Consider the following 122,945-nt stretch of genomic DNA (forward strand, 5'->3'; position numbering starts at 1 on the left):
AACTTGCGTCCATTAGACCCCACTTGTAAATCCATCCTATCTAGTGGAGTACCAATTACAATAAACTAGAGGGATCTATCTTCATTAGGTGGGTGGCCACTGAAAATTTGGCCCTCCCAAGTAGTGTATGACATTTGGTATAGCCAGCGGTTGACGTGCTAAGTTTTACTCCATTCCCCACGACAAGTAATTGTATAATACTCGTCTCATAATACAAAGGGATACATCATAGTTAGGTAAAATTTCTCGATCGACCTACCAAAATCTAATATTATACGAAAAGAGAAGAGTTATGTCAACTTTTATCATCTCTATCTCGTTTATATGCACTGTTAGCACCGGAAAAGTCAAAAAAAAAAAAAATTGTTTGTAGACATTTAGTTTCAATCTCTTTATGAATATTTTTTGTCGAATAAATCAATAATTCCTTAAACTTGCCACTAAATTTTATTTACACTCTCGAATTACAACTTATTTTGATTGAGCACTTGAATCACACGATAAATTATGTGATCTTATACGGATTAACTTCAATAAGCCGTGAAACCTCAAAATATGTTTGCGAGCATGTTTGCAAGCACCGATTACATAAATAAGTTAATCACTTAAAATATGTCACCTTCTTTAATTATACAGATTAACCTTCACTTAAAATATGTCACCTTCTTTAATTATACAGATTAACCTTCGTAAGCCGTAAAACCTCAAACTTATTCCAATTTAGGCTGATATGTATAATTAATGATATAACATATTTTAAGTGATTAACTTATCTATATAATAAGCGATTCATAACACGCGCAGAAACGTTTACAATATTTGAGTCGGAAGTGTCTAATATAAACATTTTATCAGCAGTTCAAGTGCTCAATTGGATAATGTCGACATCAAATTCACTGAAAAAGTTTAAAAGATTGTCGTATATTCCACCTTTTTTTTTTGTCATATAAGATATCATAAATTTTTAAAACTTTTTATGTAATTTTGAATATGTAAACTTTATTTCGACAAATGCGGACTATAATATACTACTAATTCCATAATTTTTACGTTCACTTTAAAATATACGGACTCTCTGTAGATAAGCTAAATTGCTGAGATAATAGTTGAATGTAAATGGAGTTGGACGCTAGTAAAATCCCCCACTCTTTGCGCAATCTCTGAATCATTTTTCTTAAAAGAAATTGTCAGCCGCCCCCTCTTAATTTTTTTCCCTTTGTTTTCTCGCCTACCACATTGGAATTAGCTGTCTTCAACGTTGAAAACACGTTTGTCCAACAACCCACTTGCTTAATCAAACGCCAGGAAGTTTTCTCCATACGGCAGTTACCCTTAACCTAAAAACATGCATCCACTGACAGTAAACCTTTCCCAACGTCAATTCAAGTTTAAACACAAAAACAGATTTAGTCCCAGAAAAAAACAGATAAGAGCATAAAAGAAAAAACTTGATATGAGAGCATGGATGATTACTTCAAAGAACGGATAAGAGCATAAAAGTAATAACTTGATCTGACAGCAGGGATGACAACTTCTCAGTGAACCCCATAAACCATTTTTATACATCATTGACATACTATAAGAAGAGTAGAGACATATATCAACCACCATAAGACAACTATATGGCCACGACAAACAACCTTGATTACAACAATTACTATATATTGCATTCTTTAGCAGTACATCATACTTAACCAGAAAGCACAAAACTCCACATTGACACCCGCACCCGCACCCATGTGTATACACAAAAGATATTTTATTTCCTAACTTTCACTTCACCATTTGTTTATGTACATTGTTGTTTGGTTGCACTGGTTTAATGACTGCACTACCAATTCTAAGGTTACAAAGCAAAGCATCACGTCCGGTTAGAAGGATTTGAAAGAACTTATCTGCCTCCTTTGCTAGGAGATCTAGTCCTTCCGAAAGTTTTTCTGTTTTTGCAGTCAGATCTGAAGTTAGAAGTTCCAATTGTTCTGTGTCAATAGGATCTATTCCATCCTGTATGATTGGGTATAAGTTCTTCACGCTAACATCCACCGCTTCAAGCTCCTTCAGTGCTGTGAACTTTCCTCCAGAATATATGCTCCTAATCTCTCCACTAATAAAATCGCGAAGATCAACAAAAGCATCTGTCCACAAGCAAGTCTCACGAACCTGCAGATCCTTCAATTTCGCCGCAGAACCTGAAAATGCGACAGCGAAGATGCTACATATGAAAACAGTTACAACCCTAACCCCATACATTCCGTGCATCAGAACCTTCCCTTTCGCAGAATTCTTGATCTTGGGTAGGTCCAGTGATTCAGTGAGGCTGTCCAAGATGGCAAAGCAATTCTCCAGTCTCTGGTTCTTCGAATTAATATGCTGCTTCCATCCATCCAACGAAGAACGAGCCTTCATGAACTGTGTTGAGGAGCCATCCAGGTTGTGCAAGCTGCACTTAAGATAGAGGTGGCCTTGGCTAACCCTCGAAATCTCAGAGCTGTAGGCAACGCACATATCCAGCATTTTCAAACTATTGTCCAAGTAGACAGCAATCCACTTCTCATCCCAGTCAGATACAGGAAGCTCGAGATCAGTAATAAGAGTTTTCACATCTGTATGAATTGCACAAAGCGTGCTTATTGCTTGTTTCATCCATGATAGGCTAAGGATATCTTCCTTGTCTCCAGGCTTAAGACTCTTAAGCCTCCCTGCTAGTGTCTCCTCGAATGAATTCAACAGAGCAAGAAGCTTGGGAGACAAGTATGAGCCCTTGGGTAATATCATTTTGAAAGGATTTCCAAATCGGAGATAAGGGCGGTGTGGTTCCTGTGGTAGACTCATCTTAATATAGATAAACTGCAGAGAAACAGAGGAAAAGACACTATCAGTAAAATGTAACTTCAGCATACAAAGTTTTAGTTTTCCCCGCAGAAACCACCCATACACTTAAGGAAGCTTCCCCATGTATGCAATTCACTCATGACAACGGCATGCAAACTATGCAATTACCAATATACACCAAACGGTAAATACTACTTGACAATCAAGCTTGAAAGAACCAAAAAGATGCATGCCGCAACTCGAAAAGAAAAACGATTGCTAAACAAGAGAGAAGCTGCATACCACAGCCACACCAAGCATATCCACTGGATGTGTCTGGTAGTAACAGGTAAAGCCCGAAGGCTGTTCCTGTCCCTGTTAGGGGAGGAGATGCCAACCACCTCTCCTCTTTACGAACACGGGCCACACCCAGCAGATCCACTCAACCATGATAATAAAACCACGTTATTCTGTCTTCTTGGCAATCTACTTTAAAAAATTAAAGGGAAAACAAGTACAACCAGCTTAATACCTTAGCACTTGTAACTGGATAGCAACCAAATCAAACATTTACACCAAGTCATAGAAGTTGGAGAGTTTATAATGAAACAAAAAAAAGGGTCAACTCATGCATGGTCACCTCTCCAATCTTGGTAAAGAAACTCAAATTCATACACCTCCAAAAGAAAATAACATATATCCTATCAAGCACCCACTTATTAAAGAACAATAAATTCCATTCATCAAAATTTATTACAATCCTCACAAAACAGAAAAATCAAAATAATCTAGTCAAAATCAAATCTTTAAGCTTGAGATCTCCCCATATCTTACATTAGAATCCAAACTTTTTTAAGCACAAAACAAGAAAAATCACAACAATCTAGTCAAAATCAAATCTTTCACCACAGATCTCCCCATAGATCTAAAACCAACTCAAAATCCAAACTTTTTTAAGCACACAAATATAAAAATCAAAATAATCTTGTCAAAATCAAAGCTTTTATCACAGATCTATCCATAGATCTAAAACCAACTCATAATCCAAGCTTTTTAGCACACAAATATACACAGATCTATAAAAAAAAAGATTGAAACTCATGCTTCTAGCTCAGGTACATCAATAAATCTGAAGCAACTAAAAATACATTCTCTTCACAAAAAAAAAAATGCATAGATCTAACCCAGATAAAACTAAATTAAAGCAAATAAACCATCAATTACATGGTAAACACATACCTGATAGTCGGATTAATTCAAACCCGGAGATAATCCAAAACGGTCAACGCCTATAAAGCTGCACCGATTATCTCAAAGCTGTATCAAAAATTTGAGTCAAACCCTAAAAGTTGTTTACACACAAATATGATTTGTGAGAGATTATAATTGTGGTACCTGTGATGATATAATAATAAGAGTAGAGAGACGAAACGGTAAAGAGAAGATGCCGTGGAAAGTTCGCGATACGCGTCGTATATTATGGGGGTAGTAACGTCATTTACGTAATTGGCCGTTGGATTTTCCATTATCCCCACGTGTGCACAATCCAGTGGCCAATTTCTTTTCTTTTATTTCGGGGGAAACTTAATTGGAGTGTAGACTCACGGTGCCCTCCACCTTCAATGCGGTCCCAGGTAGAAAAAGAACAAACAAGGAAAACTCCTAGATAAGTTTAAAAAGAATAAAACAGCACAAGAAATATTATTTTTTATTATTAATTAAATAAATCATAATAATAAGTTTTATGTGAAAAAATCATGCTATACATATATTCAGACGATAACAATTGATTTTCTCTATTCTAAAAAATATCAAAGGTTATTATTCCACCACTTGTCACTCTCAAAACACTTACAAAAAAAAAAAAATATGCATAAAATTTACCTAGTCAAACGATCTTCTCAAATATTTATCATTACATTTATCCGAAAATCATTTTTACCTTTGTTGGAAGACCAATGTCCACCTGCGTTGAGCCGTTAATCACTATAATTTCATATTAGCTGTTATAGTATTCTTGTAATTAAATTAAAAGGCAGTTTTTTTTTTTGTAAAATTAGATTATTTTAGCTTTGGAACATCAATGTAGGAGATTGCTATTGACGCTCTGAGAAAGATTGGTGATGAAGTTGCATCGATAAAGTTCTAAACGATGTGGAAATTCAACTTGTTGGTACAACTGATCATGTTTGAGTTTTATTTAGGCTGATTTCAAGGTTAAGAAGGTTATTGAGCTTCGGGGATAGAGACTTGGTTGTTGGAGGTTCTGAGTGTTAAAGAAGATGGTGATGCCGCCACCAGTATAGTAACCTTGTTCTCAAAGTTGAGGGACAAATCTAGATCATTTCTCACAGTTCAAGAGCATATATTATTAATGACCATAATTTATGAGTACACGTTATCACGTCACTTTATTACGATAAATACTTACTCACACCGGGTGTTTACACCAAATAAATGTAACTTATTGTGGTTAAGTGAATACATACATTAATTAATCATGGTTAAGTGATCCATTAGTTTGGTATAAACGCTCATAAATTTGTATCATTTATTACATCAATTGATTACTTGAGTTTATCAATTATAAATTGATATGATTTGAGGCAAACGTCAAATACAAGTAAATCTACCAATCTAAGATATTTGAGATATTCACTTATATAAAACTGAGATATTTTGTTGGTACATAAACTAGGCTTGTTGGTACAGTTGATCATTAAACTTACCATTCTAAAGTATCTCAACTTTGCTTGGTATAGAATTCAACAAAATATCTCAAATTTTAATTGCGAAATTGTGAGAAAGCGTATAGAAGATTGGAGACGACAAGAATCGCACGGTTAATATTTTGCTGATTTCAGCCGACAGCCCATTCTTAATTTGTTGAGATCGTCATTTCATCACATTACTCTCCAGTTGGCTTTTACTTCTCTGTACGGATTTTTCTATACATGCTCCACTTATTTTATTTTTTGGCAATCTTTGTAAAATTTTCTAATTTCTAATCTTATTAAAGGCTCTAATTGGTGCTGCTTTTAAGGTTTTGCACTTTTAGTATTTTAAGGCAGCAAGCAATGGATGAGGTTTTGACCAAATGGTCACAAGTAAAGTACGCGTAACAACTTTGCTTAATTTTGTTAAGAATTCAAAGGGAGCAAGATGTCTTGCAGATTAAGTGAAAGTGATGGTAGTGTGTTTGAAAATTAATTTATGTCTATTTAAAATATAAATCAATTAGTACAACTTTCTATTGCTCTATGATCCATCCATCTACTAAGGAACCTTTCCATTCATGTTATTCTTTTTTTTAAAATTACACTTTTTGTATGTCATACTATACTATTTGCATGTACAGACGAGGTTGGGAGATTACAAATCAAATGAAGTAATTTTAAATTTACAAAGTAGAAGATGACTATAAGTTGTCAACAGAAAAGGAGAAAAATACAAAGATATGTAACCCTACTTTTTTTTTCAACCAAAATCCAAAATCTCGATGACATTGGAAACTTAAAATAACCGCTTTAGCAAATATAATGGTAAGACTTACATTGTTAGGAGAACTTGTATATATTATAGCAATGTATATATCAGTTGTGAAAAAGAAAAAAAACCTTAATTTTGATTAATTAATATGTCTCGCTTCATTTTATCACTTAACCATAGTAAAGTAGTATATTAGTATAATTGGGCAAGCTGCACATTTGGCCAGTCGATCTAGAAACAATTACATTTGCTAGCCAACTATACAAAAAAATATATACTATTATGTATAAAATATGTATATTTCATATATACGTTATACATAGTATACAAAATATACATTTGCTAGTAAGCAGGCCAATTTCGGTTACGTGCTTGAACACGTCAAATCTTTTGACACGGCAATATTTTTCTGTGGGCTAAATTAGCATCGCATTTAATCTTGAATAGTCTCAGTTGTCAAGTATGATTCGGCCAAAAAGGGACAGTTGGGCCTCCAACCTTATATTGGGCCAGATTGCACCATCAGATTTGGCAATCTGGTCCTTACTTGCCAAATTAACGAAGGGTGTGTTTGTTATGAAGAAAATTATACCACCTTTTTCATGTTCAGCTGATCAAAAACGTTTTTTACAGGAAAAAAATTAATAAAAATGAAAAAAATTTTTGTAAAAAGTAGGGAAAACATGTAAGTGGCATTCCCATTGATTGAATCGACCAGGCGGAGCCGAAACTTATAAGGGGTTAAATGCACTGCACGAAAAATTATAGTGTATTTTCAAACTTCAAATTATTTTATTTTGTATATATAGTAGGTGTTCTCCCCCCCGTATACCCTGAACATCACCTTATCTTCACCCCACCCCACCCCCCATCCCCACCACCCCACACCCCTATCCCCCCCCAACCTTCCATACCATTTGACTAGATTATATACAAGTGTTTTTAGGATAATATCTTTTGCTTACACATAACGAACACAAAAAAATAAGTACGAAACTCACTTATTTTTCTGAAAAACATTTTCCTCCGTACTGAACACACGCGCCATATGTACTGAGATTGTTCGGGAGACATGGTCCAAACTTTCTTTCCGTCTTCTTTTCTGCCAGGGGTAGATGCCTTAGATTATACTCTGAGCCTAATATAATGTTTCCAAAGAAACAAGTAACCAAAGAAATCACAAAAACAATAAATATAAACAGATGCAGCATAAAATGGGAGGAAGTGAGGAACAAAAGGCCCCTCAAATTTATCTATCAAAACATCGTAGTAGAATAGCGTAATAAAAGCATCACATGAATGCACACTAACTTCCAACAGCAAGAAGCAATCTTGCTGCAAATTCATAAATGTCTCTTCCCCAGCCCAGACCTGCTCCATTCATTACTCTATTCTTGCTCTAACAAGCAACCAACCCCATAGGACAAAAATATGTCTTAAATAATCACCAGAAAGTATTAAAAGCCAATCTCAATTTGCAATAACAATATAGTAGCAAAAATCTGACATGCAGATTCCATTCCATAATGTCCCTCCCATACCACCATACTTAATTCTCGCATACAATAACATTTCACAAGAATAAAGAGACAAGCCTATTATCCATCGAGTTTCAAACACATGCCTCATCGGAGATTTCTCGGTTATAGAAAATGGGTTACAATAGAGCCAAGATAGATAACACTTGAACATGTCAAGAAAACACATGGACTTTGCAAATGGTAAAAGCTGTATCATCAACTAATGATAGTGAGCATGTTAGCCCTAATGATTCCTAGTTGCCAGCTCTACACCACCAAATCACTTCAACATGCCATTTTCTAATACTGTGAATTGACATGTTCATGCACTGAAATCAAGAACAAACAAATGGCCCCATTCCCTATATAGAACATGCCAAGACACGGATCAAAGCAATTAAAAAGAGTAACTAGAAGCCAATAAGGGGTTCCCAAATGAGCTTTGATCCAGCAAAATTAGCTGTCAAAGGAAAAAACAGGGTCCACTAGTTATAAAAGTACACTGAAGGAATCCTTATCCTTAAGAATAGTAATGGCTGGCCAGTGGGCCTCTGGTATACACCTGTTTAGCAATCAGACCAGAGTTTTATTAAATGGACAGAGACAACCAAACAGAAAAATACTCGAGGGGAAATTGAAATATGTGACTTCTATTAAAGAAAAATTAAATAATGAGGATGAAAATTACAAGTGCACCTCAGTATGTGAACAACAAACCCTAAATGACCTAAACAAGAAAATTGCAAGGGGAAAAAAGAATAGTATAGAAAAAGCAATACGCAGGTTAGTGAAAAAGAATTACACAAAGTACAGAAAAGAATTGCATAAGCATTTAAATACATAAATATTGATCATATATTTCAATTATAATTTTATCTCCAACTAGCCGGCAAATTATGGTTTCTACTACTGTCTCCTTCACTAGTTTCCAATGCTCCATCACCATATTGTTTTCTGGATAACTTGGGACCAGCTTGGTTGTCTTGCTTGGAGTCATGGTGGGAGTTAGACGATTCTCTTTCTCTCCCAACACGACGTTCCTACAGATTGTAGAAAGGGACAGATTAACAAACGAACAATAAGATAGACTTAAGGAATGCCAACGCAACAAAATCCTGATTGTTAATTTTTTTTGAAAAAATGAACTTGGTACATACATCACGAACCAGCAGGTCATCTGCCTCTAGCATGTGGATAATGTGTCCCATTTTAGGCCTCTTTTGAGCATCAGGATCAACACACCGAAGAGCAACCAAAAGGGCACGCTTGAGTGCTTTTGAAGAAGGCATTTCAGGCAACTTAGGATCAACCACTTCCTCAGATTTTCGATTCCCAACCATCATTTTTAACCACTCCACCAAATTAGTCTGCCATTTTATTCCAAATGTTAGTTGTATGAAACAGCAGTTACTCAGTGATATAATGATATTCATAAATTGATAAAAGGATGGGAAAAACTTGCCTCGCCTTGTGGTCTACCATAATCAACAGGAGTCCTCCCAGTAATTATCTCCATGATAAGTATTCCAAAGCTATAAACGTCACTCTTCTCATTAAGCATGCCAGTACAAGCATATTCTGGTGCAACATAGCTGGTACAGAAATAATGGGTTAACTAATAGCTTCACTTAACGACAATCACTAGATTGATCCTATAGAAGAATCCCAATTCACAGTTCAAAAAGGATCAAAAGCAACAAAGGAGGAACTCACTGACCCAAATGTTCCCATTACACGAGTTGTTACATAACTCCTCTCTGCATTGAGGAGTTTAGCAAGCCCAAAGTCTGACAGCTTTGTATGCCATTGGCGGTCGAGGAGTATGTTGCTGGATTTTACATCGCGATGAACAACTTTAGGTTCCAGACCTTCATGAAGATAGGCTAAACTGCAGCATACATAGAAAACTAGCAGTTAAGTTATGTTTTAAAACCTTGGTATGTACAAGAAGTTTCTGAGTACAGTACGTACGCCTTCGCTGTTCCCACTATTACAGTCATTCTGATATCCCATGTCAAAGGACTAACATCCCCAACATCTCCGTGAAGCCATTGCTCCAAAGTTCCGTTATCTACATACTCATAGACAAGCATCCTAAAGAGCAGAAAGACACTCTCAGTCTGTTGACCCTTCAAAGCAAACTACAATTCAGAATTCAAATTATAGAGTTGAAATCAGTACCTGTAAGCTCCTTCAACACAGTAACCAAGCAGCCTCACGAGATTCTTGTGTCTTACACGCCCAATAGCTTCCACCTCCACTTTAAACTCTTTCTCTGCTTGACCCCTGAGATTGTTGATTCCATTTAAACTTTCACTAAATTATTTATCCAGATAAGTACTCCTATCATGAGCTAAAGACTAGAAAGATGTGACAATGCTGTTGACAAATAAGATTAGTAGCTTCAGTTTTAGTTGGAAGGCTCAAAAGTTCTCCAAACACACAAAAAAAAGGGAAGGTTCCTCCTGTCAAAGAGAATGTGGTAAAAGCATTAAACGAGAACGTTGCGTTCAACTATAATCTGTTTCTTCCTGAATTTAACAATGTTAATTCAGAAGAACCAAGAAAAGAATAAGTACTTTCGTTTACAATGGTAGGGGGATTGAGTACACATGAAGAAAACACAATTGTTAACAGGATCAACAATCTAAGTGCCATTAATGGCATGTAAGTTGAAGACACTATTTAGAATTTTAGCAAAGCCAAATGGGAAACAAGCAAATCAAAAAAAGAAAGTCAGCAAAGACTGAAAGAGATCTTTGTATAATAAAAACGGGCATTAATGGTTTTTACCTGTTATTCAAGAGATTTTTTACAGCTACTCTAATACCATCAGCCAATACACCTTGATACACAATCCCATACCCACCTTCTCCTATCACATTCTCATCAGACAAGCAATTAGTGGCAGCCTCGAGCTCTCTTAATGTATACCACCTTCCCCACCCTAAATGTGACACTTCTGGCAATTGCCCACTATTCCCTAACGAACCTGTTTCAGCCCCACTAGTCGCCCTACTCTCACCACTTGATGCCCCAGGCATCTTGTCTGAATACACCACTCTGTGCTCCACTTTCCCCATATCTATCTGTATTTCTGGCACTGCCTGATACATAAAGATAATACCAATCAAGTTTCAGTTTTTAACAAAACTTAAGATTCCTTATTGAAGATAATCTAAAATAACAAAATTTTCATCCTTTTTCCATAAAATGCAAAATTCCCAATTCAGAAAATCTCAAAAGCTGTCAAAGATTACATTTTTTTCTACATACCACAAAACTCCCAATTCCAAAAAGATTTTAGTTATCAATTAATTACTATAATTTTTCAAAGAAAATGTAAATTTAACCATATATCAGTCTTAAAAACAAGCTAAAAGACCTCATTGAAATAGTAAATAAATAAGAAAACCACTGTAACTGAACATTCAAAGTAAAAAATTTGGGATCATAATAAAAAGAAAATTCAAAATTCCCAGTTGAAAACAATCTAAGGAACCAAAGTTTACATCTTTTCATTAAAAAGAAAAATTCTCAGTTCAAAGAATCCCTAATTTATAACATTAGTTTCAGCATAAAGCAAAAATCTCAATTTGAAAAATCTCGAAACTATCAAAGATCAAATTTATGTCCATAAATAAAGCAAAACTACCAATTCAGAAAAGCTCTAAGCTATCAAAAGATGACATTTTTCCAATGATAACAACCTAAAAACCAGCTAAAAGACCTTATTGAAACATTAATCAATATGAATGATAACTTGTTTTTTGAATTCACCTGAGGGACAATGGGCCTGTGATCTTGGGCTGGATCATGATGAACAATCTCTTGAATTTCCTTAGAAACAACAGGTGTCATCTCACCATTGACATGGCGGTGGAGTTTGCCTTTTCCGGTGGTATTACGGCGACGAGTGGCGGTGATACACAATGATAGTAGAAAGAGTATGAGAACAAATACAGCTCCACAAAAGATCCCAATTACTACCCCAAGTTTCAATCCAAAAATAGAAGTTGTTTTCGATAACTCATTGTTCACAAACACTGCATCGTATATAGACATCTTAGTCAGTAATCAAAATCACTATACTGCATGTGTATTGTATTCCAATCACTTCACATTCACACAAGTATTTAAATATTTTACTCTGTGATGAGTAAGAGTAAGAAAAGGGAAGATTGAATGAGTATAGTTTTTGAATATTCAGACACAATGGGGTTTCTCCGGCGAAGTAAAGTCGGATTCTTGATTTTCCGAAGAGATAGACTGTCGGATTCTTGATTTTCCGGCGAGATAGACTGTCGGATTCTTGGTTTTCCGGTAAGTGTAGAGAAAGAGAAGTGAGAGTGCGTGAGAATCTCTCCCTTTTCTCTTTTGTTTTTTCAGCCAGCCTAGCAACTAGTAATATTGTGTGTTTTTCTTGGGTAGCAAAAATATGGTTGATTGTTATATTAAACCCCCTTAGGTTTAAGAAACCTCTAATTAAGTGTGTTACTTTTTGAAAAATGTCATTTTCTCCCCACCCCTTTTCAAGAAAAAAGTATTCCATCTGGGTTTTTTGCCAAACTCTCTGAATCAGTCTCTTTGAAAGTATAAGTCACTCACCTAAAGTGATCCTTCAAAATGAAGTTAGGGAAATTTTGGTATAAGTACAAGTTATACATGAATTAGTTATGTATGTAATGTATAATGTAGATATTAGTTAGGGAAAAGGGTTAAAAATGCCCCTTTACTTTGGGAAAAAGGCTCAAAATATCTTCCGTTACAACTAAATAAAAAATGATATTATAAAAATGCGTATAGAATGATGTTACTTTATACCATTGTTAATTCTCTTTCCATAGCCAACCAAAGTGTGTTCTTTAACTTTTTAACTCGCATGTATATAGAATGATGTTGAATTTTATACCATGGTTAATTTATCCTTTCTTAGCCAGAATAGTTAAATGTAAATTTAAAAAATAATTTAGCACTAATAAATAACAATTGAAATTGTTAGACAAAGACATGTCATAGATTTAACTTCAAATTTAGAACTCGAGCTTAACCTCAATAGAAGCATCCGTGCAATTTTTGAGTTAAAATGGATGTATCAAATTGAACTACATTTTGAAACTAAGATTGCAGGTTGGTTTGCCAGTTATTATTTTCAAAACATAAGTAAAATTGACAGTTCTAATGAAACTACCACTAATAGTTTAAGTGAGTGTAAAACATATTTACAAAATTTATAAGAAGGGTCCAAATACAATATCTAAAAGTCAAGGGGTCATATAATTGCTGAGACAAAATATAGGCAGCTCATGACGAGAAATGACGTATGTGTCCCGATTTGGAATTCTTAAAATTATGTGCCGTATCAGTTACTTGAGTTTAAAAAGTAGTAATATGAAGAAAGAAAAAAAGTATTTGTGCAATCAATCACTTAAAATGTTATTTTTTGATTTATTAATTGATTATTAGAAAAGTAATAAAACTCGTTCCATCTTAATATTTGATGAACTTTTATTTTTAATTTGTCCAAAAAAATAAACTTACTTTTGTATTTAGAAATAAGTTGATTTTATATTCCCATTTTATTCTTAATGAGAAATTTATCGCTTTTAAACTACACATTTCAATTTTTTTTTTGTTTGATTGTTTAGACAAAGATCCAATTAGATCAAAAATTACTTATCAAGTTCAAATTTAAAAAATCTCTATTTTCCCACCGAAAAAAATTTAGTGGCTATTTAACCTGGGGAAAATAGAATAATCTTTCACCGGAAAAAGTGGAATTTTTCAATGAGAAGTTAAAATGGATGTATCAAATTTTAAAACTACTATTTTTAAAACACTTACTTCCTAGGTCCTAACGGTTGGATATAAGTAGGAGTAGTAGGATTTTGACACGTTTCAAGTATTTTGACATCAAACGGCTTAAATGATTCAGATTTTTTTTATTAAAAAAATCGATATCAAGACACTGTTGATTGTTGAAGGAGAATGACAGTTCACGAGAGCGTGTACTAACCACTACATTGACTAGAAAATCTTGATTTATCAATTCAGAATCTGTGGAGCATTGTTAATTTATTTTTGTTTTTAACTAACCTTTCCCTGCCAAAAGAAAATGATGAACTCAAAATCAAGGGGTCATTTAATTGCTGAGAAAAATTTTGGCTTTCCTAATACATCATGACGAGAAATGACAATGTTCCTTTTAAATTTCAAATTTGTTAAAATTAATTTGCCGTCCAAGTATCTCTTTTACTTTGGACATGAAAGTTAAGACGAAAATAAAATTCAGAATGCATTAACTAAACTACAAAAGAGAAGAAGAAAAAAAAGGCAAAAAGACTTTAAAGGAAAAAAAGGAGCATAGTTTGTAAGGAAAGAGGATAATAAATCCTATAGCTAGATACTAGAAACTCTTTTCGAATGCGTAACTAAACTACTCAAATTGCTTATATTTTTGATTTTATTTAATTGATTATTATTTCATAAATATTTTATATGATAAGGAACCGTTAGTTATAACTTTTGTGTTGTTTTTTATTATGCAAATATTATATCAAAGATTTAATTTTTAAGATGTTTGTCCATCAAAAAATAAACTACTTTTATATTTAAAAAATAAGTTAATTGTCTTTTTCGATTGATGGGACACTGATTCTTTTTCTAAAATAGGCCAACTTGTTAAAATTTAGTGTTAACATTAACAAATTAGGGTTTCTTGTTACCATCGATAAATTACTCATGAATGCGATGCTTGTTATTTGTTTGAAATAAAATAAGGGCCTTTTTCCGGATAAACCCATTTGGCTTTTTTGTTTCAAGTAATTCTGAATTGGGTGTAAGAGATTTATTGTAATTACAAGGTTACTTTTTAGTTTATTTCTTTTTAATTTTATTTTAATTTCTTTTCTTTTTTAATTCATTTTATTTCTAGCATATTTAATTTCTATTTTATTTTATTTTAATATCTTTTCTTTCCTAATTTATTTTATTTCTATTATTTAATTATTTTTTATTTTTTACTTTTCAATTATTTTATTTTTTAAAATATATTTTCTTTTTATAGTATTTATATTTAATTCTCATTCCCAAATGTGTAATTTATCATATTTTTTAGTTTTTTATTTTTTATTCATTTAACCGTGTTAATATTCTAATTTGAAACTACATCTCTTAATAAAAAGAAGTTCCTTATATAAGTTTCGTTATTAAAGTAGATTTGATTGAGGTTATAGACTTATATTTTAACTCTTTGAATTCCAGGAGTATTTTTTAATTACGTTGACTTATGTAGCGTTGGAAATGTAAGAGTATTATGTTAATTTTTTTTTTTCTTTTGGAGATTGAATTTAGGTTATATTCGATTTTAAAAATAAAATTTCAAAAAATGCGTTTATTTTTTAATTGATAGAATTATTGTCAAACATTCAATCCCATGATGTTCTCACAAAAAAAGGAATGCTTTTAAGTTTTATAATCAATTAAAATTAAAATATTATTATTTTGAAATTATATATCAAATTTTTTTTTTACAATATTAGTTACAAATATATGATTATTAATTAACATATTTTCAAGAAAACAATGTATTATTAAATAACATCAAACATTTATATATTAAATGATTCAGATTTTTTTTATTTTTAAAAAATTTCGATATCAAAATATTTTGTAATTGATGAAGGAATGACAGTTCACGACTAGGCACTTTGTGTATAATTAACCACTATATTATATAGAAAATGCGGCCACATGATTTAAGTTAAACACTGATAGATGTTCAGAATCTCTATAGATGTTAACGCTTTTGTTAATGTGCTATCTTTGAATTTTTTAAAAGAAAATGAAGACTTTTATGATGATACTTTACCTTTTTGTTTGAATCCTATTGGTTTTTTTTTTAAAGCTAGATATCGATGGATGAGAAATAACACTAACATGATTGTAGCACTCTGTTTCTTCCTCCTTAAGCATCCTTTTTAGCCAACTTTAGTAAAGACAAGTGAATGATTCGTGGAGATGTTTCATTTCTATGTTTGCACTTTTTTTCTATTTACAAAAGCAATTAAAAGGGCTTTCATGAATGGATATGTTATAAATCTCTAGACATATAATAATAAATAACAATGCCCATCATGGATAAGAAGCTTCATGACTTATTTTCAACTTGAAGAATATTTGTTTTAGGACAAGCCACTTAAGCAACAGCATCTGATAAAGAGCAATTGCATATCTAAATTACTAGACAAAAATCTCAGTGCCGACAGACTGGCCTTTAAAATCCTCATGAATACATATAAGAAGCAGATCCATCATTTAAGTTTGATGAATTCTTAAATTTTTGGCATTGTACTTCTAATACTGGTTCAAAATTTAATATTTGGAAATTTTAGTAAAAACATATTTAAACTATGTATCAAAATAAGACTCTAAGGAAAGAGGATAATAAATCCGAAACATCCTATTTTTTATCAAAATAATGGATCTAGTCAAACTCGAAACACAAAAGTTTCGAATTTAGTCTTAAACTAGAGATCGATTGACTTCTTTCCCCAGAAGCTGTGACAATACTTATTATTATTATGATTAAGAATTTAAGTTGTTTTCAATTTTATTTCATAAATATTTTATATGATAAGGAACCGTTAGTTATGATACTTTTGTGTTGTTTTTTATTATGCAAATATTATATCAAAGATTTATTTTGATTGAATTTGGTAACTTTTACGATTTTATTTTTGATTCGTTTTATAAATATATCTTTTAAAACGAAGGAAGTAATTGTCTTTTTCGATTGATGGGACACTGATTCTTTTTCTAAAATAGGCCAACTTGTTAAAATATAGTGTTAACATTAACAAATTTTAGGCTTACTTGTTACCTATTGTTGGAACGATTAATTAAAGTCAAATATGTTGTAATATGTTAAAAAATACCATAGTTTTAATTTAGTATTAATAATAATAAGTGTCTTATTTTTCGCGTGTAGGAGTAAAGATGGCCAATTTTGAACATAATGTGATGGTTGCTTTGTATTGGGGTGGCGAAATAATTGAAATAATCTTTAGAAGGTGCCAAAATGATTGTTAGCATGTTTATTTCATCTATCTTAATTGGTTGAACTATTGCATGAGAAGATGGGGACAAATAGTGAAAATATTCAAATTGATATTTATATCTCTTTAATTTTAGGTAACAATAAGGTTCATTGAGTTTAAAATTTTTAATTTTTTTATTTCTATTATTTAATTTCTCGATATAAATATTTTATTTTATTTAATTTCAAAATTCTATTTCAAATGAGTAATTTATTTTATTTCTATTATTTAATTTATTTTTTATTTTACCTCATTTTGCAGAATTTTCAATTATTTTAGCACGACAATATTTTTAATCAATTTCAAATATATTTATTCTTGGTTTAAGTCAATCATTTATTTCACGCATGGTCATCGATCATTTGATGAAGGCTCGAGTAGTCAAAGACGTACTAGTAGTAGCCACGGAGAATATGAGGCCGGAGTAAGCAAAAATTATATTTTTCGATAGCTTGGGTTTATATATTTTCAACAAATAAATTAGTCAAATTTATGTTAATTTTCTATTGTTGCATTTTTACATGTTTTTAACTACATTATTTAGTGCTAGAATAGGTTTATTAGAAACCTCAAAATTGTTGCATTTTTTAACTTTTAAATGTGTTCGTACTCGTATAAATTTTTGCTAGAGAAAAAAACTTGCTTATATATCCTACAATCTTACTACAATTTATTAATATGGTTTTTCCTTTTCTCAGGTTATGCCGGCGTTGATATGTATAATGATCAAATCTTTGAAATTAGCTACTGAAAATTCGAGAGGATGACGACCTGTTCGGGAGAGGATGAAGAGAGTGAAAGAAAGTACTTTATGAATATATTGATAGTTTCTTTACTTCAAAATAATATTGGTGTAAATTAATCAATTTGGTCATGGTATTTAACTTCCGTGTCATGAATATATACTTTATGAATGGAGAACGAGGAAAGATATTTTCATTTCTACACAAGAACGAGATGGGATGTTGTTCGGCTTTAGATTACAAAATATATGTATTTTCAAAGCATGACGATTTTTCAAAAAAAAATGAGGTGATAACGTCAAAAAAAGTCTAATGTGAATAAGTTTTATAATTTATATATGGTTTCTTGGTAGGAAGGTTGGAAATAACCTTTGGAAGATAGGAAAGTATGTTGATAATCATAGATGTGATAAATTTTGTATCAACCTAGATACCAATTTGATTGCATCCTTTTTCTAAACCAAAAAGTTGTTAGTAGTAGATGTCGTGGCTAGGGTTCACGAGAAATTTGGTCATCAAGTCTTAGAATTAAAATATTATTAAATATATGGTTAGTATATCACAAGTTGTAATATACAAATATATGAATATTTTTAACAAACTAAACTTCAAGAACCACTAGATTATTTATACATGATCGGTTATTTGGTAGGATCTTTTAAGAAACAACAAAGACAAAGGAAGTTATTAATATCATTTATATATGTAGACATCGATGCATTTTAAATATACAAGAAACAATTTTGAACGAAAATAAATATTTTAGCACGTAATTAAATTTATTTTTAATTTAACAAGGCGTAGTAATGCGTACGAACCAAACAAGGTAGGGGTCGTAATCAAGTGGTTCATGATTGACGGTGCATTAATAACGTATCGAAGTCGTTGGTGCCAAAATGGCAACCATTGTGCATATCGATTAATTTGTATTTGGCCTTAAACATCGTGGTTAAAAACAATCAACTGGTGGTATCTTTATAAAATTGCCTCTTGACTAAAATTTCTACTATTTACGATCTATAAAATATTGTGTGCACTCTTATAATATATATTTCAACCCGACAATAATCGGGAAGGCTCTCGTCGAATATGGTTCCCGAATAAACTAAATGAAACCGAATGAGTCCTTACAATTACAATATACATGAAAATTAAAACAAAACTAATACAACTTAGTTGAAGATTTATTAAAATAATTTATCAAAAATGCGTCCCTTTGCCACATGTAATTCTCTAAGTTAAACACTGATAGATAATTTGAATTAATGCAACTCTAATAAACAATCAACATCATTTTTTTCATGTGAAGGAAATAAAAAATCTTATCGTTTTAGAAAGAAAATAAAGAGAATTTTTCTGCGGGAAAGAAATGTGAAGGTTAGAAAAATCTAATTAGAAGAAAGAGAACTATCGTTTAGGAATTGAACAAGTTTTTTATAAATACTATTGGTTAATACTTTTTATTAATATTTTTAGGTTTTTAGTGGTAGGAATCCGCTATCTCATATCGATGGAGGCCTTACAAAGATAGTGATACAAGCACGCTAACATGATTGTAGCACTCTGTTTGACTTCCTACTTAAGCATACTTTTTAGCCAACTTTAGTCCAAAACATATAACAAGCCTTGATTGATCTTGTGTGGAGTCAAGTAATTTTGGATGACGTAGCATGTGTTGATTAAGTGCGCACTTGAGGCTATTTTTTTAAAGTCTCTAAGTGGGTAAAACCTAATAATCTTTGACAAAAAGCACTCATTCCCAATCTTGGATCACCATTCACGGGTAAAAGTACAACACCCTCTACGTCCAGGTGACATGTCTAAAGTGGAACGTATGAGTTTCGGGACGCCATCTTTCAACTAATGAAGTAATCAAACTACGATCAATAGTAGGTCGATGAGATCTATAAACAGTACAATAGTCTAATGACTTATCGTGTATCATTGGATGTTCCTTTACGAAGAAAATTTCCATTTCTCCTTGTATTCAAAATCACATTATCCTTTCCATCCCATATATAAGACCTATGGGTGAGTTGTTCATTCAATCTGATAGTCGAGTGGAGGATCCATTTGATATGCATTAAATTATAAAACAAAAATACCTACACAAGTGAATATTTTCTATGAAACTTCTATGCTTTTTTGCCTAAAAAATGTGAACATCACATCTTCTTAAGAAAGTACAAAAAAGAAGAAAAAACTCGTAACCCAAACGAAAAACACAAACAAGAATACTACCATTTTTTGAAGATAAAGGGGGAAATTCGTCATACCATTATCTTAACCGAAATTGAAAGTTTGAAACGTAATCCGAAATTCTTCCACTATACTAGTGTGTGAAAAAACACATACCTTAATATTTGTTAAAGCTTCTTGATCGATTTTTGCAAGCAAAATCGCACAAAATCTTGAGCTTTGAAAGTTTCACATTTAAAACTTGCGGCAAAAAATCGAATAAACGTCACAATCTATATCATCGGAACAAAATCAATTTGTAGAGATAGATAAAATAATATATGGATCGAGTAAATTTGTTGTTCTCCTGGTGATAGTGATGCTAGGGTTTTAGGTTGAAAAGGAAAATTTGTTCAATGAGCTTCTCAGTTGTATATCTATTCACATTTATTAGAAAACATTTAACGACGTCGTTATTTTAAATGAAGGGATAACTAATAGTCGTGGCCTTGGGATACATAATAGGCATAAAAATCGACTTTTATTTAACGCCGTGTTATTAAGAATTTTTGAATAAAATAATGCTAATACGTTACTCAGGAATACGTTTATACTAGTTCTGTAAAAAAAATTAAAAACGTATTATTTTGGTGAATTGGGTTAAATAATAGCTTATTTTGGTCAAAAATTCCAATACCTACAACTGCTCTGACACTGTAAAGTCATGTGAGACTAAAGAAAATACCTACACCACTATAGCCTACCATGGCAATTCTTGAAAAAATTCAAACCCTTCAGAAGAGTTGGTGAACTTGCATTCGCTTATTTATAAAACAGACTATACTACCTCGCTCTTTAAGACCATTTTCATAATCAAACAAAATGCGGACTATAAAGTGTCAAAACGATGAAAAGATAGTCACCAAAACTGAAATATGCCACACCATTAACTGTTGCACAAGTGAAATTGCTATTTGAGCTACAAGTATGATCCTCCTGAGTTCTTTCAAGCTGTGGCTGCATCTCTCAGAAGAGCTAGAATTCCCACCATGTGATTAGGAGCACTGAACGTTTTCGACCAAGTCCGGTGGCAAACACCAAGCAAAAATTTTCGACCTTGTAAACCACATGGCCACTCTTCATGTGACCTCTCAAACAGTATTCTAAACTAAGCCCTATATTGTGAATATGACATGAACAATATCAAGATACATGACATTGCAAGTATATAATAGCTATCCTTGCAGATGTGCAGTGTACAGTATAGAGTGAACTCTACATCGAACGCTGAAACTCCCATGTATGTATCACTCTGTCTTCTTCTCAGATTCATCAATGGCAGCCAATCTCTCAACTAGGGGAGGGTGAGAATAATGATAGGCTGAATACCAAGGATCTGTGTTCATAGCTGACAAGTTCTCTTCCTGCAAGACACCGGACAAATGGTTATTACAGACTTAGTACCATGCAAATACTTCCAAAGTAGAGGACAACATGCACATTCCAATAATCTCAAGTTCTATAAAATATAGTGAAAATGATACATGAAAACAGTTTACAAATGTTAAAGTAGAGATGTTCCAGAAAGTATAGAAAGTTAACCTGCAGTTTCACAAGACCAGCTCGAAGAGGTGCTGCATAACCCAGCTTCTTTGCAAATGCATCAGCCTTGAGAGAGAAGCAACATTAAGTTCAAGTAAAAGCTTTTCGGGTGCAAAAAAATGATTCAAAATCTGAAGACAAGTGATGGAGAGGTATCACAAAATTTACCTGGAACTCAAAGGCACGGCTGACAAGATTAAGGCCAAAGCTCACAAGATGCTGGAGAGGTATCACAGTGTGCTGCAAAAATAAAATTAAATGAATAAATAAGACAAAAAAGTATTTGATTTTTTATTGAAAACATTAATCCTTGTGTTGCAGTGTTTCAGACAACATAATAGAGAAGTTCCACCTGGTTGCATACACAAAATTGACTGTCACAAAGAAAAACAACCTTGAGGGGTACAACAATGATCAACTAAATCACAGACTCACGACTTATGCCAGGATTTGACTTTATAAGTAAAAAGACCGTTTCAAATTAAAGATCTTGATTCAACTCTAAATGAATTTAAGATGTGAGTACAAAATATGAATTGACTTGTTATATAAGCAAAACAAAAGGGTTCTAAAAGATAGCTGGTTGATCTTTTATGATAGAATGGAGAAAAGTTGTATTGAGAAGAGTAAATGCGGGCCCCATTGATCTACGAGACAAGTTCAAAAGTTCCCTCTTTAGAAAAGTCACCATTATTTTGATCTGAGTTAGAAAGGAAAATGGAGATTCAATTCAGAGAGAGGAGTAAAAAGCTCAGTCATCTCTTTCCAACTATTGAAGGGCACTTGAAAATCTCAATTAATTGTACATTCAAACTTGCTTCTAAATTGGTAAGTGGAATCCAAAAGATGGACTTGAATGGGATTTGCATATTTTGAAATAATCATATTTAACCCTTCCTAGTCGCCACGCCTCCTGACCAGATGTCCAGTATTACCTGAAATATGATGAGTCCAATGAGAACTGGTTGTGTATCAAACCCAAAACTCTGAAACAAATCCTTTGAATTCCTAACAAGAGCGTATCCTCCAAACTGCAAGAACGTGAGAATCTGCAGAGATATACATGTGTCAGAAAAAGATAAACATAAATATAAAATAAAGTTTGTCTGAAAAACAGCAATCATAAAGGTACATATGTATGCACCACATAGATAAGTATATATGTGTGCACAAGGCATGCCTATCAGGTAAAGAAGAAAGAAGCAAGATACTTTTGGCAACGTTAGCACCAAAAGTTGGGCAAACCATGCACCTGAAACAAAACAATGTAGTCTGTCCAATTGAATGCCATTTAGGGAAGTCAATTAATTTTACCAGAACTTTATTTTCAAAAGGTTACAGCAGTGATGTCCCTAAACAATAACTCCCCACATCTTACAACTTGATTCCAAAGGCAAATCCCACAGTCAAACATCTATAGCTCGAGGGCAATCATCGACGTAAATACAGACCAAAACCTTTTACCACAATGTGATAAACCTAATGTCAAAAGTCCTGAAACCACATTGCAATGGCCACAGGTTATTTTTCCTCCAAGTACAAGTGGTTTTTCAACTGAGCCTAGCACCAAAAAGATCACCCTTTGTATTGTTTGGCCTCATAAAAAATATGCTCAAGTGATCACAATCCGAAATTGAGAATAGGGGAAAAAAAAAAAAAGAGTTGCTGACAGTGACGATCCAAAGGCAATACAAAGGTGGTGATCATACCGGTGGCGTGTGCAAACCCACACATCACAAGCTACACTCTTACCACTAGACTCAAGCCCTGGGGCATTCAACCACTTCAAGTTACTCCAATGTATATGTGGGAAATATATTGTGACAAACAAAGAAACTAGGGCAGGATCTTGCAAGTCGATGTGTTGTATTAGGAGCACATAGGGAGAATGCAAGGAATTCTGACTCATAAATCCAGAGAAGACGGGAAAGAAGTGACAAAATAAGCAAGATGAGGAAAGGGAAACCCAAAACATGCAACAGGGTTTATCCATCTAGAATGTTGCATACAAATCAATCGATCAACTATGCCGTACACCCAAATTAACTGAAGTTAGCTATGTAAGTCATGTGTACTCATTCTGCTCTATCAGGCCCGTTTTGATCCCAATACTAACTAATTTGTCTTCTGGATCTCACACTTATACCTACCTGACATTAGTTCCTAACCCGACTATGAAAAGCTTTGCTGGATAATGGACCAAGTACAAGTGTTACAATAGATAAGCTTTATCCTGACGTATCTCTCATCTAGATTGATTCCGAGCAATTGTAAGTCTTTTCTTACAAGTTTCCTCTATGTGATTTTACATCTACCTAACTAGTCACTCCTTTTAGCACCTTCAAGAATCACATAATCAACTCTCCTATAAACGGGTGCATACAGGTTTACTTAGGACATGACCAAACTATCTAACTTGATCTTCCCTCATTTATAAGTTCTAACACTCTTGCATTCTCTGTCAAATGTGATCATTATTAATCGTGCCCAATATAGTGTGATTGCATAGCTTCTATTTATTTTTTTTGAGAATGAAAAAAAAATTGCATTTATATGGGTCTTGGATACCCAACATTCACTTCTATAATATTGTTGGCCTTACAATTGTTCTATAAAACATGCCTTTTACTTTGTTAGGCGTCTTCCCCTTTTGCATAGCTATCACTCTTGTAATATTCATCCATTTAAATCATTCTATTTAATTCTATCTGTCACATCTAAATATGTCATCACATCGAGGACAGACACCTAAATGTCTGAATTGTGTGCATTTACACAATAAAATCTTTTCTAATATCACTTCACCAGCATTCTTCTTATGGGGGCTAACTTGTAATATTAATTTGTTGTATATTATACTTACCCTAAAACTCTTACTCTCCAAAGTGATTTGTCAATAGGTCATTTTGCGACTCTCACTGGATTCATTTAATTAATACAATATCACATGCAAATAGCATATAATATAAAACTTCATCACGTATATTATTGGTTCACTTATCCATACCTAGGATAAACAAACCCAAAGTTATGAGAACTCCTCTGCATATTCACTCACACTTCTGAACGTTCATTTGTGCATATCCTTACTTTATAGCATTTACATATTTGCTATAAATTCTTCCTTTCTTCTCAAGCACCCATCAAATAACTTTTCTTTGACCCTTATCCTATCTTTTCACTAGATCAATGAATATCACGTGAATTTATAATTTCCTCCTTTTCCTCCTCATAAATTTCACCCACTTTCATAGTTTCTTCATCAATAATACCTTACCATTGCCCCAAAAAAGGTAATTTTGTATACCTCATTGTAAGTTTTTGTAAGACCACATAACGTGTAAAACAAAGACTCCGGCCTTTCTAGCAAAATCTATCATCCAAAATCATAAAACTAAAACGACTCAGACTAAGTTCAGTTTCCCAAAGAGCTGAATGCAATGCAAATCACAAGGAGTTTGTGCTCATTGGCGTCTTAGATGTGTGAGCCAGTTCTCAGAAGTCAGAACATTTCATGTCACTAGCAGTTGCAACTAAAAAATGGGACCCAAAAGATAAGACATATGTTTGAAATCTAAACTACATCGTAAGAACTGAAGACGTGCTAAAAGACCCCAACTAATTAAAAACTAATGTCCTTGAATACTTCACTGATCAAACCACACGAGATCTAAAAATAAAATGCTTCTTTTATCGTGATCAGTGTCCAATAAATACAAAACTTATTTCAACTCCATATGCAACTTCTCTTTAGTGCTTAAATCCCATGTTCTAACAATTTTCTTACAGCCCATCTCAGTAACAATTGGGCATGAGTTTTTGACACTTTTCTGCGAACAATAATGACAACAATAGGTATGCCGTTCCGCGTTCACATGTTTCAAGAGTTACACCAGAATTTAGCATTGTCTTCTTCCATAAAAGAAGCTTGTTTATTTCTTTATTTTTTTAATTATAATCTTCTGCCATAAAATCTAAGATGTAAAACGAACTAACCCCTAGAGTCTCCGTGCTAACACAAATTAAATCACATAAAAAGGGATGAAGCAAAAATATGCTTAATCTAAGGCAGAAAGCACAATACATTAAAGTGAGACCAAATGTGGAAAAACTATTGATCCGAGTGAGAAGTCTCTGACTTCAGTATAGCAGCGACTTCATTAACCTTCTTGGCCAGCTACAGCTAACACATGGGAATCCCTCCTGCTTCCCTACCCAGCCTAAACAACTGCTAACAGACTTGACATATGAATGAGAGAGACAGCATGGGCTTCAGGAATTAATTAACCTACCTGGACGGCGATGAAGGAGTACATGGTGTGATTAAGTTTCCAGTGACCAAGCTCATGTGCAATAACAGCAACTATTTCCTCATCATTCTTGCACTACAGAGCACCAGCAAGTAAAATTAATGGACTCCCAAAATACAAAGTAAGCATTTTAAAGGCTTTTAAAAGCCAGAAAAAATTATAATCGGAGAAGAAGAAAGAAACCATGGGGGAGAAAAAAGAGTTTAATGGCTAATATTTTGGACATGTATCCTGGTATATGTATCTTCATGAAGTCCAGCTACAAGGATACCACATATAAGAAGTGACACTATCATAATGATCCATGCAGTAAAGACATCTTTCTAACATCCAACCAGTTCAAGGAAATAGGAATATTATTTTTAGTTGGTTAGAAAAGTAAATGTAGAGCGCCAACATATAATGGCAATGGACCTATATAGTCATTCCTCAAGATACCCCTCCATCTTAAGCTCGGCTACAGCTCTCAATGTTCTCAAATAACGGTTATATCTCCTTGAGGACATTCAATACATAAGCAATGAAATAGCAGAAACTGTTTTCAGTAAACTAGCAGTCATTAGCATACTCTCCACCCAAAAAAGCAACATAAAACTGGTTTTCAAAAATCATCACAGTAATATATTTTACCATCTTCAATTTTCTCAGTATCTAAGGCATAAACTCCTGCCATCAAGCAGATATCTGTTACGGTGAACCGTCTAGGGGTGGGCGTTCGGGCCATCGGATTGGATATGAAATTTTCGGTTTGGATATTCGGTTTTCGGATTGAAGAAATTACAATCCAAATCCAATCCAAATAAGTTTGGATTGGATTGGATATTTTAAGTTCGGTTTTGGATTATTCGGTTTGGATATTTTGGATTTTCGGATTTGACTCTTGAGACTTAAGGAAAACTTATTATGAACGAAATTCATGTGTTAGTTCCACAGAGGTAAATCTAAATCTTAATTGCTCAGTAAAAAAAGCCTTCCCGTTCAAATTAGGATTAACAAATCCAAGTCATGTCCAACATAGTAAATTCATATCAAACAAAAGCATTCTGGAAAAGTGGAAATGAACAAAATAAAATCTATGGAAATGAACAAAATAAAATCTAAGTAGTCATCTGGAAAAATAACAACGAACTTTGACGTGGGTTACACTAACGTGAGACTTTTGAGACATGAGAAGTAAGAAAACCCTATATTATATTTGATTTAGTAGAGAATTGTATATTGGACTTAATAGTTTAATAGGTAGGACCTTAGGTACTAATCCATTGGACCTTTAGAAACTAGACTTATTAGTACCGGGCACATATGATATAGGTAGGGCTCTAGATATAAGGTATAAAATTTCGAATTTTTGGATATCCAAATATCCGTAGTACTAAATCCATATCCAATCCGAAATCCATAAATTTTAAAAATAAAATCCGAAATCCAAAAATTTTAAAAATAAAATCCGAAATCCAATCCATAATCCAAATATCCAAACCAAATATTTAAAAAGTTTGGATTTCAGTTTGGATTTCGGGGTGGCCCAAACTGTGCCCACCCCTAGACCCGTCTTGGAAGGAACCAGCAAAGTTATAGTTCAATTATTATGCAATAGTAAAATGGTAGCATCTGCATGAGAACTCATTACCCTTATTCTTTGCTATTTCACTCAAATCAAGAACATATTAGAACAACCTTTTACCAACAAAACAGTCTATAGGAGTTCATTAAATGTTTATAACTTCATCAACAACTAATAGCAATGAACAGAGGACCAGAGAAAAAAACCAGGTTTTATAGGCACCGCACCTGCTGGATGAGTGTATCATAGAGGACAATGCGCTTGTTCTTGAAGAACCCATACATGTATGCCTAGCAAAAGGTTACAGATACAAGATCAGTCATGGAGTAAGAGGGGGGATAATAGAAAAAATAGTTAACTAGCTATACAACAGATAAGACAGAAATAGGTAACTAGGGAAAAACATCAGGATAATATTATGCCCTGTGACATATAATAGAGAAAATAGGTCACCAGGTATACAAGAGATAAGACAGAAATAGGTAATAAGGGAGAAACATGAGGATAATATTACACCCTCTGTGACAATTAATATTTCACTGTCATAGACGGCATAACTCCAATAAATGTGTGAGCAGAGATATTTCTAATATTCCTTTTGCCACCAGAAGGCTACAATATCCCAAATCTAATATGATAAGAATGGCTCAGCTTTCAATATGAAGCAAGAATTAGTTGGTCACAACAAGCTGGAACCTGAACCATAAATGCTTCTTTAAATCCACAAAACATGCACCACGGAAGTGCAGACACACTTCTATACACACCTGTGTAAGAATCCTATACAACAATGCATCCGGTAATGTAATGTGGCTAATGTAGAAGGGGATAAGGACTAGAAAGCTATCGTGTATACGATTATTGTATCCATTGAACTTAATAATGAAAGTGAGGGAGAAAATTCTTTTGAATGACTTTTACTTCCGAACCAGGAGGTCACGGGTTCAAGCCGTGGAAACAGCCTCTTGCAGAAATGTAGGGTAAGGCTGCGTACAATAGACCCTTGTGGTCCGGCCCTTCCCCGGACCCCGTGCATAGAGGGAGCTTAGTGCACCGGGCTGACCCCTTTTTTTTTTATTATTTCCGAAAAGCACAAATGAGTTGCAACTAATTTGTACAACTTAATTTATCAATAGCTTCGGCATAGGACATAGTTGTATTATTTAATTACATTCACCAGATATAAATGCAAGAACAATGAAGACTTGATCAGCCATTGTCTACTGTTGCAAGTGCACTAGCCATATGAAATTGAACACAATTTTCCAGCTGAAAGATAACTAACTACGAATGACTAGACAGATCTAATATGCAGCCCAGTACTGTGATAGAGAAGATGACAACTAAATCCCCTCTAAGCTCTTTCCAATGTAGCAAAAAACTTTTAACCGAAAAAACAGAAAGCAGACAAAGATTTTGTTTAATATATTTGTTTTCTATGTAAAATATAGTTCTAAAAAGAACAAAAGAACTTGGGCTCATACACATTTTGATATGTTCATTGAAATATTCTTGTTCTCAATTGCAGTCTGAAAGACTATATATTTGTTCCTTTATCTTTAACTTTATATAAAATATTCGAGTCCCGCCGTCAAAAAAATTGGCTCCACCCTTCTGTAAATAGGTAGGCAGATGACAAAAGAGCATCGGTATCACATGCCCATTTGTCACTCAGCACAAGTGCAAATACTCCATATCTTGTTAAAACGAAGAGATCGAAGAGGACTTCTCATACTAAGTCCATAACAGAAAAGAAGAGACACCTCTACAGACACCGAGTTGGTTGCCGTACATCCTGAGCTCTTTATTATATTTGATTTGCTCAAAAAGTAAGTGAATGCCTATAGTTTACTCTTTTGCAAACCATAGACAGCAAAAGGAATACACACCTCTCATCTCCAAAATATATGACAAAATAGAAAGATACTCAATTACAAAACAAAATAAAGCAAATAAGAGATAGAGGGTATTGCAAATCTGCGTTAGTTAAAGCTAAGATATTGAAGCAAAACAAGATATCTGAGGAGCAACTCTAACACAACCATATAAACTCCGGTTGCCTGTTACCACAAAAAGCTATCACAGACTACTGAGAGGATTTTAAAAAAATCAAACTGGAAACCAAATAAAACTAGCCCAATTTAAAAATCTAAATTATCATCTCAAACTCTACTAGCATGGCTTGCACCACCCACCAACCTATGAAATTTAGAACACAACATGAACTTGCGACGAGTAAAATTCAACCAACATACATGTATAACTACTAGGCAAAGATCACTATAGTAGACAAAGTACTCACATTGCTATGGCTTGACCTTGTGGACCCATCAACAACGAACAATTTCTTTAGGGGAAATTTGAGTGAGGATGCAAGATTTTCAATCTTCAACCTAAGCTCTCCCTGTGGAAGCTACTCATCGAAAGAAAACCTAATCACCACATAGGGGCTGCAGGAAATATGTACTACTTACCGGAGTTTATGTACTACTTACCGGAGTGAACTTGTTGAAAAGTGGAGCAATTAGTACTGGGTAGATAGTCATCATAACTAGAGACAAAATCAGCATAAATCCCCATAAGTATATTGCCAAGTAAGGACCTCCTTTCTGTAAATTGAGAATTGATTTATACTGTTAATGGAATGCACAAATGATATTTTCCAGCCTCCAAAATGCACGTGCAAGGAGCATGCACAGACCCCCAGCCACCCCAAATTCAAAAGTAAATTTTATGGAGACCCAACAAAGATCATGTTAAGACTTTGAATTTAACATAGCCGCAATAAATAGTACTCCCTCCAGATCAAAAAAAGAGTCCACTTAGTCATTTGCACACCTCTTAAGAAAACACTAACTCCTAGACAAAAATAGGTAATTTGACTAAATTACCCCTAATTAAATAAGCATTGGGATTTGATCATATAACACTTAATAGGGGCAAATATGGAAAAACAGGGTTAATTCTTTCTTGATTTGATAAGTGGACTCTTTTTTTGATCCAAGAAAAAAAGGCTAAGTGGACTCTTTTTTTGATCCGGAGGGAGTATCCTTTAATTCGTAGCATGTGACAGTACCTGTACTATAACAATGATGGCAGCAACAATGGGAGGACCAAGCATAATAGCTAAAGCAATTCCTTTTATCATGTCCCTGAAGAATAACCACATTGTTTGCTGCATCACGAAGACAATTCAAATTCCAAATAGACATGTTAACCACAAAGAATCGACAGTTGCATGAAACTCTTTAAAGTGGAAGAAAGAATGACATTAATTCCATGATACCTTGTTGAAACCATGGCGGGCCTCAATCACAAAGGTTGAATACAATGAAAATGGCAAATCAGTGATCTGCGGAAGCAACCGAAAATTAGACTTGATACCAAATTATGAAGATTAGGACAGAAATATCATTTTGAAGCAATACTGGAAGACGTCATTGGTCCAGTATACCACCACACTAAACACTAGTATAGCAAAGTAGCTGCAGTAACCAACATGCTTCTTGATATAAGTTTGTATCATTTCAGAAGAGGAACCAACAGCAAATTCACCACAAGAAAGCAGTCTCGGCCAAACAGAAGTATTTTCCAATACTTTCCTAACTGAGATCTTAACTTATGAAAAGATGCATTGACCTCTGAAAAACCAAAAACTGAAAACTACTGATCAAAGTTGCTTGTCATTGCGAGTGCAAAAACTAAATAATATGTCAGGTCAGACACTAAGGAGCCGTTTGGACATGATTTGAAACCATGAGATGAAACCATGTTTGGACATGCAATTTGGATTTCTAAAGTTGTATTTTTTCTTATAGACATAAGAACCCCACAAGTTGTGAAAACTATCAAAATATTCTCAATTCTTATACAATCTTACCAAATGAGCAAGTCATGGTTCATAACAAAATTAATACGCTACTAGAAGGCCTTTCTAAAAAATACAACATCAATTGGTCAAACTTTAGTTCAATAAAAAAGAAAATTTAACAAGAATAGTAATGTAACTACTCTTTAATATAATCTTCCCACAAGGTAGACATAAATAAAGGTTGGTAAAGGGTTGATGGGAGTAATTATTAAAAATATCTACCAACTTATGGGTCTTTGGTTTACAAAATATAAACTTATGGGTCAAGTTTTATATTTAAAAATTTTGAGGATGATTTGGGATTTCAAACCATGGTTTGAAACCATGAGATGAAATGCATGTCCAAACTCTGGTTTCAAATAGCATGTCCAAACGCCTACTAAGGCAGCCAGGACGAAGAGCTCCAATTTTGAAAAAATTCACCCTCGGAATTCAACAAACAGGCTGACACATTTACTTAAGCATGATTCCTCATACAGAGCACCACAATTAGAGATGATAAAGAACATAATTAAATCAGATCTGGAGCTATCTTCAATCCAACAAAAAGAAAAAGAAAAAGAAAGATCGGGACTGCATATATGGTTTGTGGTTCATTTAGCCAACGTGACCAAACTACATCACTTGAACTTAAAGGAGGCTATACAGGGCACCCTTCAGGATACACGGGAAACATTTATGCATGAAAAACTTGCTGCTCCCCGAAGAAACAATTATTCACCAAGAACTTTAGCTGCAAATCCTAGAACTCATACGTAGTTATAGCAAAGTGCCTTACTAAACAAGGAACAGACAAGTTCCCTGACTGGAGCTAACACAAAATCCCTCAAATAAGTAAATGAAAGTTATTCCAAAATCAAACGCAGATCACAAATCATCAGCATTTGCCTCATCAGCTAACATTCACTTAACGTGGATAACACCATCATATGGGCATAATTTCATTACATTTCACAGTAAAAAAATTCCTATGCAAGCTCGGTTCACAAGGACCAGCCTTGAGCAACCAAACCAAATCAATTTCACCAAGGACAAAACTCCAAAAAATATCAACCATAATGAACAAGAAACCAAAAGATATCGATATGCACCTGTGACCAAACCATAACTCCTGCCAAAAAAGAGAGTGTGTGAAATATTTCATTCTCTGCATTGAAACCAAGGTATAGCAAAATTTCTCCTGATCTCTGCCAGAAAATAAAACACAAAGTCAATGAGTTGCTAGAATGGCAAGATAAGACAATTTAAGGAAAAAAACTGAACCATTTCACCTTCCAAAACCAGGGCAGTATCCGGAAGTACAAGATGGAAGCGTCCATAAGTATAGTAACAAACTCATGGACAAAATGGAAGTAACTGAAACAAAATAGAAGACCAAAAAGTAAATATCAAAGTCGAACAAATTAGAACAAGAACGGACAGATTTTGATGGTGTCCCATGAACAAAAGAAAGAACTAGTACGATAGAAACCTAAAAAAACAAGTACAAAAGAAACCTTTTGTCTAGACTATATGCGCGAGACTTCTCAAATTTTTCCTGGCCGATAACTCCCACCAAAGGTTTGGGAAGTGTTGGCAATTTATGAGCAGCATGCTGCCGTACATCAAGGTATGTCTCAAATATGTACATTAATATCATGAAACCTGAAAGGTTCAAGAGAAAAAAGCTCAATAAGAGAAGGTCAATACTACACCGTAGAAAAGAAAGCAATAAATAAAATCAAGGAGTCAAGTCCAAGATAAATCCTGGCGCAAACAGCCAGTCAACAACCAAGTGACACGAAAAACAAACAATTTACAGAGATGAAAATCATTAAGTCACACAGCATGTCTTGGAAATTGAACCAAACCAGACCTTTTACAATCATTCAAAGATTAGACGACATCCCTAAGTCTAAAGCAAACAATGCTAGTTGGAGGGAAATCTTCCATTCATTGCATCATCATTTTAACAATGTTGTTTCCTGGCTAATTAAACTATAGGCCACATCAAATTAAGGGTGAAGAAGGAGTAAGCCACCAAATCATACATCACATGACAACTCAAACTACATAAGATCAACAAAAAAAGAAATCTTAAATTTTTTCTTGCCTGTCCCAATCCATAAGCAATACCCAAATTGTGGTTACGGTGTATTCGCCACCAGCATTAGCTGTCCATACTTAACAATTGAATGAAGTCAAAATCTACTCTATCATCATTCAAGGTATAATCAGAAAAACTGGATGCATCAACAATCAACAATCAAAACTAAGAAAACAAAGAACTCATGGAGGGACAGCCAAGGTTTCAGTCAATTTGACTATATATTCTGCACCTACAGAACCATTCAACAATCGACATCCATTGGCTTAAGCACAGACAGAATTAAGATATATGAATCTCTTCACAAACTGTAATGGGCATGGCAACGTAAATTATTATAGTTCAACAGTGAGTGTTACAACAATTATACAAAAACAATTGGATAGTACAGCAAAAATGCTTAACCAAGATTCACAGGGATTCTACTATTTTTCCAGAAACTGAGGAAGTTGCCAGAACAAATTAAAGCTCGCATAATAAAAGGCATTTACAACCCCTTTGAATGAAGATTTCCCTGATTTATTCATCATATGCAGCAATCCTGAGGCAACTGTCAACGAGTGTTGGACTACTCAAGGGTGGGATTTATCATTTAGGAGACTTTTGAATGATTGGGAAGTGGACAGGGTGGCAAATTTGCTACATGAATTGAAGGGCTTCAGTGGCACTACATCAGATTCAGACTCTATAAGATGGAAACATAACAAGGATGGGCAATTTTCCGTTAAAAGGGTCTATGAAATTGACAATGCACAACAAAACAGAAACCAGCAAACTAAAGTGAAATGCTTTACATGGCTGGTAGCTAGAAGGGCTCGTTTGACTCAGGAAGTTTTGAAGAGAAAGGGACAGATCATTGTCTCCAGATGTCCACTATGTGGGGAAACAGATGAGACCAACAGCCATCTCTTTCTGCATTGTAAATTCACTGCACAGTTATTGGCTTTATTTTTTACCCTCACAAACACAAAATGGACCATGCCTGAGCACACTGCAGATCCACTAAGTTGCTGGATTAGAAAAGGAGGAAGCGAAAGCCAGAAGAAATGGTGGAGAATTATCCCACACTGTATCTGGTGGACTGTGTGGAGAGAGAGGAATAGCAGAAGCTTTGAAGATAGGTCCAATTCCATTCACATAGTTGAATGGAACTGTATTTTATCTTTTTATTTTTGGTGTAAAGAGAAAGAAATAGAGGAATCAGAGCTTGTAGATTTGTTAGGCTCTCTGTAAGTAGTATCTATCCCTTTTTCTTATCTTTTTTTTTTTTTTTTTTTTGGTTGCCAGCATATCCTTAATGCTGACGAATACAACATTACCAGTTTCAAAAAAAAAAAAAAAAAAAAAAGGCATTTACAACACGATCCTCCGATTAAATCCCTCCAAATACCAATAACACATCACCGCTTTTGGTAAGGTAATGTAAATGTTATTAATGGGCATCCAACCAAGATTCATATGGCTTCTGTTTTTTTGTCCACTCACTAAGAAAGTTGCCAGACAAATTAAAGTACACAGAATGAAAGGCATTTCCAACATGATCCAACAATTAAAGCCCTCCAAATGCCAATAACACATCACTCCTTATTTTACAAGGTAGCATAAATAATAGTAATGGGCATCCAGTGGATGCAGAATAGTAATGGGCATCCAGTGGATGCAGAATAGTAATGGGCATCCAGTGGATGCAGAATAAGTACAAAAAGGTTCCTTTAAATAAACTTTAAGAACCAGCAAAACCCAAAAACTCATTACGTGATATACATTGCACAGTTTGCTCCAGCAAAAAAGGATTTATGACACACACTTAGCCTTCAATGAAAGAGAAGGGAAAAAAATTTCATTTAAAGCATATATATATATACCTTTCTTTCCATATGGTCCACGTACCACTAATGAACCACTCCTTGGGTGGCAACAAAGAGACAGATGGCATTTCTTAATTTAGGCACAGTTGAGGAAGTGAGCGCAGGAGGAGTTAGGCATTCAAGCACTTAATATTAACTTGGTTATCCCCAGCTCTATCATGATTCTTCCGTAAAACCAAAAACGCAGACACCAAGTATTTATTATTCTTATCATTTAGGTTGATTACAACATGAAGAAAAAGGACCTATGAGTTTGAAAGGTTGTACAGGAGACTAAGTGTATCTTATCGTTCTTGTTTAGACATTTTCTATGCCAACCTTGCAGAAACTCAGCAGTGGTTGGTGCATCGTCTGGTGAATCCCAAAACTGTGATGAAACAAGGCTAAGAAACTTTTAACGCCTTTTAAAAGTTAAAATCATGATGGTACGCCTCACTTATCAAGCAGAAAGGCTCTGCTAAATGGAATTCTAAGTTAGCTTCTTAGCAAACAAAAATAAAACACCTAATTCAGTCATCCACAAACGAAACAGGACTCTAATGCAATCTGATATATTGACATTGGCTTTGTTTTTCAATAATAGTTTTTCAACTACTTCGCCACAGTCACAAACAGGTTGGGGACAACTATATGAATCCTGAATGACCATGTTTCTTCATTTAAATCATCTCAAACCAGCATTATACAAAATAAAATAAAACAAGTACAAACAAATAAAATAAGAATTACAAACAATAAATTAAAGATACAAAAAATAAAATAAACAAAAGTAAAAGATACTAAAATAAAAAGTACAAAAATAAAAAAAGAAGCCTTGATAAAAAAAAAGTAAAAAGAAATAAGAAGTACAAAAAAATTAAATAAACTTTGTTGTTTCAAATAAATCTTTTCACCAACAAAACTACGCATTAGTCTCAAGCATGTCAGAGCCGACTATATGAATCCTCGATGACCATATTTCTCGATTTAAATTCATCTCAAGCCGACATTATATGAATAAAATAAGTACAAAATAAATAAAAAGTACAAACAATGAAATAAAAGTAGAAGAAAACAAAACAAAAAGTACAAAAGGTACAATAACAAAAAGTACAAAAAATAAAATACAAAATGCAAAAAATAAAATAATAAGTACACTAAATAATATAAAAAGTAGAAATTAGAAATAGCTGTTTTTGAGGATCAAAGTATGACCCTCGAGCTAGACAGCAACCAGATTAACCAATGCACCACAATGGTTCAATAAGGAAGTAAATTTTTTTTGTTTTTTGTTTTTTGAAACAACTTTTTGTTGTTTTTGTTTTTTGAAACAGCTTCAAAAAGGGAGTAATATCAGCATTGTTTGCTCTGCATGTACCTTCCTTTCTCTTTTTGACAGCACGGCTAAGCCATGATCAAAATATTTTCTTTTCTTTTGGGATAAATTTTCAAGCTATCCTTTTATAAGCTCTTGTCCCGATTCTTACACAATAACGGGTACATACAATAATCATACAGTTCATTTTCTCCAATATTGAATTTTTCCCACATCTAATACCAAAAGCATCAGCATACCTTTTCACAGAAGCATATGAGTGGCTTCATTGCATCGGACAAACGTATTCAGAGAAAGGCTTACCAATTTAGAACTCAAAGTAAGAAGTACCAAAAATAAAATAAAAGAAGTACAAAAAGATAAAATAAGAAGTACAAAAAATTAAAATAAACTTTGTTATTTCACTATAAGCTTTTCAACAACAACTCAATCCCAAACATGTTGAGGCTTGTTTGGGCAGACTATATGAATCCTCAATGACCATGTTTCTCCATTTAAATTCGTTTCAGGCCATCATTATACAAATAAAATAGAAGTACAAGAAATAAAAAAGTACAAATAATAAAATAAAAGATCCAAAAATAAAATAAGAAGTCCAAAAAAAATATAAAAGGTACAAATTACAAAAAGCTGTTTTGAGGCTCAAAAGCATGACCCTCAAGCTAGTATGCAACCAGATTAACCAATGGACCACAACGATTCAATAAGGAATTTTTTTTTTTTTTTTTTTTTTTGACATTGATTCGCTACGGAAGTTATACCAGCATGGTTTGCCCTGTATGTCCCTTCCTTTCTCCACAGCACGACTAACCCATGATTAAGATATCTATTTTTTTCTTCGGGGATAAATTTTCAAGATATCCTTTTATAAAATCTTATCCCGATCATTACACAACAAGGGGTACATATATAATCCATATAGTTTCATTTCCTTCAAAAGTGAATTTTTTCCACATCTAATACCAAGAGCATCAGCATACCTTTTCAGAGAAGCATATCAGAAGCTTCATCGCATCATACAAAAGTATTCAGGCAAAGGCTAACCAATTTAGAACTCAAAAGTACTAGTAGAACCAGAGGACAATTTAGAACAACTACTACGTCTTAATTCCAAAAGAGTTGGGGCCAGTTATATGGTCCATACTCCATATCCAACTATGCTTCATTTGAGTCTGTTTCATTCTAATACCTAAATTTTAAGAAAATAGACTCCTCAAGAACTAGAAAATCTCCAGTATCTCACATATATCCCCATATTGACATATAAATCTCTAACCAAACTGACAAAAGGTCCCGCAAATAAGAAAATGTACACACATATGTGCATAGATAACATCAAGACTTTTACAAATTATGGTACTAACTTCACAAAACAAAATAAATTCAAGATAACCAAAAACTTAAATACCTACTTCTTTCTAAGCAGACAGACAAAAATGATACTATTCTATTTTATTTTTTTGATGACAAGGGAACCCGCAGCCGCTACCCTTTGGGTGCGCACAGGGTAAACCCCATTCCAGTGCAAGAGCTCGCAAACCACACAGGAGAGATAACCCGCACTACGCAAGCCATGTGTGACAAGCTCGACCCAGAAGGAAAATCCCCTACTTTCGTAGGCAAGGGGTTTCGAAACTGAGACCTCCATTATGAAAGACCCATGCTCAACCAACTGAGCCACCGTTGCAGGTTGACAACAGTGATACTATAACTATTTCTAATCAAGATAGCTAAGTGATTGTCCCCAAGATAGAAACAGATACATACATAGAAAATCTTATGAGTTTTATAGAATAGATTTTTTTTTTTTGATTTCCCATCCAGTGTCCGGTCCCCGCATTAGGGCCCGACTAAATCCGGATTCATGCCAAGTAATCCCACATTGGGGGTCAAAGCACTCCCTAACAATGGTGACTCCGTACCCAAGGGGGCTCGAACTCGAGAATAGATATATTCTTCAAGAAGTAGGTATAGTTTCAAAAATCCAATAACCCCTAAATTCCTAGTATTTCTTTCTAAATAGAGATTAAACGAATATTTGATCAAGAAACCGGAGATTTTGAAAACAAGCAAGGATCATTGAACCCAACTAATGCGTAAAACACGTCAAGACATTTACAGATTCCTTTTAAGTTAAAGAAACCCAAGATCCATACATATTCAAAAATAGACTAACAGAAAGACAGTAGAGTAAGAAAAGATATTGAGTTAAAGATTCCAACACACCCTATAAAATATTGCCTATCTCTTTCAAAACATACGTTCGACATAAATATTTGATCGAGAAAGAAGAGAGAATAATTTAAACACAGTATTAATCGAAACATGAAAGGGGAAAAAGATTTCAGTAAGGAAACAGCTAAAATACTAATCTGACGTACTAAAATACGAATACGTATAATTGTAGAAAGATAGAAAAATGGAAGGCGTACCAACAACTGCTTCCAAGTAAGGGAATGCCATGGCCAACTCACTCACTGCTTAGGGCCGGTAAACTGATTATGCACAAACGTTTCCTTTTCGTAATTTATGAACAACTGTTTAATGGGTCAGGTCACCCACATGGTTTAATGGGTCGGATATATCCAGATGGTTTACACCGTGTGTTTTGGGCACGGGGATTTAATTACACATATGGTCAAATTATAGTTATGCGGTCAAACCTCTCAGCTACTATAATGAGGTGGTGTTATGCATGTATACTGACATTCAATATTTAGATCTTATTTAGTTGTTATAAATAAAAATACGCAAATAATTAACTTTTTGTACATTTTATGCTTTAAACGAAAACAAGATACTTGTAAATTTTAAAATCTCAATTGATTTTCATAACTCATAAATTAAAAATTGTAAAGACTAATAAATTACTACTAAATCCATAACTAGTTGTACCACACAGATAAAGAATTAAAATATATGGAACATATGCATTTTAAATTAATTGAGAATTTAGATATTTCAAGTTTGACGTAAGAACTCTACAATTGTAGGTTATTTCGTAAATTCTAGTCTCTTAGTGATAATATAACGCTTGAACTGAGGAAAAATTTTGTCCAAACTTTCAGCAAAAGGAAATTCAATAGCTTTCCCTTGAATGTTGTCTAAGTGCTTAACATTTGACTCTTCTATCTCCAAGTAGCAATAGGTTGAGGCTCTTCATCGACACTTTTGTTGTCACATATTATATTTCTTACAAAATATTATTACACGCTATTTGAATATGACTGTTATAGAGAGGTAATTTTACAAAGAGTGTACCGCTATAACGGATGTCATTGCTGTTATAGGCAGAATGCTGTTATAGAGAAGTAAAATATAACATGAAAAATCGGTTCCGGAGAAAATCAGGCCGTTATAGTGAAATGTTGTTATAACGAATGGCAATTATAGAGAGGTTTGACTGTACTTAAAAAAAAAAATATAGTTTAAATTTTAATTAATTGTACGAAAAATTATTAAACTAATTCTCAGATCAAAAATTCAATCAACTTCCAACAAATCCTAAAAAAACGATTGGTCGGATTCATCCAAATACATTCTAAAGTCATTTCAATTAAATACATTCTAAAATCATTTCTTCAATTAAAAATTTATTTTGAACTGAAAAAAATGCTTCCTAACTCGAATAATTTTCCTAACCTTTCCCTTAAACGTTAAAAACCTCAAACAAGTAAGAAATTATCTATATGTATTTATTAACGTCGTAATGAAAATAGCATTCAACTGTTTAAAATACATACCGCAAATATAAACATGTCAATATTGCAAGCATGTATTATTACATTACGCGTGCAAATGAGCTCAGCTTATGTGTTTGCCTAAACGTGTTAAACAACTTAATTTTTGTTGATGTTTTAATTATGAGTTCTTGTTACTTTAACGTAAATTGAATGTCTACAACTTTTATTGATGTTAGAGCATTTTACTTCTTGAAAATAAAATTCTTTATACCCATTTAATTCACACTGAAATGGTCTATTCTTGAGAATAAACAAATTATACAAAGTTAATATACAAAAGTATAATTAACGTTTTTTTAAAAGGAATGCTAACATCTAATATAGATTTGAACCACCAACATAAAAGGGGATGATCCATTAAGTGGTATGAGCTAATAAGAGTTTATTGATAGATGCCTCACGCAATGATTATGTTTACATTATTTTTGCGTCTAAATTCCATTCACATCATTATGCTTGTTGTTTTTTGTTTGTGCTGCAGTTATTCATCTAATCGAATTAGTATTCATTCTAAATTAGAAAAGTACACACTTCTTCCTTTTGTTGCGATTTTTAACGTATTTCTTTCTCAGCGTCACTTGAAAATCTATTTTTCGTCTTCTTCTTTTTGTTCTGTGTCCAAATTATCTATGGAAATTAAGGAGTTCCACACAAATATAAGAGTCACATAAAGAACTTGAATTTCGTTTCATGCATTTACATCTCCAGTTGTCTCTGCATTTACATTATGAAAATTTTATGCCGGATTTTATTAGCATAGTGTTAAAACATATCGCTTACTATAACTTATCATTCATAATAAGGTTTATCTATATACAGACCGTTATCAACAAGGACCTGCTCGAGGCCTGCTCTTACGAAGATACATAGTTGATCGACAATGTTATGATGCAAAATCACTTTAAGCACCCACAGGGGGTACAATTAAGGATCCCATTTGTGGAAAACCCTCCACCTTAGAACAAGAGTTATTGTTGATTACGTGATTGTAGATGAATTTCAAATTAACAGATTCAGGGACACTTAGTAAATGAGGAGGTCTATCATTCCTCGTGATGTAATAAAATCTACTTATTTCATATCAGACGAACAAGTGACGTTATAAATAAAAAATGAATAAAAGAACTAGAAACATATGTTAGACAAAACAAGTCAGAACTCAATGCAGAATATGTCGGTCGCATGGAGCATAGAGCAAGTGATTCCCAGTGGCATACGTAGAATTTTTTGTAAGCGGTGTCACACTTTAAAATAAAAATAAATAAATAAAATAATTAATAATGCAACATCATATTAAAAATAAAAATGTAAATAAAACACATTTCACGTATATTACTACAACTCTTCTCAATGAGTTTTCATTTTTTGAAATGTATTCAAAATAACTTTATTATAAACATTAAACACTTTTTTCTTATATAGGATGATCATAACCAACTCATTACTCATTTGATTCCGCAAATCATTCTTAATCAATTTTATTGGCGAGAAAGAATATGAAAGGAAACAGAAAAAAATAGCACAACAGCTTGGAAACAGCAACATCCTTCCCTAAACATACAAATAATTTATTGTTGCACTTGCTAGTTTACAAATGTGATTCTGAACTAATTGATTCAATGCTTTGTTAACATCCAGGCACTTTTTACGAATTGGCGTATAATCGCTTGGTGTAAGATAAATCCGCCTCTCAACTAATGCATAGGAACAAATTAAGGAATAATATACATATATTATGGTACATAATTCCTCGCCTAAAATCATGAATAAGAAAGCATGATAGGTACGTTAAATTTATTTTGGCACCTCAACTAAGCGTTGTTCCAATTAAACCCCTGAACTTGGCCTCAAGTGTGTCTATCAAACACAATCCGACTTAAATGACATATGTGGTGAGTTTCATTTTTTTAGCGCACGTGTGAATGTCAATCGCATCCTAAGTGGGAAATTCAATCAATTAAAATACCTCACCCATTTTAATTATACACCTCAAATATTAGGTTTCGGTTTTGGTTTTTTAGTTTTCAGTTTTGGTTTCCAGTTTTTATTTTCCAGTTTTGGTTTCTTATTTTTCAGTTTCTAATTTTTATTCAGTTTTAGTTTTCAATTTTGATTTCTTATTTTCCAGTTTTGTTATTTGATTGGTTTAAGTGGCGGTTCTTCACTTGTATAACACAGAGACACACTTCTTCATATTTGATGTGTATAATCAAAATGAGTGGGGTGTTTTAATTAGTTGAATTTTTCACATATGATGCAATTGACATTCACCGGCAAAGCTAAAAAAAATAAAAAAATGAAGCTCACTATATATGTTATGTAAGTTGGATTGTGTTTGATAAACGCAGTTGAGATCGAGTTGTAAGCTCAATAGAACAAGTTAAGACGCAAAATAAAAAAGCATGATTTAAGAAGCTGCATATGCATTAAGCCAAGCATTATTGACATGCATGCACCTTTCATTCAACACACTATCAGAGACACGCATACATACAGAGTGTCGAGGAAACCTCTTCGAAATTGAACTATCAAAATGGGTCACTAGAAAACGCATCAAAAGAGCATTTATAATACATATATTGGGGGTGATGTAGCCCGTTCACATAACCTACATTTACTTTGCACTGCTTTGAATACTCGTCCAAGAATCACATTGACTTGAGCATAAGAACAAGTTCAAATAAATTGATGTATGCGTTAACGTGTCATTGTATTTGACGACGTACGAGCAAGGTAAGTACTTTTTTAATTTACGTAACAAAACTTGAACAGACACGACTCTTTTTAAAATAAATAATTTTTATGATCCTTAATATGTCATGCTAATATTTATGTACTATAAAAAAATTCAAAGAACTTGTTATCTCAAATATTTTATAACAATTGTGTGAATTTTTAAATTAAATTGTTTAGAAACATTATTCACTTTGTCTCAATTTATATAATACACTTTCTTTTTTAAATGTTCTAAAAATAATGATACATTTCTATATTTAAAAATAATAATTCAATGTAAAACTTTCTCTATTATCCTTAATGAAATGATTTACAACCACACAAATATCTATAACTTGTTTTAGATCACAAATTTCAAAAGTCTACCTTTCTTTCATAAACTCCATGCCTAGTTAAACTATATCACATAAATTGAGACGGAGTATTTTTTTTTTGAAATTGACTAAAAAAATATTTCCACGTAAACATAAAGGAAGGACTGGAAATTTGAGTTAGTAGCATGAATTATAATGGAATGGTTTGATATTCCTCGACCCTTAATTAGAGGTTTCGAATTCAAACACATGAGAATGTATGCTGCTCCTACGATAAGCAAATCTGAAATTAGTCGGACTCCAATATAAATAAAAAAATAAAATTATAGGGGTCTGAACAAGCCTCATTTGTTGGACCCACACGTTTACAGACAAAACTCACCAACGAATGTTCCACTCTCCCAACATCCCCATTGGTCTGTCCCACACGTTTACCGCGCAAGCACCATTAATCTCATCTCTCAACCTTCATCTTTAACACCTCTTCACTTCAATTTTCTTTCAAATCTCACACAAATGGCTACTCTCTCATCCACCTTAACTCTCTTCTTCACCTTCACAATCCTCTTCTTCACTCTCATTAACGCTTCCTTTTCTCCCCTAAATCACTACCTCATTAACTGTGGGTCCCATGAATCCACCACCGTTGACTTTGACCACCGCCACTTCACCGGTGACTCAACGACGTCGTTTCTCTCCTCAACTGGAACAGTTTCACTTGCTGATGCAAACCCAAACACTAAAATTTCACCAATCTACCACACGGCGCGTGTCTTCACGCGCCCCTCTAAGTACAGGTTTGTAATCAAGAACCCTGGTAATCACTTGGTGCGTCTTCATTTTAGGAGATTAAGTGGTGATTTTGATTTTGGAAATGCTAAATTTCATGTCTTGGCTAATGGGTTTGTGTTGTTTAATAGTTTGAGTGTGGATATGGGGTTGGGTTTTGAGGTAATTAAGGATTATGTGATTGGGGTTGATTCTGATGTTCTTGTTATAACGTTTGTGCCGAGTGAGAAAGAGAAATTTGCGTTTGTTAATGCGATTGAGGTTATTTCTGCCCCTAATGATTTGATTGCTGATGTTGCTCAGTATGTTAGTTTTGATAAGAATGAGCAAATTAATGGATTGTTGAAGAATGGATATGAAACTATGTATAGGATTAATGTTGGTGGTTGGAAAGTTACACCTCTTAATGATTCGTTATGGAGAACTTGGGTTACTGATGATGAGTATCTTAAGTCTAATGATGGGTTGTCGAAGGTTCACTTTGGTGGCCGTATACACTATTTAAAGGGCGGGGCAAGTAGAGAGGTTGGTCCTGATCATGTTTATAATTCTGCTCGAGTTATTAGGAGTTTGGGTAATTCAATCCCTGAGTTGAATATGACATGGACATTTCCGGTGATTGGAGGGTATAAGTACTTGGTTAGGATGCACTTCTGTGATATAGCTAGTGTTGCGCGTGGTATGCTAGTTTTCAATGTTTATGTGAACAACAATTTGGCCTACGGAAACTTGGACCTTACTGAAATGACAAATAGGATGCTGGCTTCCCCTTTCTATGCTGATTTTGTCGTTGATGGAGATAGTTCTGGTGTTTTGACTTTGAGTGTTGGGCCTTCGAATATAAGTCTTACACGTGCTGTAGATGCCATTCTTAATGGGGTTGAGATCATGAAGATTAATAATTCTGTGGGTAGTTTTGATGGTGAGATCTGTGCACATGCTGTCTTGAAGAGTTGGAAGAGGGGAAATGGTAACGTCGTATATCCTATGCTAGCTGCCTTCTTCTTGCTGATGATAGCGTTTGTGATTATGCATCGGAGAAGAACTGGGGTTACGGAGTCTGTGGCATGGTGGAGGTTACCCACGGAAATTCCTGAAGTTAATCTGAAATATGGCAACCAACTGTCATCTAATAAGCTGTGATGTTTCTGAAATAAGATTAAGATGATGGCTTAATTTACACTACTTTGAAACTGCTAGGGGTGCCTTTAGCACAAAGTTTCAGTTGTCTTGTACTGTAAGTATTCATATTTATGTAATTAAAAGCAAATAGTAGCTGTTCTAACAGGATTGCTTTTTTGATTTCCACTATTTGTTATTTTCCGTGTGCTCCTATATATTATGTTTTTCAATTTAACATTCAGAAAATGAAGAATCTGAAGGTATTATCTCTGTAAACTTGTCGAGAAACTCATTCAATTTATTGGTATGCATGCTTTGCAAGTTTGAATTGTGAAAAATTGGATCTTTTCAATATGTTACCTTCTCATTTTTTTTTTTTTTTGGATCTTCTCACTTTATTTATGAAACTTTGTATCATTGTTGCATGCTTATCTCAAACATTATTTACTTTTGCATAGAACTGGGTAGAGTTCTTGATTATTTGGTAAAGTTAAATATATTTCTTGCTAAAAAGCATCATGAAGATGCAAAAGTACAGAAGCTTGAGTTAGTTCCTATGTAAAACCCGAATAACTAAATCCAAAAGGTACATCATTTAGAACTTTGTAATTGAGGCTGCAACAGCAAGAAACAACAAGAGCGCGTTTTTTTTCAAACGATGCAGTCTTCAACAAGAGCTGCACTACGATGCCTCAGCTTTGGGAACATGAAGGAACTGAGTGCCCCGGCGAATAGTGAATAAAGAAAACCTAGAAGAAAAATCTAAGCTTAGGCCTTCACATCTGAAATTGAGAAATCGTACCAAAACAAAAATATTCATAAAACATCTAGCTTATGAATTTAGAACTGGGTTTAGTGCATAATGACTAAGATTATTTGATTGCCACTTCACCCAAGCATTCATTATCGAAGTTTGTGATGCATGCAACTCCAATTACCATCTAATCATATTGAGTCTCAGCAAATACCTTATAGATGTTAGCTCTAGCTCAGGAGGATGATAGTTGATTTTCTTTTGTTGATAAATCAGTAATTTAATTAGTAGCTAAGATGACGAAGGATACAAGATCAATACCTTGAACCATCTAGACTAAGCCCCTTATCCTGCAATGATGTGGTTACTTAGTCGGTGAAAGTGTCAAGTGTTTGCTATTGAGCACCCGGCTATAAGTACTAATGAGCTTTGTTCATTAATAAGATCCTTGCAGTCCTTAAATTGTTGCTCATTTCTTGGGTGGTGGAGGCAACCCTTTCGATACACAAATTATTCTAGGATGTATATCCAGACTAGGAAAGAGTATATTTTTTTTAGTAGAAGAGTATTTGTATTCTTCTTATTCCAGCCTCCGCAGTTTCTGTTCCTTCCACCCCTTGTTGCAAAATTCTCTCTTTCACCCCCTACATTTTTTCCTCCACCGCATCCTTTTGCCTGTTTACCCGTATTCCTGGCTTTGACTTGCTTTTATCCTGTGCTGTTTATGCGTTGCAATTTAAGGCTTTTGTCTGATAGCCCTTCCACCGACAAACGATCTATTAGCATGTAAAATTCAGGATTCTGATTTTCACGTCAAAACTATCTTCACCCATTTGGGATGTCTCTTAAGTTATTCTTCTTCTTCTTTCTCTCTGCTGTGCTCGTCACTTCCTTTCCTATTAATGACTACATGTTGATGGTCACTCTTGAGCATAAAACATTCTGGCATGCTTCTCATTAAGTGCCATTACTCTGAAGCCGAAGTATTTGATGGGGATCGTGATATTCACTATTACTTGTTTGTACTAGATGAACCTTTCAACGTAGTTGAGCTATTACCAGTTTGGTCTTTGATTAACCCTGGAAGCGAGCTAAAGGAGCTAAGCATATACTCCTTTTTGGCTTTAGCATCATGTCTGCTGTCTGAACTTGGTCCAGAATAGTTTTTAACTATTATGACTGTTGCTAGCTGCACACCGTCGAGGTATCATCGAATACATATATGCTGATCCCTTCATCTTAAGTTCTTAACTTTAAGTGCGAGCTTTATGTTTGCTTTGATGTTTTAACTGTTACAATGCACTTCCTTACATACTATTTCTAAAAAAACATTTTTACAACACACTTCATGGATAGGGAAATGGAACTTATGGGATTGCAATTAAAAAATTGACAAGTGAGACTGACAAGTTGCATGGACAATTGTTAAACGTACAAATCAACCAATACAATCAACTAAGCCTTAATTTCTAACTAGTTGGGGTCATGGTAGTCTCACTGTCTGAGTATTCTGCTCTCTAGAGATTGTTAAACATCTCCAAATAGATTGCTGTCCACCATTTATTGGCACAGAAAGACTATTTAAGGATTGAACCTTTTCATTCAAATGCTGGTAATAGTTTTGTCTTTTAAGGAAAATTAGCGGTTTTCTAAATCTCATACTCATTCTTATCCTTATCCTGACTTATCTGTGACAATAATGATTAAATCTTAATTCCAACTAATTGGTATGGCCTAAATGGGTCATCTTCCTTAGCCAACTGGATGTACAATCGTTAACAAAATATATCAGAACATGTAATAATTCGGTAAAAGTTTTGGGGTCTATGTCTAGTATTTCCCCCCAAATGAAACAATTGACAAAGTGAAGACATATACAACATATTGTACAGTTTGATATCATTGCTTCTTTATTTTTGACAATTTCTGTAGCTAGCTGTGTCGGATTTCAGAAGGCACTTTGGTGTGGATATAGACACTAATAGTGCTTTTGATGAACTTTTAAAGGCGATCATATGCAAAGTCAGATGATCATGCTCACCTAGGCTCATTCAATTAGCAAAAGGCGCTTCTGGAAATGTCTCTTGGTTATTTACGTAACCAAGAGACATAACCAAGAAATATCGGAAGCTGTTCGTGTCACCAGAATTTGATGTCTAGCTTAAGTGAAGAGAACATTACAGCATATTGAATACTAATATATCTTGAACTTCAGTATAGGCGTAATTCTCCAAGCCTTGTCACGGACCAAGAAGTCCTCCCCCTTTTCTGCATCAAGGATTGGCGTACTCCCTATACTATCCTTCACTTTAATTTCTCTACCTTCTCCTTTCTTTCTGTATAGAAGAAGCACTGCACTTCGTGCGAGGCTTGATTTTCTCCAAAAACTCTCATGATGCTCTATTGTTTGCGCAAGTTCCGCATCATTAGCAAATTCGAGATGGTTGAGAAGTACTCGGGTGTGCTTTATTAAAGTCCCCCCCCCCCCTCTCACACCCATACCCACACACACAAAAGGGTGGGTGGGTGGTGGTCTTTGTTTCTTAGAAGGTGGCTACACTTCATTAATGGGAGTTTCATGATGGTATCTGGAAATTCTTGTTTGCTTTTTTTTTTTTTTTTTTGTGCTTGGATGAGTCAAGAAACTTACTTTCACCTTGTTTGTGAGGGTTCGAATCCCCACGTTGTAATCCCCTCCCCATTTCCCCTTCCCCTACCCCCTATGTAATAAAAAACAATTAAAAAAAAAAAAAAAACTTGCACGGCAGTGGGGAGCTTTGTTTAGCTGTTATACTTCTTCTCTTTGATGGAGCTTGGGATAGGATCTCTTTGAGACATTTCTGATCTATTGGTGCAACAAAATTTCCTTGAAAGCCAATTATTAGTAGAAGTATTAATACGGTGTAGCCACCAACCAGAACGCTTTTGCTTTCAGAGTTAGTTGACAGAATCGAAGTTTACTTGAATACAAATCATGGAGACCTTCAGGTTTAGGAGCTCGTTGCGTTATGCAAAAAGATGGGGAGGACCGGGTAACTGTTGCTGGAAGCTGAAAGGCAAATCCGGAGGTGGTCCATTTTAAATTCGGCAACTGGATTTATTAAACAAAAATACTCTAAAAGTTGCTGTAAGATCTGGAGTCAGGATGTTAACATTTGTGGTGCTTTATGCGCAAAGTACTGAGGACCGGATATGACCATTTAAAACTACGGTCCAAGGTTGCAAGGCAGCTATGGCCTATGAGAGTAGTACTTTATGCTTTTTGAAGCTATGGACACGGTGAGCTGTGTAGCTTTTCGATATAAGGAGAATCTGTTTGGTATAGTTCGAAGTACTTTTCCGGTTCTTTATTTATAGCAACACAAAAAACTTTTTGGGATAGCTGTTTAGGGAAGTAGATGAATCTTTTGAGCGCATTCGTTGCCAGTACACTTCTTGTTTCATGGGGTTTCCCCATTTGTGTTCAGCAAAGTCTATGGACTTGCAAAAAGAAAGGGAACTTCTCTCAACAAACTGGGGGAAACTGTTGATAAGCTCAGCCAAGTTTTTTTTTTTTTTGAGAAGGTAACAGTTGTATGTATAGACTAAACCAACACATAGGTTGTGCTGAAAACCATATTTACATCAGCCAAAAGAAAACAACTGATCCAACATTCTAACAAGATCCTAGAATATCTATAATGGACTCAGTATCTTCTGGATATATCTGCTTATACCAAAAACAAAAAAGTCTAATGCAGTTCAGTTTGATCTTTTGTGCTTCATTACTGATGTCCTCAAAACACCTTGAATTCCTCTCTTTCCAAATTGTCCGCCATTTACAGGCTGGAACAACCCTCCATCTAGCTCTGTTTGCAGCTCCTAAACCTGCCTCCTCCCAGCTATATAGTACTTGAGTAATCTTGTTTGGCATTACCCAAGCCAAGCCCCTAAGGTTAACAAAAATCCTCCAAAGCTGGTCTGTTATAAGCTCAGCCAAGTACTACATGAGATTTTTGTTTTTAAAGAATTTTTAAGATGGTTAATCTTTGGCAAGTTTTCTGACTTCATAGCAGCAAATGGTTCTGTTTATTAAATCCCAACAAAGACAAAAAACACTAGGTGATTTGTTCTCATCTATCCTAGCCGTGGTGGATAGAATTACCTGGTACCTGTTGCTGGTGGGAGGTGACAGGTATCCCGTGTAATTAGTCGAGGGGCGCGCAAGCTGGCCTGGACACCACGGTTATTAAAAAAGTAGTTCTGTTTATTAAACTCGCAGCTAGTTTTCTGTTTGCCTCTTCTATATTGCTTTACTGTTTCTGCTATGTGAAATTCCTTGATTCAATTCAATGTAATGAAGCACCATTTTGTTTGTTATAGCTTTGCTTTGTTAACTATATATGTTTGTCTGAATGACCCCTTCCACTAGAGCAGATTGGGGTGGTATCGGGCGGTGTAGTGGTCTATGAGAGGACTATTACTGATCTTGATTGGGACTAATTGCAGATCTTTTAAAACTTTTAATAGATTGACACGGTTCAGTGAACGTCTTGTCAACAAAAGCATATGCCAAACAAGGCGTCGTTTTTTGTGGTTGTCAATTAATGGCCGAATTCTGTGTCACTCTATTCAGCTGTTGCAAAAGGAGGTTGGTGCATACGTATGAACTATTTAGTACAAGCAGCCTTTTTTTGGCCATTTGTTTGGTGTAGACTTAGTTCCATTAGTGCTGTTTATCTAATGCCAGAGCAGCTCCATTTTCTTCCTCTAGATTCAACATCACCCTACAAAGTGCTCAATAAGGTGGCTGTTTGTGAGCCCAAAACAGTGACATATCAAAACTTCATGAACTGAGGCAAATCATGGTTTGGCTTCCTAATGTATTCTCAACAACTCTCCTTTCAAGTTGGAAATCTTGCAGTCATGCCGCCCTGATTTGATCCCACTATCTCTTTTTATTTTTTTTTATTTTTTTTAATAATAAAAATACGGTAATAATGGACCAGCTTGAACATATCTCCACTATTCTATTGGTCATTGCTACCTCCGACCGTCTGAGATATCAAGTTTTACGATTTGAGCCTAACATCATCATAATAGATACTCTGTTGTTGATACTCTCATTGGCTTTGAATGGTACTATTCATTACAGTAGAAAAGTTAAACATATGATATCTATTACTTTCAGAGAAGGATAATTGATAATTTACGATGTAGCACCAAGGGTGTGGCCGAGTGGTCAATGAAGTGGATTGAAAACGATGAGCTTTCATGTTCGAAATCCCAGTGTAGACAAAATCACTAGATGATTTCTTCTCATCTGCTTTATCTTTGATGGGAGGTAGCAATTGTCTCGTGGAATTAATAGATACGAACAAGCTGGTCTGGACATCATGATTATAAACTTATTTTTATTTTCAGTATCTATTACTTTCAGTAGAAACTGACCAACTGGAGAAGTTCTTCTACAATCTCTAATTAGTAGTAAAAAAGCGAAGTATCTGATTGATTATCTATTAGTACATGATTAGCAATTTTTGTTGTTTATTATCTCTCATGGAAATGACTGAACCAATCAGTTGGAGTAGGTCCAAACTCAAATCTCTTTTTGTTGACGGTTTAAAGCATCCCAGGTAGCAACAGATCCAAGATTCTTATCTTATCCAGGGATATTATTTTATTCCACTACATATGATTAAAGACTTAAAAGTACTAAGCTGATGCACAAAAAGAATACTAATTCAATATATTATTAGGACATAGCATGCAAGCATGACAAATGAAAGTAAATCAAGTGATAAATTATCCGAAATCTAGATTATATCTCAAGTTGGATCATCAAGTCACTAGATTAATGAGCACGTGTAGACACACATCCACCACATTGACAACGCTTCTCAGTCTCAAAGAAACACAAGACTTTAATTTACTATGCAAGTCAAAATCCTACTCATTTTTGATCTAGTCAACTTACATGTACTTCGATTGCTCTCGAGTCTAGATTTTCATTTCAACTTTCGCCATGTAAGGAAAATGATTGTCCTTCTAGTTAATTTGCATGTATCTTGATTACTCTTGAGTGATTTTCACTCTCGACTTCCACCATGTAAGGCAAAATATTGTGGTTCGATCTCACAACGTGCTTCTTTTATCCTATCAATCAATGCTTGTTGCACAGTCAAAAATTAAGCAGATGAAAATCTATTTTTTTTTCTTCTATTGAGATTTGAACACATGTATCTGATGATTTTCATCTCACTATATTAACCGTTAAACGGTACCTTTGAGTGCCCGACACCTCATCACTTTTCCAGTATATCATTAATTAAGCAGCTTAAAAATTGTTAAAAGAAACAACTTTTGTACCTTTTTTCCTTTTCGTTTTGTATTATTATGCTTTAAAAAACTGAAAAAACCGCCCCAAAACGCAGCCTTTTCTGTTGTAGGAACTGTAAAGGTTATTTACAAGCAAAATCTTTTGCTTTACGTGAACTTTGGACGTTATCGACGTGTTTGTCTTTACATCATTTAAATTTCATAAACTAAAGGAAATTAAATAATAATAATTTTTAATTAGTTCGAACTGTTATACTATATCACATCTTTATATAACAACGGAACAAGTGATCATTACCAAATCTTAGTTCAAAAAGTACCCATGATACTAGTTCATTTTGGTTTGTTTACCAAAATATGATGTAAAGAAGTTTATCTACGACATCTTGACAAAACTGCTTGTAAAAATTGGGAATCTACACGCTTTTAAGGTTTTCATAACAAATTTCTGAAAATGGAACAAACAGAGGAGCACTTTATGATGGAAGAGGGCAAGATACTGAATTAGAGAGCTCTATGAAAAATCTGTTGTGAGGATGTCAACTTTTGAGACATACTGATATACTATGATGTAATACTGATTATAAAGGAGTGCATCTTTCCTTCTATATTTATTTCTTTTTCTTTTCCCTCTTAATTATGGAGTATGTCTTTAATGTCTGTACATCAATTTCTTACTTTTTCAATCTAAATGAAGTGTTATTTTAGCTATATAGCTAATAATTCAGCAATTCTTCAGTAAGAAGAAAAGGATGAAAAAGCCCAATTACTCCCCTTGACATTTAAGTTGTACAAATTCGGAATGCAATTTTTTTATAATATCGGAAAGGAGTTTCAGTAGCCCTTTTTGCCTAGCGTCCAAAATTTAAAGAGTAATGCAATTTGTGTTTGGCAAGTCTTATTTTTACAATATTCGAGCAACAATTTGTGCTTGATCAAGATTTCAAAGAGTTTCTGAGAAAAAAATTAGTTTTTTCAACTTCTGAATAGCAACTTCTGCTACTACATGATAACACTTACTCCTATTTTTCTCTAATTGCTTGACTATCACCTCAAATCTATAAAATAAGCCTTTTTTTTTTTTTTGAAAAAAAAAGCCCTTTGACTTCCCGAAAGTTTGATCAAACAAGCTGAATTATTTTTGAGTTCCCCAAAAGGTAATTTTAATGTGGTCAATTTTTCCGGCTAAGTTTCATTAAAAAGCACATGTCCACATAGTTTTATTATGAAAGAAGTAGGTTAGAGTGTCATTTACCAAATACTAAAAAAATAAATTATTATGAAAATATATGTGTAATTACCTTAAACACTCTCTCTTATAAAGTAGAATGCTAACTTGCCATTTTCACTGTTTAAGCAAAAAAGTGACAAAGAAGTAAACATTGCATGAAGCATGCAATTGTCTAAAATGGGGCTACCCACGTGCCATTCGCCTCCCCACCGACCCATGCACACATCTGGTTGACCTCTATTCTATAGTAACTAGCAAGCACCTTATTTATCTTCAACATGGATTTAATTTTACACGTCACTATAAAATGTTGAAAAACGAAGGGAAAAAAAAGAAGAAAAGAATCTCCCAGCCGTAAACGTAATATATACAAGATGTTGGGACATGAATCATGCTATTTCAAGAATATGTAAGGATGAGCTCACAATTGAGTACACTTGCCAAAAAGAAAATATTATATCAATTCTCTCCTTATACTATATAAACACTTCATTCCCTTTTAACATTCTCCATCCAAAAGTACTTTAACTCATTAGCACCAAGAAAGAGGAAAAAAAATGGCTCAAACATCATCTTCTTCAAATGGAGCTTCATCAAGTAAAAACAATGGCTTTCAAGCAATTATAATGGCTCTACTGATAATTGTTACAGTTGGATATTTTCTTGTTTTGATAGTAACTCCAACCAATATGTATAGACAGATATGGACACCTAAGATCAAAGCTCAGACAACCACCTCCACTTACTTTGGAGCTCAAGGTATACTGCAGTACAACCTTTTTTTTTTTTTTTTTTTTTAACTTTATCAGTGTATTTTAACCCGTTACAATATATTATTAGATTACTAAGAGTTGTGATATGTAGTTATACTTCTTATTGTTGGTAACATAATTTGATGATGTAAAATAATACACATCATAACGCAGAAATGAGCTCTTTAAAAATATTTAGCTCAAAATGCTGCCTTCTTTAATTCTTTTGGATGAAGACAGACATGAAACTTTCTCTAAAAAAATTAATTTCATTCATTTAAAGAACTCATCTTATTAAGTGCAATTTTTCTATTTTACAGGAAGGTCACTGTTGATGAACACATTTCCTCTCTTATTTATTGCTGTCTTGGGATGTGTATACCTCCATTTATGGAAGAACAATGATAAAAAAACATCAACAGGTCAGTAGCCCTCAACCCCCACCCCAAAAAAAAAAAAAAAAAAAAAAAAAGAAGAAAATGTTACTTAATACTATTTGTTTTTTGTATTTTCTGATGAACAGAGTTGAGAAGAAACAAAAGTTAGCTATATGGAGGAGGCCAATAATAATGAAGGGGCTAGGGATTGTTTCAAGGATAGAGCTTGGCTTTTTTGTGATGTTCATTGCACTCTTAGTCTGGACTTTTGCCTCTTACTTGCATATTATCTTTCCCACTATTACGCCAAAGTCCGTTGCCAAAACTGGAGAAAAAATGTGAGTTATATAATTATATTAGTTTGATTATTTTTCATAAACAAAAATCGATTGATACCGAACTATAAACATTCCCAACCATGCATCATCAACTTTGTTTGGCGGATTCAACACAAATTGGAACCTTATTATGTGCCGGAAAAAGTGAACTATGTTGCAGTTTAGTGGAGTTAAGTCAAACTAGTGTGGAGTAAATTCTTTTCGGTTTCAAACGTCATAAATCATCAAGTTTTTCGAAATAAGATTTGTATATGCATATTTAGCACCTAAACATAGATAATAGTATTATATATAGGTTTACCCAAATGGAGGTCCTGGGGTTCGATACTCCATGCGTTTCTCGGTCGAACTCGTTGCCCAAGACTTACTTAGTGCGGTTTACATCTTCCGGGTGATTTGCGGCTATTACCACACCCAATGGGTAGCGGTCATGGGTTCCCATGTTACCAAAAGAAATATTATATATAGGTCTCACAATAGTTAATAATTCTATATTTTTAAATTATATTTGAAAAATTACTGGTTAAAGGAAAATCTTGTCGATTCTCCAAATAGTAATTGACGTCGTCGCCATATAAAGGGAAATTAAGGGAGTATAAGTTATAGAACTAGATATAAGTTTATATTTTAAAACTCATTCACTTGAATCTACAACATTAAATACTGAATTTGCTACCGACTTATATTGTTACCATTAATATATATAACACTTTTCTATTCATTTTGGTTTGGTTATGACAGATGGGAAGCCAAGTTGGAAGATTCAGGATTGAGGTTGGGACTTGTTGGAAATATATGCCTTACATTTCTGTTTGTTCCAGTCACAAGAGGCTCATCTGTGCTCCAAGTATTTGGTCTCACCTCAGAAGCTAGTGTTAAATACCATATATGGCTTGGACATATTGTTATGACCCTTTTCTCTGCTCATGGCATTTGTTACATAGTCTATTGGGCTGCCACTCATCAATTATCTGAGGTGATACTTTAATTACGTACCTTATAATATAATACAATAACCTTATTTTTTCCAATAATACAATGATATAATCATGACGTAAAGCTAGGTCACATTTGATGGAGTGAACATATATAGAAGATGACCATCAAGAAAAAACAGAAAGTGATCGTCTTTTGTGATTTCTTTGCTTGTTGATTTGTTTATTTTAGTGGGGTTGTCTCAATCATTTGTTACATTTTCCTTCCTTTGCAATACGTTAAGTCTTTGTTAGCAAGGAAAGCACAATAAAAGATAGATAAGATATTAAAAAAAAAAAGAGAGAAGGAGCAAATTTCTTGGATCTCCATGTAGTCAACTCTTCAAGTGTTCTAGTGGTCCAAACATTTTCTAACAAAATATTCCTCAATCAAGTTTTTACACTTTTTCAGAGGGAATAAAAGGATTGACCTTTTATTCTTTTTGTTCTTTTTAAAATGTATCAACTGGTCCTTGCTTTAAAAGACAAAGACAACTCAAAACGGGCAACAAAATTAGACATGCAAAGGAAAACAAGATATACATAGAACAAGTTTAATTTGAGGTTTATTTAACAAACAGTAGAATCACATTAAATAATTTATTAGTATTGTAGGATTTATCATGTAAAGTAGTAGTACTAGAACACAAGTCCAATTCTTGGTGAATTTGTAATTAGTAATTAATGACTCTTGATTGAAATGAAACAGATGCTTAAGTGGGCAAAAACTGATATCTCAAATTTGGCTGGAGAGTTGTCATTGCTATCTGGATTGGTGTTATGGATAGCAACATTCCCTCGCATTAGGAGAAAGATGTTTGAGCTCTTCTTCTACACTCATCACTTCTACATCCTCTTCGTTGTCTTCTTCGTCTTCCATGTTGGCATCTCTTATGCCAGCATTATGCTTCCCGGTTTCTACCTCTTCGTGATTGATCGATACTTGAGATTCTTACAATCGCGATCAAATGTTCGTTTGGTCTCAGCTCGAGTTCTACCATGTGAAACTCTCGAGCTAAACTTCTCCAAGAATAAAGGTAAATTGAAGAAATTTCATATATTTACATTTTGCTCACACAAGAAAAATCAAGATTTGTGATGAAAAAATTTGTATGGATGTCCGTCACAAAATTTGTCCAATTGAATGATTGATGACATCAAAATTTTGTGACGAACAAGTCCGTCCCCACACAACTCTCTGTTTTTCTTGTTAGAATGTTGTTGAAGGATAACATAACCAAACTGACAATTTTGATCCTTTTTTCTTTTTTGAAAAATGCACAGGTTTAAGTTATACACCAACTAGCATCATGTTTGTGAATGTACCTAGCATTTCAAAACTACAATGGCATCCATTTACAATCACTTCAAGCAGTAGTTTGGAGCCAGAGAAGCTTAGTGTTGTCATTAAGAGTGAAGGAAGTTGGTCCAAGAAACTTTACCAGATGATTTCTTCCCCTGAATCTATCGATCGTCTTAACGTCTCTGTTGAAGGACCTTATGGACCTGCTTCCACACATTTTCTAAGGTATGTATGAAAATTAGTAAAACAGAGATAGTTTCATTTTGTCATCTAAAATATACTAGTATACGGATTAGATTTATGTTACAATTACAAACTAAGGTTTACAATTACAAACTAAAGTTTTATTTTACTTGTTGCAGGCATGATTTATTGGTTATGGTGAGTGGAGGAAGTGGAATTACCCCTTTCATCTCCATAATCAGGGAGCTAATCCACACAAGTGAGTCACAAAAATGCAAGACACCAGAAATCCTACTAATAAGTGTGTTCAAGAACTCACAAGACCTCACCATGTTGGACCTTCTCCTTCCTATTTCTGGTGGCCCATCACAAACTTCTAAATTGGGCCTACAAATTGAGGCTTTTGTAACAAGAGAAAAGCAGCCCATATCAGAAGAAAACAAAAAGAACTTGAGGACCATGTGGTTCAAGCCTAGCCCATCTGATGAGCCCATTACTCCAATTCTTGGCCCAAACAATTGGCTGTGGCTTGGTGCTATCATATCATCTTCCTTCATCATTTTCTTGATTTCCTTGGGGGCTTTGAATAGATATTACATATACCCAATTGATAAAAATACCAATGAGATATACTCTTATCCAATAAAGGCAGTGCTGAATATGCTTATCATTTGCATCTCAATAGCCATCACAAGTAGTGCAGCATTTGTTTGGAACAAGAGACACAGTGCCAATGATGCCAAACAAATTCAGAACATGGAAGCTGCAAGTCCAATGGCTTCACCTAATTCTTGGTTCTATAATGCTGATAGGGAAATGGAGAGCTTGCCCCAGCAGTCACTTTTTCAATCAACTAATCTCCATTTTGGTGAAAGGCCAGACCTCAAAAGTATGTTTCATCACAGAAAATGTTACTAATAACAAGTAACTCGTCATATAAGCCTGATATATAATATGAGAAATAGAATGTAACTAACTATAGCCAATTTAATTGAACTCATGGTGTAAAAATTATTTATAATTTTTGTATATATAACTTAAATCTAAAGATCAGGTATCTTTATATATCCTACATTAGAATCTCTTATTCAAATTACCTAACTTTTGCTAATAAGTTGTAAATTTGATGCAGGGGTGTTGTTTGAGAGAAAAGAATCTAGTGTTGGAGTTCTAGTGTGTGGGCCAAAGAAAATGAGACATGAAGTTGCAAGCATATGTTCATCTGGTTTAGCATCCAACCTTCACTTTGAGTCCATCAGCTTCAGTTGGTGATTTTCTTTTTTGGTGCATAATTTCAAGACACCATGATGCAATATGCACAGAATGACAAAAACTAATCCCTCCCTATCCGTCCCACACCCCCCTACAAAGGGAAAATAAGATAGTAATTTTTTTGTGTGTGGTTATGCTCAGGTTGGTTTGAGTGTTTCAAGTGCTCCTGTAACATGCTTCCTTTGTACTGTGAAATGTAAAAAATACATTTTATTATGTTTTTTTAATCTTTCTCACTGTCATACTCCGTATAAGATAGTGTAAAAAGGTAAATTAAAAGGAATTGAGATATTCTCACATCAAATTTAAATTTCTTGCCGTTACCAAATTTTTTTGGGTCACTTCAACCGTCAAAATTCCTATATCTTAGTGGTTCATTTGGTTCCCAGAAGTTCATGTAAAGGCTTCTTTATAGAAAACTGCTTTAAAATTTGGAATCTAAGCACTTTACATAAGCAATTCTTCAAAGTAAAACAAACATACGACTATGAGAGCACTTCACACTGGAATACAACAAGGGACTCAATTCTAGAACTGAAATTCAACAAAGGATATTAGGATGATATATCTCACATTTAATTTGTACACTTGGAGCTGAAATTCAACAAAAGATTTGATGATAAGCATCGCGAACCAAACAAGGAAACACATAAGACTTGCATAATAGTATGTATGTAAGTAACAAATTGTAATTTACAAGATTGTCTACATATAAGATCCACATTTTCCCCATTTGTTGTATAATTTATTCAACTTCTGAAGCAACTAAAATACTCATTTTCCTTTCTGGGATCTCGGGGGGCACATTAGTGGTTTGTACCATTTTTAGATTAATGTACTAGAGAGAAGTACTTACATCTTGTACAAACCGTCAGGGGTGGTTAAAAGGGAAGGCTAATAATCTCAAAAAAAAAAAGAGTGTATTTTGTGATTTTATTTTTGCTTAGACAATATGGAAGTTTGTCGAAAGAATAAAAGAAGTAAAAATTCTTTATTAAAAAAAGAAAGAAAGAAAGATCACATACTTTAACATTAGAAAAATATTTTAGAACTTTAAATCAAACTACTTAAATCTTCATATTAATATTTTTTTTTTTATAACAATATCCAAGATAGTGTATTTCAAACACATGGCTAATAGCTTATTAACTTGAATTAATTTTTACTAATATAACTAATAATTAAGAGATGAAACGAAATAAGGAATAAGGAGAGATTGGCTAGAGACAGCTCTACGAGATATGTGTAATCTCTTATGTGTTGGAGCCATTATTTAAGTGAATAGGCTCTAATCAGGGGCTTTGCTGTATGCCGAAGGGTGGTAAGTCGAAACACCCTTCAACAAAAAATATATTATGTAGATAAAATGTTTAAAAATATAAAGAAAAGTGAAATACTATAATATAGGGCAAAAAAAAAATCTTTTACCACTAGCAAATTCGGCTTTCTGAAACCTCCATTTGCTAATTCAACATATAAGGACCCCACCATTCCAGGAAATAGCAAATGAATGACACAAAAAACTTGAAAAAGGAGTATTTGTACAAATCATTCTTGCACGGGATAAGAAAGTTACTAAGTATAATTCTGTCATCTTCTCTAAAAAAAATCTTTTTTTCAGATTGTCATGAACATATGATTCATGCAATTCCTTCAATGCATATGCGATTTGGCTAGTATTTTAAAAATCAAAAGACAAAATAATATTAGTGGACTTGATCAAAATATATACTATATTAAAAATAAATAAAAAGTGAAAATGGGCAAGCTTACTTGAACTTTTGCTCGAACTTCTTCGCTAAATCTAATGATATCTTCCTCGAAATTAAGATACCAAACAAAATTGAGTTCTTCTATCCAAGCTTGCAATGAAGTTAGGGTTCTACGATGACATACACCCCTTTAGAAACTTCTATTGCACCAAGAGGCATATGAAATTAAGCTGCTGTAAAGTTCTAATAAAACTGTTAAAGTTTAATTGTTACTAAATATATATAAATATCATTCTTTTTGGGACTACTTAAAAAGTAAAAATGTCAAATAAATAGGAACAGAAGGAAATAATACTATCCTATTATCAAAACATAACAATAGTTTATTTATGAAGACATATAGAACTTCTCACAAAATTAGGAATTTTAAAGGTCTTCCGTTTTCTCTTTCTTCTTGTTTTCTCTTGCCACAAATAGTAAGGACCGTTGTTTTGCCTTCTGTCATTTTTGTTCCGCCCCTGTCCACCGCTGCTTCGTTGAAAAGTTGCCGAAGTTTAGCTAGATATCAAATGACTCTACCTGTTTTTTTTTTTTTTTTTTAATAAATCCCGAAGTTTTCTTCTTTGCCGGAGTTCTATTCCAAGGCTTCCACAACTCCTTCTCTCCAATCCAATTATACATGTATATCATCGTATTGAAGATACATTGTATCATATTTTCAATACATACGTAAATTGGCCCCTTAAACTTGCACATCTTTTATTTTTCTTAGACACCTAAACACAGATTTATTTCTTTTTACCACTTGAATCCAAATCTAAATGCGCCTATCAACAGAGATTAAAAAAAAAAAAAAATGGACAAGAGGAAGTTCAAGAAACGGGAGGGGGCGAGGGGTGTGACAAACACAAAAAATATAAAACATATGAATGACATACACATAACATACAATGATATATACACTTTTATGTAGTTCTATGTGGTTGTATATATGTCACGTATATGTCACCCTATATACAACAATACATTGAGCAACAGTAATCTTAAACTAGATATACAGTGAGATACACCATATATTCATTTTCACCTTCAAACCACCATACTAAAGTTCGGTTCGTCTTGGTTTCGATTTTTTCGATTTTTTGATATAATGACGGTGATTAATTTGATACGCAATAAAACATAAAGTAAACTAAAATCAAAAATCAAACAAACGGGATCCGAGAAAAACCTTGATCAGTCTACTATACCCAATGCAAAATCATATCCATACAAATAAAGAGTTATGTCGGAGTGATCTGTCCACATCTATTTTGCTAGAGCTATTTCGTCATGTAAATATGAAAGATGCAGTAGTATAAGAATTTGCAAGACCGGAGACGTGTGTTGTTGTAGAAGGAGGTCATGAAGTGATCGTATTAGGTGACGCTGCCGGTGACGAAAAATTCTTCAGAGATGCTTGGATTCTGCCAAAGCATATCCAGCCACTAACACAAATAATAAAGCAATGATGTCGCTGGTGATGGCTATTACGACGGTTGCCAGAGTTATGGCGGCGATCGAAATAGAGGATGGGTCGACTACTGGAGTGCTTGGGAGACAAGGGTTAGATTTAGGTAGTAGATAGACATCAAAATATTCTTCTAAAATCAAGGGACCCCCAATTTTTTTCTAAGTTGCTATATTTGAAAAGTATTGTTATGTTGGATAATTAGTTGAAAGTACCTTTAAAAATGGTAATTTTGAGTCTTTTTCGTCATATCGCGTAAAATTCTCTTAAAGTTTTACAAGAACAACTCATATACTCAACTTTATTCGGCCGAAGAACTTGCATGGTTGTCCCTTCAAATGGGATGATTTTCAATTTTTGTCCTCAGCAATCGAATTTATGTCTTGAGAGGCATAAGTTTTTGAAAGGCGTGGAGCATAACTTTTGAGATATTATGATGCGAAAATATAAAGGGAGATTGACCTATATATACATAATAAGAAAAATATTTACAAAATATAATGAAATTTTCAGTTTACAAAACATAGCAATAGATTTCTTACAAAATTTATATAAAATTTTCGCTCAAGTTTTTTTTTTTTTTTTTTTTTTAAATAATTAATTTTTTTCTGCTCAAGTCTTAAAAAAATCATTCAAAATTTTGTGTATGAAATGTGCATATCTCGCTCAAGCTTAAAAAGTTTGCCAAGAATTGTGAATGAAAAATGTATGAAATGTGTATATCTGGTTCAAGGCTTAAAACTTTCACTCATTTTGTATATAAAAACAATATGAATTATGTATATCTCGCTCAGGGCTTAGAATGTCGCTCACATTTTTTGTGTATAACGTTCATGTTAGATTTTTGGAAAATTAATACAACTACAACAACATTGTATACAACTTTCATACAATATTTAAGGCTTAAAAAAAATTTCAAAATTTTGTGTATGAAATATGTATATCTCGCTCAAGGCTTAAAAAGTTCGCTCAAAATTTGTGTATGAAAACTGTATTAAAAGTTTCGCACACATATACGCATTTCATACGCTTTTTTTATACACAAAAAATGGACTGAATTTTTTAAGCATTGACCAAATTTTTTTTTTAAAAAGTATGAAAAATGAAAATCTATTACATTTTGTAAATAAGGAAAAGTATCGTTATATTTTGTAATAACGAGTCTTAAGTACGTAGCCTATGTCTTTGTTCCAAATATAAACTTATGACCTGCAAAAAAATTATTTGTTACGAAGGATAAAAATTAAAGACCAGCACAAAATAGGACATAAGTGCAAATGATCCTATTCAGCCAACTAATCAAAATGGGGCCACGATTTCAACAGCACTCCTGGCTGATTTGCCTATAATAGCCCGATCGAGTCCAAGAAATACAGCTGAAAGGAAAGAATCTGAGGGATCTTTACACAAATAACTAATCGGATTTAGTATTTTGTTAGTTGGTATATCATAGACTGACTATGTTTCATTTTGTTTAAAAAATAATGAGTACTTATGTTTCAATTTGTTTGTCTTACTTTCCTTTTTAATCTATTTTAAAAAGAATGTTTCTTTCCTAATTTAACAGTTCTCTGATTTCAACATACCACACGACATGTTTAAGAGCACTAAATTAAAGAAAATTATATATCTTTAGTTTGAGCACACGATTCAAAAATATTTTTTATTTTATTAAGTTTCGTGTGAGTTAAACTATATGACACATAAATAGAAATGGAAGGAACAAACCGTCTCAACAAGATTGGGGGCCTAAAGTCAAACTTGAGAGAGACCTTAATTTTTTTTTTTAAGGAAAGATCGTGATATATATATTTTTATTTAGAGTCTATTTTTTATCTTTTTTAGATGCGAAGTCATTATTTATTGTTTCATAATCGTCAAGAACGTTGCAAAGTTGTTAAAAACTTTTTAAAATAAATTTATTCTAAAAAAATTCAACTGATAATATAACTAATCAATCACGTGACTTAAAAAAAATTCTTCTCTCTCTCTTTTTTTTTAAAATAAAAATTGTGTACTTCTCTGTCCCAATTTATTTGACACAATTTGAATTTCGAGAGTTAAACTTCCTTATTTTTATCGTAAATTTTTGACATGCAATCTTTAATTTTAAAAAATAATAATTTATATATTTAGAAACTACATAAAAATACTATAAATTACAATAATTTTAAAATAAATTAGCCATAAAACTTAATAAAAAATGGGTTCCCAAATTTTTGGGAGCCCAAAGCCATTGCCTTAGTGGCTTTGGCCTTGGGAATTAGTAATAATCAAGTGTTGGAGTTCAAGCTAGTATGTCGGTAGGCCAAAGAAGATGAGGTATGAAGTTGCAAACATATGTTCATTTCCAACCTTCATTTGAGTCCATCAGGTTCAGATTTGTGATTTTTTCCAAAATTTCAAGACTCTAATGCATACAAAGAAGAAAATTCAGATGTGATATGCTGCCAACTTCTGCTTGACGTCCACAGTAAAAAAAAAAAAAAAAGGAATATGAAGGTAACATTTTTTTATTTATTTGAATTATGCTTATGCTGGTTGATTTTTTCAAACGCTCCTGTAAAATGGGAATAAATGCTCCCTTCTTCTGAAATATAAAAGATTTATATTTTCACCCGATTATTTCTTTTAGAGAGTTTACTAAAGGGAAAAGGAAAAGGAAAAAAAGAGCATTCTAAATGAACTAGACATCAACAATATTAGAAAGTAGACTAGATATTGAATACTCCCTCCGATCACTTTTACTTGTTCACTATTTCTAAAATAGATTTTCATTTTTACTTGTCATTTTTCACATATCAAGATAAGACAATATTTTTTTTTTTGTTGTTTTACCCATAGTATTAATTACTCACTTCAAATCATTTTTCTAATCCAATAAAAATATGCATCAATTAATATGGGTACATTGGTAAATTATGTACTCCATTTATTATTTCTTAAACAGCTTGAAAAATCCAAAGTGAACAAGTAAAAGTGAATAGAGGGAGTAGTAAGTTATCGCGACCAGAAAGAGTATATTTGAAAATAATAATTAATGTCTTCGTAATTGTTTAAAATAATATTTAATTTGGAATGGAGAGAGTATTTGAGCTTCTAATGGTATCATATGAATGGAATGTGATGATAAACATATTAACTTTGAAACAAGAAGGAACATGGTTAGTTGGTTGAACAACATTTGAAAAATAAACAAAAAAGAAAGAGAAGAAAGAGATGCATATGTAGTTGGTACTTGAGTTTTTGAAAGTTGTCAAATTAATGTAGGCTGATAACGAACAAAGGAAGGTATCGGTAGATGGGATAGTAACAAGAAATCATAATCAGGTAAAAGGTCAAAGAAAAAGAAAATGAAGTTTGTGAAGTAAAATCTATCTTTTTTGTTTTTGAAGAAATATTAACTTCCCTTATTGACCATATTCTTCTTACTTCACTTATTATTACAATAACAAGATAATAAAACTGTATTTGAATTCTTTTTTACTTAAAGAATATTCATCATGTGGTCTTTGGTGGTAGGACAAGTGATTCCAACACTTCATAGTCTTTTTTTATTGCAAATGACTCGCCAACAGAAATGGAGACCTCTAGACAATTCCAACTGAAAGATTACAGGTTCAACTTAGCTTCAATTCTTACCAAACAAGGGCCAAGTACAATTATGAAATTAAAATGCTTGATGAGGAATTAATCATTAATTACCAACCGTATAAAATCTAAATAAGGCCTGAATTAAAATCAAATACTTCCTGTCCCTATACTATCGAAATCCTACACTTACAACCCCTATGAAGTTGTCACGACTCAACCCGCCATGACTGGTACCCATACTAACTCCTAGTGGGCGAACCAATACACTTAACCATCTACTCATTCAAAGTCCATTTTACTTAGTCAATTCATTCGGTTCACAATAAATTAAACGCAAGATTAAAATTAAACGCAAGATTAAGTCAAAAATGGTCATGCCATCACACAATAATGTAAATGGGGAAGTCCTAACTATTACAACCTCAAAATCCGAAAGTCACCGTACAAGGACTCTAATCCAAAACATGTCTAAGGAATCCATACTGTCTAAAATAAATAAACATCAATGTTTGAAATGGAAATAGACATTAACTAAGGGGAGATCTTCGGGCGGTCTGGCACGGATAGAAGCTCACTCTCAATCTGTCAGTAAATGTCCTCAAGCTAGATATGAGGTCGAGTAGCAGTCTCTGAATCAAAATCTGCACTAAAAAAGAATACAACAAGGTAGTATAAGTACAAACACTATGTACCGGTAGATATCATAGGCCGACTAAGATTAGTATCATGCATGAATCATAAAATCAATAAAATAGACAGACCGGTCAACAACACATAATCAGATAGCCAACACCAAGTCAACCAATGATATTAACAAATCAAGTCCACCACTGACAGTAACAATCAAGTCCACTAATGATATTAACAAACAAGTCAACCAATGATATTAACAATCAAGTCAACGGAAGCAAGCAATGGAATAAACCTCACAACAACATTCTCACTTACTCAGTCACTGATCATCATGTACATACATGCTAATTGGTGTCTTTGTCCAATAGCTATGACCTACAGGGGACCCATGGTGTCTATGTACCCTCGCTTCGAAATCTTACCTCGGATCACGAGCCTTTAACTTAGGCCACATCCTCACCACATGTCAAATGTGCACAAAATCTAGGTCACATCCTCACTCCCTTTCAAATGCGCCTTTTCATACACACACACACACACACACACACACACACACACACACACACACACACACACACATATATATATATATATATATATATATATATATATATATATATATATATATATATAGCCATACTATGAAAGTGTAGAAAGGGTGGTGGAGATGAGGAGAGGAGGAGTATCTATTTCGAGAACCGGTCGATTCATGCCGGACGCTCAACTACAGAAGCCATCCATCTTGTAAGGAGACTGGTTGAGCAGTATTGGGAGAGGAAGAGGGACTTACACACGGTATTCATCGACCTAGAAAAGGCTTATGACAAAGTTCCAAGGGAGATCCTATGGAGATGCTTCGAGGGGTAAAGGTGTACCGTGGCATACGTTAGGGTGATCAAGGACATGTATGAGGAGCCAAGATTAGGGTAAGGAAGATGAGAGAGAGATTCGCAGCACTTCCCGGGCATGATGGGGTTACAAGGATCGCTCCTTAGTCCGTTTTTATTTGCCTAGTGATGGATAGATCGACGCGGCAAATTCAAGGCGAGCCATGGTGTATGCCATGGGATGACATAGTCCCGATCGACGAGACTCGTATGCGCAGTTAACGCTAAGCTAAAGGGTTGGAGATAAACTCTGGAGTCTAAAGGGTTCAAGCTGAGTGTAACACCTCGTATCTTTGACCTAAGCTTTGACCTTGATCTTAGACTTAGAAAATCGTATAAAGGATGTGAGAATTAAAATTTCCCCGTTGATTATAATATGGGGGCACGCCCATGATACCGTATTTCAAAGATGTCCGTAAAGCAAGTCGTAAATCGGGTACCAAGTGGTTCGAACTCCGGAATTTGACACTTGGATGTTATATTATTAAATACGGACCATATTTCAGTATACGGCCCGTATATCGAATCGTAAACTGAAACCAAGAATTTCTGAACATTCTGGAATTTGACATTTTGATGTCACATGGTTAAATACGGACCATATTTCACGACATTTCAAAATGTATTTGGAATTTGGGCGATGAAAGGGAAATACCTTTCCAACGGTATATGAAATGGAGGCAAAGAGTTCGCCATTTTACCGAAGTGAGTGCTATGTCAAAATACGTGATAATTTCAAAATACGGTGCCGTATTTCAAAACTTAAGGGCAAGTTCTAACAAAGTATATAGTTAGACCGATCTATGTTGTATGGGGCGACCCTCTTCCATCATGAACACCAAGGTAAGTCCTACTCTAATTAAAATCTCTCTACTTATAATCTAAACAAGATTCAAAAACTAGGGTTTTCAAGAAAAACCCATCTCAAGGAGAATGTTGAGATGGATGTGTGGGCACACTTTAATTCAAGTGGAGCCGATTAGGAATGAGGCTATCTACGTGTGGGAGCATCATTGGTGGGAGCCTCCTAATCCATAAAGTATGAAAGACAAGATGCGGTTTCTAAGCGATACCAGATGGTTTCCATGGCATGATTAGAGGAGATGAATTGTCCGGTGCGGGTTCTTAGGTGTGAGAGGTTGGAATCCATGGATCCATGAAAAGATCTCTTGTAGGACATGGCGCTGCGTACGTTTTTAAATAAAAAATGCTTATTTCGAATATGACATGACCTTAGATATATTATATAATTGGAGGACTCGCATTACAGGGTAGAAGGCTAGTAGATAGTATCGTTTATCCTTTCATATTAGTAGTCGCATTATCGCGATATAAGTTCATGTTTTTGGGGAGTTGCATTAATTGATTGCTCACTACGTATCCGTTATTTCCACCCATGTATGTTGATTATCTTATTTTATCTCGTGATAGCTACGCCCTTGCAAACCATGTCGCTTCATCATAGCTTAGTCGCTTTCGTTATTTTCATTTCCATATCACTTTGAATTTCTTGCCTTTATCTAACCTTTTTTTATGCTTTCTATTGATCCGAGGGTCTTTCTGGCCGACGTCCCCTTTAGGACCTTGTCCTACCTGTACGTGAGAGACGTGGGTGGTTGTTGTTGTTGTTGTTGTTGAGCCCCATCTGTTGGTTTAGACATTGTCATACTTTATATATACATATATATATATGCCTTGTATATATACATGTTTTCCGCCCGTATATATGCGAGGTTTTTTTGCTTTAGTTACAAAGCAAGGTGTTGTTGTTGCCGACTCTACATGATATATATAGTATATATATATATATATATATATATATATAGAATATTTATATATATATATATATATATATATATATATACATATATGTATATACCGAGAGGTTTCTTTGTCTAGCAGAAAATGGTCGTCTCATAAAAATATAGTCTTAAGGTCCAAAAATATTTTAGTTCTAATACCAAAAAGAAGGGGGTGTAGAAAATCTTTAAAGAAAAGGAAGATGATCAAGACAAGCACATAATTAAAAATCCCAAACTTAACTATCTCCAAGTGGTAGTTAAAATGTCTCCGGCACATAGTTCGACCTCGCTTAAAGAGATGAAATTTTCGAGAGAATAGTGCATTTCAAGATTCACAAGATCCAAACGACGTCGACTCGGGGATGAGTTTTGATTCTGTTGCTTTACACAATCTAGACACATAAAGAGATTAGTCGAAGAAGTAATTATGATAGCCAAGACAAACGAAAAAAGCAGATTCGTTGAAAAAGCAATAAAGATGAATAAAGGACAATATAGATAAAGTAGCTTTAATAAAGCAGCTACAAGATCAGCAAAGGACAATAATATAAAGAGTCTTCTGAAAATTTCACGTGACGATGGGGCCTAAAGAGCACCCGGCTGAACTCAAAAGATTCTTTAATATTTTGAAATCCATATATATATTGTATATATATCCATATATATATAATAGAGACCATTGGCGAAAGAAGAGAGTCATCATCAACAACACATACAAGCACCAAACACCAAGATATATATATATATATATATCTATATATATATATATATATATATATATATATATATATATATATATATATATATTAACATTTGTATATATAAACTTCTACCGTAAAATAGTACTAGTTTTTCAATAATCCTCATAAAAATATAGTCTTAAGGTCCAAAAGTAGTTTTTAGGGTTCCCCGAAAGGGAAACCTCTCTCCGTCTTTAAGTCATGTAAGTTTTTATAACTATGTTATGTATTACTCTCCCAGTTATGTACATTATTATAATGTTTATTGTAAATCTATGTTTAAGTAATTTCTTGTTATTATAAAGAGATTACTCTTAGTATACGGTTACAAACGAAAAGCGGATTCTTGAAAACAATATATATATATATATATATATATATATACAACAACAACAACAATCTGAATCCGAACAATGTGAGATGGGGGAGGAGCACCCCTGAACTCAAAAGATTTTTTAATATTTTGAAATCCTAAGTGTGAACCTCGACTCTACCAAGGTAGGAGAATTGTCAACCTAAAGACCCAAGAAATTTAAAGCATAAAAGCATAACAAAAGGTCAGATAAGGCCATGTAAATTTCTAGGTGTTGAGAAGTTACTCTTAGTATATGGTTATTCTCTTAATTTATTAATAAACTCGATGGATTAACCTGTAAATTTCTAGGTGTTGAGAAGCCCTTAAAATGTCCCAAATATGATAAAGGACGAATTGTTGGCATGATCGGGGTGTGGTTAAAGAAGAGGATTATTAAGAGCAGAGGTTAAGAAAAAGAGATGAACAATGTAACAAGATTCATGAATAGACAGAGTCCAGATTAAAAAAAAGAAAAAGAAAAGAAAAAAAGGGAAATAAACAGAAACTTAGAGATATAACTACATGATAAGAAGACATTAAGAAGTGAGGAAGTACCAAGTAGGATTGTTTAAAAATTTGATACAAACCACAGTATTCTTGCCATTAAGTACTTTATTTTTTTATTTTAAGTATCTTTAAAGATTTTCTATACCCCCTTCTTTTTGAAGCCACAAATCAAGACTTTGAAGATTTTAAAATACAAATTAAAGAATTAATGAATCTAGGAGTAAAAAGGAGATTTACTTCTAAACATAGATTTGCAGCCATTATGGTCAGAAATCATAGTGAGATAGTAAGAGGAAAAGCTAAAATGGTAATAAATTATAAAAGACTTAAATGATGGATATAAATTACCAGACAAAACAGAACTAATAAACAGGATACACGGAAAGAAATTATTTAGTAAATTTGACTGTAAATCAGGATATTGGCAGGTAAGAATGCATGAAGATAGTATAGAATGGACCGCATTCACCTGTCCTGAGGGACATTTTAAATGGTTAGTAATGCCATTTGGATTAAAGACAGCTCCACCAATTTTTCAACGAAAAATGGATAGTATACTTGGAGAATAGAAAAAGTTTGTATTAGTATATGTAGATGACATATTAGTATTTAGTAAAGATATTAAAGAACATCTAGGACATTTACAAACAGTATTTAGACTATTTATAGAAAATGGAATAATAATTAGTAAGAAAAAGATGAAATTATGTAAAAATTATATAAATTTCTTAGGAGTAGTACTAGGGAATGGTAAAATAAAATTACAACCCCATATATCTAAAAAATCCCTAGGAATGCTAGACAAACTAGATAATACTAAAGAGTTAACAAAAATTCTTAGGAATATTAAATTATGCTAGAAATTTTATAAATTTTAAGAATTTCTTAATATGAAATCAACTGCTTATACTAAGTTGTTCTAGCTTTATTACTGCATTTCTTTGTAACGTTATTAATCCACTGTTTGGATCTTCTCCAGTGATTAGAGTATGTATCTTATTTGTAAAATTGTAGGGATTTGCCCCCATGGATACTAAGACTTGAAATTCATATGGAAATTATGTCTTATACGCTTCCCATAATCCTTTTGTTGATTCTCCTAAGAATGTCTCTAGATATTTATACATTGTTTCAGCATCTGAATCATTATAATTTTTTATATAATCTGCCACTACTATACCTTTCCAAAGGTCTATTGCTGAATTTCACATTTGTGGATCGAGAGTTGCTATATTTAATATTTTCCCTTACTATCTATTTCGTTTTTTGTGGGTGTTTTTTCTAAATTGAACTTATTATTTAAAAACTGAATTTTTCTATCTATCTCTAATTCTTGTGATTTTAGGAAATCGAAATTCTGTTCTAATTTTTCTAAAATTTTCTTTTGTTTATTCTGTGAAGATTCTATTACGTCTAATATACGACTTGTATTTTTAATATTTTCTTGAGATTTTTCACTAAAATTTATGATTAAATCTATTAAAGTATTAAATTGCTTATTTTCGATGTAATTTATGTTCTCCGTTATCGGGTTACACTTTATAATAGTATGATCTTTTAGTACTCTATATTTCTTTTCTGGATATACACTTAAGTCTAAATACTCTAAATTCTTTAATGTATCTATTATGTCTGATTTATTTGCTATCCTAGTGGAATCCACACTTTACGCTCTTTTTGAAACTTAATACGTGTCTTTAATCTTTCTATATCGTCTTTTATACCTTGTAATTCCCAAATTATAGCAGATATGGTCTCTTCGTGTACAATATTTTGTAAGAAACTATTTACTATTAATGATGATAATGCTTCCGTATTTATTACTTCTAAAAATGCACTCAAATCTTTTTCTATTTTTTCGTAACTCTGATATACGTTCTCTATCTTGATGTAGATACCAATAATTAATTGCTATTTGTCTTGCAAAAGGATGTCTCTTCATATAATGATAATTAATATGGTTTAAAGCTTTTTGGTGCTTGCCTCTAAGAGGATTTCCTAGATTTTACGTATCCTAGTAGTCTATATTCTAATCGTGAGATTATATCTATTAACTCCTGTAGTTTTTGTTGATTGGTTTTAGAGTTACTTAATCTAATATATTCTGGGTATAATCTATTTAGTTCTTGTTTAACTTCTAGCTAATGGTCGTGCATATATTATCCTAATCTTCTACGCTCATTAATTCTTCTTGATTATCTTCTGATATAGGATTAAGTGGTCTAATTACTGGTCTTGTGTTAGATGAAGTTATTTTGCTCTTTTTGAAACTTAATCCTTGTCTTTAATCTTTCTATATCGTCTTTTATACCTTGTAATTCCCAAATAATAGCAGATATGGTCTCTTCGTGTACAATATTTTGTAAGAAACTATTTACTATTAACGATGATAATGAGATATAACTACATGATAAGAAGACATTAAGGAGTGAGGAAGTACCGAGTAGGATTGTTTAAAAATTTGATACAAACCACAATATTCTTGCCATTAAGTATTTAAAAAAAAAAAAAAAAATATATATTTATATATATATATATATATATAGAGTCACATCACTTTTAATGAGCGATTATCAAGTAGTATATCATTTTCATCAAGAAGATCATATTAACTTCTCACCACAATTGTCATTAAATTATAGATCCACACATCGAATAATTGCATTTAGTCCACACTATCATTCAATCAATAGCATATAGGAATTTCAACCACACATTATTCCCGAAGACTAGACATGCTTTCTCCTATCAATCTCATAACACATACAATCAACTAATCAAAATCTAACTCAAGTAAACCGTAACCTATCTCAACTGCAGAGTTGGAACAATGCGAATCACTGCGCTATAGCCTTTTCCTTATGTAATGCCTCGGAACGCTCAAAGTCTAGTAATTAATATGCTAAATAAGTCACACCACTCTAGTCAACAATATCAATTTAATGAACACCCTTCCACTTTACCCCTTTCTAATGCGTGAATGCTTACTAGGTGTAAATCATCCTAACGTTGGTCTTAGCAACCATAAACTATCAATTCTTAAGGCTATTCATTCAAGTGATCTGTTACAAGCAGTTTCTATGGTCAAGCTCCCATCTTTGTGAAACACTAAGTCTCAATCCACTTGATTCATGTCTCTACCGGTTCAATTCTTGATTAGAAAGTGATAACCCAAGCCTTTAGATGATAAACACACAATAATATTCATAACCCACTAACTATTAAAGGTCTATTAAGTTCTAGGGATACTAGTCCTCAATTTACCATTGTAGACCCATTAGAATGATGATAATCTTAGAGATGAATGCGTAATGAATGAAGGAAGGGTTGAGACTTACCTCTCAAGAATATTCTTGCCCTAGCCTTAGAATTTCGCCCTAGGCTTTCCTAGGGAAGTGTTTTGGAGTTTTATGAATAAAGAATTCGTCTAAGTGTTTAAAACACGGCTTACTGCCCCGTCGACTGCTGTGGCGGTCGTTCTGTCCACTGCAACTGTCTCGCTATAGTGGGCAAGGACCCGCTGTAGCGGACCCCTGAATTCCCTTGGCTTGTCGTGGCGGGCACTGGCACAATAGCGGCCTTTCATCCGTCGTAGCGGACTCCCCCATTTTCCTTCCCCTCGCAGTAGCGACCGGTCCGTCGCTACTGTGGCCTCGCTGCAGCGGGACTTTGTCAGCCCCAACGACCCCTCCGAACCAGTGAGCTCGATTTTCTCACCAGTTTTTCATTCCACCACACAACACTTCATCCGAGGCCTCACCAACACAAACAAAATATGCACATTAATGTAAAAACACCATACAGACTCACCTGTGGCCTCGGAATCCCCAAGGAAGGTCTAATTTCCTACGTCACCCCCCAATGCACTCAATACAACCAAACAATAATCACAAACAAGCCAAGTTTTCAGTTCTTGAACTTCTACATTTGAGTTTCTATTAGCTCGTTCTATCTTTGGAAAGGTTCTATTAGAAGGGTGATCCTAGATTTTCCATAACGACCGGAAGGTCCATTAAAATATGTCAAACCTCAAGGTGCTACTATGTATGTATACTGACATTTTATGTTTGCATCTCATTTAGCTATTATAGACAAAACTACGCAATTTTTTTATGTACTTTTTATGTTATAAACGAAAACAACATACTTGTTAATTTCAAAATCTCAATTGATTTTCATATTCCATTAATTAAAAATTGAAGCTACTAATAAATCTATTCGGTTGTACCGTACCGATAAAAATTAAAATCTAAAGAACATATGCGTTTTTAAAATTAATTGAAAATTTAAATACTTCAAGTTTGACGTAAGAATTCTACAAGTTGTTTCGTAAATTCTAGTCTCTTAGTGCTAATATAACGCTTGAATTGTCACGCCCTGCTCGGCACATGCTTTGACGAAACATGGCTTGCCGAATCATCATGAGGCATACATGAGCTTTAAATATAGTATGAACGTGATGAGCTTTTATAAAACATGAGATGTCATAATAATTTAATGAAACACTTGTTTAAATCATAAATGCGAAATAATAACGAGTGCCAAAGAGTTTCTAACATTCGAACCGACTAGTCTATGAAACCTCTAATCATGAATCTTTGGAAAACGGTGGATTGACAAGGCTCTAAAAGATACCTTTAAATGCATGACTAGTAAAATAAAGATAATCGACTAAACCCCGAACAAGATGGGGCTCACCAACGAGCAATCCCATCCTACACGAGCAAATAGGCCATAAATACGTACCGCATCGTGAAATGTCCGGCAATAAAGGGGACGTCAAAGACATGAATTCGAATGAAATAAAAATGGGACATAAAGTAATAAAGATCGAACGTGAAACCGAAACCTGGTTATGAGCATGAACATGAATACATATATAATATAAAGCATGAGTAAAAATATCATAAGTAGGGAGAGCAATAACTTATAACCGATACATGAGGTGCTAATACTCGATCCTTTCCAGGGAACATGAGATTTAATAAAATATGAAAGGTATTATGAGATATCGTCGGGACATGGGTGGAACGATCCTCATACGGTGGCTACGTAGTTTAGCTATATAATTAAAACAACTCCAAAAACTTGAACATGTAAAATAAGTGGCACTTTCGTCACACGTTTTCATGAATATAACTTGCTTGTATATGGATATCATGAATCATAGCTTACTTTGAACTTGTAAAACATGTATAGTATTTTCTTGAAAATAGCATAATATATCATAAAAAGTTTGAACCCATGGAATGAGATATATGGTTTTCGTGATTACGGACGGATTCTCAATAATCATAAAGAAATATTAAGAACTCAATGGTGGAATTATAACAATTCATACATAGTATAATCATGGAGTTGGACCTAGGGTTATCATGAGCATGTATAAACCCTAGTTTTGATATAGAATAGAGAAATCATAATTTTATGGATTTGAGGCGTGGGAAGAACAATGATGCGTAGATAGTAACTCTTAAAATTCCAAACTTGAATTGAATACTTTAACTTTGAAGAAGATTTCCAAAATCTTGAATTCGAACCTTGAGATGGGTTTTCTTGAAAACCCTAGGTTAGGGATGATGATTTCTTGTTTAGATTACAAGGATATATATTAGAATTGACTTGGAATGATTAGAGTAGGCTTACCTTGGTGTTCTTGATGATGGGAGAGAATATAAGGTCGTTCTAGGGCTTGGGGGTGTGAAGAATTGAAAAAGCCTTAAAACGAAGTTTTATAATTGTCCAAATTTTTAATCGGACCCATTTACGCCCTATTTTACGTCCCATAAAGGTTTTACGGACCGTATGTCTTACCGTACATTCGCTCCAGTGATTGGGCTTTACGGGCCAATTTTATTTGTCTGAATATACGGCCCGTATAAACGAATACCGTATATTTCGTTTTAGTAAAACGGGCATAACTTTTTGTATATATGTCCGTTTGACCTCCATAATATACCGTTGGAAAGTTAATTCAAAGATCTACAACTTTCAAGAAGGAAATTTTCCCAAATTACAGATTTTTCCGTGGAAGGCAGAGACGTATCAAAATAGCCGATTCTATAGACTTTTAAAGATTAGCCATATTGAGATGATCATATCTCTGCTCGATCCGATGGGCTGGTCCTTATATCGAGCCTATTTTTACGTACTACAACTTTCATTGAGAGATTTTCCCAAATTCCCAACTAATGTAGGCCTATCAACCATTTTCGCAAAACGTTCAAACCTTCAATTTTTCCGCTAAAACTCTAACGTTACGAGTCTAACATGAGTTCTAAGATACGAGGTGTTACATGAATTGACGGAGATTTTTGTCCAAATTTTCAGCAAAAAGGAATTTAATAGCTTTTACTTGATGATTACCATAAGAATTTTAATATTTTATTTTTATACATAATATATTTGTTCCAAAATATTATTACACAATATTTGAGTACATAGTTAAAGAGAGGTAATTTTACAAAAAGACCGTTGTTATAAACGTAAAAAATGACAGAGAAGTAAAAATATAACATGAAAAAGAGGTCATATATAACGAACGACGCTCGTATAATTATTAGTTAAATTTATAAATAATTTTCTTGTGTATTTATTTTTATGAATTCCCTTCTTTGCAACTTTATGTGTGGACACTGCTGGATATGGTCACTGAAGGATTTAGTGGCACAACCCATATCCACCACTAGTTAATTACTTGATCCTTCCTTTTTTGCATTATTCTTTTTTATTTAAAAGAGGACAAGGAAACAAGTCCACTTTTTCCATAAATATAGTTTGTTTGTTTTTACTTATTTCATGATACTTCCACACCTACCTCCCCTAGCTGCTACGTCAGTAAGGTAATAACCAACAAACAATACCTAAAATGGAGAAAATCTAAGGCAAAAACCACAAGATTCATGGTACGTACAAACTAAAGTTAAAAGATTAAAAAAGAAAAAAAGAACCTCTACAACAATAAAATCAAATGATGTTTACACCCCATAATCTTTGCCTAGGTATTACCTGAGAAGATAAAAAGCAATAGTCATTATCGCTTGTTATGTATTTTATTAACACTTTCTCCATTTTGTCATTAAAAAAACAACAAAATAATCTAGAAGGAATTGCTAAAATAGATATTTACAAAAGCAGTAGCCCAAAATATATTGGTTAGGCAGTTCCGCAGTTGGATATAGAATCAAACTAAAATGGTATATATGCCACAACTTTTCCATGGCTATAATAGTTTGATGACCTATTTGAAGGAAGCACCAACACTCTAATTGGAGTATACAAACGCAACATGTACAGTTAATGAACCAAAATAAATTTAAATGGTAGTTAATTAAGCTAAATGAGTTAAGTTATATACATATATACCATCGTTATCAAAAATTATTATACCATAAGACCACCTTTATGTGTTATAGCAGGTAAACAATCTTATTTTCAAGCTTAAATTCTGCATTTTAAGAAGGGACTTTACTATGCAAAATTAAGGCCCTAATATACTGAACATACAAATGACATACACCAGACATAGCTTTGATATACAATTATTCACCACCGGACCACCACCAAAAAAACCACAATACCCTTTATCAAAAACCAATAATCTCCCTTCCACCTAACAAAGCAAAAAATATTTCTCTCTGGAGAAAGAAGCATTCCATTTAAAAATTTGCGTGACATCGAAAAAGAGTAACCAATTCAAAAAAATTGTCGCTGCAAAATACCATTAAATCCATATTCCTTTATGACAATAGGTGGAAAATTTGTTTTCAAAAATTTAGAATTAGCATGAAAGATTGGTGAGTGTTAGACTACTCAACATACCGATAATTATACCCAACACCTTCTAATAAACTTCTCTTTCCATCGCCAAGAAATATTTCAGAACATTATACCTCATTAATACTTAACCTATGTCCCACGCAAACAAAGGAGAAAAAATAGGAATCAGAAATGGCCAGTCTGACCAAATTGCATTAAAATATTCAGAGATGGAACGAAACATATGACATAGTTACGGGTATAGAAATTACATAGGAAAGAGAGCTTATATAACAATTAAACTCATTGTACAACCCCGGAAAAATAACTTAGTTTAAAGGCAAAGTTTCGACCAAAACTTGAAAAAGAGCTCAAAATTTACATTTATTTGTCCCAATGACCTAAAGTAAAAAGAATTTTGCAAAGTTAGGTAAAAGTGTTAAAAGAAGATATATGTAAATGGGGCCCTAGAAAGACAAGATCACCATACTATTAAGAGGTGCAATAATCTTGTCAAGTCAGCATCCCATACGAACTTTGCTTATATATAGCACACAACATATAAACACTCCTTTGCTAACAAGTTCACTATATCCATTGAGAGGCCATAAAAAAAAAAAGCTAATTAATTAGAAGAAAAATGGAGGTGAATAGGAGATCATCATCATCACTTTCTGATGGAACAATCAGAATGATACAAGGAGCAATATTAGCTTTAGCACTTACAGTATTTCTTGGGAATTTGATGATGTGGGTGATTATGCCAACCTTCACATATTATCAAAAATGGGTTCCTGTTCTTGTTGCTACTACCAACTCCACATTCTTTGATATCCAAGGTATTTGATTAACTCCTCCATTTTCTCCATTCTTTTCTCCATTAGAATACTATAAGTTCGAGTTCGGAATCCTTGAAAAAAAATCATCAAAAATTTGCGTGTTTTTTAGTATATATATATATATATATATATATATATATATATAGCACAGGTCATTTGATTACTGGGTTCAAACTCTACTATTTCTACTTAAATAGTGGATTTTTGACACTTATACAAAGTCTGAGCCAAAGATATTGAATTCAGGTGAATCCATAAGTACTTAACTGCATCCTCCCTGCCTTTTGGGAATTTTCAATAAAATTGGAATTTTATTTTACCGAAAAATATGAGCATGAAATGGGACTTCCTCTTTTTTTTTTTTTCATGTTTAGATGAAGGAAAATAAAAGAAATTATAAATTTGATTCTTGGTGTAATTCTACAGGTCCCATTATGATGAACTTCACATTCCCAATCTTATTCATAGCTGTTTTGGGATGCATTTATGTCCACCTAGAGAAGAAAAAGAGTGATATTGTCACTTCATCATGCTGGTATATACAAAAATGTCTTAATATTTTCTTGTTTTCTTTTTTTGACATTATCATGTATTAATTGTTTTTCTTCTTGTTATTGTTGTTTTTATTTCAGCAACAAAGATTGGTTGAAGATATTGAAGAAGCCAAAAATCATCAAACCATTAGGGATAGTGACATGGATAGAGCTCTTTTTTCTGGCTATGTTCATAATTCTCTGTGTTTGGTATTTCTCAGCATTTGTCTATTTTCACTATAGTACCATTACCACTTATGCAGCAACCAAAGGAGTTGAAGTGTAAGTTTCTTCTTTTCAAAATCCTCCTTTTATAATTTACTCATTCACCAACGGAAAGTTACACTATAAAAAGAAAAAAGAACTTCTATAAAGACTAAATATAGTTGAAGTATTAGTCTCTCCCTTTCAAAAACCTCTTTTTATAAACACTCATTCTATAAGGAAAAATTTTACTATAAAAAGAAAAAGAGAAGTTCTATTAAGAATAAATATTGAACGTTATTGCTTTCTGTCTATTATATTACCTCTTGTACATCTTATCTGTCTTTTAAAAATTCTTGCACACTTCTATAAGAGAATTTAATAGCCTTAACCATAATAATATTTGATAACTTTTCGCAAACTGTCTGACTTATTGAGTACTCCACTTGAACAGTTAGGGTGAATTTGATAAATTAGAAAAAGTATAAATAATTTTTTTTTTTTAAAACGCAAATATCTTGGAACAAGTCCAATTTGCCGAAACCACTAATATTTGAACCGACGAGAGTACCATTTTTCAAATTTTACTTGTATTGAAATTGATGGTTCACTATTCATGAATACTTGAGTAGACGTACAAGAGTAGCATGTATAGAACTTTTAGCCTTTTCTTTCACTTTTTTTTGGTCTTTTTTTTTGTTTTCAATCTTTTGGTGAGCGGTTATAACATTTTTTGTGGTGGAAACTATATATGCAGGTGGCAGGCAAGGATTGATAGGTTGGCTTTGGTGGTAGGGCTAACAGGGAATATATGCTTAACATTTCTGTTTTATCCAGTGAGTAGAGGTTCATCAATTTTGCCTCTTTTGGGGCTAACTTCCGAAGGTAGCATCAAATATCATATATGGTTGGGACACATGGCTATGACCCTCTTCACTATTCATGGTCTTCTCTTTATTCTCTTTTGGGCCGTCTCTGGGAGAATACATGAGGTAATTTTCCTCTATCCAATTCATGTTTATTCACAATGTATTATTTCATTAATTGCAATATCAATTGTGTGGGTATATATGTGGAGAGAGAAGGGGAACTGTATCGTAATTTTGCCGTATTCGGGACACAGACACCAAGACAATGATTTTCACCGAGACATCGACGTACAAAATGTTACGCAAACACTACGTGAAATGAGATTTTCAGTGGCCACCCACATAATTGCGATCTTAACGGGATGTACATAGAAAATTAGCGATTTTCTGGTAATGATATCCTAATTTCTTAGCATTGAGTATACTTAAATTTGAACCTTTTCGAAATTAGATCTCTTTTGGAACAGAGGGGGTTAGTACATGATTTTTTTATATATTTTTTTTAAAGTACTAAATTCAGGGAGATATTGCTACGTAAACTTTATGTACAAGAAACTACTAAATCAAGATTCAAGAAAACGTCAAAAAGACGATAAACATTAATGATACTTTTGAAACTTAACTGATATACAGCCGAAAAAGAAGAAGATGATCACTACACACTAAGTTTCTTGGTTTGCCCCTCAATGTCATTTTGTTAGGTTGATAGTGCCCACACTAAGAAAAAGATGTGAATATCAAGTTCACTAGGTTTCAAACCTCACTGTATGCTAAAGGCACTAAATTGGCTTCTTGGTGGCCTACAATATGTAAAATTGTGACTTTAACAATTTTGAGAAGTGAGCAATAATAACAACCAACAAACAATTTGTGGACGATGATTATTTTCAACCAACAAAATATACATTCATGTATAAAGTTTTAAGTTTAATCCATTAATGGTGGAGAAAATATTTATACAGTTGGATTATTTATAAGCAACAAGGCAATTACAAGTAAGTACCCATAATAAATATTACTATGAAATGGATGATAACTAGCCTGCAGTCACTTAAGTAAATCAGTATATAGCTTATGTATAATATTATCGTCCAAGTTTAAAAAAAAATGATAAGGGAAATAAATTCTCTTTCCGTTCTACTTTACGGTGAATAGTTGATTTTAGTTACTTTCAAGCTTTTGCGTATCAAGAAAAAATATGTGAAATATTTTACAGAAATATAACAACAATATTCTTAAAGTTATTATTATTCTTGATGTAAACCGAGCAACTAACTCTGAAAACCGAGCAACTAACTCTGACCTTTGTAGTGCGGTTGGTGTCCACTGAATTTTAATCAAAGTTCTCGTAGTTTTACTTACTTTTAAAAGATACCCAAACAATATGCATTCATACTACTCTAATTGAATAATTCGATTGCAATTATGCATTTTTGGTAATCATTGTGCCTCAGATCTTGCTCTTACCTAACACTCAGTTTCAGAAGACTTATGGTTCAAATTCTTATAAAGGCAAATCACATAGAAATATATATCATAACTTTTTTCTTAAGGTCCATTATCTAAGTTGTCATATTATGGGAGGAGTAATCAAAAGTATAATGTGATATAAAGAAGATTTCATCATTACATTTTTATCCTTTCTTCTGTGTCCAAAACTTTTTAGTCTTTTCATAACAAAAGGCAAAGCTATAGTACAAAAATTAATTTCAGTAAGTTTTTCCACAGATGTAATAGTTCTTGTAATTAAGGTGTTGAGCATCTTTATTGATAACAAGACCAACAAAATAAATGATTATATTTTTTATATTTCTCATATCACTCGCAAATCCGATCCAAAGTTTAGAAGAAAAAAAAAAAAGTCAATAAACAAACCATACCAAAATCAACAAAATTTATAGTTTAGTGGTACTAATGTAAGTTTTCCAGACATGTATATGGGCGTGGTTCAATTCTATATTTTTCCCTTCCCTATGCCAAATTAGAAAAGAAAAAAACATAACAAAATAATGGCGTCTCTTATTTTTTGGACTAGTGTAAGTTTTCCACACATATATATGGGCATGTTCAATTCTATATTTTTCCCTTCCTTTTGCCAAATTAGAAAAGAAAAAAAGAAAGAAAAAAAACATAACAAAAGAATGGCGTTTCTCTTATTTTTCGGACTATATTATCAAGAGTCCCTATATTCAGTCCAGAAAGAATTATTTTACTTTATATAAACGCTGTAAAATAATGTAGCAAAAACTTAATAGTTATTAACTTTTAATGAAAGAGAACACATGGTGAGTAACTAACACAATAATATAAGTAACATAAAATTAAAGGAATAAAAGTTTGGTGAAACAGTTTAATGTGGGAACCTCCTTGTCTTAAGACAAAATTAAAGTTCCATTATCATTGGTAGTTTGATAAGAGAATTCAGAAGAAAAAGTGCAAGAGCCATTATTCATGAGAGTGACACTACAAGAAAGGAGAGTGGTATTAATTGGACCAGATTTGTGTCTTACTCATGATTTGTTTGAAGCGTTTGCCATTTTCAGGAAGGCCCTTACTGTTTGGTGTTTCCCAGTTTATAGAATATTCTTTAAATTTGGACCCACATCAATCAAGAAATGGAATGGCTTAAAGTTTCAAGTGTGACACCTATTTGGGTATCACCCGCGCCAGCATGGCGCCAGCATGACGTAATCATATTATATCTAGATTCCCCTCCAAATAAAAATAACCGTCCGCGGTGGCAAAATCAAGAATTTCATTAAGAGCGTGCAAAATTTAATATTTGTGTATAAAATATTTGATTATATATGAATATATAGCATAATTCCCGGTGAAACTGACCATATCTTCGCCGGTTGTAACTCTTTTTGAAAAAAATATGGGAGAAAAAAGTAGAATAAAGGACAAAGTAAATCACCCTGGAGTTTAATTTATTGTCATTTACCATCATATTTATTTATGGGATCTTTACCCAAATAGCCTATTGGTTCACTATACATAGATTAGACACTGATTACACATGTTTATACACATATTATAAATGGATTATGCATATACTATACATCTGGCTATTTTTAGTTTAAGCAGTCGAGTGGGCGGCAACTAGACTAATTCTTCTGGGATGATCTTTACATAAATAGCCAGCTGAATCCGATTTACTTCTCTAGCCAGTATACATACATTATATGTTGATTATACACGGTTATACATGGATTATACATAAGTCGGCTAATTTTAACTTAAGCGGCTGAGTTTGAGATTATTTAGGTTAATTCTTCTCTTTATGGTTGATCACTTTGATCATATCTTATTTACTATTCTTGGCTTAACGCAGATGCTGAAATGGGATCCACATTACATATCAAATGTACCTGGAGAGCTTGGTTTGCTATGTGGATTAATATTGTGGGTAACAACTTTTCCAGCAATAAGAAGAAGAATGTTTGAACTATTCTTCTACACTCACCACCTCTACGTTCTATTCATGGCTTTCTTCCTACTCCATACTGGAATGTTCTATGCCTGCATTATGCTTCCTGGTTTCTTCCTCTTTGTGATCGATCGATACTTGAGATTCTTGCAATCCAGACAAAAAGTCCGTTTGATATCAGCCAGAGTTTTGACTTGTGAAACTGTTGAACTCAACTTCTCCAAAATACCAGGTAACAATTCTGCCCAACTTATGTACACTGACGATGTAACGAATTACTAAACTATTAGGGTACATTTTATTATGTTATAACGATTTATTTTGGCTCCGTAGGTTTGGAGTACTCTCCGACAAGTGTCATGTTCCTAAATGTGCCAACCATATCAAAGCTGCAGTGGCATCCATTCACTGTAACTTCAAACAGTAACTTAGAATCAGATATAATTAGTGTTGTCATCAAATGTGAAGGAAGTTGGACTAAGAAGCTTTACGATGTCATGTCTTTGCCTTCCCCTGTGGATCGTCTTGAGGTTTCTGTTGAAGGACCCTATGGACCTGCTTCCACTCATTTCCTAAGGTTAGTAACTCTACTAAAAACCACTAATAATTGATTTTAAGTTATATACACTAACAACGTAAAGATATTTTACAGTATCAGTGTATTTTAACTTGTGAAAACATGTTTTTACTCGGTCTGTACATAAAGCTTAAACTCTTCCAAGTCGATTTAGTTCCCTATGAATACTTTGTGATGATGTAGCCATATTTAATCACAGGCATGACACATTGGTCCTGATCAGTGGAGGAAGTGGAATAACTCCATTCATTTCAATAATCAGAGAGCTGATTTATATGAGTTCAACACTGAAATGCAAAACCCCCAAGATTCTATTAGTTAGTGTGTTCAAGAACTCTACTCAACTCTCCATGTTAGACCTTCTTCTTCCTGTAACAGGCACTCCTTCAGGATGTTCTTCTAATCTTGAGCTACATATTGAGGCTTATATAACCAGAGAGAATGAACCAGCACCAGAAGAACCCGAACCCCTTCGAACCGTTTGGTTCAAACCTAATTACTCTGATGCACCCATAACCCCCATTTTAGGACACAACAATTGGCTCTGGCTTGCTGCTATAATATCATCTTCGTTTGTTTTGTACCTTCTATTTGTGGGGCTTCTTTACAAATACTATGTGTACCCTATGGACCATGGTACTAACAAGGTGTTCCCATACTACACAAGGAGTTTGTTCAACATGTTGTTTATCGCAGCTGCTATAGTAATTGCAGCAAGTGCAGCCTTCCTTTGGAACAAGAAGAAAAGTGCTAGGGAAACTAAGCAGATACAGGACATGGCAGATTCAACAAAATCTTTAAACTCATTATTAGCCTCTGCTGATCAAGAGCTAGAAAGTCTTCCTCAACAATCACTCGACAAATCAATCAAGACACATTATGGCCAGAGACCCGATCTCAAGAGTAATTACTATATCTTTGCATAATCGATGCTATGAGTACTACCTTTTAACTCTCTATGTGTGGGTAACTAAATGAAATTCTCTTGCAGGAATATTGCTAGAAGTAAAAGGATCAAGTGTTGGAGTACTTGCCTCTGGACCGAAGACCTTGAGGCACGACGTAGCAGCCATTTGCTCATCTGGGTTGGTTGAAAATCTGCACTTTGAGTCCATCAGCTTCACCTGGTGATTTATTCATCTTCTGAACCCCGAGCTAGCTTTAAAAGGACTCAATAAGAATGTATCAGTATCTATGTAGATATTATGCCCTGTAATATGTTCCAGTCTCCTGGTTGGATCAATATGCGTGTTTAAAATAGGTATTATGAGTATGGCTGCCCAAGATTACATTACTTTTTGTCGAATATCATTTGTAAGGTATTGTAAGTAGTCTTTGAATGAGGAAATAAGGTTCATCAGATTTGAATGGAACCTGTATTTTTTTTAAGAAGAGACCCTAAACTATGACCATCTCATACCCAACTTACTGTTGATGTATTTATAAACTATAAACCAAACTAAAAATCCAAGTTGCTATAACTTTACTAAGACCAGGTCTGAAACTTCCAAGTTTCGTAGTTTTATCTTCCGACAACAAATCCCAAGTCTGGTTCCTATACAAAGCTCAATATATATTACAATCAGAGGAAGCAATAAGGGGTTATATGAGGTTCAAGAATTTTGAAGCTTAAATCTTCAGCTTTACTTGTCCATGTAATGAAATGCAAAAATCTACTTGATACTCTTTATCTTTCAGAAGATCAAAATCTTACATACAAGAAGCGCCCTTTTCATTACAATCACCCACGCCCTCAATGAAAAAAGCTAAAATCTGGTCCAAACTGTAAATCAAGAAAAAGGAAAGGATGCAGTAATGCACAAATTCTTCTCTATTCTCTATTTATCAGAAGATCAGATCTTTCATACAAGAGGTGCCCTCTTCAATTACGATCACCCACACCCTTAATGAAAAAGCTAAAATTTGATACAAACTATGGATCAAGAAAAAGAAACAGGACCATAGAAACCAAAGAACTAATAGCAATGATATGCCTATCTACAAAATAAATTTCTGCAGGACAGAGATGTGGACATTAGAAGATCAACCGAAAATCTCATCTCGTGCTTTTTGCAGAGCCTCTCAACTCCCTTCCCACTATAGTAGTAAACATTTATGTGGATTTCAAGTTGGTGCGGTTAACGCTTGAAGAAGAAGATCGAACTGGAAGCTCTTTCAACCATTTCTAGCAAAGCTGTTCCGGTGCTTTACATCCAGATTGCTCATGTCTCTTCTGAATTTGAAGTGGATGAAAGCTTTTCTTCCAAACTTTCAAGCAAGTCATGGTATTGGACAAATGATGGATGGGTCTGAAGATACACATGAAAACCACAGTCAGACACACAAATGAAGTCAACTTAACCAAGAAATGACGTATCAAATTTACCTTTAAAGTAATGCTATATGCTTTCCACAAGCGAATATCATGATGAAATAAATCAAACAAGACCTGAGCAAAAATAACAAAAGGAGCCCAGTGTGAGTTGCAACAAACAAAACCAATTCTCAAAATGAGCAGATTTTGAGGTTCTCCGACGATGGCAAACCATCTTTCATGTAGTTAAGGCAACAACCTATATGTATCCTACATTCAGTTAAGGGAAAGCCAAACCTCAGACCGCCTCAAAAGTGTGGCCAATACTACAATCCACTCTTTGAACTTCACAGAGCACATATGAGACAAAAGGAACTCTGCATCTAAACGACTTTGCAATGTTTCCATCTGAAGCTGATGATTAAGAAAAAAGATAATCAGTATGAGTATTAAGTTCAACAACAGTTATAGCTGAACATGCCTTACGAATGCATATCAGCAAACATATTAACAGAAATACATCTAAAACGGAATTCAGGCACCATTTGGGAACTGATTAGCATAAGTCAAAAGTTGTTATGTGAAATGGAACATCTAAGGACATAATTAAGGGACCACTAATAAAGCATGAAAACAAGAGATCAGAATTGATTTAAGAGTACTTTGCTATACCCCAAAGATCAATAAACTCATAACTTGATCATGAAGTAGAAACTTATCAAATTCTCTGGAGACAAAATGCCCAAACCACATCCCCAAGAGAAGAACCCTTGTGATGCAAGAGCTTAAAATATTTTATGGACATAATTCACCCTATCATCCATGTGATACGAAACATCTAACAAGATAATGACACATTGGTAGCATTCTAAATGTCATTGACAAGCATTACTAGTTAGTACCTTCTGCCCAATAAGTTCAAGCCCTGAAGCAAAATTGTCCAAACGAGCACTTCCATATCTTTCTCGCTGCAAATATTCCTGCAAGGCGTTTATGTCACATGATCTGTTTTCAGTAACATAATGGGATACAATCTAAAAAGTTTGTCAATCATACCACGAGATCAAACTGCGTGCCCTTCACAAATGCGACAAGCTTTGACAGTTCTTTTCCAGACATTAAATAGCTTGCATGACTTTCTAAAATATTCTTCACAGAAGCAACATGTGCACTCTGCTCCTTAAATGAACTGCTCCAAAAAAATTATAAGAAAAAGGAACAAAGTAAGTGAAAGTCTTCTTCCATCAACAACACCAGAATCTTAGTGCCAACTTTTGCTAAAATATAAAACAAAGAACTGGCACTAGTTAATGTAGCTACATCTACCCTTTGGACTCCAAAGTTTGCCTCCGGTAACTAGAAGGAAACAGAAAATATCCAAAGAATCTAGGAGATAGCTTCTCAGAATCAGTGGTTGTGGGTTCATATTCCCGTCCAGATCTGAGAAGAAACCTCACCTGAAAACAGAGCAAAAAAAGTGAATACTTCACACAAAGAAGAAAATTATCTTGTTAAAGAAACAAAATTGACATCTAAGTTCATACCAGTTCCCCTGCCAATTCATATAAAGACTCATCCAATGTTGCCTGGGCAAGTGGAGAACACCATGTGAGGTCAAGGAGTAAGTCCAAAACTTGTTTAGGACAATTAAATTTTTCTTTTAACATTTGTAACTCTATCTGCCATATTTTCTGCCTGTTTTATTTCTTCAGCAGGATAACAACAACATATATAATTATCCAGGGAAATACTTCAGTACATTACATGGACAACGAGCCAACATTCATTACATCTGCACGTGATTACCTGCAACAAACGCAATGCACAGTACTGACTTACAGCTGGACCTTCAAGCTTAGCAATTACCTGCAGCAAGAGGCATATTAAACAAAGACATCCAAAGGTACAACTTCTTGAGAGATATTGCACAAAGTTCTCAACACAAACTAAAGTAGTCCCAGATCCCAACTAAAGAAAGGGAAACTTAGAGCAGATATACAACATGTAGACGAGATGGAAACTGCAGACAGAAATTTGAAACTGAAAGCCTGTAAGGTTGTAACTCTTACTAGTATATAGCAAGCGGCAGTTCGATACCATCTCCTTTGAAAGCATTCTTCAAATAGCCTAAAGATAGAGATAAATTAGCTAATAATGGAGTTGGACTCAAGCAGAATTAAGTTTCTATACATATGATCTATCTAATAGGGTTTTGATATACATCAAAGCCGCTCTTTTGTTAAAATGCATTCAGTTCTATTCAATATACATCAAAGCTGCTCTTTTGTTAAAATTCATTCAATAGTGTCGTAAAAGTTGAAGAATAGATTCTTTTCATACTCAGTCGATCTCCCAGCAGCAGCAAATAAATCTGCCCAATGCCGGCCATCAGTCTTTCTTGCAACACTAACAACCACGTCAAAGTACTCTGGAAAATTTCTAATCAAATCACATGTCTTATCCAGAAGTGAGGAATTTGTTGACTGGTTCGAAATAACACTCTGATTCTTGCTCCTGTAAAGTAGAAGACGCATATTTTACTACTATGTTGAAAATATAAGTGTTCTGGGGTTTGGCAGAGGGAAAACAAAGAGCTAAGAGAAGACTGTCAGATCAAAAGTCATAAAAAATCAGTGACAAACTCAAGAAGAAACTTCCAAGTTCCACCAAAAGATGCATTCCTAGAAACAACATTCAACAAAGATTAAACTCTCACCTGATTTTATATGACTGTTTTTTCTCAAAACTAGTACTATTTTCAGGGTCAACTGGGTTTTCTTTAACTATGACTCCCTTAAACAATTCTATAAATCTAAAATCATGTGATTCTTACTAATTTTTGTATAGCTTTTGAATATGTGAATTTTATTTTAAATAACTATAGGAATTGATGTCAAAAATTTAGGCAAAAATAAGACTGTTTGATCCTTGGGGTACTCCATAAGTGTTCATTATGGATGCGTTGGAGGGGAGTACTAGAGCAAGATATTATTTGTCATTCAACAATGTCCCCATGGAAGCTTCCTGAATATCAGGACTCTAATGTCTGGAAAAATATCCATGATAAGGTCGCCGGAGTACTTTGGATAGCAAGTGATAATCTTACAAATTATATAATTGGGATAAATTACCCAAAAATGTCGGCTTCAAACACGGTAAAAAGAAGCCACTCTAAGCAGTGCGAAAAATGTGGCTTCTCTGCTGATAATTGTGCCAATCTTAGAGCTTCTTCCTTTTTATCCCTCTGCCAAAACAGTAAGAGAGATCATCACAAAAAATGAAGTTGTTCGTTCATTCTGTTTCATGTAAATCCTCACAATTAACAAAGTATAAAAATCATAGTAGCGTCTCGGAAGTGAATGCTTATTCAGATAAAAACAGACTGCTAACACATACAAAAAAACACAGAACGAAAACATGCATTTTCCAAAAAATTGTCTACCAAAATCTCGATACTCGACATGAACTTGTCAAATGTTCACAGAACACATAGACCATGGACAATAACTAACAGGTGCATGGAGTAGGATTAAACGTGAACAATTAAATGCATAGACGTCCACAAATTGAACCGTACAAAATTTTCCTACAAACAGACTAATTTTTACTTTAACTTTGTCAGATTAATTGGAAGATTACTGCCTTATCATGAAAAGTTTTGTATGCTTGTGGCTTCTATTATCAAAAATCACATTTATAACTTCGATAAAATCAAAAACTATTTCCCAAGTGCAAAACGTTTCATCTTGTGGTACTTCTCAAGTTATTATCTAATCATATTTTTAAAAATAAATTAATTATCAGTCTAATTCACAGTAAATACCGAAATAGCTCTGAATAACCAAAAGAAAACATTCAATTAGGGTTGGAAGAACTTCATGACTTGATTTGGAATAATTATAATCACTATACTATACTATCTAATAGCAATTAAGTAATTACGATTGAACTGGGGGTTTTAGCACTCCTTACCAAGGAGGACTCCATTCCCACGGCTCAAACCCAGGGTAATGCAATTTCATTGTTACGTACCATTACTCTCTCTCTCTCTCTCTCTCTCTCTCTCTCTCTAAACACATAATGGATAATGCGATTTCGTTGTTATGTACCATCACTCTCTCTCTCTCTAAAAAATGTGCAAATAAAATGTAGCACTTGACACTTCTCCATGTGGAAAATCAAAAGCGATGATTTGACCGAAATGTCACCACCAGCTTCCTTGGAGAAAGATATTATATATCTTTCTCAGTTTAGAATTTAAAAACAATCACCATTATAGAAAGATGATCTCACTTCAAACTTCCACCCTTTTATCCATAAAAAGATAATCCATCAGTTGTCTCACTTTAACCTTTGAATATAAATTACAATTCCAAGGTACCTGTAGAAGATGTCGAAGTAGGCAATGCAGAATAGTCTGAGCTTGAGGAGATGGCTCAAAACATGGAAACTCTGTGCACGCGGAAAATGACATTCTCTGGGAGACACCAACTACAACTCCAGCGTTTGGCAGCAAACCAAGAGGATACACCTCACGATCAAATTCCAGCTCCGGATCCAACTACAAGTTCACACCGAATATTCAAATAAAAGAAAGAACAGTATATGCGAATCTAGACATAAAGCAAAAGACACGTCACGAACAAATGATTCTTTTTATTTTTATTTTTATAAGGGATAATAGGTTATTTTCTTAAAGAGAATTTGTGCATGATGGTAGTGAATGATCTGGGGCAATAAATGATGAGCTAAGATCATAACTGGTGGTGAGGTAATGCTAATTATCCGTGGATCTTAGTTTGGTCATAAATAGAAGAATATAACCTATATATTAAAGATAATCAATAATAATATTCTGATGCCTAAATCCTGCAAAAGATGAATCTTAACTCGTAAGGGCGAGCAGTATATCCATGTGGGTATTTCAATTCTCTTTTCAAATGACATCATTAAATGCTCCATTATTTAAACTTCAATCCAGGTTCCACACTTCAGCTATATTTCACTCGGGACTCCACTGGTTTAAACTTTAATTAGCCCCTAAAATTGATTGACCTTGAGAAATGCTTAAGAACTTTCAAGAACAAGATCCCCAACAACCTATACCAGAAAATTTCTGGGTTTCTTTTGACTTCCCCTGATCTCATTGTTGATCCTGACAACTTTTCCTTAATATTCTTTCCCCAACTCCTCCCCTCAAGAGAAAAGAAAGAAAAGGGAAAAGCAAGCTTCACATATACCAGTGACTGTCAAAATAAACCAAAAGTTATATTTCTTGAATCATTTGACAGCTACTAATAACTGAAACATGGACAATTAAATAGATAGTGTAAAATCAAAGACAAAAGACTATGTGGACTCTAGCAATAACAACTTGAATACCTGCAAAAAATCCTCTTGCTTAAAAGCATCAGCACCGGGAGATGGATACCAAACCTGTAATAAGGAGCTTTTAACCAGTATATATATATCAGACATGTAAGGTAAGTACAGAATTTTACAAAAACTCAACTGTTAAAGAAAACCCTTACCTGCATTCCTCGGTGGCCATAGTCTAACCATGAAACTTCCTCAATCAAGCTTGTTTTCTCCTCTGACTGACCACAGGTAACCCAAAACAACTCTACAGAGTCTGTGAGTTCTCTTTCTCTCCCCTCATCCAAATCAAGAAGTGAAAGCTCTCCATTTGTCCTTAGTATTAAGCATCTGAAAGTACATGCACACACTAGAAAATGACAACAATGTCCTATTGCACATATCAGTACACATCGATCCTAGCATGCACTGCTATGTTGCTCAGACCCTTCAAAAATGTGAACGGGTGCGTGTCGGATTCTCCAAAAGTAGTGTATTTTTGGAGAATCCGACACGTGTGTGGCATCGAAAGTGAAGAGTCCGCGCTACTTATGCATGCAACAATGCAGGGTCCAACTCAGAGATGTAAACATTCAGCAATAAGTACATACCGGGTAGGCTCTCGGACTGACAGATCGAAAGAAGTTGACAGGCCACCATTTCCTGCAACGCTTTCTCTTGGGAGCTGATCAGGAATAAAACGCATTGAAGCAGGATGGCTCTTTGCAGTCATGATTGATAGCTCTCGTACTGTAGAAAGCTGTTTGTCATGTTATCACTTAAAAACACATGACAGACACAATACTCTTATTCAAAAGAAACTGTGATATATATCTTGAGCTGTAAAATGCAAAAGAGAGTTTGACTCAGTTTTATAGAGCATAGACTCTAAAGAAGTTTCACCTGTAAATTGGGAGAACTCGAAGGCGTTAGTTCACCAGATAACTTCACATGATAAATATGGACATCAAAAGGTCGATAAGTAACAAGTAGATAATCTTGGTAAACATCCATGGCCATCGGTTTGGTAAGCAAAGGTTTCCGACATAGTAGTGAACTCTGATCAAGGTGATATCTGGGATAGAAAAGCAATTCATACCTGCAATGCCAATCAAAGTTGAACAACTGTTGTTAAAAGCTATATTTGAGAACCCTCTAGGTACAACCTAAAAGTCCCCTTTTTTTTTTTTTTTTGGTTTAACATAGAATCTAAGAGATTCAATCTACAACTTGAAAGCTATGTTCGCCCTTCAATCAGAAAAATGACCCTCTCACTCTGTAAAAATACTGCCCAGGACGATATATCCAAACAGAAGTAGAGACAAAATAGAGGACTCCTGCACCAAATACTTGAGATATAGAAGAATTAACAATATTTGCTGTAATTTTGATGCATCTGTCTGACCATAACAATTTTCTTGTGACCACAAGGACATCCATTTCACGCACTAGCTGCCTCTTGTGAGCAAACAGATCACGAGTCATATAGTAAAATATTGTTTATCATTCAACATTCAAGGGTAAGATGTGTGATTTGGAGATCCTGAATAGAATGCCACTCCACCCAGGGCCCCAGGCCGCACCCTTTAGTGGCCAAGCTAACCAATCAATAGCTGCTTATCCAACTAGAAGCATATAAAGTTCTTTAGTTTTCAAAACATTTCTGAAATGTTCTTCACATTATGATCACCATTTATTCAACTAACCATCACTCATCCAGATTTTCATGCTAAGATATGCTTTTCTTTACTCTAGAGGCTCCCTGATTGATAATGATTGCCTCACCTATAAAATGCTTGCTATCCAAGCGTAAACCAAACACATAGTAGTTTCTAAATAAACCAGGTTAAACTTCTGAACAGACCCTTAAATTAAAGCCAACACCAACCAGCAGTAAGTTGTTAGAGAAATCCAATATATGAACATACATATCTTGTACAATCATACCTTGTGTAAAACATAATAAAAAATGTAAACGTGCTCATCTATCCTCATACAGCATAAGTTGATGCTGTTTAAGTATAGCTAATGCATATAGATAGCTCACCCGTCAGAAGAATCATCATAGTTGCAGACAACAACAATCTTCCCAAGCCATAACAAGCCTCTGCACTGGATCTTCTGTTCCTGAGTGACATCTCCAAAAACTCGCCACTTTTTCAACCTTATGTCATATAAGATCAGTCCATGAAGGCCAGCAGCTGCTAAGTACATTCCATCCTTGCTAGCAGCCACATGTTGAACTGGCCAATTCTGAGAGATGTAGGAAACCTAGCGGAGAGTTGAAACTACATTAGAAACATAAATTCTCAACAGAGAAAAACAAAAGCAAAATAAAAAAATGAAAAAAAGACACTCATCAGTAAATATAACTCTTAACTGGTAGGCTAAGATGCAAGATTTTTAGTTCATCAGTATCTTCTGACTGCACAACAAGCAACCGATCTTCACCATAGATTACTTGTCGGACATAAGTAGTCCCGGAGACTCCTCTGTTCAGACAGCACTTTCCAAAAGAGAATGCAATAATCCTCTCTGAAGATCCTTCCTCAATAGCATAAAGCCTGTATCCATATTCATCCCAGTTCATCAACGAGGTACCACTCATCATAGGTTCATATTTACATTCCTGATTACGCTTGACCACTGGAGAAGACGCAGAACTTAAGCCAATTTGACGAATTGTGGACATCAAACGACAACCAGAAACAGACCAAACTGTTAACCCTCTTAACTTCCACCCAACTGCAAAAGCAGAATTATCAGGTGTCCATGCAACACAACTGACAGCACCAGTATCCTCCACTGAATATCTGCAGAAGAATGGCAGGTTATTAAAAGTCAGGAAAGTCCTCTATTCTTTTATTTAGTGCTGCAGTTTCCTCATACAGAATCTTCCATTGCCTTCCTTTCATTCTAAGAAGATGAAGCCGGAGCTAAAGAGCCAGTACTACTCTAAAACATCTCCAAATCAGACCAACTAGGTAGGATATTTTCAACTTAACGGTTTATAGTGATGATTTTGCTTCAACACTAGTTCTGATAACTGCCAAAATTTCATAGATATATGCTTCACATGATTTACACACGAAATTATTTCTGAAAAGGGCATATGGTTAGATTGTTGATGGTACGACTGAAATAATCCCCTTTGGTAGCAAGTGTGAACACTATGATCACAGATATAGAGCCTGTTTGGATGGGCTTAAAAAAAGCAGCTTATAAGCTGTTTTCAGCTTATAAGCTGCTTTAGATAAACTAAGCCAAACGGGCCCAATTAATTTTTTGTGCTTATTTTAAGCACAAAATGGCTTTAAGCTGGCCAGCCAAACACTCAAAAAAGCTGAAAACAGCTTATAAGCAACTTATAAGCCAATCCAAACGGGCTCATAATTATCTTACACAGATGCTTCTTCAATTTTACTTTCTATTCACCAGAAAAAGAAAAGTTGAATAAACTAAAATATGTACATTCTTTTTATCGTCTGAACTCAAATATGTACATTGCTAAATACTATGAGAAAGAAAGACAGGTTTCTTAAAATGCAGATCCTTTACTATGAGAAAGACAGGTTTCTTAAAATGCAGATCCTTTTTTTTTGTGCATGTCATCCTTGTGCAGGCATGATCTTCTCTGTACCATTCCAATTTTATCAGATGTCCCTGAAGGGATCACAGATCATCATAAAATTTAGTTGCCACATAATATTATTTACTGACTTAATAATCTATTATCAAGCTAACACACACTTCAAAGCAAGACTCAGATATAAATAAATGAATTTAGCTTAGGACAAAATAATCAAAATGCAATTTGTACTAAAGGGTTCTCTCATCAGCAACCAATCGAGCCCATCTTTCCCAACCTTGGATGTCAACAGCAGAAACTTACCCCCAATCATACAGAGAAACAGAACGCATAAGCGAAGCAGATTCTGCAATGTCATACAACTCAACAACGCCTCTTCTGGTACCAACTGCAAGAAGTTGTTGATCTGAAGCAACTGCAGCACATACAGCATCACCAGAACCCAGTCTCTTTTCAGCTTTGATAGACTCCATTTGCTTCAGACCCTTTTTGCTCACAGAACATAAGACCAGTTGTCCATCAGAAAATAGCACAACAAGCAACCTTAAGGGTAAGGAGAACTCCAAGTGGATCACAGCTGAGTTTTTCGACGAATGATGCCTGGATTTAGAAAAAGATAAACTCTCGCCAGAAGCAACACCATTTTCCAAAGAACTTGCTAGTTTAGGAAGCCCACTGCCATCACGAGGCTGAGCATCAAGATCAAAGGCATCAAAGGCCCCACAAAACTGCAATGCAACAAAAAATCATGAACAACCATTTCATACACTTTCTGCCGACTGAAATAAGCAACTACAGCCTTCAATTTAATGAGTAGAAATAAACTAGAAATGTTAACTAATATTTTCACATTAATGCGCGATACAATTAAGACATGTTTAAAAAGAAATACCTCGCCCTTCCAGGATATATTATACAGAGATCCATCAGAAAGCCCAACTATCATATGTTTGTTGTCACAAACTACATTGCTCCTGCAAGCAACATATGCAGGGAATAAATAGTTTGTTTCAGCAGACATCAGTGACCGACAAGTTTAAATAATGAAGAAATGAATCCGGCATGAAAGACAAGAATGGAACGATCTTTCTCTTCTCCACAAAATAAACTGCCAGTGAAACAAAAATAACGCCCCACAAATAGTAAAGTACAGACAGAATAGGACCTCAAGTTCTCGATATGGTAATAAATGAAGAGACAACTTAAGCTCCAAGCCAAGTTAGTCTACTTAATAGACAAGTTAAGTTACAAAACCAAAATAATCTTTAAGAAAGTCCAATTCTAAAATACTGGAGAAGCACAGGATTCAAAAAGATTTATCGTCATTAAAATCAACAATGGGATCAGACTCAACTGGTCTTAAAGTTCAGGCTCAACAGTTTTTCTTTTTTACAAGAAGTTTAATTCAATGTTACCATTGTCTATGCTGTTACTTTGAGAGTAAGGTATTAGTAGTATTGAAGTTGCACTGAGATCATCTATGCTATTATTAAAGGAAGAGGAGAAACTTTCATAAATATTTGAGTATGCAGTACCAACAACCCTTTGACGTCATGACCAGTAGGACATCTGGTAGCTTGGAAGACTTGTTTTTATTTCACGGCAGGAAAAATCCCAAGGCTGAAGTTTTCAGCTTGAGATTAAAATTATAAATTGTCAAAAAGTAGAGAAAGGGTAACTTACATTGTCAAGTTACTGTCAGCAAAAGGCACCTGTTCATTCAAGAGCAAAGTTATGCTTGCTAGAAACAAACCAGTTGGTTGTTTGCCTCCAATTTGTATTTTCCTTTCTGTAAATTGGACCTTCAGAATGTGTAGATAGAAGGAAGATGTCTGCAATACAAAGAAAGTTATATGAAGTATAAAAGGTACTCATTGTTTCACACGTATCAAAGCAACTCTAACTTCTCAATATCAGAAATAGGTGCAACAAACAGTAACGAGTCTTTAAATGTCAGCAACAACCTCTTTCACGTAACCAACTTCTAACTAATAGTAATTTTAGGATTTAAGTTAATATTTTACACTATCAGTAATTTTAACATGATATTTACCCTCAGATTTTCAATCCATACTTACCATAGACAATTAAATTGATTGTAAAAAGTTGAACCCATTTTTCCTAGAAAGCTCAACAAGCAATCTACTTCTCAAGTGTCCATACAAGTATAGTAACTCTGACAAGATAATTCAAATAGTAGAACTTCTTATATTTGATGGGGTGGAACAAGATTTTGTAAAAATTGCATAGGAGTGTTTTGTTTCTAGTTAATTTTGGTGTACTCACAAGCAGAGGCGGATCCAGGATTTGAAAGTTCCGGGTGCCATACCGCTTTGAACAGTAAGTATGTAGAATTTTGCGTAAACGATGTTAATATTTACAGAGGGTACGATAACATATACTACTAGCATCTATCATTTAAATAAGAAAGAGTCTTTGCTCGTTGGATTAGGTGACTCAGAAGTTAGAGGAGGTCGGGTTCAAACCTACTTTGCCACAAAAATTTAATAACAGCTCGCTTTTTACCAAAAGGAAAGTGGTAGTTGGGGTTCGAACCAATGACCACCATAGACAAAGCTAAGCTACTAACCATCTCGCCAGGAAGCACACATTATCAAGTTGGTGTTTATCCTAGCTAGAAGCAAGCTAAAATAGTTGTAAAAAGTGTATCAACCGATTCGCACCCGCGACCAGAGGTAGCAAAATCTGATGTTTCACCACAGGCACTATGCACTCACTTGTTACTCCGGGTGGCAGGATTGGTATTTATATGTTTTCTTTTACACATATACATATATACACAAAATTTCACCTGAGACGTCCAGGTGGCGTGCCACTCCCACATTTCTACATAGATCCGCCCTTGCTCACGAGGTCCCTATTCGTATAGAGGATTGGATATCTTTTGGTGAGAACCATATTTTGATGTAGTTTCTCTTCTTTAGGTATATGGCTTGTATACAGAGTTCTACCAAATGTTAATAAACTTATTTACCTTGTCAAAAAGTTTTTTTAAAAAAAGTAGAACATCTTATAGTATTATTTTTTATGGGTGTGAAATCATCAACTTTCACATTTTCCATAAATCCGGGCAATGCACTACATAAGAGCACAATTTTCAGCTTAAATGCCAGAATTGTCACATTTACCCCCAAAAAATCACGTGAAACGGGCAAACCTACCAACTTACATTGTATATAACACTGATCAAAAGACTCCACCAATCAACTATTCAAACTAGTTGTCATCGACTATATAAATCCTGTCTATTCAGGCACATTACATTACTTTACAAAGACTTGATAAATCCCAATGAATGCAGTACTTACAAGAACGGCAATCAATTTGGTATCAGGACTCCAAACAGCACGCGAATTCTCGCCTTCCTTGTGAATCGAATCCGAGCTTCTCTTGTACTTGCCCAATCTCACTCTATGCTGCACTCAATTCAAAACCCAAAAGAAATGTGAGAAATTAATCAGCACCCAGTTCGAAAAGCAACATAAAAATGTGAGGAAAAACTGAGACCTGTGAAGAGGACCATAGCTCAAGATGAGTAGGGGAAACCACAAGTAATAAGCGATTGATGAGTTTGAGGTACACAATTTTCTGAGAAGAAGGGCATAGCCCTGATTCCATAGGGATCACCTGTGGCCATCCATATGCCATATACATCTTCGATAATGAGTTCTAGAAGCTTCTCAATTTAGAAAATGAGATCAAATGGGTTAGGGTTTAAATGGAGATCCAAATCGGGGTGAATTTGATGAGGAAATGATAGAAAGAGAGTGTCAAATATGATGGATGGGACCTCTCCCTTTCAGTTGGGGTTTGGATCTCAAAGAGTTTTGATTTGGAGAAGAACTGATGATGCCTGCTGCACATTCATTTCCTGAAATTTGTATTTTCACCCCCTAAACTGTTTTTAACCCTCTTTTTGGTCCTTTCAGTTTTTATAAGTTCAAATAAGGGTTGAGAATTGTAGTAAGTTAGATTGTTAACATTAAATTTGAGAATGATAGTTACGAGATAAAATTTGGGAGTAACTTTATTTCATGTTTGGTTTGGGGATATTAGCTAATTCCGGGATTATTTTATCATACCATTTGCGCTAAAATGGTGGGATTACTAGCTCTTATAAAAGGTGCGATAAAATAATCTCATGGGATATCCTTGTTTATCCCATCCGCATACCAAATGACTCCTTATAAGTTATTTCTTTTAAATGCTGACTTGAATAGAACATAATGGATACAAAAAGTTCAATATAACGTATCACTACTAGTTACTACTTTGGGATTAATGTGTGATTGATTAAATTAGATTCTTCAATCTCATTCATCTTTCAATTAAATCCTTGACAAAAAAAAAAAATTAACATAATATATCTATTCCAAGACAGTGAAAATAAGTTATGAATCCACTCCTTCTCAAAATAATAAATGAATATTGATGTTCAAAATGATTGGAAGTTTAATTCCTAATTTAGACATGAACTATTAAAAGTATATCACATGTTAATATGAGTACAAATAACGTCGATGGGTCTACTCCTCTTTGTGGACTCGCTAAAGTCAACATGGACAGGGCAATTAAGATATAAAACAAAAAAAAAAAAAAAAAAAAAAGGATAAAGTGTTTGTAATTAGTCTTGAACACTACATATGATAATCATAAACTTACAAAGAATTGGATACTAGAGAATACTTTATTCATATGTTAATGGTTGCTTTGATAAATTTCCTTCACGAGATTGATACAGTCAAGTGATATAACTCTTCTATTACAAGTGACTTACAAAATATGCTTTCAAAGAGTAAATTTGTTACCGTTGCTACATTTGTTATGAATGCATGTGATAGCAGTAATACATAAATTGGAGGATACTTATTAAATCATTTCATGACCCAAAATGTAAAGATGACCGTACATGCAGTAAGATATATACAACAACAAAATACTTCCCGTTCACATCATTTACGGGTATAGCCAAGATTGGGTTAAGACTAAGAGTCAAACCAACTTTCCTTCTTATCTCAGGGTGATGCAAGGAATTGTTTCAAATGTTTGGGTGATACATATGTTCTTAATATCGAATGATTTGTCCACATACAATGAGTCATTCACTTTATGTACAACACGCAGAGGTGGAGCCAGAATTTAAAGTTTATGAGTTCGGAATTCTAGTTCTTTTAAATTACTGAGTTCTAGATTAATAATTTGTACATATTCAATAATTTTCTTAAGACAAATATAACGTCTGGGCCGAAGTTACTGGGTTCGGCTAAACCCGTAATCAATACATTGGCTCCGCCCCTGACAACACGACTCAATTATTATCTGAACTGCCATATTTTTTTACAAGGTAAAAAGCGAAGAATAGTCTAAAAGTACTGTACTAACTAGTAAATTCAAGCAGAGATCAATGGATTTTGCTGCCAGAAAAAGAAAGTTCCAACTCATTCAGGATAAACAGGAGGGTTAATAATTGGCTGGTGGATATTCATAAGGCTGCTGCTGTGGTGGTGGGTAACCCTGAGGCTGCTGCTGAGGTGGTGGGTAACCCTGAGGTTGCTGTTGTGATGGTGGGTACCCATGAGGTTGCTGCATTGGTGGATAACCTTGAGCTTGTGCAGGTGGATATCCCACTGACTGGGGAGAGGGCTGATCTAGCCGAGACATTTGTTGAACTGGTGGCACTGCCATTGGCCGTGGTCCAAATTTTCCATCTCTTTTATCCATTTCAACCTTATGCTGTGTCTGAATAGAATTATGAAAAACAAGATTAAAGTGAGTGCAAGCTAGATTATGCTAGTGCAAAACAATGGAAAATGAACCATGTAATCTGAAAGTCTCATTTCATCTTGGAGTCCGTTTTAAAAGGCAATTCTGGGACTCGTCTCGGGGCTCGCCCCCGGGCGGGGCACTGGCAAAACGGGGGCTTAATTATGTGAGGCTTACGCAACGCCCGATTGTACGCCTTGAACACGCCTAACGTCCAACGATCAGGCCTCGCCTAAGAGTTCTTACATAAATTATGTGTCAAATTCCTCAGTTAACATTATTGACCCTCATAATTCTTTGTTATATGAATAATGCTTAATAATTTTCTTCATCTATCGAAATAAAACGATTGAGAATAACAAACCGTAGTATTGCATCTCATAATTCTTTGTTATATGAATGATGCTTAATAATTTTCTTCATCTAGAGAAATAAGACGATTGAAAATAACAAACGGTAGTATTGCATCCTTACTATGTGAGGACACTGTGAGAGTGAATATCACTTAATATTTCTTTTAAAAATACATAGCCGAATTTTACATCTTCAATTGTCATTGGTCTTCATGTTTTTGTCCTATGTCTCAAAATTCATAGTTTAATATTTTGCTATTTGAAAGTAATTTTTTAATTCATGAGGGAATGATGTTTAATTATAATATGATATAAGTTTATTGAATATTTTCTTTTAGGGAGGTAAATTGTATAGTATGATAGGAGTATGCTTTAAGAAATTGTGATTCTTTTATTGTTTGAAAGTTAAGATGTTAGAGTTGGTTTGCATCTCATAATAACTTTTAAATTATTGCTTTATTTATTCTTGTAAAATCATGTTAGAAGTTTTGTTTTCTATGAGTTTCTTTAATCATGTTTTTAATTTTTTTTAAACTATTAATATATTTTTTTATAATTTTTGTGTTATTATACTATTTTACTACCGTATAAATTAAAAATTTAAAGGCTTACGCCTCGCCCAGTACTAAGTAAAATGCCCCGCCTCACGCCCCCGCCTTTTAAAACACTGCTTCACAGACACAAGTTTCTGAAAGTTATGACTGTTATACAAGCATAATTAGTTCCAGCAATAGGCATGATCAGACTTCTCCTGAAGGAAAAAAGGATTCTGACAAGTTGTATGACAACTCCACCTGTGTGAGTTTCGTCCATAGGTTGATGGAGAAGAAGGTTGCAGTATAATTATGATGAATCCTCTGAATAGGGTCTGAGTGAGCTGAATGGATATAGATTATGAATCCTTTGGATGGAGACTGAATAGAGGTTTCTCCCAATAAGTTACAGCCAGTATGGAGTTACCTCCTATGTTTTCTCGCGAACACAGGAACTTTCATTGTTTAAAGAAAAAATTGCAATTATATGAATTGGGGCATCGCAGTATAAAAAATACCTTTTTTTTTGGCTTGGTAAGCTAATTGACTATTTCAATGGAATTTCTTTTTCTTTAGCAAAGGTATGATGATTTGACTATTTCAGTGGAACTATAATTCATGCAAAATGATTTCCCAGATGAAGAATGCGTTCAAGTTATTACATACCTGCATACAGCTGCAAACCCTGCAGACAGAAGATAAAAGTAAATGAAGATCAAAATACAACTAGGCATAAGAAATGTTTTTTGCTACTTAAAACCAAGTGTATTACGTGCAGTAAACAAGGTCCGATAAACAGTTCAGAAGCTGAGCAGCATCTTGAACTTCTTCACTTCCTGTGAGACAAGCTATAATGTTGCAGATACATGCTAACTGCTGTAGGCAAAACATGAATCCCTGCAAACCGAGACAATGTAAGTTAGATAAAAGAGTTTAAGTTCTGTGGATCGACGGTGAAAAGATATTTATATAATCATGTCCAGTGACGGAGCTAGGAATCTAGCTAAGGGTGTTCAAACTTATACAGTAAATTATTTTTTTAATGAATGGGTGCACCAAAAAATTTGAATTGAACTACATAATATTTTAGCTTTACCATTTTGAATGCTAGTTTATCCTCAAAACATAATCCATCACTAAATACGTAATGTATTTTTGTTTTTTCTAAAAATTATAGTTGAGCAGCGAAAATCACTCAAGGAAGTTCAATAAAAAAATTAACCAAACACAGGTAAAACAAAAAAGTTGGAATGTAACAAAAGAGAATAAAAAGAGAAATAGAGAGGAACGAACGAGGAAACTACCGCGATTGCGTTTGACCGGTGGAGACGATGAGATTTTAAACAAACTTTGAAAGTAAAAAATCAAATGAAACGGACTTTATTTTTAAATAAAATTACTAAAACTATTAGCGCTTCGCGTGAGGGAAAAACATTAATAAATTTAAAAATATTTTTTTATTAATAGTTGAGATACTTTCAAGTATATACATATAAAAATTAATAGTAATATATATTAATGAAATCACGACCAGCTTTATTATAATTAGAGTTTGTATTGAACTAAATCACAAATATAAACTTACCTTTGTTATTATATTTTAAGACTAATAGTTTACAAAAATACTTAAGAGAAAAATGAAGTAAAGAAGGTATTGGGCTATTGGCCATATACTACATTTGCCTTTGACTTGAAAGTTGAATCCTATTTGACGAAATAAAATAGTATAAGTATCAAAAAGCGCGTGCTTAAATGCAAAATATGAACAAAAATGCTTTAGTTGGAATCGAACCCGCGACCGAAATTGAACACCCTTTGCCACAGAGACACGCCACTTGGATGTTTCAAGGGTGTTCAATTTGTAGTATATAACCCAAAATTACAAAATTTAACCTTTAAACCCAACATAATTTTCCGGCGAAGGGTGTTCAGGTATAGTGTAGCTCCGCCCTTGATCAAGTCGCTTATGAGGTAATTCTCGATAAATCTCTATGATAAGTAAGTATTAGTTGGAAACCTGATAAAAATGATAGACTATGTAATAGTACACGTAAATATTGTAAATATTCTCTTCCTTATGTATTGTAATCAGGTCCTATAATTTAGCCTAGCATCATTACGATAGAGATACCTACTTTGTATATAATGACTTTCATACATCAATACGGACACGGATTGATTTCCTACATGGTATCGTACTAGGTTTCTCCCAAAAACCCTAGCATCCCAAACCCTAGCCGTCCACTCTCTCTCTCTCCTAACCCTAGCTGTAGCCGCCACCCCTTCCTCCTCCCTCTTCTCTCTTCAATGGCTGACAACAAAAATTTTCACTTTGCTTTAATCACGAATGTGAAATCTTTAATCCCAATCACTCTAGACATGGAAACCGGCCATTATCACGAATGGGCGACACTATTCAAAATTCTAGCCCGCGTCCACTCCGTACTTGAACACATCATACCACCAACTGACACCACTGAACTCACCGCGTACAACGCAACAAAGGCGGCTAACCTTCCGCTCTGGAAATGACTAGATGCGGTGGTCCTTCAATGGATATACGCCACCGTCTCCCATGATATTCTTACCTCTATTCTCGTGGCAGATGATGTTGCGGAGAAGGCTGGAATCGAGTTGCTCAACTTTTCCAAGATAACAAGCACTCAAGGGCGTACCTTGAAACCGAATTCACCACCACAAAAATGGCCGACTTCGGCTCGGTGTGGCCTATTATAATAGGCTCAAGTCTCTCGCGATCGCCTTGCCAACGTGGGGTCGCCGATGTCCGACCAACGTACGGTCTTCGCGCTCCTCGCGGCGCACGGGAGACATATGCACACTTTGTCACCACCATCCAACAAGGATGTGTTGCCCTCTTTCTACGAAGTGTGCTCAAACTCAAGCTCGAAGACGCAGCGGCCAAGGAACGTGCCCGCGATTCCAATCCCGCGCTCTACTTGGTGATAATGACCCATACTCCCTCGCCGCCACCGGGCGGCAACAATAATTCAACTAACCGTCGTGATAATAATCGTGGCAGGAATTCTAAAAGAACAAGGGAAAGGGTAACAATAACAACAACAACCGCGGGAAACTCGACCGCGGCGGCGGCGGGGATCAACAACCGCCGGTGGCCGACGGGACAGCCACCTACAGGGGGGGCGTCCGGCACCGCTCGGCCGCCCCCAGAGATGGCCAATGCCCCCTCGCCCGTATCCGACGAGACAAAGGTGGCGGCATTGCCCCACCACGGCGCGGCCGCAAGCGGCATTCTCGGCGCGGGTCGCGACCTCGCAGCCTATTCCATGCATGTTCCGACCAATTCGGGTACACTCCGACGTACGTGGGAGGGAGCCATGCACACTCGTCCATGCATTAACCGGATGATAATCGGTACATACGGACACGGAGCGACTTCCCACATGCCTGCCAACTCAGGTACTCTCACGTCTTATTTTAATTTGAGCAATAATTTTGGAATCATTGTTGGTAATGGTAGCACTATTCCGATTCGAGGCTATGGTCATACATCCCTTCCCCCACCTAATCCTCGATTATGTCTCCGAAATGTCTTGCATGCTCCAAAACTCATCAAAAACCTTATTTCCGTACGTAAATTCACTAAGGACAATAATGTTTCTGTTGAGTTTGATCCTCTTGGGTTTTCTGTGAAGGATTTACCGATTGGGAGCCGCCTAATGAGATGTGAGACCTTAGGGAATTGTATCCTATCAATGCCACGAATGGGCCACTCCACCGTCCACCTTCATTGCCGCATCACCTAGCTTGTGGCATTCCCGACTCGGCCATCCGGGAAATGCTATTCTTCGTTCTCTTCGTAGTAATGCCTTAATTGAATGTAATAGGGCCCGAACTTCTTTTTGCACCTCTTGTCCTTTGGGGAAACATGTTAAATTGCCATTTTATGATTCATTGTCATTTACTACTATGCTTGTTTGACATCATTCATAGTGATTTATGGACATCTCGTTTCAAGTTCTAATGGGCACCGCTATTATGTTTTCTTTCTTGATGATTATAGTAATTTTCTTTGGACTTTTCCAATCTCTAACAAGTCCCAAGTCTATTCCACTTTTCTATCTTTTAAGGCATTAATACGGACTCAATTCGAAAGAGACATTAAAAACATTCAATGTGATAATGGGCGGGAGTTCGCCAATGGGCATTTTCAATCTTTTTGCGCCTCAAATGGTTTAAATTTCCAATTTTCTTGACCCCATACCTCTCCTCAAAACGGCAAAGCGGAAAGAAAAATTAAATCCATTAACAACATAGTGCGCACTCTTCTTGTCCACTCCTCCGTCCCCCCCTCTTTTTGGCATCATGCTCTCCAAATGGCCACATACCTCCTTAATGTACTTCCCACCAAAGTCCTTGGGTATAAATCACCGACGCAAGTTCTCTATCAACGAACCCCCTTCTATTCTCATCTCTGGGTTTTTGGGTGTCTATGCTATCCACTTTTCCCATCTACAACTATTCATAAGTTACAAGCAAGATCCACCCCTTGTGTATTTTTAGGCTATCCGTTGAATCATAGAGGATATAAATGTTATCATTTATCCACCAACAAAATCATCATCTCACGTACATGTCATCTTTGAAGAAACTCAATTTCCTTCTCCAAATTGCACTCCCCAACCCCAACTTCTTATGATTTTTGGACCATGGGATTTCTCCATATACCCCGCATTTTCTGTCGAGTTGCGCCCTACTCCACCCGTCGTTCCCTCGGTCCGGCTCCTCCCCCCCCAACCGCCGACAGCCCTCCCCTACCGTTGCACCCGTGGCCTTGCCCGCCAACGTTGTGGGTCACCTCTTTCCCCCGCCCCCCACCCGTGATCGCCCGACACGCCCCTCCCACCCCCCACCGTCTGGGCCGGTCCAACCCCGCGTGTCGCTCGCCGAAGCCCCTACCCCCCACCGCCCCATTTCAATCCCGTAATCGCACTTGTCGATAACGATACCCCACCCGCATGGTCACTAGTGGCCAACACGGGATTTTTAAGCCCAAACAACCGTTCAACTTAAATACTTCAAACACTCTCTCCATCTCGCCTATCCCACGAAATCTCCGTCGCGTTCTAAATGACCACAATTGGAAAGCTTGCCATGGTTGATGAATATAATGCTCTAATTAATAATAAGACGTGGGAGTTGGTTCCACGTCCTACTTATGTGAATCTTATTCGTTCTATGTGGATTTTTCGTCATAAAAAGAAATCTGATGGTTCTTTTGAGAGGGACAAAACCCGTCTTGTCTGTGATGGAAGGTCTCAATAGGTTGGAGTTGACTGCGACGAGACTTTCAGTCCGGTTGTCAAAAGCTACTATTGCTTGTTGTCTTGAGCATTGCGCTTGCACACTCTTGGCCCATTCATCGGTTGGACGTCAAGAATGCTTTCCTACACGGTAATCTTAATGAGAGGACCGTTTATATGCATCAGCCTATTGGGTTTAAGGATCCAAAGCATCCCCATCATGTCTCTGTCTCTTGAAGAAATCGTTGTACGGACTTAAGCAAGCTCCCGTGCATGGTTCCAACGCTTTGCGGACTATGTCTCCACTATTGGTTTTTCACATGGCCGATCTGATCACTCTCTCTTTATTTATTGTCGAGGTTCTGACATCGCTTACATTCTGCTATATGTTGATGATATTATTCTCGCAGCTTCCTCAGATGCTCTCAGAAAATCCATCATGTCTCTGCTTAGTGCCGAATTTGCTATGAAGGATTTGGGTCCTACAAGCTATTTTTACGGGTATCGTCGTTACCGGACTTCACACGGCATGTTTCTCTCTCGTAAAAAAATTATGCGGCGAGATATTATAGAGCGTGCGGGCACGCACGCTCGTAAGCCAAGTCAAACACCGGTCGACACCAAAACCAAACTTGGTGCCACGGCGGGCCTTTGCGATGATCCCACCCAATATCGTAAGTTGGCGGCGCGTTGCGATACCTTACATTCACAAGACCGGACATCTCCTATGCGGTTCAACAAGTATGCCTTCACATGCATGATCCTAAGGTTGCACATATGCATGCTCTTAAACGCATAGTCCGATACATTCAAGGTACTATTGAGTTTGGTCTCCATCTGTACAAATCCTCCATTGCCTCTCTTGTCTCTTATACAGATGCAGATTGGGGTGGTTGTCCAGACACTCGCCGATCCACATCTGGTTACTGTGTCTTCCTTGGCGATAACCTCTCATGGTCATCCAAACGGCAACCTACTATGTCTAAGTCGAGTGCCGAGGCCGAATACCGTGGCGTCGCTAATGTCGTCTCTGAGTCCTGTTGGCTTCGCAACCTTCTTTTGGAGCTCCGTTGTCCCATCCGGACAGCTACATTGGTTTATTGTGATAATGTTAGTGCCATATACCTATCAGGTAATCCAGTTCAGCACCAACGCACTAAACATATTGAGATGGACATACATTTCGTACATGAGAAAGTTGCCCGTGGAGAAGTTCGTGTTCTTCACGTCCCGTCCCGTTACCAGATCGCAGATATCTTCACTAAAGGTCTTCCGCGCGTGCTCTTTGATGATTTCGTGACGGTCTAAGCGTACGACAACCTCCCGCTTTTGCGGGGTGTGATAGACTATGTAATAGTACACGTAAATATTGTAAATATTCTCTTCCTTATGTATTGTAATCAGGTCCTATAATTTAGCCTAATATCATTCTGATAGGAGATACCTACTTTGTATATAATGACTTTCATACATCAATACAGGACACGGATTGATTTCCTACAAAAAATGATAGCTAACATACTATAATATGTGAAACTACACTAATATATCATGTAAAAAATCTTTACACTATAACTTAAATCCTTAGATTAAAAGATGAGCATGTTACAAGCAAAGAGAAGTGGGAGGGAGATGGAGAAGAGTTGAAATTACTATTATGCAGTTATCGCATTGTGTTGTCTGCAGATTGAACTCATCTTGCAACATAAAGCGTGTTGAAGCAACAGAATTTCCAAAGCAAAGGAAAACCTGACAACAAAAGCATATCTGAGAAACAAATTAGGAGTTTTTTTTTTTTTTTTTTTTATATTATTTTTTTTTTGGAGAAAATAAAGATACGGACTCTGAGATTTCAGAAAAGAAGTACTTAAAGATCTGCCTGAAAATAAAAAGATATATTATTTAATCATGAAACTGACAAAAATTTTGTAGGATCAACAGAATAACACAAGACCTCCGTGCAAAGACAGAATTCAGGACAATGACTTTCTCCACATCTGCCGCTACAAGGCATATAGCCTCCACAACACCTATATCTATAAAAGGAAGAGTCTTTTAAGCGATATAGATACTTCAAGATGCAGCAACTTGTATACACAGATTTAAAAACAGGACAATTACCTAGACATATCATTGTATAGAGCTCGTTTGCGGAGGAGGTATGATGCACATGGGGCGCTTTAACATTCAAAGGTAAAGAAATAATCAATTTCGAATAGTAGTACCATCAATAAAAGAAAAATTCAGAGCACCACTTTGTGGGGAAAACAGATAAGAAAGGAGATTTTTGTGGACAGTCCAAGTTTCTGAGTAGTATACCTCCTTTTAATTAGTGATAACAGGGATATGGAAAAGTAATTTCACCAGATCTGCTAAGCAACAAACTCATTTGTTGAACAATAAACGACTTACGATTTTGCAGGAAGGAATTAATTAAGTAACTAGGATGCTCAGACCTAAGTGACTCTTCCTGTGTTGTAGACAGATTTTTATCCGCTTTCAAGCCGCAAGTAGGCATTTCAATCAGACAATAAACCACCAGAAATTGGGAATTACTCACTTATTTAGTACAAGGACAGACAAAATTTTCAATGATGCACCAATCAGTACTTGGAATGGCTTGCTGTTCATTGCAGCTTAAAATCACCAGTTACTTATAGAACAATATAGCAAGAGCACTAGACAGTCAATGGCGAATCTAGAGGGTCGGTTACGAGTTCACGTGAACGGAGCAATTTTTGCCCAATTATATATATATATATTAAGAAATCTACTAAAAATTTATAAATATATGACGGTGGACCCAATTATTATTATAGTATTAACTTAAAGTTTTTTCGGAACCATAAACTTCAAATCTTAAATCCGACTTCTAACTAGTCTATATATACCGAAGGCACCTTTGGCTCGACACATAGATATGCCAAAAATTTACTAAAAACATCTATTCACACCAAGTCCAAAACCATTGTTTGTGATGAGTTAAAAACTTAGATCCGCGTCTAAGTAAAATTGACCTTAAATTCCACATTAGCACAACTTTCAAAACGTTAGACTGAAACTGCTTCTTTCTTATAGCAAAAAGAAATTCTCATTACCACATTCACTCAGAACATCCTAATTAAATGAAAATTTTCTAATGTACATGCAATCATAACAACAATCACCCGTCCCCAGTGTCTACATTATTCAACAAACAAACAAAGTTACAGAAGTAAACTCAAAGATCATAAATCATAATCATAGTCCATAAAGTACAAAACTGCAAACATAACAGAAGCTCAAGCACTCACCACCAAAGCGAGAAACAGCAAACTGCAAAAGCCACAGAGTTCACTCTATAAGTCAAAAATAAAAAACTATTCCACAAACAAACAAACAAAAAATAAAGAAAAAACGAGAGTTTACAAAGAGGGTCAGATTGAGTAGCTCTCATAAGATCAGTATGCCAGTGATTCGGATAATTCTGACGTGACCGTATCTTCTCCATTGGATCCCTAGATGACGCCATTTTTTTCAACACACGCAATCACAGTGTGATGTGTTCTTATAATACACCAAAAACACGCACCAACTGTGAGAGACTTTTCAAGTACTTATGTTTTATTGACAAAATTGGAAAGAAAAAGAAGAGGAATGTTCTGTGTGTGGACTATGGAGTTTTTTCTATATATATATATAGACGGATGAGAACATTATTGAGTACAGACTACAGAGTACTCGTATTATGTGTGTGGCGCGATACTAGACGTTCTCGTTACCAATTCTGACGTGGCGGCTTATGACTGGTTGGTTTTCATGCTGGCTTTTTCTGCTGTATTATCTGTACACCTAACTACATTCCACGACAACTGGTTTAACTACTCTTCTTCTAATATAAATAAATTTATTACATTTATATTTATGCGTGTTAGTTTTGCTTTTTTAATATGGTTTTAAAAATAATTTATCTTTTTATATTTAGTAAAAAGTTTATTTTAATATTTTGATTTTATCATAATGATACTTTGTTATATGAATGACATGACATGTTTAATTAAGATCACAAAATTAAAAAGGGTAATATTTTATGTAAGTTTAAAGGTTTTTGTAGGAGATACAAGCTTTTGGATAATAGAATATACGAGGCAACTTTTAACAGCTAGATTTAGCTCCTTTATCTTTCTAATGGAATTTGACAAATAATTTTTATCTTTCAGCGTAGCTTAGCATGTTCAGGCAGTTTTATATACTTGCTAAAGCAAGAACTGAAATTTAGCTTCTTACCGACTATATCAAAAGCAACATTCCCAAGTTCAAATACAATGCAAGCTCAAAACGAGATTATCTATGTTGGATATTTGGGTCTGAGTTGCGGGTCGCTCATGTGGACCGACCCCACCCATTTAGAAGAGATAGAGATGAGAGAAGTTACAGAATGGATAAGGGAGGTTACCACATATGGTTAATAAAAGTGATTTATAAGAAAACCATTGCTCTCTCTTTCCTTCAGAGGAAACTAACGTTTATTTTCTTCTCTAGGAGAATTTCTATTTCTCTTTGTTCTTCCACATTAACACACACAAGAGAAGACATTTAGTTTGTGGATTAAACTTTGTTTCCTAGTGAATCGAAGTTCGACTTGGGGCAATTATTTTGGTCGTAAGTTCAACGATTCTTCCGCTGCGTTGTTAACAGGTACGCGATTGTTGTTCTCGCTCCACGATTAATTATTACATCGGTATCAAGAGCCTTGATTGTGTGTTCCGTTATATTATAATGAAATTTGTGACTGTCTACTTTTAAGATTGTTGTCACAACTTTTTTCTTTGTTGATGCCGCAAAAGTCTTTCGCATGCACCACAGTAAACCTGTTATCCGGTTGACCTGGAACAGAAATCGGTTAGCAAATCAACCGGTTACGGGTTAACCGATTCCGGTTAGCCGGTCGGTTTGGCTCTAACCGGACCGGAACCGGTACCCTTCTACCAAACCGGTAACCAATTAGCCCAAAATCATTTTTTTTGCTTAATTACGTATTTTACACATAAATTAACACTATAGTTTATTAGTTTGTATATATATATATATATATATACATACATATATGCATATATGTATGTATAAGTTATATGTATTACTTAAATTTATATATTTACTAACAAATAACAACTTATGAGTATTATAAAATTCAAGATTGTTTTTTTTTCTCTAAGTATATAACTTTCTATTTTATAACTTAAGTACATATATATTATAAGTATGTTCTAAGTATATTGTAGGTATATATATTTAAGTTATATGTATTACTTAAATTTTATATTTACTAATAACTCATGAGTATTATAAAATTCAAGATTGTATATTTATAAATATATATAGTTATAACTTTCTATTTTTTTAATTTAAGTAGATGTATATTATAAGTATATTCTAAGTATATTGTAGGTATTTTCTTAACTTAATATAAGGAAGAATATGAACACAAGTAAATAGAAGAAAGCTCAATGAGCCATAATTTTTATTCATTAATGGATAACATTTATTTGTAAGTTGTAATTTTTTTTAACTTGCAAGTAATACATGAGTTGCAACTAAGTAGTACAAGAATAAAATTACATTGTAAGCACCATTTCGCTAATTTCATATATATTATATTCATCCATTGGGATATTTTCCATGTCTTCAAATTTGTCCCCTTCACTTGCTATTAAAAGTTCAATCTCTTCCTCTTCGCCTTGCCTCGCCTCTAGCCTTTGGTTGCGCCACTCCGATCGAATCCAATCGCGAATGCAAACTAGTACTTGCAAGCTAAATCCGGATAAGGAGTATCTATGGTCTCCAATTTGTTGTCTTCCTTGGCTAAATGCACTTTCCGAGGCCACGGTTGATATTTGAACATTAAGTATATCCCGAGCCATTCTTGCAAGTACCGGATAATTCGCCTTGTATTTCTTCCACAATCCTAAGACGTCCACTTCGGGCATGGTTATTTGCACCAATGGCTGCGACAAATAAAAGTGAACTTCATCAAAGTTTGCAGTAGTCTGAGTAGTAGAAGAAGACATTCTCCGAAAAACACCTAAACTCGACATGCCTTTTCCTTTATTTTGAGAAGTAGAAATACTAGGTGGTGGAGCAACGGGAGTAACACTTTCTTCCAACTTAGAATAATATTCAAGAACTTTTTTAAGCTCAATTTCTATGGCTCTCTCGGCCTCATATTGTGATGGTTCCTCGGTGCTAATTTCTAAATATTCATAACTTTGTCTAACCAATTGAGTGGTATAAGAAATTTTAAGACAAGGATTTAAAATAGAACCCAATATGAATAAATTTGGTATGGGAAAATAATACTTCTTAAATTTTTCCCTCATCGAATGAGTAGCCGCTTGATAACCCGGTTTTTCCTTATACTCAAATAAAACTCTAGCTATTTCGATCAAGTATGCTAAAATTTCGGTAACCGCGGGATAAAATTGTCTAGAAAAAACAAGAGTAGCATTATGAAAATGTTCTAGAAGTTCTTCACATTCCAAAACATCTTCACAATCGCTATCAAATAACCACTCCGAAACCCCTTTATTGTGATCGTTGTGAGTATTTTGTATGGCAATCATATATTCATATGCTTGGTGCAACATAATGTAAGTGTAGTTCCACCTAGTATCAACTTCAACTTGAATTTTCCTAGGTCTAAGACCAAGACTCTCACATTGATTTTTAAAATCTCTCATTTTAGCCTTACTTGAATTACAAAAAAGAAAAGCAACCGCATCTCTAATCTTTTGAATAGGATCATCAAATAAGGAAAGACCATATTTAACAATCAAGTTTAAAATGTTTCAACTACATCTTAGATGAAAAATATCCGCTAGTGGAGATTTTAATTCCCTTTTTATAAGGCCAACCGCTCTTGTGTTGTTAGTAGCATTATCTAAAGCAATACAAAGTGTTTTTTTTTGTAAATTTGAAAAAAAATTCATAATAGTTGTCATTCCCTCCGCTAAAAATTTACCGTCATGACGACCCTTCCTTTCATCATATAAATAAGCTATAATTCTTTTTTGCATGATCCAATTATCATCTATCCAATGACATGTAATAGCAAAAAATTCTAACTTTAAGACTAAGACCAATATCGGCGGTAAGGGAAACATTACAATTTAAAGATTTAAGTGCATGGCACAAATAAAATCTATATTTTTTATATAAATCAATAATATCCGCTCTACGAGTACTTCTAAGAATACCCTCAAACATCGGATTATAAGTACGTTGAATATAAGTAATAAAACCCGGCCCCGAAAAAAAGGAAAATGGTAAACAATCATAAGCTACCATTTTAGCTATCTCTACACGGTCTTTCTTTTTGTTGTAACTAAAAGTTTTTTTGGCATGTGGGTTTATTGTTCGTTGAGTACCCCCTACCGAACCCGTTCCCTCAAACCAAACGTCCTTATGTATAGTCATTAAATGAGTCCTTAGTGAACCCGTTCCCCCATCCTTACTGTTCCTACACTTGAATTGAAATGTTTTTTGACATAAATTACATATGACTATTTCTTTCTCCCGATTTCTAGTCATAAAATTCCAAACTTTAGAGGTTGGCGTACGAATTTTTGTCGCTTTTTGTTGTGTTTGTGATTGTTGTGTATCACTATCTCCTATCGGATTTTTCGGTGATTGTGTTTCGTTATCAATGTCATCATCATCAACAATTTCATTATAGGCTGGGCCAAATCGGTGTTCTAATGCTTCATGATCTAAATACAATGCAAGCTCAAAATGAGATTAACTATGTTGGATATTTGGGTCTGAGTTGCGTGTCGCCCATGTGGACCGATCCCACCCATTTAGAAGAGATAGAGATGAGAGAAGTTACAGAATGGATAAGGGAGGTTACCACATATGGTTAGTAAAAGTGGTTTATAAGAAAGCCACTGCTCTCTCTCTTCTTCTGAGGAAACTAAGTTTATTTTCTTCTCTGGGAGAATTTCTATTTCTCTTTGTTCTTCCACATTAACACACACGAGAGAAGACATTTAGTTTGTGAATTAAACTTCGTTTCCTAGTGAATCGAAGTTCGACTTGGGGCACTTATTTTGATGATGAGTTCAACGATTCTTCCGCTGCGTTGTTAACAAGTACGCGATTGTTGTTCTTGCCTCACGATTAATTATTACATTGGTATCAAGAGCCTTGATTGTGTGTTCCATTATTTTGAATACACAGTATTATAATGAAATTTGTGGCTGTCTACTTTTAAGATTGTTGTCACAATGTTTTTTTTTTTTTGATGTCGCAAGTCTTTCGTATACACCACAGTATTTCATTGTAAACAGAATACTGTACTTGGAGAAATAATTCCCTTACTATTAAAATTGATATGTGGCATCTTTGATTTGAACTCTTTTGTCATAATAGACTCCTTTGTTTGTTCAAACCAAAAAGGATGATGGCTTTGTAAATTATTTCAAGATCCTGTCCTATACGCTCAATGTGATAATTTTCTTTATGTTTGAAAAGTCACTTTTTTGTGTAATAAAGTGAGTTAGTGGACATGTGTTCCCTTTAAATTATAAAGGGGTAGTATGAGATCCATGGTGATGGAACTTAACCTATGCAATTTTTATTTTTGGTTTTGTCGTTATTAACAAAAAAGTGGATTCCAAAGAATTTTCTTTTGTCTTTTCCCACGTGTTTCATGAATCATTCCAAAGAATTTTCTTTTGTCTTTTTCCACGTGTTTCATGAATCACTTCTTCCAAGAAAGAACTTAAAAAATATATATATATATATTTGGGGGCACTGTTAGTACTGAAAATTGATTTAGTGTATCACATGTATAAAATTTCGGCATGAATCTTACGTTTCCAGAATATACTCGTTTAGGGCTTTCCGTTGATATATTATCTATATAAAAGGGATTAAAAACGAGTGAGATATGAATATTTGAAGTTTTGCTGAAATTGTTATCGATTTCTGAAAACTGTATTCTATAATTTAATTTCTGAAAATTACTTGTTTAAGTTATAGAGTGTAATATACTTTTTCGGAATCTACTCATTACAAGCTTTCCGTTGATATATTATCCATGATAAACGGACTTAAATGAGTGAGATATAATTTTTTAAAGTTTTTTGAACAATGAAGTGAAAGGATTTATGCCAAGTCTTGGTCCTCCTATTACTAATTAAATTTGATTAATCCTGATGACCCGTAAATATAATTTAGTCTTCTACAATAAATGTGGCATATGTTGTCACATTGAATGGTTATAACCATTTTTTCTCATTTAAATAGCTTAACGAGAACGAGGTCGAAATACTCCAAGTGGGAGTAGTAGTAGAAGTCGAGCAAGGGTTTAAAGTAGAAGACTATGTCGTCAGAGGACTATTATTAGTAATGATTTTGATTCTGAAAGCTTGGGCTTAATATTCCGATGACAGTACAAAAAATCTTTAGAGATGAAGAGCTTGGTGAAGGGAAGGGAGAAGAAAATACAAGGATCTAAAAATTTGAGAAGGGACCCTAAATTGAAGCTTGGTTCACTTTGTCCATATTGAGGGGCAATGTATTGAATAATATTTATCATGAGTATTATCCAAGTCAGTCCCTTTGAGTATATACTCAAGCGCTTTCAACTGAGTGGGAGAGAAAGGACAAAAGCTAAAATTAAGAGATTTTAGCTTCTAATGACATGTCCTGTGCCCTTATTTATACCAACTTTCTCCTATAGACAAGCTCGCTAGTACTTTGGTCGAAAGAATTGGAAAATTTTCATTAATGAACATACGTTGTTTTCTTTTTTTGTTATATATATAACATAGTGTTGTAAGAGGATGAGACTTAAAGAATCTGTGTGATTCTAGTAATTAATAAAATTTAATACACACTAAGAAATTATTTTCGTTTTTGATTAAACGTTCGAACTGTAGATGATGATTGGGAACTTAATGACCTTTTAATTCTACACTAAATGTGAAGTCATTATGGGAATTGATTTGCTTGAGAGTGCGTATGACATGCATAATTGATGAGTCTTACTTGCATGATTGTTTCTTAGAATAGACAATGGCTTAAAAAAGTATAATTGCTGATCTGAATAAGGGTGATAAGTCGAAAGACGAAAATCACGATTTATGAAGCCGTAAGATATGGTTGTCATACCCCATTTTAACCGGAGTCAAAATGATTTACAACATCCCGGTAATTCCGGGGTTAATTAAAGTTAAGAGTCGCCACCTAATTGTTTATGATGAATTAGGGCACCTAAAGTTAATTAAAATAATTATCTAAAGTTGATTTTATTTTTAAAGTCTACGAAACCAAAAAGATTCTAGGTACTGGTTCAAATAACCTAGAGGGAAGGTATTAGGCATCCTCTAAATTCCATTAATAATGGTTAACCGACCGAACTCGAATTTAACTAGGCTAAGAATGCAGATGTAGTATTTTATAATATGTAAGAAAATATCTTTGTAAGTATTGTTAAACTTGTAGATAGACATATAGTAATGCTACTTAAAATGGGACTTGTAGGAAAATAATAATTGGTCTAAAATAGCTTAGTTATAAATAAACTGAGAAAGTGCAGGATGTATAACGTTTTGTAAATACTTGAAGAAAATAAGTTATACTGACTAACAAATTAAAAGAATCATTGTAAGATTGATATCGATAAAGTTTTAAAGTTTTACATTATTAAAATACGATGCAATCGTCGGAAATCAAAGAGAGGATTTTAACGTATAAAAGGGAATGATTCAAGCCGTCACTATTTTAAAATGTTTTGAAATCAACATGATTTGTTTGGAAAGTGTTATTACTATTTAGCCTTTAACTCAAAATATGTGGTTACGCTATTTCGAAAATCAATTATTTCTAATGAGAATAAATATTGTAGATACTATGAATGATTTAACAAAAGAAAGAGAGAAAGAAATCTTATAGAATTAACTGTGGGTTTCCCTTAAATTAACTACCCATTAGTAAAACTATATCCTCTAATTTCGCTGAGGTTCATCTAAATCGACAAATAAAGTGTTAGTCCTTCAATATAATTTAAATGCACAAAGACAAAATGGAGAGTAAAGATGATTTAAATGGGCTCGCCCATTTTAAGAACGCTATTATCTCTGTTTGTCTTGCCGTGCCATTATGGGCTCGGCCCGCCTGGACTCTTGCCGCGGTGGGCTGACTCGGGAGGAAGATTTCGTTGGGCTTTGGCCCAACACCGAATGTGAAGGTAACGAGTCCCTCGGACTCATGTGCGATGGTCATGCATAAAAAAATGAAAAGAAAAGGATTAGTATAGTGAGGATTTACGAGACCTATACTTCAAATACGTAAAAAGAAAAGCAACAAAAAGAAAAGCAACAACCATGATTGGTACATATTAAGATATCATACGCCATTTTTAGAGATACGCCAAAGGCATACAAAGTGCGTACAAAGTGTATATACCTAAGTGTACTTCCTGTATACTCAAGTATAGACCTTTATTTAGGCATGGGTAACACATAAAATTTACCTATAACACAGGTTCATGCTATTGTTCTTAGGCGTACAGATCACACTCCATAAAAGGATACGCTACTCAATAAAACGCCGCTCATATGTATCACGGGATTCGGGATGAGAATATCATGCACCAGATGATCAGAAGGGATAGAAGAACAACCAGGGAAAGGAAAGGGATTATACATGGCATAATTTTATAGTATACGCGATCATCATACATGGAAAAAATTAAAGATAATTATCATATGCGAAGGAAAATATCAGCCAAAAAACGAAGCTAACCGTTGAAGCGATAAACAGTAATAAAATAGCAAATTCATGTTTTCTACACTTCTATTACGACTTAACAGGTGATAAAAATAGTAAGACGACCTAACATAATATGATTTGGTTTAACATTTCCTAGACTCAAAACAATACGAGAAATCTTCATGCTAGGCCCTGCTTTTTATTATGAATTTAAAGACCATAAATATACTTGTTTACGGAATCTAGTCATGCCAAGTTCATATTGAGTTTTAGCGAATGAACGAAAACCGAGATTTAAACAGTATACCAAAACCAAGAGGAAATACCAAAAGAGCTATAAGAGAAAATTATACCGCACAACCGTAGCTTAATAGCTTGTATTCAAACTAAGCTAATCTAACTACCGGATTTGAAATACACAGAACTGAAAAGGCAACCACGATAAGGAGGGAACCATTACCTGTTGACACCCAATTTTGTCCCTCCTTTATTTAATTTACTCGGGTTTCTAAATTTACTGGCGAGTTAAATACTTTATTTTTTCACTATTTTTTATTTTGCTACTACTATTAATATCGCTACTTTTATTTTTTTTTTAACATTATGAGCATTACTTTATCACAATTTTTAATGGCTCGTCATCATTTCATTTTCGATTTTTGTACTCGTCAAATTAATTATACTTTATTAAATCTTTGCTTTTCAATATATTAATTAATTATCTTCATAATATATATTGTACTAGTTATTAAATTTGAAGCCCAAAGAATAATTAATATGGAAGAGGATTTTACCAAATTATTAGCCCACACTTTAATTAATTGGAGCAGCCCACTTTAAATCTATCCCTTACTAATTAGCCCAACTCCCTATCAGCCCATACCCACTCCTTCACCCGACCCGGCCCAACGCAATACATTTCAGCCCCTATCCCATCCTAAACCTAATGAAAGAAAAAACAAATCAACAGACGCTGTCTCTCTACTCCCTCTTCTTCCTCCATTTTTAGCAAAGGTCAATTTCTCTTTAGCCGTGGCGAGAATCTAACGAGCCCCGTTTCTCGTGCAACACTTCTCTTACCTCTTGCTCTCTCTCATAGACTCGTCGTCTCTCTCTTCTCTCCCCCTCCATTTCCGAAGAAAGAACCAAGCATCTTTAACCACAAACGGACCTTGCATGGCTAAATCGGGAGAGATCATTAATGGGTTGTCACGGGTTCGATATTGAAGAAAAGTTTTCATCCTCTTTCTTTTCTTTTTGTGTTTTGTTTCAATCTGAATTTTAATGAATTTCTTGTCTGTTGTGAGTCCGAATCGCGCCTTATCAAGTTTTTTGATTCTTCAAGTACAAGTTTTTAATGGAGCTTTGTCTTCTTATCCGTTGTTTCGATAGAATAAGCCCCTCTAACGTTCTAATTTTTTGAAACAATTTTGACTTAAATCACGAAATTGAAACCCTAGGTTGATTTACACCTATATATACATCTCTAAGTCTTCGGAAAAGGGGTCTTTTCGGTCGCCTTAACTCCTCCGAAATATTTCCATTTTTCCCCTCGCCCCATACTCCGGGGAAAAACAGCCATAGCCTCACTATAAAGAAGGAACGCAACATATTATTATCTTGAAACTTTTTTTGGTCCGAAACTTTACTCACTTTAATCGGGTTCGGGTTCGTTTGAGTTCGAGCCTAAATTCGTGACGTCGTACGCCATGACTGTCAAGCTGTACCCACACAGTCAGAAACCCTCCGTCTCCTTGTGCTTTGAATTTGGTTCCTCGTTAATTTATATAGTTGGCTTGGTTTAATTTAGTATGGTTCGATTTGGTATGGTGATTAAATGTTTTGCTATGTATTTCAACTGTCCAATTCTGTAGATAGGGGAGCTATATCAAGTAGTTAATCTTATGATAGGACTAGGCATGATAGTTGGTTGTGCAGCATGTTGGTTATAACTAAAGGAATAATGTGTTGCGAGTTCGTTTCTAGTTGTGTAATATCAAAATGCGATTATTAGGAAGTCGACGAAACGAGTTGTTCATGTACATTACGAGGATGTCGTTAGGCACGGACATTTTGTCAATTTTCCGATACTTTAAAGTTTCTGTCATCATTTTAGTTGTTCGAGTGCGCTTTCGTCTAGATATGCATATAGGAGATCGACTCAAAATGCTTAATTGACATCTAAAATGATTAATGCCATAGTTTATGAGTGTTCATATGCCTTGTGTTGTTTATACTATCATTGACATGCTTAATAACACTTGTCCCTCGTTTCACCTAGATGTTTATTTGTCTTTATCCTTTGAGAGTTCCTAAGAGCTTTAGATTTGATGAGACCCTAAGGTGAATCTCAAAAATCGATTAGATGAGATCTTGTGAGCAAAAATGAATTTGAGCAATTATTTCGGGATCTTAGCCCACGTTTAATTTGTCTCCATTTAGCTTAAGCACAAAAGCACTAGGAATGTGTTTGATATTGATAAATAGGCCTTAATTCTCTAAAGAATACCCTCTCGCACTTTTTCTTACATGTTTTACTTTTAGAAATACTTGCATAGCTTCGCACAGTTACTATTGTTGTGATCGGCTACCACTTGACATAATAACTTGCCCCTTTTGAAAGGTTCAATCGACTACTATGAAATGTGGTTATTTGTTGTTTGCTAAGAAATGATGCCATCTTGCCAAAATAAATGCTACACTTTGAGAGGATTAGCTGCCTCGCTATTTTTGTTCTATAAAGAATAGATACTATATCCGAAGTAGTTTGCCATACCTGTGGTTGAACTAGTCACCGAGTTCGATACATGTTGCGGTCCTTTAGAGAAAACATTGAATGTTTCAAGGTTATACTAGTGGTACCGTATTGTCTTGCCTCCCTCCTATAACCGTTATTAAAATTATTTGCTACATTTTACGCCTAGACAATTGATAGCTTGATATTGTCCCAAAACGATTTTGCCCGTGCTTCTATATTCTACTAATCTGTTTCGGTTCATATTTTGCGTGTTTAATCTTATTTATTGACTATATACTAATCCTTTTTTTTCATTTCTTTATGCATGGCATCTCGCATACGAGTCAGCGACTCGAAACAGAGAAGGAAATTCTCAATCCAAATTAAAAAAGGGGTAATTTTAAACCCCCATCCAATCTTCTTTTTGAAATTTTTTTTGTCTCTTTACAATATTTAAACCTTTTTTTTTACTCTATAAAGCCTAATTAATTATCAAGTTGTATAACCCTTAAGGAACTTAGAGATCTATCTACACAGTTATTACCTTCTTCATCTTTTTTTAGCCCTTTAAAACAAATTTTTTTTAAAATATTTAAAACTTAGCCTAATTAAATTTTAATTGGTTAAAAGAAT

The 122,945-nt window shown here is 34.5% G+C and overlaps 8 protein-coding genes and 2 pseudogenes across 12 annotated transcripts; 3 read left to right on the forward strand and 7 right to left on the reverse strand.

Moving 5' to 3' along the window:
• Positions 1-1,532: 1,532 nt before the first annotated feature.
• LOC132063879 (protein BPS1, chloroplastic) lies at positions 1,533-4,257 on the reverse strand. 2 transcript variants are annotated; one of them, XM_059456611.1, is made up of 2 exons: positions 4,051-4,257; positions 1,533-2,847 (listed from the first exon to the last, which is right to left on the reverse strand). In XM_059456611.1, exon 2 carries the CDS (start codon positions 2,830-2,832, stop codon positions 1,774-1,776), a length of 1,059 nt encoding a protein of 352 aa, XP_059312594.1. In that variant the 5' UTR covers positions 2,833-2,847; positions 4,051-4,257; the 3' UTR covers positions 1,533-1,773. The 2 variants fall into 2 exon arrangements, with proteins under 2 accessions (XP_059312594.1, XP_059312593.1); XM_059456610.1 differs by lacking the exon at positions 4,051-4,257 and adding an exon at positions 3,115-3,436.
• LOC132065870 (U6atac minor spliceosomal RNA) lies at positions 3,080-3,231 on the reverse strand (annotated as a pseudogene).
• Positions 4,258-8,449: 4,192 nt separating the features above from the next.
• LOC132063881 (probable serine/threonine-protein kinase At1g01540) lies at positions 8,450-11,941 on the reverse strand. Of its 2 annotated transcripts, none has more exons than XM_059456613.1 (8): positions 11,601-11,941; positions 10,614-10,927; positions 10,002-10,106; positions 9,792-9,914; positions 9,538-9,708; positions 9,283-9,412; positions 8,987-9,187; positions 8,450-8,860 (listed from the first exon to the last, which is right to left on the reverse strand). In XM_059456613.1, exons 1-8 carry the CDS (start codon positions 11,883-11,885, stop codon positions 8,693-8,695), a joined length of 1,497 nt encoding a protein of 498 aa, XP_059312596.1. In that variant the 5' UTR covers positions 11,886-11,941; the 3' UTR covers positions 8,450-8,692. The 2 variants fall into 2 exon arrangements, with proteins under 2 accessions (XP_059312596.1, XP_059312595.1); XM_059456612.1 differs by having other exon boundaries at positions 8,978-9,187.
• An 8,814-nt stretch (positions 11,942-20,755) lies between these two features.
• Positions 20,756-39,047, reverse strand: LOC132063882 (CAAX prenyl protease 1 homolog). The gene is made up of 14 exons (XM_059456614.1): positions 38,888-39,047; positions 32,683-32,830; positions 32,458-32,542; positions 32,278-32,373; positions 30,602-30,667; positions 30,392-30,490; positions 29,811-29,924; positions 29,618-29,728; positions 27,543-27,605; positions 25,734-25,826; positions 22,377-22,490; positions 21,610-21,681; positions 21,442-21,507; positions 20,756-21,263 (listed from the first exon to the last, which is right to left on the reverse strand). The coding sequence occupies exons 1-14, from the start codon at positions 38,916-38,918 to the stop codon at positions 21,147-21,149; spliced, it is 1,275 nt and encodes a 424-aa protein (XP_059312597.1). The 5' UTR covers positions 38,919-39,047; the 3' UTR covers positions 20,756-21,146.
• Positions 39,048-43,694: 4,647 nt separating this feature from the next.
• On the forward strand, positions 43,695-45,497 carry LOC132063883 (probable receptor-like protein kinase At5g24010). Its single transcript, XM_059456616.1, has one exon. The coding sequence runs from the start codon at positions 43,765-43,767 to the stop codon at positions 45,178-45,180; it is 1,416 nt and encodes a 471-aa protein (XP_059312599.1). The 5' UTR covers positions 43,695-43,764; the 3' UTR covers positions 45,181-45,497.
• An 8,459-nt stretch (positions 45,498-53,956) lies between these two features.
• LOC132063884 (ferric reduction oxidase 2-like) lies at positions 53,957-58,877 on the forward strand. The gene is made up of 8 exons (XM_059456617.1): positions 53,957-54,221; positions 54,535-54,636; positions 54,740-54,929; positions 55,671-55,905; positions 56,613-56,940; positions 57,188-57,431; positions 57,569-58,278; positions 58,522-58,877. Exons 1-8 carry the CDS (start codon positions 54,020-54,022, stop codon positions 58,659-58,661), a joined length of 2,151 nt encoding a protein of 716 aa, XP_059312600.1. The 5' UTR covers positions 53,957-54,019; the 3' UTR covers positions 58,662-58,877.
• A 19,848-nt stretch (positions 58,878-78,725) lies between these two features.
• On the forward strand, positions 78,726-86,003 carry LOC132063885 (ferric reduction oxidase 2-like). The gene is made up of 8 exons (XM_059456618.1): positions 78,726-78,998; positions 79,425-79,533; positions 79,631-79,813; positions 80,493-80,727; positions 83,939-84,266; positions 84,368-84,611; positions 84,811-85,514; positions 85,603-86,003. Exons 1-8 carry the CDS (start codon positions 78,800-78,802, stop codon positions 85,740-85,742), a joined length of 2,142 nt encoding a protein of 713 aa, XP_059312601.1. The 5' UTR covers positions 78,726-78,799; the 3' UTR covers positions 85,743-86,003.
• A 318-nt stretch (positions 86,004-86,321) lies between these two features.
• LOC132063886 (uncharacterized) lies at positions 86,322-99,773 on the reverse strand. 2 transcript variants are annotated; one of them, XM_059456619.1, is made up of 23 exons: positions 99,398-99,773; positions 99,199-99,306; positions 97,553-97,701; positions 96,762-96,843; positions 96,173-96,597; positions 94,661-95,093; positions 94,328-94,551; positions 93,184-93,379; positions 92,892-93,040; positions 92,457-92,631; positions 92,308-92,361; positions 91,307-91,486; positions 90,057-90,169; positions 89,266-89,439; positions 88,995-89,052; positions 88,690-88,791; positions 88,470-88,511; positions 88,252-88,382; positions 87,982-88,114; positions 87,828-87,905; positions 87,223-87,339; positions 86,998-87,060; positions 86,322-86,920 (listed from the first exon to the last, which is right to left on the reverse strand). In XM_059456619.1, exons 1-23 carry the CDS (start codon positions 99,542-99,544, stop codon positions 86,834-86,836), a joined length of 3,420 nt encoding a protein of 1,139 aa, XP_059312602.1. In that variant the 5' UTR covers positions 99,545-99,773; the 3' UTR covers positions 86,322-86,833. The 2 variants fall into 2 exon arrangements, with proteins under 2 accessions (XP_059312602.1, XP_059312603.1); XM_059456620.1 differs by having other exon boundaries at positions 88,732-88,791; positions 99,398-99,772.
• LOC132065846 (U6 spliceosomal RNA) lies at positions 95,858-95,953 on the reverse strand (annotated as a pseudogene).
• Positions 99,774-101,096: 1,323 nt separating the features above from the next.
• On the reverse strand, positions 101,097-111,515 carry LOC132063887 (uncharacterized). Of its 2 annotated transcripts, XM_059456621.1 has the most exons (8): positions 111,230-111,511; positions 111,115-111,136; positions 109,943-109,999; positions 109,776-109,857; positions 109,475-109,570; positions 103,312-103,436; positions 103,206-103,224; positions 101,097-101,629 (listed from the first exon to the last, which is right to left on the reverse strand). In XM_059456621.1, exons 1-8 carry the CDS (start codon positions 111,330-111,332, stop codon positions 101,351-101,353), a joined length of 783 nt encoding a protein of 260 aa, XP_059312604.1. In that variant the 5' UTR covers positions 111,333-111,511; the 3' UTR covers positions 101,097-101,350. The 2 variants fall into 2 exon arrangements, with proteins under 2 accessions (XP_059312604.1, XP_059312605.1); XM_059456622.1 differs by lacking the exon at positions 103,206-103,224 and having other exon boundaries at positions 101,507-101,629; positions 103,293-103,436; positions 111,230-111,515.
• Between the last annotated feature and the right edge of the window lie 11,430 nt (positions 111,516-122,945).

This window comes from Lycium ferocissimum, chromosome 7 (assembly GCF_029784015.1).
Source record: "Lycium ferocissimum isolate CSIRO_LF1 chromosome 7, AGI_CSIRO_Lferr_CH_V1, whole genome shotgun sequence".
NCBI classification, from domain to species: Eukaryota; Viridiplantae; Streptophyta; class Magnoliopsida; order Solanales; family Solanaceae; genus Lycium; species Lycium ferocissimum.

Coding starts and splice junctions, on each gene's coding strand:
- LOC132063881 (XM_059456612.1), bottom strand. CDS start 11,885: ATGTCTATATACGATGCAGTGTTTGTGAACAATGAGTTATCGAAAACA. Junction 10,107..10,613: donor AAAAATCTCTTGAATAACAG/GTAAAAACCATT, acceptor CAACAATCTCAG/GGGTCAAGCAGAGAAAGAGT. Junction 9,413..9,537: donor CGTGTAATGGGAACATTTGG/GTCAGTGAGTTC, acceptor TTTCTGTACCAG/CTATGTTGCACCAGAATATG.
- LOC132063882 (XM_059456614.1), bottom strand. CDS start 38,918: ATGGCATTCCCTTACTTGGAAGCAGTTGTTG. Junction 32,543..32,682: donor GCATATAGTCTAGACAAAAG/GTTTCTTTTGTA, acceptor ATTTTGTTTCAG/TTACTTCCATTTTGTCCATG. Junction 21,508..21,609: donor GCCGTGCCTTTGAGTTCCAG/GTAAATTTTGTG, acceptor TTCTCTCTCAAG/GCTGATGCATTTGCAAAGAA.
- LOC132063883 (XM_059456616.1), top strand. CDS start 43,765: ATGGCTACTCTCTCATCCACCTTAACTCTCTTCTTCACCTTCACAATC.
- LOC132063884 (XM_059456617.1), top strand. CDS start 54,020: ATGGCTCAAACATCATCTTCTTCAAATGGAGCTTCATCAAGTAAAAAC. Junction 54,930..55,670: donor GCCAAAACTGGAGAAAAAAT/GTGAGTTATATA, acceptor TGGTTATGACAG/ATGGGAAGCCAAGTTGGAAG. Junction 58,279..58,521: donor TGAAAGGCCAGACCTCAAAA/GTATGTTTCATC, acceptor AATTTGATGCAG/GGGTGTTGTTTGAGAGAAAA.
- LOC132063885 (XM_059456618.1), top strand. CDS start 78,800: ATGGAGGTGAATAGGAGATCATCATCATCACTTTCTGATGGAACAATC. Junction 84,612..84,810: donor GCTTCCACTCATTTCCTAAG/GTTAGTAACTCT, acceptor ATTTAATCACAG/GCATGACACATTGGTCCTGA. Junction 85,515..85,602: donor CCAGAGACCCGATCTCAAGA/GTAATTACTATA, acceptor ATTCTCTTGCAG/GAATATTGCTAGAAGTAAAA.
- LOC132063886 (XM_059456619.1), bottom strand. CDS start 99,544: ATGTATATGGCATATGGATGGCCACAGGTGATCCCTATGGAATCAGGG. Junction 92,362..92,456: donor ATGGCCACCGAGGAATGCAG/GTAAGGGTTTTC, acceptor TCCTTATTACAG/GTTTGGTATCCATCTCCCGG. Junction 89,440..90,056: donor TTTGAAGCCGACATTTTTGG/GTAATTTATCCC, acceptor TCTACTTTACAG/GAGCAAGAATCAGAGTGTTA.
- LOC132063887 (XM_059456621.1), bottom strand. CDS start 111,332: ATGGCGTCATCTAGGGATCCAATGGAGAAGATACGGTCACGTCAGAAT. Junction 109,858..109,942: donor CTATACAATGATATGTCTAG/GTAATTGTCCTG, acceptor TTCCTTTTATAG/ATATAGGTGTTGTGGAGGCT. Junction 103,437..109,474: donor AATGCGATAACTGCATAATA/GTAATTTCAACT, acceptor CTCGGTTTGCAG/GGATTCATGTTTTGCCTACA.